Source organism: Cryptomeria japonica, chromosome 1 (genome assembly GCF_030272615.1).
Source record: "Cryptomeria japonica chromosome 1, Sugi_1.0, whole genome shotgun sequence".
Taxonomy (NCBI): domain Eukaryota; kingdom Viridiplantae; phylum Streptophyta; class Pinopsida; order Cupressales; family Cupressaceae; genus Cryptomeria; species Cryptomeria japonica.
In genome coordinates, this window is record NC_081405.1 from 231966928 (window position 1) to 232111106 (window position 144179).

General features: G+C 35.1%; 3 protein-coding genes and 1 pseudogene across 3 annotated transcripts; all 4 read left to right on the forward strand.

The window, feature by feature from the left end:
- The first annotated feature begins 30247 nt into the window (after nucleotides 1-30247).
- LOC131857162 (exocyst complex component EXO70A1-like) lies at nucleotides 30248-31873 on the forward strand. Its single transcript, XM_059209329.1, has 2 exons — nucleotides 30248-30459; nucleotides 30535-31873. The coding sequence occupies exons 1-2, from the start codon at nucleotides 30248-30250 to the stop codon at nucleotides 31871-31873; spliced, it is 1551 nt and encodes a 516-aa protein (XP_059065312.1).
- A 16585-nt stretch (nucleotides 31874-48458) lies between these two features.
- On the forward strand, nucleotides 48459-75758 carry LOC131035359 (exocyst complex component EXO70H1-like). Its single transcript, XM_057967033.2, has 5 exons — nucleotides 48459-48539; nucleotides 49102-49164; nucleotides 49279-49466; nucleotides 49608-49665; nucleotides 73980-75758. Exons 1-5 carry the CDS (start codon nucleotides 48459-48461, stop codon nucleotides 75756-75758), a joined length of 2169 nt encoding a protein of 722 aa, XP_057823016.2.
- A 7066-nt stretch (nucleotides 75759-82824) lies between these two features.
- LOC131035367 (exocyst complex component EXO70A1) lies at nucleotides 82825-84681 on the forward strand. The gene has a single exon (XM_057967041.2). It carries the CDS (start codon nucleotides 82990-82992, stop codon nucleotides 84511-84513), a length of 1524 nt encoding a protein of 507 aa, XP_057823024.1. The 5' UTR covers nucleotides 82825-82989; the 3' UTR covers nucleotides 84514-84681.
- Nucleotides 84682-93085: 8404 nt separating this feature from the next.
- LOC131035360 (uncharacterized) lies at nucleotides 93086-107690 on the forward strand (annotated as a pseudogene).
- Nucleotides 107691-144179: the final 36489 nt, after the last annotated feature.

The window sequence follows — 144179 nt, forward strand, 5'->3', positions numbered from 1 at the left end:
ACAACAAAGGTCTTAATAGAGAAGTGATAGCTTAAAATCCAAGATACACAATTGAAATACAAATTTTGAATTAGGAAGATAATTAAGCACCATTACCAATAGGCTCATTTTACTCGTGCAATAGGGGGAGGAGAGATGGGGATGGAAAGGGGAGAGATAAAGCGAGAAAGGCCGCAAAGAGATAAAGCAAGGGAGGGAGAGATAAAGCCAAGGGGAGGGGGGCTTAGAGAGAGAAGGTATGGAGAGGAGAGATATGGAGAGGAGAGGGAGAGATGAATTGAGAGAGGAGTGAAAGATAGATAGAGATGGAAGAGATAAATATATAAAGGAGACAATGAGAGTGGGACTGGGTGGGAGATTGAGAGATGGAAAGATAAAGATAGAGATAAGAAGTTTTATATAGAGAGCTAGAGAGGGATATATATAAGGTAATGAGAGATGAAGGGATAAAAAATAGAGATAAAGGGGGAGATGAAGAAATAGAGAGGCAAAAAGATAGATATATAGGACTAGGAAGAGGGTGAGGGAGAGAGAGGGAGACATATATAGAGGTAGAGGGGGAGAGAACAAGTTAGATGTAGAAATAAAGATAGAGAAAGAGAAGAAGATGGAGAGAAATAGATAGAGACATAGAGTAAGTAGAGGGAGAGACAAAGATAGAGAGATAGTGAGATAGAGAAGGAGTGGAAGATAGAGATATGTAGAGGAAGAAGGAGAGGGAGAGATATAGAGATATACATCATGAGAGATTGTGAGATGGAGTGATATAGATATATGATATGTAGAGAGAACAAGAGGGAGAGATAGGGAGATAGAGAGACAAACAAACAAAGAGAAGTGGAGACATAAGAATAGAGATGGAGAGAGGGATAGAAAAATAGAGGGAGACGGAGAGAGGGAGAGAGAAAAAGGGAGATATAGAGATATACAATAAGAGAAATGGAGATATAGAGATACATGGGAAGAGAAAAGGAGAGAGGAGTAGAGATATAGATGGGGGAGAGATAGAGAGATGGAGAGGTATGTAGAGAGTGAGGGAGAGGGGGAGAAGAAGAGGTTGGAGAGAGTAATATAGCTCAATAAATCCCTCTATATCTCTATCTCCTTCTATATCTCTTTATTTCTCTTTCTCCATTCCTATATTAATTTATCTCTCTCCCTTATCTCTTTTTTCTATCCTTCATTTCTTTTGGCTCTTTGTATCTTATCTCTATCTCCCTCTCCATTCTATCTTCCTATCTCTTTTCTTCTATTTCTCTCTATCTCTCTATGTATTAGAAACAATATTAACATTAATTAAAAGATAAAATAAATATTAATAAATGAAAAACTATTATAAAATAAAAAAATAAATATAGTTAAATTCTTCAATAATTTAAATTTTGAAAATTAACATTGCACTTCAAAGAAAATGTTAAAAATAAAATAAACGGTATTTAAATTGTTAAAGCTAAAAATATTATTGAAGTTGTTTAAAAAAATAAAAAATCAATATTTTAAATGTAAAATACTGTTAAAGTTGTTTTAAAAATATAATCAATATTTTAAAGAATTTTTAAAAATTTAATGAAAAAATAATAAAATTCAAAGCTACTCAAATTAATATAAATTTTATATATTATTTAGAAATTAACCAGATTTAGGCTGGGGGCCTTGCTTGATTGGCGAGAGCTTCTAGTCGTGAAGGATGAAGTCACAAGCTCTAGTCTCCCCCCAACGCACATGGCACCGAAGGACGTGTTGCACCAGCGTCACTAGTCACGTTAAAATTTTATCCTATAGTCTAAAAAAAATAATAAGTAGATTTAAATTTTAAAATCATTCATTTAAACAAACAAACAAAAAAAAAATTAAAGTAATATTATAATAATAATATAATATCAAATGTCAAATAAAAAATTGTTTATAGTTATCTAAATTATTTGATATAAATAAAATATCAAATAAAAGAAGTTATACAATATTATTTCTTTCAAATAACTAAATTAATTAATATAAATTAAAAAGGTTGTCTTTGAATTCGATTTTAATATATTATTATATGAATTTTTTTTTATAAGAAATGAATATAAATTAATAAATAAAATAAAAGTAAAACATAAATATATTTAATTATTTTTAATTAAATCTCAAATTTTAAAATCAATTATAAATCAAAATCAAAATTTAAAATAAGTTAATAATAAAAATCAGAAGAAAATTAAACAAACAAAAGAAAAAAAAAATTAAAGTGTGTTTAAAAAAAAAAACCAAAAAAAATTAGTATTATTTTTTAATAATTTTAATTATTTTGATTATTTTACATGTTAAAGATTTATCTTTAAAATCAATTTTAAAATATTATTATATATAAAAAAATCACTTAATAACAAAAAATAATTATAAAAAATAGCAAACAAAATATAAAAAAAAATAATTAAAATTGATTTGAATGTATCACATCTTGCAAGCAGATACAAACAGTTTAATAATTATAAAAAGGGAAATATCATCATCACCATACTATGAGCAGCGACAACAGATCACATTGTCTTTTATCTTTCCCTCACTCAGCTGCCGAGTACAAACAATGGGAATTATTATAGTTAGTTTCCTCAATGCAAAGTGGAAAGACTATGAGGAAAAAGCAAACATAAAATGTGATGGTTGAAACTATTTCGATCGTCTTGCATCTTTTTCTGTCATTATCGGTTGTTGATTTTCACAAACAAATCATCCATTTCATATAAGAACACCTTCGGTGTAATTAGTATTGGTATCTAAAGAAAATGTAAGGTTTATACATATATAAAATTATATCTAAGCTAATATGCTAGAGAATATAATTTTGTTTAAATGTAAAATAATATTTAAAATATTTATATATAATTAAATTTTACTTTATATATAAAATCTTATATTTGTAACTTTATTTATTAGAGAATAATAATATTATTGACGTAAGCACATCTTATAGATAGAGATATAACTAGAAAAATTCAATGTTTTTTCACTTAAAAGTAAAAATCAATTGACTTTCATAGAAAACATAAACTCAAAAATTAAAGTTTATAAATCAAATTAATAAATCTAATTGAAAGAGTAAGAATAAATTTGATTACTTACAACACAATACTTAAATACTTATAGTTTTAAAAGGGCTTGATAATTGTAGGAAGAAAAAAGAGTTATCACTATGTATAGTTAAGTTTCCTTTATGATAGTCACCTCAAATAATTAACAAATTCTTGATTAGAGTTAAAGTAAACAATACGCAAAGAATCATAATAATTGGATTTATAACACCAGTATTGCACCACTAGTATCCTAAATTAAAAATACAAGAAAACTAAGCCCTTCAAGTGAGTCAATATAGCCACACACTTAATCCTAAGAGTGGATTTTACAAGAAAAACAAGCATTGCTTTAAAAAAATTCTAGGAGAATAAGAAAACTAAAATAGAAAGCACACTTAATCCTAATAGTAGATTTTACAAGAAAAACAAGCAATGCTTTAAAAAAATTCTAAGAGAATAAGAAAAACAAAAATAGAAAGAATATTAAATATTTTGTTATATTTTTAGAGTGTTCCAAGCCTTGTGTACACTCTTGTAAACATCAAGACAAATATCCAATGATGGAAGGATTTATTGAAGTCCTAACTTCTTATACTTTCATACTTTTCTTTTCTTAACAATTATCGTTCAAAGGTTGGTTGTCTTCATCACATATATTACAAAAATATTCTTAAATATTGTAAAAGTTTCACCACAATTGTCACAAAAAATTGTATATTAAACAGTGAATATAATACAACTTTTATTATATAAGTTCATTTCTCTAATTTTTGTTGAAAAAATAAGTGACATTTTTAATATTCAATATTTATAATAAAAAAACATTCTTCAAATTCTTGTGACATTAGAGGTGAATTTAAAAATTGGACATCTAATAGAAAACATGAGCAATTAGACAAATATATAAGAAAATGTTCACTTCATTTGAAGTAATAAACTAATGACAATGTCAAATTGATAACATTTTATTTTAGTTTATATATTCCCATGCATTTCATTCATCTATGTTAAGTTTTACTTATGTTTATGAATTTCGTCATATTAGCCTAGATTAATTTTAGGTAAAGGTTAATTTCTAAGTTGCAATAATAAATAATAATATTTAATTTTTAAAAAGTTATTAAGATGGAGGAGAGGAATCAATAATTATACCCATATGTTTTCTAAATGGTAAGTCATTTCTAATGAAAAATTGAACACACTTTTATTAGTGAATTAAGAGTCTAAAGCCTTTTATCTATTTGTTTTAAGAATCAATGATATAAATGCATTGTCTTTGTATTTACTTAGTCATTTAAAAGAATAAAAAACATATTAAGCTGGAACATGTGTATCAAGGAATGTGTTAGCAATCACCTTATCCATAAGAACATAATTTTTTGTTTCTTTAATATGACTTGTGAAAATGGATATTTTGATCCATTTTTTAGCTATAAACATAATAGCTATTAATTTTTATTCTATTTTTTAGCTATAAACATAATAGCTATTAACTTTTACTTTATAAATAAAATATTTTTTTAATGAATATTATTGTCCAACATCATAATAGTTATTAAAACATTCTCTATCTAGTAAATCTTCTCCTATAATCTATCCTACTAAACTTTGAAAAGTGGTACTGATATATAACAAGAGGAAATGAAGAAGAATTTTCTTAGACATTTAAAATCATTTTTCATTGAGCTTAATAATCTCATTAATTTGAATAATATTTTAAAAAAAATAAAAAATTTATGATCATATTTTAAAATCCTATAGTATAAAATACTTCATATAACTATTTGCAAGTGCTATATAATGGCTAGTAGCTAGCTTTAGAATATTGTAACAATAAAATTTATTTTATTTTGTTTATCATAAAATGTTTTTATTTAAAGAGTTTTTCTAATGTGTTTGTGTTTACATCATATCCATTCATTAGTATCGAAGTTAGAAAAAGTTAGTATGTCATCATTCAAATGTGACACTTGATTGAAATGATCATTATTATTTATAATTATAGAGATTTCTAAGTAGATTCAATTTAAAAATTGATTATATAGTATTGTAACTAGATATTATAATATCTTAAAGGATTCTATTTGCATCACAATTAGCAATTTCAATCATGCAAATGCCTCCATAAATTAAAGTCTGTAAAAGTGAATAATAATCAAATTTAGGTCTCAAATTTTAGAGAATAAGAATAAATGCATTTTATAGTAATAGAAAATTTGGAATGACCCATGTTCATATATATATATATATATATATATATATATATATATATATATATATATATATATATATATATATATATATATATATATATATATATATATATCTTATTATAATTAATATTATTAAATATTTACAAATATACTATATAATATAATATTATTGAAAATACAATAATTTGTAATATTTAAAATTAATTATTTATAGTTAAAAAATATATATAAATATTTAAAATTAAATTAAATTTATTTTATTTTTTTTATTTTATTTTGATAGATAAGTGCTACCAAAATGGGGGCAGATCACTTTCATTAAAGTAATAGAAACATAATAAATAAGTTGTATTGGTACAAGAAAAAATAAATTCCAACATCATAGTTGAAAATTCTCATTTTCTATTCCTCAGAAAAAAAATTAGGATTTGCAGCAAAGAAATAGCTCATTGGTGAAAAATCATCATTTTTTTTGCATGATCTAAATTTGTTCCATGCAATCTTCATTTTACCTTTTTTCCCTTTCTCCTCCATGTTGAAAATTATAGCCAAAAGGCCTAATACAATGCCAATATCAACTTCATTTAATGCTCTAGAGACAGTTGACCAATTATAATTAACTACTAGCTTGCTACCAACATCACAAACCTTGTCTTTAGATCCAATAGTCTAAATGAACACATAAAAGAAATTACTATACCACATACTGTCATAGATATGTCCACCTCCACCAAAGCATCTATTCAACACCAAGAGGATAGACTTCCTAACCTCCTCATTATCACATTGAAAACATCTTCTCCACTAGTCCTCATAAGATTCTTCCTTACAATTACAATTAGCACGAAAGATGAAGCCAATGCATACAATAAATGTAAACCAAATGCTAATCCATAGTGTGTGAAGCCAATGCATACAATAAATGTAAACCAAATGCTAATCCATAGTGTGTAAATGAGGTGTATTGAGGCCTATTTATCTTAATTTATGGAGATGTCATGAGTCTTCAATCTATTGATCATATCCTATTGTAGATAACGTGTTCAACCCAAATCTTACACATTGGATTATGTTAGTTATGGTAGCTTGGAAAACTGCTCATCCATTGTGGAAGAATTAGTAAATAATTGTTTTTCTGGAGACTTTGGTTAGAGTGAAGACAATTATTTAATTAATTTAGTGATTCCTTTAGGGATATCTAGCAACCAATTTGTTATGGGTTGTTAAGGTCTAATTTATCTTAGTCGTTGATTGAGATTAAATCTCAACCATTGGTTTTCCAATGAGAGTAGTACAAAAGGAGGGCACTGGGTATTTGGAGAACACACACTTGTGAAGCATTTACAGCGATAGTAAATGAATTTGCAGTAATAGCAAGGGAGCAGTGATAGCATTGGAGACGACAAGAGTGGAATTTCAGCAAGAGAAATTGGGAGAAGAATTTCTAGAGGAGAACAGTGCTGGAGCTCTGCCAGTAAGAGGCAAGAAATTTATGTATCTCTTGATTTGATGAAGTTTAATAAAATTCCAAATCTACAGTACTAGTTTTCCCTTCAGGGTTTTCCTAGAGACATTTTGTCCAAAAGTGTCGTGTTCATTGTGTTGCATATTTTCTTTCTATGATTTTATTTGTGAAGTTGGAGTTGTGTTATTTTTCAATATTTGTTGTGAATTAATTTTTGGCAGTCAAATAATCTGTGTAAGATAGGGGATTCATAATTAGTAGTTGAAATAGAATTTTCACATGGTATCTGGTGTAGGAGCACCTAGTCATGCTTTACTCTCCATTTTTAGTATTTTCATGCTTAAGTGTTTGTAAGTCTTGTAATAGGTTTTGAATTTTGTCAGAGGTTGTGTTTAGTCATTTCATGAGTGTTTTATCTCATTTTGTGCTTGAGAGATCAATTTTTCTTTCTTAGGGCTTGAATTGTCAATTTTGTGCTTCTAAGCCTAAAAGGGCTAAAAAGTGGAAAATTGCCTTATAGGCTTAGGCATGCTTTGGAAAGCATTGAAACATGTTTAGAAAGTTTTTTTAATCATTTCTAGGTGATTTTTGAAGGTTGTTTGTGTTAGGTTGCTCAAATTTCCATTTGGAGCAACAAAAGTTGTCATTTTAGACACTTTATTGTAAAAAGAAGACAAAAATTCCTTATCTTCATACAACACTTGATAACTACCTCCAGATACTATATATATGCCTCTCTCTTCTTTGTATAGGGTTGGCTTTTGTACTTTCTATCATAATAAAAAAAAAAGCATAACCTTGGGTCCATTTGACAATTAGACCAATTTAGGCTCATTGAGTAACTTCTCACTCAATCTCCCTATCATAGTACCACTATGATAGGGAGATTGAGTGAGAAGTTACTCAATGAGCCTAAATTGGTCTAATTGTCAAATGGACCCAAGGTTATGCTTTTTTTTTATTTTATTCAATTTGTATTGGCAACATCCAACTAAACTCTAACACCCACACTTCTCCTCAAAAAACCTCACTATTGCGTGTTATGCAACATTGTTCTTGTTTGGTTTCTCAAGTTGCAAAGGAAGTTACTCTTTCATGACACACCAAGCTTCCAAACTCTTTTATAATCTCTTCCCCATCACTTTGAACTACTTTGTAACTCTACCCTGCACTGTCATTACACCAAACACTTGCCACTAAACATTAAAATGATTTAAAAAAGCACTGTCACTGTCAAACCATTGTTTTTCTTGCACTTTGCAAGGTTAGATCACCATAGAAAACTTCATCAATGAATATATCAACCTATAATCATCTTTGTTCGCCCTCTTACAAGATGTCAAAGTATGAATGTGTTCATAAAGCAAACTTGGATTCAAAAAGGCATTAATTTCCCAAAACTGGGCACTTGCTATCAGCCACTACTTCAACACACTCAGACATTAATAACTTCCAAACTAGAAAATAATAGTCCAATCTCTTCAGTGGAGTTTTAGACAACTAGATTAAGAGAAACATATCAAAAATTCATAAATATCAAATGGTGAAATAAAAATTTATCATCTCTGCACCGAGACCAATTTTGACTATCATAAATCTGGAAAATGTATGCTTGCTGCCAACTAAAGTTAACACAGACTTTCAAGATGAAAAGCACACTGTTTGGAGCTCCAAATGCATCCAGAACTCCTTGAATGATAGTGCATACCTCTTCCTCAATTTTTTTCACTCAATTGACCTCTGAGCATAAACTTATTTGAGTCTTTCTCAAATTTGCTAGCCAAGTTCATCTCCAACTTGCCTAACATGGACTCAAAAACACTTCCTTTGCACAACCCTAACAAAAAGATGAATTATATACACTATACATGAGAAATAAAACTTGTCTAAGTCCATCCATGGGAGCCCAAACCTGGAATTAGACAAGTTGATGCATTTTGGAGGCCAAAACCCTTGACAGGGCAACAAAAGAGCCAAAAATGAAACTTTTTGTACAACCCACTTCCAAACACAAAACCTGAAATCTAATTACATGAATAGCATTGAATATACATTAAAATCACTACCCAAAAGGTACAGCACAAAAATTAGAATTCCCAGTATGTGCTGCTATACAAATGGAGTGCAAAACATGAGAAAAAACATGAAAATTGCTGCTCTTTTGATTGATTATGATAAAAAGTACAAAATCCAACCCTATAGAAAGAAGAGGGAAGCATATATATAGTATCTATAGGTAGTTATCAATTATTTTATGGAAATAAGGCATTTTTGTCTTCTTTTTACAAGAAAGTGTCTAAAATGACAACTTTTACAAGCAAAATGACAACTTTTGTTGCTCCAAATGGCAATTTGAGAAACCTAACACAACCAACCTTCAAAAATAACCTAGAAATTATTAAAAACACTTTCTAAAAATGTTTCAATTCTTTCCAAAGCATGCCTATCCTATAAGGTAATTTTCCACTTTTTAGCCCTTTTAGGCCTAGAAGCACAAAATTGACAATTCAAGCCCTAAGAAAGAAAAATTGATCTCTCAAGAAAAAAATGAGATAAAAAACTCATGAAATGACTAAAAAAAACCTATGATAAAATTAAAAACCTATTACAAGACTTACAAACACTTAAGCATGAAAATACTAAAAATGGAGAGTAAAGCATGACTAGGTGCTCCTGCACCATACTTCCCCAAAGACAAAGAAGTCATGTGACTCCTTGAGGTAGAAAAGAAGAAGGAATTACAAACTTAGAGAAATTAGATTCATGTATCCAAGTGGCTTCTAAAAGTGGTTTATCTTTCCACTTGATAAGATGCTCCATGTACACTTGATGGTGAGTCTTCTTGTACACTCTTGAGTCCAACACCTTTTCAGCTTGAGGAATGGATGGAGGAGGCAAAGGCAAGTCTGAAAGTGACTTGTGAACATATGAAAATCTATCATCCTCCTTAGGAAGATGACCTTTGAATGCCACCAAATCTGAAATATTGAAAATAGGAGACAAAGAAAGATCAGTAGGAAAATCAATTTTATATGCATTAGAACCATACTTAGCCAATATCTTGCAAGGACCTATCCACCTCATTTGGATCTTTTTGGGAACTCCCTTTTTCAATCTAGACTTATTCAAATGAACCATCACAAATTCCCCAACTGAAAATTGAATATCCCTCTTTGATGCATCTACTCTAGCTTTCACTTTTTGTGACGTATCTTGAAGAGTCTTTCTCATTTGCTCATGAACTTAATTTATTGATTGAGCCATGTCATCTATTGTACCACTCTTTTTCTGCATGTTACCAAGATCCCTTAACTCCATGACACCCCTTGGGTGCATCCCATAAACAATCTCAAAGGGACTCTTACTAGTTGACCTGTTAACACTATCATTGTATGCAAATTCTCCCTGATGGGTGAGCTGATCCCAACTTTGGCCATATTCCTTTGTCAAACACCTTAAGAAGTTGCCAAGAGTCCTATTGACCACCTTAGTTTGGCCATTAGTTTGTGGGTGATAAGTTGAACCAAAAGAAAGATTAGTACCCAATCTTTTCCACAATGTCTTCCAAAAATGACCAAGAAACTTAACATATCTATCAGAAAGAATGCTAGAAGGTAAACCATGGATTCTAATCACTTACTTGAAAAAAAAATAGGCTATATGACTAGCATCATGTGTAGTCTTGCAAGGAATAAAGTGTTCCATTTTACTAAATCTATCCACAATCACAAAGATGCTATCAAAACCAACTTGAGTCTTAGGCAAGCCTACTACAAAATCCATGGTAACACATTCCCAAGGCTTTGTAGGAATTGGAAGAGGCTGATAAAGACCAGCATTAGAAGTATTACCTTTTGCTTTCTGACAAACCATACATTGCTCCACATACCTTCTAACATCTCGCTACATTGTACCAACTCCAATGTTTTGTTGAGACCAAAATGTCCACTCAAACACCCATTGTGATTTTCTTGGATCAGATTCTCCCTCATTGAACTTTTAGGAACACATAGCTGTCCACCTTTAAATAGAAAAACATTTTGCAAAGTATAATCAACATATTCACTATGAAAAGAATTATCAAATGCTTGGCAAACCTTATAGTTATCAAGTATTTGTTGCACTTCTTATGGTATCTCAACCTTCTTCTCCTTCTTTTCTTCCTTGGGTGTCACTATGAGTGCAAATCCCACTCCTTTACCCTCTTCAAGTGTGTTAATAAACTCTTTCTCATTCACTATTAAAATATTCTGATTCTTTGAACTGTCATCCTCTTTCTCTTCATTTATAGACTTAATTTTGTATGTGACACCATCTTTCTGAAATGAGTAGGAGTTATTTTCACCATTGTGTATGGCTTTCCTATCAAATTGCCAAGGTCTACCAAGAAGTAGATGGCAAGCATCCATTGGAATAATATCACATAAGACCTTATCTTGATACCCTCCTATGGTTAATTCTACCCATCTTTGTTCATTGACAAGAACATGTTGCTCCCTATTCAACCATGTGACTCTATAGGGATGTGTGTGAGGGATTCTTTCTAGTTTGAGTTTCCTCACTACTTCTTCTGAAACTATGTTATCTGTAGATCCTGAATCAATGACCACTTTGCATACCTTTCTCATAATCTTGCACTTAATTCTGAATAATGACCTTCTTTGAATAGGTTCCTCCTTGATTGGCTCCTTTATCAAGACTTTTCTCATCATCAAACTCTCGCTCTTTGTTGCACTTTCTTGCACATAATGCACTTTTCTTTCACCTCCTTGTGATGAGGTGGGTTTCTCTGGACATCTGTAGGTAGGGTGTCCCAACTTCTGACAGTTGTAGCATTTCATGGTGGAGAAGTAGGACCCTCTACCTTGGTTGATAGATCCCCTTTCTCTATAGTTTCTCTTGCTATATGAATCCCCACTTTGCTCAATAAGTTTGGATTCTCCTTGGGACCTTTGATCTCCTCTTCCACCAAAACTTCCTCTATGGCCTCTATCATCTCTACGCCTACCTCTACCTTTGTTTCTTTGCTCTTGCTTTCTTTTAATCTTCTCTTCCACTTTGAGTGCTAGTTGATAACACTTGTGAACTGTTTGTGGACACAACAAACTCATCTCTTCTTGTATGTTCCATCTCAGTCCATTCAAATACCTTGCTACTTTTATACTCTCATCCTCTACTACCTTGGATCTCATGCATAGTTTTTGAAACTCCTCAGTGTAGCTACTAATATCTAAGTCTTTTTGTCTCAAAGTTTGTCTTTTCCTATGTAATTGGATTTTATAGTCTTTAGGAAGATAGGTTTCTCTAATTTTGGCTACCATTGCTTTCCAGGTGGCTATTGGTTGCTTACCTTCTTTCACCCTTTCCTCTTGGATGAACTTCCACCAAGTTAAGGCTACCCCTCTCAACCTTGAGTTTGCTACTTTAACCTTTTGTGCTTCAGTTATTCCATCACATTCAAAATGGTTTTCTAGGCCTTCAATCCACTCTATAAGAGCATCTGGATCCATCATTCCACTGAAAAGAGCCACTCCCTCTAAGGTTTTACCACTCATAGCTCTCAAAGCCTTCAAGAATGGTTCTTGCTCAATAACAAGGCCAGCTATGGGAACCTCATCTTCTATTGCCACCATTTTGCCCTGATCGCCAACCTTATCATGGACTTCTTCAGTTTTGACTTCTACTTCAGCTAGTTTCACTGATAGCTGCTCCAACCTCTCTCTGAGTACTCTATTTTATTCTTCTTGGTCTTCAACCTTCTTGGCTAACACAACATTAGTCACCATGTTTTCTTCTAAGGATTCTACTAATCATAAGTCAATTTGTTTTCTCTTTTCACCTGAATCTTACTGCACTCTGATACCACTATGATAGGGAGATTGAGTGAGAAGTTACTTAATGAGCCTAAATTGGTCTAATTTTCAAATGGACCCAAGGTTATGCTTTTTTTTAAATTGTATTCAATTTGTGTTGGCAACATCCAACTAAACTCTAACACCCACACTTCTCCTCAAACAACCTCACTATTGCGTGTTATGCAACATTGTTCTTGTTTGCTTTCTCAAGTTAAAAAGGAAGTTACTCTTGCACCACACACCAAGATTCCAAACTCTTTTATAATCTCTTCCCCATCACTTTGAACTACTTTCTAACTCTTCCCTGCACTATCATTACACCAAACACTTGGCATACAACATTAAAATGATTAAAAAAAGCACTGTCACTGTCAAACCATTATTTTTCCTACACTTTGCAAGGTTAGATCACCATAGAAAACTTCATCAATGCATATATCAACCTATAATCATCTTTTTTCACCCTGTTACAAGATGCCAAAGTATGAATGTGTTCATAAAGCAAACTTGGATTCACAAAGGCATTAATTTCCCAAAACTGGGCACTTGCTGTCAACCACTACTTCAACACACTCAGACATTAATAACTTCCAAACCAAAAAATAATAGTCCAATCTCTTTGGTGGAGTTTTATTAAACTGGACTAAGAGAAACATATCAAAAATTCATAAAGATCCAATTGTAAAATAAAAATTTATCATCTCTGCACCGAGACCAATTTTGACTGTCATAAATCTGGAAAATGTATGCTTGCTGCCAACTAAAGTTAACACACACTTGCAAGATAAAAAGAACACTGTTTGGAGCTCCAAATACATCCAAAACCCCTTTAATGATAGTTCATACCTCTTCCTCAATTTTTTTCACTCAATTGACCTCTGAGCACAAACTTATTTGAGTCTTTCTCAAATTTGCTAGCCAAGTTCATCTCCAACTTGCCTAGCATGGACTCAAAAACACTTCCTTTGCACAACCCTAACCAAAAGATAAATTATATACACTATAAATGAGAAATAAAATTTTTCTAAGTCCATCCATGGGAGCCCAAAGCTAGAATTAGACAAGTTGATGCATTTTGGAGGCCAAAACCCTTGACAGAGCAACAAAAGAGCCAAAAATGAAACTATTTGTACAACCCACTTCCAAACACAAAACCTGCAATCCAATTACATGAATAGAATTGAATATACATTAAAATAACTTCCCAAAAGGTACATCATGGAATTGAGAAGTCCCAATACGGGCTGCTATACAAATGGAGTGCAGAACATGAGAAAAAACACGAAAATTGTTGCTCTTTTGATTGATTATGATAGAAAGTACAAAATCCAACCCTATACAAAGAAGAGGGAGGCATATATATAGTATCTGGAGGTATTTATCAAGTCTTGTAGGGACATAAGGCATTTTTGTCTTCTTTTTACAAGAAAGTGTCTAAAATGACAACTTTTACAAGCAAAATGATAACTTTTGTTGCTCCAAATGGAAATTTGAGCAACCTAACACAACCAACCTTCAAAAATCACCTAGAAATGATTAAAAACACTTTATAAGCATGTTTCAATTCTTTCCAAAGCATGCCTAAGCTGATAAGGTAATTTTCCACTTTTTAGCCCCTTTAGGCCTAAAAGCACAAAATTGGTAATTCAAGCCCTAAGAAAGAAAAATTGATCTCTCAAGCACAAAATGAGATAAAAGACTCATGAAATGACTAAACACAACCTATGACAAAATTAAAAACCTATTACAAGACTTACAAACACTTAAGCATGAAAATACTAAAAATGGAGAGTAAAGGATGACTAGGTGCTCCTGCACTAGTATCAGACCTAATCTAAGGGTAGAAAAGGCTTAGCATAGGCATAAGAAGAAAAATTGAGGGTTTATAAAAGCTAGTTCAACCTCTTCAGAATTATTATTATTATTTTATTTTTGAGATGGGCTCAGTAGGTTGAAGAGATCAGGACAAATTGGATGGAGCCTCAAATTTTGGTGTCTGGAAAGCTAGAATTTCTTTATTGTTGGAAGAGAATGGTATCAAGTAATATGTGACCAATGTTATAGTTGTACCTTCAGATCCAATAAAACTCTTAGGATATAAGAGGGAATATGAAAAGATGAGGAGGGTGATTCTTGATGATGTTAAGGATTATATTGTTCTGCATATTGCAGAGTTAGATATGGCAAAGAAAATGTGGGACACCATTCTAAATCTGTACCAGAATGCTACCACTAAATGGAAGTTGATTCTCAGTGAAAAGTTAAGGAGTGCCTAGATGAACAAGGGAGAAGACGTTACAAGTTACCTCACCATGCTTAGACTTTTCAAGGATGAGTTGGCAACTGTTGGAGATAAACTTAATGATGATGAGCTAGTATGAATAGTCCTAAATGGATTTACTAAGCAGTGGGATGTCTTCATTCAAGTTATTAATGGATGAGATACCTTACTGAGTTGGGATCAACTACGGAGCGACTTCACTCAGGAGGAGCTTAGACTATATCTTGTCAATGGGACCATCAAGAAAAGTCAAAAAAGTGAGGTTGAACAAGAAAACATTTTTCTAGCAGGAAAAGGGAAATCGAAGAAAGGGTCTAGAAAAGGATCAAATCCACAAAGTGAGAAGAAGAAGAAGGACCTGTCTAAGATCAAGTGTTATGGTTGTCACAAGTTTGGCCACTATGTTAGTGATTTCTTGCAAAGGAAGAAAAATGAAAAAAGCCAAGAAGCAGGTGGTAGCTCTAGCAAGTGAAAAAGAGATTTCCATTAGAATGGAGGATGAGTTTGCACTCATAGCTTGTATGGTTAGCTCAACCTCACAAACTGTTTCGTATATAGATAGTGAGGTATCATTTAATATGACAGGAGTTAGAGAGTACTTCTCCAATTATAAGGAGGAGGACATCAGAATCTAGATTTCTATTGGGAGCATGTCCAAACTCAATCTAGTTGGGAAAGGGACTGTTCAATTTCAGAGGGAGAATGGTAAGTTGATTCCCCTTCATGATGTGTTGCATGTGCCAGGCTTGGGTATGAATATGATTTCCGTATCTATCCTTTAGGCTAAAGGCTACAATGTACTCTTTAGAGGGATGCATATGTTGATCAAGCATAAGGATTGGAAGTCACCAATAGCTATTGGAGTTAGGAGTTGTCAGCTTTATAGGTTGCAGTTTGATACTACCAAGGCACTCATGAGAAGAATTAATCCTAGAGATCAAGGAGAGTTATGGCATTGAAGGATGGGCCATATACATCATGGAGCACTTAAATTGCTTCATGAGACAATGACAGGTGTTCCAAAGGTGAGCACAGAGCATGATGATGTATGTAAGGGATGTGTGTTGGGGAAGTTTGTGAGAGAAAATTTTCCAAGGAGTGACACTAGATCCAAGGGTGTTCTTGATCTAGTATAGGGTGCCTGCAAGAAGTTGTGTCCACTTTTTGGCCAAAAGGTGCAAGTTTTTTCCCTTTTTCCGATTTTGTCCAGTTTGACCTAAATATTTGAGGATCTTAAAAGAATGAATCTTGAAAAAATTCAGCAATAGAAAATGTAGTGCTCGAAGTCTACTTTCCAAATATGTAACTTATTTTAATACCGAGATCTTAAAAATGAAGTTTGAATAGACATTACTAAAACCTATAGTTTAAAAGTCACTTTTTGGGACCATACCATGCCCATGTACGTCAAGTATAATTTGACCTAAATGAAAGTATTTTTATTTATCCTTTTGGGAAAAGATCTGTAACTCACTCACCTTTGATGAGGATATTTTTTTGTAATTTTTTTCCATATATATTTTTTTGTTATTTTTTAATTGGGCATAATCACTATTTTGAAAAATCCACATGTACAACAAGCATAATTTGACCTAAACTTAACTTTTAAAAAAAAAAAAAAAACTATATAGATTTGTCTCTATTTTGATGCCATATAATTCTTTTTTCCAAAAACTTAAAGACAAAAAAGTTATTAAAATTTTAAAAAACCCTGTTATTTCAAGTTTATGGACCTCTTTCATTAGAAATTATTTTAAAATTAAAAATATTGATCCATTCTTTTAAAATATATATATATATATATGGAATCTATACAGTGTGTACTATAATGGGCTTTTTTTTGTTTAAAAAAAATCCAAAAATTAGGTGTTCAAATATATTTTTAGCCATTTTTTGTATGAAGCTTGATTTGGCCTTCAAGTTGCAGGTCAAACCAGGTCCAAGCCTCAGGTCCGACTCTCCAAACCATTTTCCAAGACAAATTATGAACCTACAAGTGGGCCCCAAAAACATTTTTTTTCAAATGGGATCCCGTATCTAAAACCGGATTCCGTATTCAAAACGGGATCTTGTTCTATTTTTCCAATTAATTAAAAATGCAAAAAAAAAACGGGATCTTGTTTTGAATTAAAATGAGATCCGGTGTTGAAAACGTGATCTTGTTTTGTTTTGCATTAATTTTTTTTTTCGAATTTGTATAAATAAGAGTTATTAAAAATAATAAAACATGTCTTCTTATGTGCGAGTTTTTACATAATATTTTACGATTTAGTTGTTCTTTGGATTCTCTTTTGTTGCAATCTTAGATCCATTTTTTGAAGATGGCATTTATTGCATAATTTTTTAGTCATGGGGTCTAAACAATGTCAGAAGAAGAAACAAAGGAGGGAATTGACTATCGAGGAAATTCAAGAAGAAAGAGAGAAGGAGGCCAAACATCAAAGAGATAGAAGAATGAGGATTAGACATTTGAATAATATTGATGCTTCTAGATCCACAACAATGGAAGAGACAAACATTCAAGATGATGCCTTGGGGGATCAGATGGGCGTAGATGGTGCAATTATGGATGATGTTTATGTGAATGAAATAATTATGAAGAATATTCCAAGTACTACATCCTCAAATCCAGGTACATCTTCAAATTATCCTAGTACATCTTCAAATCCTTCTCTGGAAGATTATAGGTGATATTCATATTGATGATTTAGTAGAAGCTGGATATACCAATGTTGGGATTGATAGAATTGTCCATGAAAATGAAAACCTTCATGTTGGTAAAGATGAAATTCCTTTCAATGTTGAAAGTGAAAATCCTTTTGAACATGGTGAAAATGAAAATCCTCCAATTGTTGAAGATTGGGGAAACTTTTTTATAAGAATTGAAAAAAAATGTTTTGGATAATCTTCCTGATAAGATTTCTTGGAGACAGATAATAAAATATGCCAATAGAATATACAAAGAATTTTTTTATCAAAAAATACTTGCAATTCAATGTCAACTTATGATGCAATTGATGAGAATGTGGAAAATAAGAAAAGTGATTAAAAAAATAGGCATCTATGTGAAACCATCAAAAAAAGATGAATCCATTAAGCATACTATGTCTATTGTTGCAAGTGCCATTGAATCTATTGGTACAACGAGTTGATTTAAAGATAAGAATGCGGCACGATGAGCTATAACAATTGTCATAGTGAATAAAGCAACCTTGAATAAAAGGATGGTAAGCAACATTAGTGGAATTTTAAAGATGCATCCTAAAACATTGGTTAGAGCAGCTAAAAGAAGAGAAAGTATTGAAAATTATCCAATCAACCAAAGTTGGAGTTTTAGTGGTAGACTTTGAAGGCCAGATATGAAATTGAATATTGAAGTGAAATATTTGGTTGAAAAGTTTTGGCATGATAATAAAAGGGTATCATCTAATGCTAGAGATGTTCTAAAGTTGAGTGTGGGGTCGAAAATTCATGGCATTCATCCAAAACACCTATTAGACATAACTCAAACTGAATTTAATAAAAAAAAATTGGATGAAGTTGTGTTACCTGGAAATATTACTATAAGTCAAATATCATTTTGAAAATTGCAATCCCTAGTATGTGAAAATTAATAAGCAAAGAATCTCTTGTTGTTGTAAAACGCACATGCAATTTCATTACTACTATGATGTTTTTCGACACATACGTTGTGCTTTGCATAGTAACATCCTTATCCAGGAATGTGCTATTGATATGCCACCTAAATCAATCAAGGAATTTGTAGCAAGTTTATTTTGTGAAAGAACTGATTGGCAATTATTTTATTTACGTTCATGTATCTTTGGACAATGTTCTAGTTGTGGCAATTTTTTATCAATGGTAGAATGTATGCATAAGAGTAGTGAAACTGATTTTGGAAAACAACTAGTGGACGTTAGAGGATTTAAGAATGTTGAGTATCCCTTAAAGGATGGGAAAATAGGAAAGCGTGTCCATTTGATCATAGAGAAGGTTAGTGTGCATGTATTCATGTCAGAATTTAAAGTTAAGATTATACCAAAATATGTGACACACTCTCAACATGCTAGATGGCTTGATTCTCAATTTTGCACATGTAGAAATACATTTCCAGTTGGAAGTATACTATCAGTGGTGGACTTTGCAGAAAACTATACTCTTAAGCCACGAGAGGAAATTCAATCTCAATATTACAATTCCACTCAAGTTGCTATTTTTGTTCATATTGTTTATAGACATGCAAATGATAGCACAAAGGATGATAGAAAAATCTTGAGGGAGTATCATTTCTATGTGAGTGATACTAGGATGCACTCATCAGAGTTTGTTCAATATTGTTTCAGCATATTTTACAGAAATCTAAGAGAAAGAGGAATCTAGATGACACAACATAGATTATATGGTCAGATAATTGTACAGGACAATTCAAGAATACTCAAATGTTTTATTGGTTAAGCAAGGCTCACAAGGAATACAATATCCAATAGATATGGAGTGTTTTTGAAGCTGGACATGGTAAAGGAGAACATGATGGAGCTGGTGCATGTGTTAAAAGAATTATTTCTAAAGACCAATTAAAATTTGAAGATAATGTAAAATTTAAAGATGCACGTGCAATTGTAGATTGGTGCAATACAACCTTATCTACTCAATTAGGTGTGAACTCTACCATTGCACAATTCTTTTGGTTAGTTGAAGAGGAAAACATTGTGCCAAAATTTGATTGTGAGACAATTAGCGGATTGGCAAAATGGCATTCATTTAAGAGTTCAAATGCAAGCACATGGACTATATGGATAAGGGAACTTGCATGTTTTTGTCAGTTTTGTATTTCAAGTGATTTTGATGTATGTGAGAATACTGAATGGGTTGAAGATTGGAATCAAATATCATTGACTCCTGCTCAAGAACAAGATCAAATTAACACAATTGAAGATAATGATCAACTATTTGCATCAGATGATTATGATCGTGTTTCAGACCTTGTACAAAAAGGTAATCATTTAATTATTTTGTTGACCATTTAATAAAATTAGTTACAAACTTTTTTATATTTAATGTAAATTAAAAATGGTAATGTTTTTATTCTCAATTTTGATAATTTATTAATATATTTTTTGTAGGACATGTGTATGTTGTTGTTGCGCCTGGGGACAATGAAGAGGAAACTAAATATTGGTTGGCTTGATGTGTTGAGACTAAGCACAAATTAGTTAATCCTCGAGAAGATGATGATGGTTTTCATTATCCGATTGGTTCAGTGGATGTTGTTGGAACTTGGCTAAGGAAATATTTGACAAGGAAGAATGGCTTGCCTAGTTTTGAAGATTATGAAACACATGAGAAGATAATACACTACTCACATTTTGTTGTTGCAATAAATATACAACTAGTGAGATATCGCGGCAGACCTAGTAATAAAAAGTTGTGGACAATTTCTATGGAAGATCATGAGACAATTATAGATTCTTTGGAAAAAAGAGAGGATGCAGATGGTACAATGGAATAAGTATTTAAATAAAGACGTATGTATGTATGTACACATGTATATAATATATATATAATTTATTTTTATTGTACCATTTGATCTATGGTTTAAATATTATTGTTTGATATATAGGTCCATCCCCTTATTGAGAGCTCTTACACAATTATGGTACATGTAATGGAATAAGTATTTAATAAATAGAGGTACGTATACTTTTTTTTAAAAGTACATGTCTTTCAATTTGATAAATTGATAAGTTTCTTGTAAAATATAGGTTTTCATAATTATTTTAAAATGTGAACAACTATTTTGCACTTCCATCTAGATTCTAATTTTTTTTGTCCCCTTAAGCCATGTCCTTATTATTTTGATCCCCTTAAGCCACATGTCCCAATTGTACACCCATCCCCTTAAGTCTCATGTCCTAATCAGTTAATTTCCCCTTAAGCCATGTCCTATTTACTTCAAAAAATCCTCTTTTAAGCCACATGTCCTATTTCTAGTTTGATCCCCTTAAGCCACATGTCCCAATTATGCCCATCACCTTCAGCTTGCCTCATGTGTCCTAATCAGTTAATTCCCCTTAAGCCATGTCCTAGTTAACTTAAATTCACCCCCTATAAATCATATATATAATATATATCTAACTATTTTTTTGTTGTTGTAGGTTTATCTTTAGTAGTTTTTTGTTGTTGGTGGTATGTGAAACGATTTCATGAATCTTTAGAATTAAATGAAGATTTCCAATGAATTGGTAACCATCATTTTTTTGGTTAAATGTTTAGTTTTAATTTCTATATTTGATATTTTTCAATGATAAATTGTTAAATTGCTTTTCATAAATTTTGAAACCATTTTGTAAGTTTTCATCTAGATTCTAATGTTATGTCCCCTTAAGCCATGTCTAGTATTTAGTTACATCCCTTTCCTTGCCAAATGTCCCAATTATGTAGATAGATTCCCTTATAGTTTGTCTTGTCCTAATTAGTTCAAATGATCCCCTTTTAAAAGATCCACATGTCCTATTTAGTTCGATCCCCTTCCTTGCCACATGTGCCCTTAATCCATGTCCCATTTTCAAATTCATTCTCCTTGTAAAGCCACATGTCATATTTACTTTCATCACCTTTCTTGCCACATGTCCCAATAAGACTTGCAACCCCTTAATCCATGTCCTAATTGGTACATGCGTCATATTTTTTGTTAAATTTGACTTAGTTATTTTTTGTATTTTTAATTTCTATATCTAACTATTTTTAATTGTTGTTCTAGGTTTATATCTTAGGTAACTAAATGTCAAGTTGGTCAAGCATCTAATTATATCAAGATTTTTAATGAATTGGTAGGAATCATTTATTTGTTAAATTTAACTTGACCTCAAGAAATTGAATTACTTTTAAAATACATACATTTAATAGTTTAATTCTAATTAAGTTTTGATTAATTTTTTTGTGTGCGTGTAGGTACATCTTGTAACTACTTTTAACTATGGAGATCTAATTTATCTAGATCATTTTTGAAACTGCAGAGATCTAATTTATCTAGATCACTTTTGAAACTACTTTTAATATATTAGATTGGATCAAACTTATATAATACTTTAGATTTCAGAATATTGAGTTCTTTAATATATAGATTTAAGACATGTGTGGATCTTGAAACTTTTAAATTTGAGATGTGGATCAAACTTTTATTATATTCAAGAGATGCACAGATTAAGCTTTTTTATATAAGCTTTTAGTACATATGTGTCCATGTGTTATTTTAAAAAATATCAATTACTTCATTTATTTTTAATGTATACAATATGTGTACATGTGTTACTTTAAAAAATATCAAAATTGCTTTATTTATTTTTAATGTATACATGTGTACAAGTGTACTATTTTCTATAAATATCAATTTCTCATGTGTATATGTGTACGTTCTCTAGTTAAACAATTGCAAGCTTCAATTATTTTTAATGTATTTTTTTTTTTTTAGCACACACACACACACACACACACACACACACACACACACATATGAAATTGTGTATAAATTTAATATACATATGTATGTCAATCGATTTTAACATTGCACACGTATGCCATGAAATACATAGCTCCACATGATTATAAATAAATAAATATACATAAATATAATATCCATGAAACATGTATGTATGTGTACTAGAACTTTGAGTGTAAAACATATATATATCACATGTACACATATGTATATCAAGTCTATGTGTGTTGAAACAAGTCCACATGTGGTCAACATGAAATATAATCAAAGTACGTGCAAAATAAACAAGTCCATGTGTGATGAAACAAGTCCATGCTCAAAATGAAATATATAATCAAAGTGTGCAAAATAAACAAGTCTGATGGGATGGAATGATCAAATGTCAGTAAACTGCATGAAAGATATGTACATGTAACAAAGAACTATATATATATATATATATATATATAGCCCCTAAAATGAAGACAACAAGCCCTAAATCATTCTAGATTCCTCTTCAAGCCACATGGACAAGAACGAGGAGAAGATCCACTCTGCAAGACAAAAATGAAAGTTTGTGAGAACCACGTAGTTCATGTGTAATTATATATATTTAAAAATAATTTAAAAATTTCAATTATAAGTTCAGTAGCACATGCATGTACATGAGTAGGCTCATCTCCTCTAGACTCCACTGAGGGCTCTGCATCTCTAGGTGCTATAGGGGCAGTCAATGCCACTGCTATCTCATGCTATATAGTACATACACACATATATATAGATTTATCAATTATTTAAAATAAAAATTTAATTTATATTTATATTTAAAATGTTCAATTTGAACTAGAGATAAAATGTTCATACACATACCTGACTCAGATCATCTCCTCAACACAATGTATCCTGGGCGACATCAACAAAAGCTCCACTATCAACAAGATCCTACAAGGTATTTAAAAAAGAGATATGTGTCAATTATATGCACACACGTACATATATATTTAATATATGTACAAATTAATTTATTTTTAAAATAAAAAATCAACTTGTATTAATTTTTTATAAATTTAAATCAACATTAAATACCTTAAATGCAGAAAACTAACAAGCGGGTCAGGATGATCATATGGCCCATCTGAATGTAAACTCATTCCGATGGTCATGTCCACCTATACAACAAAATTAATTACATGTTTAAATTTATTTAAAATAACATGTAAGTTTCATGAACAAAACTAATTAAATCTCTAGATCTATATAAATTAAGATAGAGTGTCAACGTACAAAATCTCTCTGCTCATCCGCAACAACCGATGCTGGACGAGATGCACTCACCATAGTGGTAGGTGGATAATCTAACATGGAAGTCGGTGTTGTAGTTGCCCCAAACATGGGCTGGAGACATACATGCGTAAATAGTGAAGACATATAGAAAGAGAGATCTATATAAATATAAATTTAAATATATATATATCAAATTATATGTATGTACAAGACCCCATACCTGTCTACCACATGAATCATGATGCATGGGATGATCATCGATACAAAGAAAATTGACATATGAACCAATATTATCATGATCTGTGGATGCTCACTGTCCAGTAGAAGAGGATGAACCATGATGTGAACTCGAAGCAAGGTTTGGACCATCACAAGTCACATAGAATAGTCGATGGCAAATTGTACAAAAATGAGGTGTTGATGTACGTATAATGGTTGTACTCATGTCAAAATCATCCTCACCTCCTAGTAGATCTCCACCAGTGTCAATATGGTGACGGTCCATCAAATTAGATGTCTTCTCACTAAGGCTACCAATGAGTGTGGTCAATAAGTCCAATGTGGAGATAACAAAATATTGATGAACAGTCATAGATATAACAAGCATAGGAGCCACAATGGCCTGGCGATGGGCTGGTCTGCTAGGGTCAATATGTGCCCCCAACCTATCTTGTGGCATGCCACCACCAACACCCTGGAATGCTCTAATATCAAAATAATTGGGCTTTAAACCCAACACAAACTCTGCATATAATTTTCTCAAGAAGTATAAAGGGCACTCTAAGTTGGCATGTGGTGGGGAGTCAAATACCATCTGCCACCGATCCCAAAAATTATCTGTCATACCTCGATGTGTACACCACCCCATGGATATGCGGGATTTGTTTGGTGGAATGGGCTCACCTGTGATGGGGTTTGAAAAATATGGAATAGACTGATATTTGTGTATTCTTAAGTCCAAAATATCCCTATAGGATAGGCCATCAGAATAAAAAATGGCGTCTCTCCTCCCTCCATGCTTGATGTGAATTGAGCTCTGCATCTGTGGGGACATATGTGGTGCTCTAAGGATCTCATTAACTTTCCCCTTTATGAAAACAACATTTTCATCAATAATGGCTCAAAATCGAACCTCAGTAGAACTAGGAGGTGGAGGTTGATGCTCGGGTGGAGGTGGAGGAGGGGTTGGGGGTGGAGATGGGGATGGAGGTGGTGCACCATGGACGGGGTCATCTGGGGGGGTTGAGCCCTTGCTACATTAATCAAATCTTCTATATCAAACTCATCCATGTGATGATGTGTATGCAATCCAAGCTGTGCACACACACACACACTTGCACACACACACACACACACACACACACACACACACACACACACACATATATATATATATATATGTACATACATTTAATTACAAATCAAATAAAAATTTAAAAACTAACTTTTGAAACTAAAACATTAATAAATTATAAATAATTTTAAAACATGTCCAATATACATATACATTACATATGTATACAAGCTCTACAAACAGATAAATGATCAAGAATTTACATATATACATACATGTGTATATGAAATCAAGAACATGTTTTTACATATGATCACATAAGAATTTAAAATTTAACATCTATAAATTTTTTTGTAATTAATCATTGTAACACGTGTGACTTAAGGGGATTGGCCTAACTCAAACATGTGGCTTAAGGAGATCAAACTAGAAATAGGACAATTTTGGCTTAAGGGGATAGGCCTAAATAGGTCATAATTAAATTTAGCATCTACAAATTTTGTAATTAATCATTTAAGACACACGACTTAAAGGGATTAGCCTAACTAGGACACGTGGCTTAAGGGGATAGGCTTAATTAGGATGTATGTGGCTTAAGGAGATAAGCCTAATCAAGATGTGTGTGGCTTAAGGGGAAGAAAGATTAAATAGGAGACACATGTGTCTTAAGGGGTATGGTTATAATAATACATTTTAAAAGGGGTATGGTCATAATTAGTTAATTTCATACTTAGAATAGGAATCTTAAATTTAGCATCTACAAATTTTGTAATTAATCATTTAAGACACACGACTTAAAGGGATTGGCCTAACAAGGACATGTAGCTTAAGAGGATAGGCCTAATTAGGATGTATGTGGCTTATGGGGATAGGTCTAATTAGGATGTTTGTGGCTTAAAAGAGGAAGAAACTTTAAATAGGAGACACATGTGGCTTAAGGGGTATGGACGTAATTTAATACATGTTAAAAGGGGTATGGTCGTAATTAGTTAATTTCATACTTAGAATAGGAATTTCAAATTTAGCATCTACAAATTTTGTAATTAATCATTTAAGATGCATGACTTAAAGGGATTGGCCTAACTAGGACACATGGCTTAAGGGGGTAGGCGTAATTAGAATGTATGTGGCTTAAGGGGATAGGCCTAATTAGGATGTATGTGGCTTAAAAGTGAAAGAAACTTTAAATAGGAGACACATGTGGCTTAAGGGGTATGGTCATAATTTAATACATATTAAAAGGGGTATGGTTGTAATTAATTAATTTCATACTTAGAATATGAATTTCATATTTAGCATCTACAAATTTTGCAATTAATCTTTTAAGACACATGACTTAAAGGGATTGTCCTAACTAGGACACGTGGCTTAAGGGGATAGGCCTAATTAGGATGTATGCACAACTTAAGGGGATAGGCCTAAATTATAGGATGTATGTGGTTTAAGGGGAAGAAGTTACTTTAAATAGGACACACATGTGGCTTAAGGGGATCATTTTAAATAAATAATTATGACCATCCCCTTAAGACACGTGCATGTCCTAATTACATGTGTCTTAAGGGGACATGGTCGTAATTAAATTAAATTTGATCGTATTTACTTCATTTAATATATAGCTATTAGGACCTATTATGCTATTTAATATACGATATTTAATATATATATAGTTAATAGGCCCTAGTATGTTAAAAGGGGTATGGTCGTAATAGTATGTTAAGAGGGTATAGTCATAATTAGTTAATTTCATGTACTTAGAATATAAATTTCAAATTTAACATCTACAAGTTTTGTAATTAATCATTTAAGACACATGACTTAAGGGGTGATTGTACAAAATTAGGACACAATATGAGATCTTATGTGGTCAAGCTGGGTCATAAGGGGTATGTTGTATACACTAATGTTAAAAAGGTCGCATTGTATCCTAAGGGACCATCATATGTGTGTGTGTGTGTGTGTGTGTGTGTGTGTGTGGTCCTAAGGGGCTGGACACATGTGTTTTAACTAGATATACATGAATACAATCGATCAACACCATATTCGATAAACAAAGATATCTGAATCACCATTAACTTAATCAATCCATGTTGAATATCAACTGAGATACAACATTCGGAGCACCAAGCATTCCAAGAACACATCTTTTGGATCACCAACACTGAAACCATGTACTGACATTAATGACAACCATTATGTTAACATCAATGAAACCATTCATACTCATCAACAACATCACATTTGCAACAATGTGAGAGGGAAGGGTCAACCTAAAAGATTCCCGCTATCCTATAGGGGAGCTTAGGACAAGGAAAAAAACATGCATGTGACAAGAAGGACTTTTATTAACCATCTTTTAAAATAAAATTTCAATTAGTCCCAACCTTGCTTTAGGTTTGCTTTCAATTTTTCCTTGTTCACATCATAATACTTAAGGCATTTCAACCAGTCTTGATTGTTTTCTTTGGGGTAAGTGTTGATTATTATCTATTGATGTCCAAAATTAATTAAATTAATATTTAATTAATTTATTGCCTTTGGCATAATTAATTGCATTAATTAAGTTAGCCTTTATTCTTCTCAAAACTAATTAAATTATATTTAATTAATTCTATCCCTCATCCATATAATTAATTTATCAATTGATTATATAAATCCCCACTCTTCTTAAATCAGTTTAATTCCCAACCTTAGCCAATATCTTCAATATTCTTCTCTAATCATAATTAATTAATTAATGCAATGATTCCTACAAATCACCCTCTTAATCCTTATCACTTATCATAATTAATTCTAGCCTAATCATGATGAATATTTTCTTCATTTTTTTTATTCCTCCACTCATTCTCTCTCCTCATGTCCCATCCTCCTAACTTGCCCACTTACACTCTAATCCCTCATTAACCCACCTAATCACTCCTAATAATTTTCCCATCCTTAATCGCCTTGATTAGGGATGGGTCAACTCTTTGCCATAAATGGCTTTCCCATCTCATCCTCTAACCTTACATGCTATCCACTTTTGGTCCATTCAAGCAATGTCAAATCCCTTCAATCTCTTGATGCCCCCTCTTCCCTAGGAATTTTTATTTCCTTCATCCTTTATTCTCCCCATACTCCCTCTTTCTTCAGAATTTTTAATTCCTCTTGTCCTCTCCCAAGGAATTTTAAATTTCTTTCCTCTCTTCCCAAGGTACTTGGGGAACTCTTCCCCATGTATGTGAGAAGTGTGGAGACAAGAAATGCCTTTTTGGAAAATCTCTTAGATCTCCCACTTGTCCTCTAAAATCCTCTCCCACGCACTTTCAATCATAGCCCTCCATTTCTTCAATCTTCGCCATCCATTTTAGGCCCCTCCAATCTATAAATTGGAGTCCCCTCCATTCACAATCATATCCATCTCATTCATATTGTCATGTTATTCTTTTGAATCCAAGAATCATCCATAGCATCCATACCATGCCCAAATATTGACACCCATAGTCCCTCATCTATCACATTATCTGAATCTCATCACTTGTTGTGTAGTGGAGAGCAATCCACATCCCTCATCCTAAGGAGGAAATCAAGTGGAGAATCTAGGGTGCATTTCCACTTCCCGCTCAATTGGAGGAGGTGAGGACAAGGTATAATAGATTCATTGTTTTTTTTTTTAATTCTTTTGTTGTATTTTATTTATTAATATATGCAATTAATCCTTTCCCCCTTTTTCTCTCTTCATTGTCAATTTTGGAGGCCCCTTGTAAAACAATCATATATGCCACTTATTTATTCCAACATAGACTATACTTGGCTAGAAATTCCAATTGTCAAGGTTGCATGAAGAATGGGAAGAACATTTGGAACTATCATTTTTTTGTAAACTATGATAGAAGATTAAAGTAAACTCATAATATTTAATATTTTTATATCAAGCACTAACGAAACGCTCAATCTTCAATGCATTAAAGGCATATGTATTACATTTCTATATGAAAAGAGGACAAGTAAGAAAAGAAAGGGTTTGTTATGCATGTTTTATTATGCTAATAAAAGTGTGTAGACATTTGGGATTGATATTCTTTATTCTAACTATGTACTTGTTTGATGTATTTTTCCCTTTCAGAATATGGTGATTTTATTTTCTTATCATTACATTTGTGCATTCAAGAAATACTATGTATTCCACATTATTCTTAAGAATAAAAAATATATGTCAAGAGATTATTGGTATTAATGATGTTAGCATTGGTTGGTTATGAAAATAATATAAATATTTTCCTCTATAGATTATTATTGATAGATTGAGAGCATGAAATATAGTGTGAAGTGAAAAAATAAAATAACTATATGCATATTAATTTTCAATACATTAAGAAGGTTCATATCTTATTCTATCTTAATATAATTGACCAAGTCCTTATATAATAGACAAAAACTAGAATTTCAATTACATGAAAACAATCAAGTATGAAATATTCTTATGTCAACCAAAACAAAATAGAAATCACAAATCATTTTTTTCCTTTAAACTTCTAAGAAATTGAACAATTACAATACTTCTAGAATGTTGTTTCAATACTTCTTAGGCACCATATATTACACATATATATATCTTTAATCGAGAAGTAAGGAAATAGGATAATTAAAAGAATCTTTTCTATTTTTAATTATTGTTTGTGTGCGGGCTCGGGGAAAGAAATACCTCAATTATTTTAGTCTAAGTCGTCCACACATTTGCAAGTCAAATTAAACAATATTAACATACACGTGGCTTAGCGTAGTAGGTGCTTCTTTATAATGTTAACAGAATGTATTTTATATGTGAATGGGATCTCTTAAGGGTTGATTTGGTGATCGCAGCTTCGAGAATGGTTACGAGACAATGACCTCCAAAGTCTACTCTACATCAAATTTGGAATAAACGGTCAAAAAGAACCCGGCGGCGAAGTCATACAATTGTATTATATTCGATATTCTACGCGTTAAACTTGGCCTAAATTCCATGGGATCTCTTCGCTTTTGAGTAAGAAGATTTCCTACCGTTTCATCACCGCTACCAAATTGCTTAACTACTGTCACTGTATTTGTGTTAATTTAGTTTAAATATCGAATACAATCAAGATTGACGGAATTGTAGGCAGAATTGTGATCAGTGCATAGCATATTGTAGAATATCTAAGTGCCTCCGACAACATGACCAGAGGCGCTCTTAGAATGCACCCGACTTTTAGAAACCCTGTTATTACAAACACATTAGAGAGCAATAATTTAGAAGATATGGAAGAAATGTTAGCCGCAGCAGAGATATTGATTTCCAAATAGGACACAAATAAAAGCAGCAAAATGCTCTTTCAGAGCAACGCAGAAGAAGTCCGTATGTACATGGACTCTGTCCAAAATCTTCAACGGCTCATGGAACATTTGTCCGCCGGCGGAACCAACGCTGCCCAACTCGTCCGTGCGCAGCGGCTGATGAAAATGTCGATGGCCCGTCTGCAGAACGAGTTTCACAAAATTCTGTTATCTAACAGCGAACCCATCGATCCAGATCGGGAGTCATCGGCCCGACCGTCCTCCTGTTCGAGCACAGAGGACAGCATCACATGCTCTGACGGTGACGACGACGGCAGCAGCCAATTCAGCTCCATCTGTTCGTCATCAGACAGAACATACGAATTCGACACGGTTCCGTTGGACGCCATGGCGGATCTACGGAATATAGCGCAGCGCATGGCGAAGAGTGGATACACGAGGGAATGCGTTCGAGTCTTCACTCTCACGAGAAAGTCCGTGGTGGAAGAGAGTTTATACAATCTGGGCGTGGAGAAGGTGAGGTTGAACGATGTTCGAAAAATGGAGTGGACAGTCCTGGATGACAAGATCAAGAAATGGATATACGCTGCCAAAATCAGTATCCGAATTCTGTTTGCCCGAGAGAAACGGCTGTGCGTCGATGTGTTTGGGGGACTTGACAAGATGAGAGATTCTTGTTTTGTTGAAATCAGCAAGGAGCCCGCAGAGAGGCTTCTTGCCTTTGCAGAGGCCGTGGCCGTTACCAGCCGGGCGCCCGAAAGAATGTTTAGGGTGCTCGACCTCTACGAAGCGCTCACCGATCTTAGGCCTCACATAGAACACACATTTTCTCAAGAAGCTTGCTTTAGCGTGCACGAGCAGGCTAAAAGGAACTTGGTGCAACTCAGCGAGGCGGCCCGGGGAATTTTGATGGAATTTGAGAAGGCAGTTCAGAAGGAGAAATCTAAGGTTCCCATTGCGGGCGGCAGTATTCATCCTCTCACCAGATACGTTATGAATTATCTCTCTTTTCTCTCCGATTACAGGGAAACTTTGGTAAGCATAATCACACATGCACCAGGGGAGCTACCGAAAGTCCTCCCCGACAATGAGATTACTGATTCCCCTGCCCCGCTGTCTGTCCACCTCGGATGGACCGTCTTCACCCTGCTGTGCAAGATCGACAAAAAATCTGATCTGTACAAAGACGTGGCCCTGTCGTATCTCTTTCTCATGAACAACGTTCACTACATAGTACAAAAAGTGAATGGATCTGAGCTTAAATACATTCTGGGAGATGGATGGGTGAGAAAACAGTGGAATAAAGTCAGGGAGTGCGCGGTTAAATATGAGAGAGCTGCGTGGATGAAAGTGTTGTCTTGTGTAACAGACGAGGAAGTTCCTCCGAATGGCGGATTTTTGAAAGAGAAATTAAAGGAGTTCAATTCAGCAATGGAAGAGATGAAGAGAAGGCATGGTGAATGGGTAATTCCTGACGTCAGCCTGCGAGAGAAATTAAGAGTTTCAATTACTGAGAAATTGATACCGTCATACGGTTCCTTTCTTAGCAGAATCAGAAGCCGGTTTGAAAGCGATATGTACATCAAATACACGCCTGAGGATGTGCAAGATTTTGTGTTGGATGTGTTTAAGGGCAGGCCCTTATCAGTTGACTGATTTATTTATTCCCTTTCGCTTCCGTTTTTTGTAATATTATGTTAAAATAAATTTGACAAGGAACTGTGACTTCTCACGTGAACGGGTAGCTTACATTTAAATAATTGAATTTCAAATCAAAACAAAGTGGAGGTTACGTAAGATTGATCACCTTTGAATTCTACGCCACCGATCCCCCCTTCCCCGAGCCGGCAAGCAATAATAATAATAAACAAATAGAGAAAGATGGTTTCTAATAGTCACACTTAATTATTTGTGGATTAAAATAACATTTTATAAGAAAAAGTATTTATAATATAGATTGATTTTAGTATTTAATAAATTTTGTTTTAGCTTATATATTATTAAAATTATCAATTGTTCAATCTAGTGTAAGATTAAGTTTATTAAATTTTAAAAGGTTAAATTGAAAGGACATTATAAAAGTTAAATAATATATGATTCTTAAATGTATATCTATATTTCACAACAAAACATATTCTATACTTTTACCTTATTCATAATCATTTATGAAGAAAAATGTTTAAATATTTTTTATAATCAATAAATAGTAAAAGCATTAATATCTCCAATCTATTGAATAAAGGGGTAAAAACTTTATTGAAAATCAAACACAAGAATTACAAAGAGAACCAGAGCCCCGAGGCCCTAGAAAAGAACCACCAAACTAGCCCCAGATCATCCAGCTTCATAACCATCCATGTCCTCAGTAAAAATCTTCTACAAGTCCTGACAGTAATCCGCAGAGAGATGCTCCCAACCTTCAACTTTCTAATCACTACCATGTTCTGAGGCCTACTTGGCCAAACAATCAACTGATCTATTCCATTCACGAGGGATGTGGATGAAAGACACCTGCTCCATTACAAAACTAATTTGGAGAATCTGCTGAACAATCCCTGCCAACTGCCACTGAATCCCACTCACCTTCTGCTCAGTCAACAAGTTAACAACAATTTGTGAATCCGATTCACAAATTACCTTCCTTCGTCACAAATCCCAAGCACACTCTAGGGCATAGAGAATCGCAAATCCCTCCATAAAATTATTAGACTGCCACCCTTTATGCAACGAAAAGAGGGAAACTACCTCCCCCATGCTATTCCTGCCAACTCCAGCAGGGCCTGGGTTACCCCTAGATGAGCCATCAGTGTTAATCTTGATAAACTCATCCTGAGGGGGTATCCACCTTCCCACCCTTTGCACCTTCTTCATAGCCCGTCTACCTCTCCTAACACAAGCTGAGGCAGGAGACAACTCTTGCAGACCAAACCTACTCACAATATCTGCCTCATTTCTACCCAGAGGAAAATTCACCTCACATTAGGCTTCTACTATCTCTCGGATCATAGCAATGACCCTATTCCAAACTTGTTGAACAAACAATCTGACCTCACGAAAGATCCTCTTGTTCCTCTTGAGCTAGATCTGCCACAGAATGAAGATGGGCCCAATATACTAGATAGTCTGGAGGAAGGAGGACAAGACAAGAGGTCTGCCCAAACTGCTCCAGAACTCCACCAGAGAATCCGTGTGAACACAAGGATGCTTGCACACCCCCCACCAATAATGCCAAATAAGCATAGAGAAGGGGCATCTGAAGAACAGGTGTGAGGAATCTTCCTCCCCATTACCACACAAAACACAGATAGAAGGCCCCAAGAAACCCCGCTTGCGGATATTGTCCCAAGTTAGGCATCTATTCAAAGCCAAAGTCCAAGCAAAGCAGTTACACTTCGGCCAAGAAACATTATTCCATACCTGTTTCCACGAGTTCACCTCTCTTCCGTCAATTCTTTAGTTCAATAGTTCCCAGTATCCACTAGCCATAGTAAAAACACCCTTAGGATTTGGAGACCAAGCAAGCCCATCCCTACCCTTGAGGGAGCTATAGTGTCTACTCGCCAAAATGCCATGCAACTCAGCACACTCTTCCTCCATCCCAGCAACCGACCACTCATTAGGAGCCTTCCATTGCTCCAAATCTAGCCGCCCACACCTATAAGTAACCTTTAATTCACTCACCCTTGACCATCCTGCCTCCAAAAACCTTTGGCACAAATTCCCAAGGTTAGGAAACTGATCAAGGATGGGAGGATATCCATCCCAAGAGTCGTTCCAGAAAAGGACCTCTTCCCCCCTCCTACAAATCCAAAAGAGTCCTGCCTTAATGAGAGAAGCCCCCTCTTGAGAGTATACCAGATCGTTGAGCTCTTTCCCTCAAGTGGATATCTAGGGATTTCCTCCATCGGGATCCTCTGCATATATTTGTTGGCCAAAATCCTAGCCCAGCCTCGATCCTTCTCAACACACCACCTCTAGTACAATTTAGCTGCCAAAACTTCCCCAAATAGAATAGATTGCCTTAAACCAAGCCCTCTTGATTGCTTCGGGCTACACACCAAGTCCCAATTGACAAGACTCCATTTGGAAGAGGAAAGATTGCCTGCCCATAAGAATTGCCTAGCCAGATAATCCAAACCCTTCAAGAACCACTTAGGAGCCACATGAAGCATACATCGATAGATCAGAAGAGTCTAAACCACCGACTGAATCAGTTGAACCCTCGCAACAAAGGATAGCCATCTATGAGTCCAGTGTTCAACCTTCGGGTGAAATTTATCCAAGATACCCTGCCATGACTCCCTAGGAGGGTTACTAGGAGAAATAGGAATACCCAAATAATTCAAGGGCTGGGAACCAACTTGGAATCTCAAGATAAGAGAAATCCTCCTTTGAATATTTTCAGGAGTGTTGAAAAAGAGGATAGAAGATTTATCCTCATTGATCAACTAGCCCGAGGCCACAAGATAAACATCCAAAACCTTACGTAGATTAGTATCTTCTCTGATCTGAGCAAGTCCCATAAAGGTCATGTCATCCACAAACTGCAAATGAGACTGCTGTTGTAAGTCATTACCCCATCTCCAATCTTGAATAATACCCAGACCCACATTATGCTTAATCAGCCTCTCCAGACCCTCAGCCAGAAGAATGAATAAATAAGGGGAGAGGGGGTCCCCCCGGCGGAGACCCCTAGAAGCACCAAATAGCTCAGTATGGTCTCCATTGATAAGCATAGAGAAAGAAGTAGACGTAACACAACTCATAACCCACTGGATCCACTCATCAGCAAAACCAAAAGCCCTGAGGATCTTCTGAAGGAAGGACCACCAAACTCCATCATAACCCTTAGCCATATCTAGCTTGATAAACATAGATTTTTCCTTAGAGGTTGCCATAGAATGAATGGTCTCCATAGCAATGACCACACCATCCAAAATTTGGTGCCCTTCCACAAATCCACTCTGCTCTTCAGAGATAACACTCCCCAGGCACTTCTTCAACCTATCCGCTATTAGCTTAGAGATGATCTTATAAATCACATTGTAGAGAGAGATAGGGCGTAACTGGCCTAACCGGTCGGCCCCATCACACTTGAGGATTAGAGCAATGAAAGTCGCATTCAAAGCCCAAAGCATCTGCTTATTCCTCTGGGGCTCCTGGACTACTTCCAATAAATCTAGTTTGATTATATCCCAGAACCTGGTCCAGGAGCTTTTCCTTTCCTCATGTGAAAAACAATCCTCTCAAGTTCTTCCAACAAAAGATGACCCAAAAGCTGCTCATTCATCTACCCCGTGACAAGAGAAGGAATGCAAGAAAGAACCTGATTCTCCTCCGCCGTTTCCCCCTGAGAGTCCTCCCTGAAGAGGGATCGGAAAAACTGTAACGACTCCCTAGATATCTCCTGCAAGGATAAACACTGCTCACCTCTATCATTAACTAGAATAGGGATGGAATTTCCATGTCTTCTTGCTTTCAGTGAGTTGAAGAAGGAAGCAGCGTTCTTGTGCCTCGCCTGCAACCAATCAATATGAGCTCTCTGCTTCTAGTATATTTCTTCCCTAAGCTCCCATTCCTCTACCACCTTGACAGCCCTGTCTTCCTCCCTAAGAAAGGCCTCAGACAACCCATGCTCTATGATTTCACTAGTGATCCCATTCAACACAATTTGAGCAGCTTTCTTAGCATGAAAAATGTTCCTGAACCCCTGGCGGTTCCGCTGTTTAAGCTAAAACTTAACAAATTGTAGCTGCTTGGCAAAAGTGTAAAGTAGGATCCTGAAGCCACATAAGTTGTAATTTCAATGAAGGAGAGCGAGCTACCCTAGCCGAAGAAGAAACCAACTTGATGGGCCAGTGATCTAACCCTCTCTAGTCAAGAACCTCAGAACTTGTGGACCACCCCCCACCAATCAAAAAACTCGAAACCAGAAAATGATCCAACCTCTCTGCAATCCAATACTCTCCCACGCTCCTACTGTTCCAAGTGAACAAACCATTACCAGGCTTAATGTCAACAAGCTGCAGTAAAGATATACTATCCTGAAAAAGGAAAGAAGAAGGTTCCAACTGCATAACACCCCCCTTCTTTTCACTCAACTCAAGGATGGCATTGAAGTCTCCTGCAATAATCCAAGGATGAAAAGGGGTCATCCTTCACATACAAGAAATATGAGACCATAAGGTTTTCTTACCCTGAAGAGCAGTAGGGGCATAGATGTTAGAAAACAAGATGAATTCCCAAGTCTCAAGACTAGAGACAATCTCAAATAACGAAGATCTGGAGGCAACCCACCCAACATGGTGAAACCTTAAAGGGTCCCAAAGATAGGCCACCCCTCCAGATGAACCAGCTGCCCCAATACACTGACACTCGCCTCACCCCCACGGCTTCAGCACTAGACCCATCATACTCTCCATAAAAATTTTAGTTTCTTGCAAGAATAGGACATCAGGTTAATGATTCCTAATCAAATTTGGAACAACTTTTTGTCTAAGGCCACTGTTCAAGCCCCTCACATTCCATGAAATCACAATCATTTTGGAGGATTGGAAAAGTGAGAATCCAAATTCTTTACTGACCCTGACTCAACCGAATTCTCCCCCATTAATTTGATCTTATCCAAATCCTTCTTTCTACCAACCTTTGAGCTCTTGTTTGAAGCACTTTTCTTAGTATCTTTCTGATGCAGACCCAGGTGACTGGAGAACTTATTACTTTTAACCCCAACTGGTTCCAATTTTAGAGCTATCGGAGAACCCTCCCCCTCAACCAAATTCACCTCCAAACCAGGAGTGAGTCCCAACTGGACCCCTACTGGTTGCTCCATCTCCATCTGGTGGCTTCCAACCATTTGCGGGGCCTGGGTAGAGTCTTCAATTACTCTTTCTAGAGCCCCCCCTGATGCACCTTGATCCAAAGGGGTTAACCCCAGATTTACTTCCTGATGGCTAAGGTCATCCAAGGCCTCAATTCTATTAAAGGTATCCTCCTCAAGTCTCTCCTATAAGGGCCTCTTTTGTCCTCGGTTCCTATTCTTTGTCTTAACTGAGATAAAACCATCAACACCCTCAACCTCAACTGACATAGCAGCTTTTCCTTTATCAGCCCTATCTAGGCTCGGGTCTGACTACTGAGGTTGGCACACCATTGGTTTATATCTAGGGCACTTATGCTGTAAATGACCATACTCATGACATAGACAACAGCAAAATGGTAAAGTCTCATAATCTAACCGTTGAACCCAAGAATAAGAGCTTGTGCACATATCTATAGCATTTGGCAAAGGTTTACTATGATCAATTTCAACACAGATACATGCAAAGGTCATTACCTTTCTCCCCAGGGTTTGCGTTGAAGATCCCACTAGCTTCCCAAGAAGAGCGGCAAGCATCCATAGTACAACTTCCCGACAACATTCCATTGGAAAATGTGGTAAACGAACCCACACTGGAACCCTATTCGGGAGCTCCTCCGAAGGGTTAAACCCCGCATGCCAAGGTTTGATAAACAATCCTACCTATTTGTAAAAACATGGGCCTCCTTCAAAGACCCTATTGTGATCCTCCATGTAGTTGAAAGTAACCATGAAGTAGTTGTTTGCCAGCAGCATAATCTCCATTTCCCCTTCCGGAGCCCAAGTCCTCTGCGCCCAGGTTTCCAAAAACTGCAAAGAAACCCTCATTCCCAAAAACTTGTAATATAGCGAGTGTTTTGAAAAGTATTCAACGTCTTCATCTATCATCTCAAGAGGAATAACCAGCTTTGACCTCTCACTGCATCTCTCCAAACAACCATTAATCTTCATAATGCGAGAGCTACCAGCACTCCCAGACCCCGATTCAAAAGAGAAAAGACTATTGTTAAAAGTCTTCATACTAAGGGATGGTGACTTTGAGCCCACCGCTGCACGGAAATCCATGGCGAGAGGTGCCTTCAAGGTCTCACCACCATTATGCGACATTGGATCTAAAAAAAATAAAAATATATATATATATATATATATAAGGAGCCCACACCCCAAAGGGGCACACGAGAAGGTATGACACCCAAGACCCCACCCCTCCCAAACACCACTAAGAGAAAGAACCAACTGAAGCCCCCCACCCCACTAGAAGCCCTCGGCCTGCAGCAAAACTGGACCCCCCCCCATGCACAACAAACTCCCAACCCGCTGATGACCGCTTCACCCCCCACCCCCTCGACCGCTCCCTGCCCTACACCATCTTCTACTTCCCTCCCCCGACGCAGCAGCACATGCATCCAGCCATGGGCTAGGGCATCAATGCCCTATCTTGGCAGCCCGCAAACCCTCGCACGCACGACGCCATCTCCATCTCCAATCTATTGACATAGAGAAAACAAATTTAAATTTTTTTCTTAATAGAAAATATGAAATATAAAATTATATTTTAATGTAGAAATATAATAGTCATATAACACAACCACTTTTTCATGAGAAGGAAAAATAAATATATTAAATGCTTACTAAATAACTAAAAGACAAATTCATCCTAAATGTCTACAAAATTATTGACATAGATTGAAAATATTTTTCCTTTTTCTCTCATATATTTTCATTTTATATATAAATATAATGCATACGCCTTTAATAACCCTTTTTCTTTACTCTTATATAATCATGTAGAAAAACTATAATTCAAAAGGTACATAGACAGTTCTTATATCAACATTGAAAAGTGTTGGATACATGACAAACAAAAATACTATTCTAAGAATGACAATCACATGGATGTCTCATGTTTTGTTCCATTATATTAATTCTATGCATGTATATATTTGTAGAAACATTATCACATGCATGTAGATTCACTTTTGTTTGGTTTCACAATCATATGCATCTCCATTCGAGCTTGTTTGGATATTTCATTTTCTTTTAAAATTTTGAGTGTTATCAATGGCCACGTACTTTAACAATGGTTTCTTGTTGAAGCCATGCATATTATAGAATATTCTATATTTCTATTATTTATTTTAACATTGTTATGAAATATTATTGAAATAGACCAAGATTGTTAGGTTCAATGAAAAACCTTATAAAATTTTATTCTATATTTTTATTGTTTATTTTAACATTGTTATGAAATATTATTGAAATGGACCAAGATTGTTGGGTTCAATGAAAAATCTTATAAAATTTAATATTTTATTTTTTATTTTTATCATTTATTCTTGTTGTTAGGTTTTTGGAGAAAATTTTAAATTTTTTGAGGTGAATGATTATTTTTTAAGTTCTACAATCTTGTCTCCACACATAGAAATATGACGATTCTCCAATGGTTGAGGGTCCTCATTTTAAAAGTTGCTAGTTTCTTCTTTGCCTCTTCATATCTTGTGAATCTAGTGGATGTTTTCATTAATGTATATTTCTTAACCATTACTAGTTTGTCCTCCCTTCATCTCTAGAGTTGTGATACTTTGTCACTACATAATATAGGATTTTGAAAATAAGAAAAAAAGAAATAAATATTGTACTTAAATCAAAAGTGTTTCATATAGGAGAGTAGAGAAATAAAGGTGTAATGGTCACCTCTTAGTCAAAGGAGATGAATAGAACAGGAAGAGGGAATCCATCTTTGTTAGTAGAGGGAAGCAAGAGCCATAATAAGGAAATACTAGAACATATTGACATGAATGGAAAGGACATATTTTGCCATATAGATTTTAACAAGGAAGGGAATGCTAAAGGAGAAAATAATGCACTAGAAGAAGAAAAGAATAAGGAACTAATTGAAACATAATGAAGCAATGATAGCATTGAGGATTGCCAACATATGTTTATGATCTTGGTTTTTCTAAAATAGGAATACCTTATTAAATAGAACTATAAAAATGGGATAAAATAAATTAGGAAAACAAGTGTTGGGAAATTGAAACTTCTAGCAGAGAAGACAATGTTATAGCACCAAAGACTTGTACATATTGGTGAGAAGGGTCTCTAAAACTTAAAATCTAAGAGTCTTTTAGAAGGCCTTGAAGATTGCAATCTCAAGTTAGACTTCTATGAACATTGTATCTTTGGTAAACAAAACCGTGTGTAATTTTATAAAAGTTCTCATAAGTCTTCTAGGCACCTGTTGGACTATATTCATGCAGATTTGTTTGGTCCTACAAATTTTCCTTGGTTATCAAGATCTATATACTTTGTATCTTTTATAGATGATTACAGTACAAGGATATTTGTTTATTCCTTCAGGATTGAGGTTGAAGTCTTTAGTCATTTTGAGGAGTTTAAATCTTTGGTTGAAAATTAGACTTATAGGAAGATTAAATGTCTGAGAACTAAAAACAATGGTGAGTTTTGTTCTCCAGAGTTTGATAAGTTTTGTAAAGAGTATGGGATTGAAAGATATAAGACAACTCCATAGACCCCTCAGCAGAATGGATTTGTAGAGAGAATGAATAGGATGTTGATGGAGAGGGCTAGAAGTATGCTGAGTGGTGATGGCCTTCGATAAAAATTTTGGCTTGAAGTTGTAGCCACATCATTTTATTTGATCAATAGATCTCCTACATCAGCTCTTATTGATAAGATACCCATGGAGGTGTGGTCTAGTAAAATCCTTCATTAAGGCATCTCAGAGTATTCAATTAGGAGGCATATGCACATGTGCCAAGTGAGAAGAGGTCTAAGTTGGAAAGCAAAGTAGTTAAATGTATCTTCATTTGCTATGGTGTTGCTATGAAAGGGTACAAGCTTTGGGATCCAGTGACCCAGAAGGTTCTCTATAGCATAAGTGTAATTTTCAAAGAGATGAAACCTTACACTGTATTATTACAACTAGAGAAAAAGGAGGAAAAGAAGGAGGTAGTTCAAGTTCCACTTACTCCGGGAAGAAATGAACTACACACTCCTAGTGGACCTAATGATAAGGAGAGCTCTAGAAGTTCTGAGCATTTTGAAGATGATGAAGAACCTCAACCTCAACTATTGAGGAGGTCTACGTGTGATAGGAGATGACTGGATAGATTTGGTTGTTCACCATAAAGGTTTAGTTATTCATTTTTGGATTCACATTGTGTTTTTTCCTTGATTGCTAACACTGATAAGCCTAGGACTATTAAATAGGCTATGGGTATGGATGATGTATATTCCTAGAAGAAAGTCATGGATGAAGAGATGGCTTCTTTGAATAAAAATGATACTTGGGATCTGGTACCTTTTCCTGATAGAAGTAAACCTGTTGGTTGTAAATGGGTATTCAAGAAGAAGTTGTTTCTTGATGGCAGTGTTGAAAAGCATAAGGCATGGTTATTTGTGAAGGGGTATTCAAATAAGGATGGAATTGACTTTGGTCAAATTTTCCCTCCTGTAGCGAAGCTGGCATCCACTCATTTTTAGTTATCACTTGTAGCAACGTATGGTTTGGAAATTCAGCAAATGGATACAAAGACAACATTCCTTCATGGTGAATTGGAGGAACAAATTTATATGTCATAGCCTAAGCATTTTGTGGTTGAAGGTAAAAAACATCTAGTATGAAAGCTAAAGAAATCTCTATATGGTTTGAAACAATCTCCTAGGATGTGGTACCAAAAGTTTGACACGTATGTGTTGAGTTTGGGATTTCAGAGATCTAAATATGACCATTGTGTGTATTTCAATACCAGTTGAAAATGGTTGCATTCTCATTATTGCATTGTATGCAGATGATATGTTGTTTTTTGGGAATAGTAATATGATTTCAGATTTGAAGTTTCACTTGTCAACATAGTTTTATATAAAAGATTTAGTTGCAGCAAGGTATATCATGTGGATAGAGACCAAAAGAGATAGGGCTAGTAGAAATATTTGGTTAAGCTAGAGAAAGTATGTGAACTTGGTGTTGGAGAGATTCAACATGTCAACTAGAAAATCCTTAGTAGTTCCTATTTTTCAAGGAATGAAGTTATCAGTTGAGGATTGTCCAAAATCTCCTGATGAGATAAAGGACATGACCAGAGTATCATACGCAAGTGTTGTAGGAAATTTAATGTATGCCATGGTTTGTACTATTCCATACATTGCCCAAGTAGTGGGAGTCTTGAGTCAGTTTATGGATAATCCTGGACGAGTACATTGGAATGCAATGAAGAGAGTGTTCAGATATTTTCAGGATACTTCTGAGTATTCCCTATTTTTTCATGGTTATCCTAGTGGACCTTAACATTTAGTTTATATTCATGGATTTGTGGAATCAAATAGGGCACGTGAAATTGACAGCACGAGATCCACCTATGGATATGTTTCCATGATGTTTGGTGGTGCTATCAATTGGATGAGTAAGTGGCAAGTTGTAGTCAGTTTATCCACAACAGAAGCAGAGTACATGGCAGCTACTCACACTTGTAAGGACTCAATTTGGCTTAAAAGGTTGTGTTTTGATATTGGTTTTGATGTAGAACAAATTACACTTAGTTGTGATAGTCAAAGTGCCATTAGCTTAGCTAATAATCCCACTTTCCATGCCTGAACAAAGCATATTGATGTACAATCTCATTTTGTTTGTGATATGGTAGAAGATAGAAAGGTGAAGTTGGAGAAGGATGATACTTCGGTGAATGTTGTAGATACATTGACAAAGCCACTGAAAACTAAGATGTTCAAATGGTGTGCCAGTTCGATGGGCCTTGGGACATAAACAGTTGATGTTGTAGACTCTTAACAGATCTTTGACAAGTGGGAGAATGTTGGGATAAGGTGTCTCAACCTTCGATTCCTAACATTGGTTATTTAATAATTGATTTATTCTAATATGTTAATTTCCTAAGTTGCTATTCACTTTGTGGGTCCTATTTGTGAGGTGGCATCCTACATGGCAATGATGAGATGGCATAATCCTTTTTAGGAAATTGGTGTCCACTTGGAAGATTCTACATTTTTGGAAGGTTTTGTCATATATTTATAGTTTGAAGTAGAAATTGATTTGGAAATTTCTTATGTTGACTAAAGAGTCTTGGCTTGTGTTTTCTATTATGGATTGGAGTTGTTATTGAGCAGCTAATATTTATGGTGGAGTTCACTTTTGACAAGTGGTGTGAGGTAAGTAAAGTACCTATTATTGGTTATGGGAGTTGTTATGTTGAACGTGCATTTCATTGGGCAAGATAGCCATTTTGGATGAGATAGGTGTTAGTGCTCTGGAAGGTTTCTATGTGCAACATGTTATGATAATGGTAATTATATTATTTATGACACAACTTACCTCTTAGGCTTTGAAGTTGGTTTTGGAAACCATGGAAGCCTACTACTTTGTGTTGAACTCTATAAATATGTGATACCTTGACTTATTTTGTATGAGAGGTTGAATATTTTGAGATACATCGTTATGTTGTTGGAATTACTCATGAATCCTGTAATAGCGCGACGACTCCTGAAGAGCATTGGCTCTATGCATTGTATTGTAACAATCATTGTTGTTGATAATACAATTGAGTTTGGCATTTGGAGTGTGGGTTTTTTTTTCCCAAAGGGTTTTCTTGTGTACATGATGTGTTATGTGTTTATTCTATTTTGAATATTTGTTAATCTTTAATTAGATATGCATCTGAATCTATGATTGTTAAAGGGTTTATAAATTTTTTGCATTCACTCTCCTAATAGTTCAGTGTAGGAAGTTGTATTTCACTACCTAGTTTCCTTTCAGAATTGATAGTACCTCGTCTAGAAAAATCAAGCCAAAATTTTGAGAACAGATTCTAGATATCTTATTTTACCTAGATCTAGGTTAGTGGCTCCATGGGACATTTGTAGCTTACTATTTCTGGTAAATCATTTCAATAATTTGTTATTTTACTTTAATCATTAACAATATAATCAATTCAACTCAGAAAGAGAAAACCCTTCTCCCAAAGAGGTTGAACCTTATCAAAATCTTAGTCCTTTCCTCAAAGAGGATTTAGGCTACAAATATCACTTAAAAGTTGTTGTTCCTCTTTCCTTGATTTGATGTATTTATTCACATTTGTTTGTGGGTTCTAAATAGAGAGTTGGTGTCTAAAATGGTTGTTGGGAGTTTAAGTAGTTCTTAGAATCATGTCGAGACCCAACATGGTTCTAAGAACCACTTCAAAACCAAAAACTTATAAAAAGTTCTAAATCCTTTTCAACAAATCCATTTGGTGCATTTACTGTTACAATGGTAGAGGTATTGTCAGGCTTGTACATAGACTCACATGCACCATAAGGTGTCTCTCTTTTCATAAAGAAATAGAGAAACAAGATTTGCAAAAAAAATTGATTGCTTATTCCTCTCCTCTTGAAGCTAATAAAAGATTGTGTTAGAAAGAAAGTCTCTTAGTACAATGTCTGAGCATTTGTGACCAATCCAGAGAGACCAACATAGAATGTATCATAAATATTTGAAAATACATTAAAAATCAATCATTATTGTTTGTAATTGGACACTGATACAATGATCACTATCAATGGAAAAATAATCTTTCTCAACCATAGAGACTAGAGCACTTTCATTATTTTCAAATATCGACAATTTGGTAAAATGCAAAGTGTCTCTTGTTTATCTTAACCTACAAGTTCATCCCTCAAGTGATGGTGAACTTTCATTCTTCCTTTTTTTGTTCATGACACTTATGCTAGTCTTTTTTACCTCACTATCATCATAGTATTTCATACTCTCTTGAAAAATACATCATACTACTCACCAATGACATGTTGTGTTTTCATGGCTTTCTTATTCACTATCAATATTTATTCATTACATCAATTAGAATTTCTCAGTTCTCTCCATTAAAGACAATTAGGTCTACTACCTTTTCTCTATGTGGAGTATATCAAGTGCTCATAAACATGTCACTTGGTGTGTCAATAATATCTACCAACACTGTAACAGGGTTGTCTTTCTTTCTTTTCATTTGGCCCTATTACATTCTCTTTTCTACGACCTTCTTTCAATGCTTTAAGACAGTGTATAAGCCACTTCAAGCTTTATGATCGTGATAACATTTTTCATTAGTGAGGATTATGTTTTGAATGGCTTAATAACTGTTATTAGTGTTCTTCATGTATATAGTTGTCATTCACTAACTCATTTAGATGCATTTTCTAACGAACTATGGGATTTCTTTTGCTTTGTCGGATTTTACAGTGCAATTTGTGTCAAATTTCCAGTTTTTTTGAAACCTTGCCTGTGTTCGTCGGATGTCCTCATCGAACACTAGTACATTTGGAGTAGTTTTCTGATGAGCTATGGGATTTCTTTTGCTTTGTTGGATTAATTTTTTTTTCAAAAATTACCCTGTGTTCGTCGGAATTCTGACGTGTTAAAATTTCACAGATTTTACTTGTTGATTGGCATATGTTGGTTCGATGATTTTCACAACCTCTTGATTTATTCTTACTCATAAAGATAACATAATCCAATGACCTCTCTTCCTACTGATCAGTGCGAGTTATCCCACTAGTCTCATCGGGCACTAGGATAGCAAAAAATGTGTTTAGGCGATGGGCATAATTTCCCCGATGTCTTTTCCCTCGGCATATCTCCTCTTGATATGTAATGTCTCCTTAGCATAAGATTTGACCATTTATCACCGTAACCTTGTCCAATGTGTTTTACTTTTTCCAATGTCCATCAAGATAAGTCTTACTGATAGCATCATTGACTATTGTCAATACAAGATTTCTCCATTCCCGCTAGTTTGCGTTCTACCGATAGACTTCATCAGTGTATTCTATACCGATCACATTCTTCTACTTGTGTGTTACTATTAGGTTGACTTTTGCTGATAGTGTAGATTTTGAATTTTACGTCAGAATTCCAACGAACACGTGGTATTTTAAAAAAAAAAGTAAGTACGTGCTATCATTATACGTGGGCTCACGGTGCAAAAATTGGGAGGAAGTAGGCACAATTTCTGCAGATAGATGCTCGGCAACAACTGTACAAGAGGTTTGTCCTTTCATTCTTGTCATCAAGATTGTTTTGCAAGTTCCTTTGCTTTCCTTGCATTCTCTTGTTCACTTTGTTTAATGGTATCCACTTTGGCAAAATATGGATCCTCAACCTCCTTAACCTCTCCATTCTGCGATTGCCAGTTATAAAGGCAAGTTTCTTCATAGCTTCTAGAGGGGTCAACAATTCTCTATGATTGTAAACTCTTCCAGCCCTCAAAATAGCCCTTTGTATGGAAGAAACTTTCTAAGTCCAAGGCCAGCTACAAATTGCAGAGGTGAAAACATCCATTCATGTTATGCTGCTAGGTTTATGTCAACATCAACTTGGTTGGTTAGTATAACCATTACCTGTTCAACAAATTCATACTTTTCATTTGGACTAAGGAAATGTTCCAGTGAATGAAGCTTCAATGATAATATCTCTTTTCTAGGACCACATAATGTTGCAACCATGGCCAATGGATTCATAAGATACCAACCAAGAACCACAAAACACCTCACAATCCCTGTTGTAGATGTTCTTCTCCTAGAAGGATTGATTGATCTATTTTTTATACTTAAAAATTATCATCTATGAATCAAGAGATCCTTACCAAAGTGTTAAAAGATGCCCATGTGCTTACTAACATTCATCCTACCCAATTCCAAGCACCTATTCGATAGGTTCATACTTGGGAGGAAGCGAGCACAATTGTTGCAGATAGATGCTTGGCAACAATTGTACAAGAGGTTGGTCCTTTCATTCTTGTCATCAAGATTTTTTTGTAAGTTCCTTTGCTTTCCTTGCATTTTCTTGTTCACTTTATTTAATGGTATCCGCTTTACATTTGGATTTTCTGTTCTATACTGCTAATCTGATTGCTATAACTAACATGGTATTAGAGCAGGTTCCTTCTATAAATCTTAACAACTTGAAGGTAGATCTCATATTCCTTTTTTTTGCAGACCAGGGCTAAATAAATTTAGCGTGAATGATTGGGAATAAATTGTATCAGATAGTTCTACAACAACATAACAGCTTGAAGATTGAGGGCATCGATGGGGTCGTAACAAGATTATGAAGGCTTCAAATAAAATCTTAGAATATAGGTGTACTTATTCCTCTACTCTCTCTTGTTTACTTATTTTAAGAAGGGTTCGCTTAGTTTAAGGATTTGTATATGTTGTTATTGGTATTAGTTCTTTTAGTTGTAACTCTAGTTTGGGGTCTTAACTAGAACACGGGGTTTTGTTGTTTGTTAACTATCTCATCAAAGATATGTTGGTTTTGTGCATTTTCTAATTGTCATCCTAGGGTTTGTGACTGTCACCCTAGTTTGAGATTTGTCTTTGTGTCAAGTGTTTGTTCCAACCCTAGTTCAAGTTTTGGAAGTTGGTATTCGGTTATTCTCTATTATGCATACCTCAACATTATTCTTAACCTAGATTCATGATTTTATATGAGAAATATGCAATGATCCAAATATCAATAATGTTATTGATCTGAATATTGATGACACTTTGATGTGATGATATGAATATATCATAAAATATAGTGGTCCATTCTTCTTCATTCATTGTGGCACATATGCTTGGTATTTAGTTTGTATGGGGAACACTTCCTATTTCATTTTGAAGTAAACATTTATTAAATCATAATGCTTGATTGGTTTCTGATTTCTTTTCATTGAAGCTGAATATACTTGAGACTTTGTTCAATTTATTGATGATGAAACCTAAGAACAATGCAGAATAGAAGTATCTAATCCATTGAATAGACATCATTCAGTTAGAATGATGTGGGCACTCCCACCATGGATATTTTGTGGCCTTAGTTCCTTTTTGGTATTTATCAATCATATGTTTGTGCTCAACTATACAATGTGTTTCTTCAATTGAGTGGTTGTGCTTACATAATTATCCTGTATTCCTTTTGATTATTTTTACGCATTGTCTGGAAAGACAACTTGGCTTATGTACACTGTTTTTCTGAAGACATAAACTTGTTTTAGTTCTTCTGATCAGTAATTATTTTTGCATGCAAAAAAAAAGATCAGATGTGATCAACATATGACCTTTTTTTCAGTTCTTTGCACAGGCACGATTATCTTATTGTTATTTGTTGAATAATTTACAAAATGTTGTGTAGTTTTATAATATGCTTGAAGGTATTCGAATTGATCATATTATCTCATAGAGACCTCATTTAGGAACAACAATTGATGACTAGAGATCCACCAAATTTGAATTAAGGCAATTCACAGGATTGAAGGGTGAAAATCCAAGCAACCCTTGCATGTAACTCCAATATGTTGTCGCTGAGATGAAGGTAGATGATATGTGATGGCAAGGGCCAAAGGCCGTGCAGCCATTGGAGATCCCTGGGCTTTAAAATGGAACAACTTAAGAATGTTGGTGGATTGTGTGGGAGTCTAGCCAATAAAGAGATATGTTCTCTTATATTTAAATCATGGTCATGAATTTTCATGTTATGATTAATTCATTCTATTGGGATGTTGAATCATGTTTGACTGATGTTTCTCCTCAAGATAGTCTTGAACTATTATTCTTCAAGCTTTAGAGGGAGCTTGGGAATAGACATGAGAGACTATACAAGCTTTCAGCTCATTCCTTCACTTGAGAAGATGGTTGAAAGTATGCCATGTTCATAATGATTGTGCTATGGGTCCTTTTAGTAGAAAGTGAAAGTAAGATTTTTCATTCTAACTTATGAAAACTTATGATGGTTGCTTCCTTAGTGGACTCTTGTATTATGTAATCTTCATAAGATCTAGTTGTCACAACTTTATATTAAAGATAAATATCACTAGAGATGAAAAACACTTGATCTTTGTATTGAAATAAACATAAGATAATCAACCTTCAATTAATGACTCCAATATACCATTTATTATTAAGTTTATTTGCTAAGTCTATTGGTTTCATTTTGCTACTATTTTTTTTTTATATTTAATCTTTGTCATAGAGTGACATTCATCAGACACATAGCATAGACAAGGATGTAGCTCCTAGCCCTTCTACCCAGCAGGTAAACCTCATTGTAATTGTACAAATTAGATAGAAGAAAAATGTTATATTATTATGTTTTTTTCTTTAGGGTTTTTGAATAATTTTGATAATGTTACTAATATTCTTGTCATAGACAGATGTTCAGAGAAAGGCACCTGCATTACCTGATGAAAATACAATGATGGACTCACTATTATGCGATGACGGTATCACATATTCTACAAACCTTGTCGCAATGATGAGAAAGATCCAAAAAAAAGTTAATAGAGAAATTATTGCTCTAGAATACCAAGCCCCTCGAACTGATGCAATAAAAGAAAGGTTGCAATAATTGATGCAGAGAGAACAAAACTTGCAAGTAATCAGTAATGAAATATTTATTTATAATATAAGTTCAAAAATGGTTTATATTTTATACTCTTTTATGTCAGGAACTAAAATATGTAAGTGTTATTTTCGCAGGAAATATTACGTCCTCATAAAGCTGGTGGCCATAATCAGGGTACTCCAGGTTGTTCACGTGATGACCATGTTCATACATTAAAAATACTTTGATGCTTTGATATATCCTTTATGTGTTCAAAGGCTCCTTGTTGTTATCAAACATGTGACTTCCTTGCACATTTTATAATTTTTGCAAAGCATCCAGACTATAACTCATCAACTAGGGGAAACCTTCCACTCAAGGTAATAAAACTCACACACCATTTGACTCCATTTTTTATTCCTCCATGCATGGCACAATACATTCATAAATCCTTCAAGGTTTCACAACACCCGGGTTGCCAAGTCACAATTCATTGACTCAAGCATACCAATTAGGACAATCATTATCTAAGACTACATACCCTCACTTTGGAACTCTCAATCACTCCCAATGGAATTCAAAATTACTCCTAGGGTTTACTCAGACCCCCACATACCAACACATTACTTGGTTTGCACATTAGAGACAATATTATCACTATTTTCATAAGTTGAGAGTCTATGTAAAGTTTAGGACAATCACAAAGGAATTAGGCAATTACTTGTCATAAACACCCAATCTTGAATCAAGACACTCAACCCTCCTTCCAAACATACACCACACATTGAGCTTTCCATCCACACTATCTTCCAAGACTATTTTTCATCAACCCTCACATGTCAAAATCTTTTTATCACTATTTTCAAGTTTGCTCTCATTAGGTAATACAAGAGGGCAATCATGTCACATCTTTGGTTCAAGGTATTTTAAGGCTTCAAAACTCCTTTGAAATCTCTGAGATGACTCCTCAAACACCTTTTTCAACCCCCAACAATATACCAACACTCATTCATATGTACTTTTGCACCAAACCCTCACAAATCTGTCTTTTCACCGTCCTTGGACCGAGACACCCAAAACAGTCCCAAAAGTCTTCAAATCACATGCCAAACTTTGAGTGAAAACTGTGCACACTTGATGAAATGAAAGTACACAATATAATACAGATTTATGCCCATTTGTGGGCCTATTTTGCAAATAAAATAAAAGATATTACATTTTGAGTGCTTGCTACTAGCCCTAGGTAGGGTTTGGACAATTTTCACCAAAATGGTTATAACTTTTCAAATACAGATCCAAAATTAATGAAACCAAAAGGAAATGAAAGTATATTCATTCCACTTCAATATATAACTAGTTTCCAAACCCATTCAATGCATTTGATGGTGGAAAACATGTGGATAACAGACTGCAATATTCAGAAAAACTGAGAAAGAGTGTTGGGAATTCAAAAGTTTTTATTATTCAAAGGCTCTAAAATTGACTGTTCCGCTTTAAAAAATTGGTCCTAGTTCCTCATTGTTCTCTTGGTGCTCCTGCACCACTGTGTAATTTCTCATATATTTAATGTATTATTCTTCAAGTGATGTCCATGTTCCTGTGCAAACGTCGCCTCATCAAAGGCCATCATCCCCACCTATATTGCCAACTGCAATACCGGCAACATGCATCATGCAGACATCCACTAGTGCACATCATACTGACCCCAGAGTTGGTAGATCCCTCTCTCTCTCTCTCTCTCTCTCTCTCTCTCTCTCTCTCTCTCTCTCTCTCTCTCTCTCTCTCTCTATTTCCCTTGAAGTGTTCTTTCTTGGGGGCATTTCATAGTGGATTCATTTTTTGCAGCAAGACATGTACATGAGGAGGTAGAGGCCACTAGTGGTTATACCATAGTAGAATTTCCTGGATCTTCTTTTATTGCTAGTATGGGAGCATTGTCAGTCACATTTGTGGTGGCTGAAGATTTTCTTCCCATAAAGATAGAGAAGGTTCTATGTACTTTGAAATTATTATGCTATATAGAGTAATTGTAATTTACTTATTGATCACTTGTTTTGGACTAATCATCCCATGATTTGTTTGTAGGAAATGATATTTTTTATTAAAATCTTAAAGAAATTACATTAGAGATCTTTAGGCCCACCAAAAGTAAATGGTGGAATGAGCAAGAAATAAATGGTTTTTTATTTTAGAGCATGTAGACCATGGTGAGCAAGTTGAGCATGATCCATGTAGACAACATCAGGAACGTGATGGGGCCCCACTAGGCAAAGAGGACCATTGTTATTCCTTTAAACGAATTTAATTGCAATTGGTGTATTGATTAATATAACCTTTCATGTTTCAACTCTAGAGGATTTAGAGGGTGTTTAGGATGTTGAGGATGAGGCTAGACAAAATGATCAGGAAGACTTGTAACAATAATAATAAAACTCATGAATTTAACCCATTTCTTTGTTATTGCAGCAGACCCCCCTTTGCATATGCATCCTCATCGTGAGTACAGGACTAGGCATACATTAACTAGATCATGAGAAAAGAGACAAAGAACTAAATAGGGGACAAATGATGAGGACAACAATGGTCCACTTATTCTTTACGTCCAAGCTTCAAAAAGAAAGAAAGAAAAAAATGATTGTAATCTTATTATATGTTAACAACTGGATTTTATGAGTTAATTAATCTAATTATATGTTAATGAATGTTAATGAATGATATGTGTTAATGAATGTTACATGTTAATGAATGTTATGTGATAATGAATGAATGTTATGTTTCATTAATGGATGAAAGAATGTTAGATGTTAACGTAGAATTTAGAGTGATATTAGGGGGGAAGAGGGGCCAAATGAGCTTCCACTTTTGCGTGGTTGGCCCTGTTAAGTAGAGAATATTAAACTATTATTGAAACAAAGTGAGGCTCAATAAGGTAACACACTTTTCAATATTTCATTGTGCTCCATTGTTAATCTTATTGATGCTAAGCATCTTGTTTGTAGGTTACATATTCAGTGTTGTAGGTTGTGAACATGCTTCTATGAGACAGTTCCCCATTACAAGTGAATGCATGCCTCATTGGTTTTGTGAGTTTATTTTGTTCTAGAATAGACATACTTTATCTGTTCATTCCTTAACATTTATTTGTTTTGTTTTAGAATAGACACACTGCCTCATATGGTTCATTCATTGTTCATTTTGAGTTTATTTTGGGTCTAATTTGAAGAAAGAGCATGCATAAAAGGAGGTGGAACTGCTAGAAACTTATTGTTAAACTAAGTTAATGATTCTTCACTAAAACCCCTGGATCTTGATTCTAATTCTGCCTGGGTCCTAGTCCGAGCCTGATTCCCCTTGGATTCCTCCAAGGTCCTTTTTAGGTGGTTGGGTCCTCAATGATTATTCATCATCTGATGTACCTAATTTTGGAGCAAATTAATAAAGTAGTGTTGGTTGTAAAGTGTACAATTTAAATTGCTATCCCATATATGATGCAACCTTTTGTAAGGGGTTTGATCTGACCCAAACTACTATTCAAATTGCAATTGTCATAAATACACAACCTGTCATCATTGGTACAATCTGATCTTTATTTCTATTTTTGTTGATTTCTTCATACTGTCATAAGGATGTGAAACTACTATTAGTGATTTCTTATTGGTCAACTAGTTATCATATTGATTAGTAATCAGCTCTGAGATCTTCCAATATTTATAGTGGCATTATTTATCACTAGATTTTGTTGTCCTACTATCTTGATTACTAGATCTGGTATTGTCAATATTTTTCTGAGGGTTTCAAGACCTAATTGAGCATCATTAATCAAATCAATTTTTGCATCTATGCAATTCACTATATGAGTGTTTACTTTGATTTCATTCAAGTCTATCATAAACTAAATAAATTAAATATTACATTTTATCTTAGGTGATTTTATATCATTGGAGTATATTTTATGTCATATATATGTGTGTGTGTGTACGGACGTACCCATACCCATACCCAAGGATTTGTTTTTTCTGATTCTATGAATCCATACTCGATTTTGTATCTATATGCGTACCTGAATCTATAACTTAGCTATTAAATTATCTAAAAGTCATCTTGTCTCATGTATGACCTATGAGAGGCTTATAATTGATGTAGAACTAATGAAATTATCCTCAAAACTCAATGTTTTCAAGCCTCAAAGTGATGATGAACTTAGAAATCCATATTTTCTCTAAAAACTAATGCTTGAACAAATGAATGATACTAAGAACTTTCATTCTAACTTGAAGTTCACTTAACTGAAACTCCCACCCTTTAGTCATTTCCATGTGCATGTTTATGGTAGTCTAATCTACTATAAAATACTATCATGACTGCACTTTCATTTCTCATAGAAGGTGATCATATCTCCATGTTGTATTGTCTAATCTCAAACTTATTGTCATGTGCCTCTATATTTAGAACCTGATTTCTATCACAATCCTTATTCTTCACTCCTCATTGCTGGTCTGCAACACTGTATCACCATTGTACTGAGCCTCTGTACATGTCTTATGACTACTACATTTTTTAATGCCTTTGAGTTCTTTTTTTTCTTGGATAGACTTCATCTTCTTATCTCTCTATGACTATACTTTGTCTTTCATTTTCTTTACGACAAGGCTTTTATGGACTACAATTGGCATTGATGGAATCTCCTTGTATTGCCTTTAATTTTGGAGCCTTGAAATGGAGTGTATGCCTGATGATGGCACTGTCTACTTTGTGTTCTACAATATTCTCATGTCTCCAACTCAGATGATTATGTTTTATGACTAGATATATCTCTGTAAGTGCTTTCTTTGTTAATCATTATCTCCTTGAGGTGTATGCCTAAGACTAAAATATTGTTCTTGATAGTATTTCTGCTCACTATTTGGTAGAGTTTTCCTTAGGCACATGCACTATCACATGTTTCCCTTTAAACAAGGTCTAGGACTATACCTAACCCTACACTATTATCCATGACTACATACTGAGTTCTAGGTCTCTATCTTTATAATATCCTCCTTTGATAGTATTTTTAAACAACAATATGATTGTCTGTATGACTATTTATGAATGCTTAATGTACTAGCTGCAAGACATTTTTGGAATTTACTATTATGATTCCTTATGATAAGTCTTCTCATGCATTCTTGTAGCTATTTCAAATTTATCTTCCTGATAATGAAGCACCTACTGCGTTTAATCCTTTGTAAGCTCACTGATATTAATCCTTTGTAATCGACAAAAGTCAACCCAATGGTAACATTGACAAGTAGAAGCATGTGATCGAGATAGCATACACCGTTTAAGTCCATCGACAGAACACACACCAGCGGCAATGGAGAAATCATGTCCTACCGATAGCTGATGAGGCTATCAGTAAGACTTATCCTAATGGACACCGGAAAAAAGTAAAATGCATCGGCAAAGGTTATAGCGATAAAGGGTCATTGGTGTAGACAAAAGCAATCAGGATTTTTTTATAAAAAAAAATGTTGAGGAAGGTTAGAATTCCAACGAACACCACAAGACAACCGATGATGTTGTCATACCTATGATGACAAAAACATCAAAGGATGCAGCCTCGTTCATCATCGTAATCATTTAAATTCCACCATCTCCTTGAAGATGGTCCATCGACAAAACACAAACTAGAGGCAATGGAGAAATCATGTCTTGCCGATAGCCGATGAGGCTATCAGTAAGACATCCTGATGGACATTGGCAAAAGTAAAATGCATCGACAAAGGTTATCGAGATAAAGGGTCATCGACAAAGGTTACGACGATAAAGGATGCAACGAGGTCAGAATTTCGACATCTCCTCGTCAAAAAAACATGCCGCGGGTATATAGAAATTTTCGATGTGGTGTCGTCGGAATGTTGTTGTGAATCTCATCGTTGGATTCAATGATGAAAAACTAGCGATGAGGATTTTCTCTCTGAGTATGTCTGAATTCTGATGTTTAGTTGTTTGAGTTCTGATGAATGGTCATCGGAAAACCGCTCCAAAGGTACTACTGATTGCAACTATTAGATGACTCATTTTTCTTACAAATCATGCATTTCTAGAACTGTCTTAATGCTTCTTTTTAGCAATCATAAAAATATTATTTTCTTTAGCTTTTGGACTAATGATAACCACCTTTGACTATCACACACTTTCTTATTACCATGCTTGTTGTCCTCGGAAACATTGTCATTGTCATATTCATGTACCTTGGATCCATATCAATGTAAGCTTTATATAAACTCTTATTATGTAATTTGGAGGTTCAAACTTATCAATATGTGTTTGCGAAGAAAGCTAAAATATTTAAAATTCGAACGCACTAGAAGTAGACAAATATTACTTATTAACCCAGTTAAGAATATTTGGTCAAATGGATTCTAGACAAAGAGTTATGTTTTCAAATTTTTATATTTGTATTTACATTATTAAGAAGTCTTAAATATATTTCACATTAATTAAGGGTGGTAACCCAGAACCTATTTTGTAGTATCAAGGAGGGTGTGTAATTTAGTTAAGCACTTAAACTCTATGAATAGTTTGAGACAATTTGTGATTTGACTAGAGAGTTGAAACTTTCTAAACCCTGGGATGAGAGTAGTCTCCAAGTTAAGTAAGAGGTGAGTGAACTTATGACTATTTTAAAATAAAACTTTGGTCAAAGAGTCATATTTGTCGCTACATGCAAGTACTCAATTCACAAGTATTGCTAGAACATAGATCTTCTAGATTGGTCATACTTAGTTAGAAGAAAGTCTAAAGTAGTATGGTCAGAATGAGATATGTGGCACACAAAATTAGTAGTTAAAAGGCTCAACATAGGTAGCCTTATGTATACCTTGTTGGATATTAGAGTTCTTGGGATATGTTGTTGTCATTGATATCAATATATTCCTATGTTGCAGAGAATTGGTTTGTCGCAGAGAGTTGTTTTGGTGATCTGTTGTAGATGTACCGATGCAACTTATTAGGTTCTGATATAATAATCTCTAGTTAATTCAATATGAGTTTCATGATGCTATGTGGTTATTTGATCAATTTGTGTGGCCTGGCATATGGACTGGTTTTTCAATGATCACTACTACAGAAATACCACAACTTTGACTGGTATTTGATCCATATTGCTCTGGAATGATGATATCTTGAGTTGTGAAATTTGTAGAGTGTTTGAGACATTCATTTGTGTCCTCTAATTAGATGGTTCATGATTTGGAACTTCGCAAGCATATCTTTCAGTTTGTCAGTTAGTGTTTTTGAGCTCCAGTGATGGTGTTAATGATGAATCTTGTTATCTAAGGTATTGCGGTCATTGTGATGGAATTGACATTTCTTTTTGATGTTCTCTAATCATGTATTATGCATTTTGGTGGTATGCATTGATCATGGTACACGTTATTGAATATCTTATTGGTTCGGTGTTATTTTTCATGTTATGCGACATATTCGGTAGTGTAGCGTGTTGCGGATGATCTTGGTGAATTATTTTGCAATGTTACCTATTCAAGGATTTGATTTGGGTCCATGCTATGTCCTTACTGACATTGTACTAGTCTGGTTATGGATTTATGTATCATGTGATGTAATTTTGTGTTAAGATGACCTTAAGGTTAAGGTTGATGAATTGTATAAATAGGTGATGTAATCATGCTAATTGTGTGTATGTGGTTTTGTTTATGATATGAGAGTATATTGTATGTGCGTGAAAGAAAATTTATCATTCAGAAGTGTGGAAGAGCAGAGAAGTGTTCTTGTGCAGACAATGTGCTTAACCAGAACCGTAATCAAGCATTTGGAGATGCTATTCTTTTAGTTCATATAATCTGGATTGTCATCTAATCTTTGTAAGGCAGTGAGCCTTCCTCAAGTTTGTAGCCCTTCTTATTTTTGAGTAGTGAGCTCTAGGCAATGTGCCTGAATGCATGTGCATTCCCCATATTTCCACATACTACTATAAAGTATCATCTTATTGTGGGTAGGTTTCCACCATGGTTTTTCCCTTAACCGGATTTTCCATATCAAAAATCTTTGTGTTATGTGTGTTGTTGATATGGTGTTTATCTTTTCTATTACTATTCTTAATCAGATCTGAAGTTGTGGTTATTTTGGTTGAGTTTGGTGAAAACAAATTCACCCCCCCCTCTCAGTTGTTTTGTTGCATTGCTTCTAATAATTGGTATCAGAGCTAGATCCTCTAGAAGGATCTTGACCACTTGAGGAGATCTAGGTGGCACCTGTTGTTTTCAAGAAGGAGAGCCTGAGGTTTGATGGAACTAAATACTCTATATGGAAGCACCAGATGGAAGTTCACTTGAATTTCCTTGGAGAAGATTATTGGAAGATCACAAAGAATGCATACATTGTTGTTGCAAATGGTCCTATTACTGCAGCTAAGATCAAGGATGTTGAAAGAAATATAAGAGTTAAAGAAGCATTGTTGAGTGCCTTGACTAATGTAGAGATGACTAATGTGATGGGTTTGTAGACTACACATGAGATTTGGGTGAAGATTGAAAGCCTGTATAAAGGAGATAAACATGTGAAAGTTGCTAAATTGCAGAGTCTAAAAGGAAAGTATGAGTTGTCAAAGATGGGAGAAGATGATAATATTATATCTTTTATGGCTAAAGTGAATGATCTTGTGATGAGCATCAGATATACCAGAGGAGTCCTTGAAGAAGATGAGATTGTGGCTAAAGTGTTGAGATCTTGGCCTCCTTCTAATAAGCACAAAGTTGTTGTTATTGATGAGATCTGGACTGTGACAACTGTGACAAGAGATATGCTAGTTTGTAAGCTTGCTACTTTTGAATTGAGGGAACTTGGAAATCATTGCTATCCAAGAAGATGATCTGGTATCTGCTGATTCTACAAGCTGTAGTGTTGAAGACAAAGCTTTGGCTAGTAATATTGATGAGAAATATGAATGGGTGATCAATAGCGGTTGTTCACATCATATGACAGGTGATAAAGGTATTGTGAATATGGAGAAGTATGATGGCGGTTTGGTGAGATTTGGAGATAACAAAGCTTGTGTAATCTGTGGTAGAGGTTTTATTTCTCTTGATGGTAAGCATAATATTGATGATGTTTTATATGTTGAAGGTTTGAAGCATAATATTTTGAGTGTTGGACAGAGGGTTGATAAGGGATATGATTTGAAATTTAAGAATGAGAAACATAAGATCTTGAATAGCTCTGGTATAGAGATTGCATCAAGTAGAAAAACTAAAGGTAATATCTTTTATTATAATGCTGGTGAGAAAATTGTTTGTTTTCTCAAATTGATGAGAGTTGGTTGTGGAATAGGAGAATGTGTCATGTTAACTTTGATTGCATGATTAAGATTAGTTCTACTCAAGCTGTTAGAGATCTGCCTAAGATAGTGAATCCTACTAATCCAATAAGTAAAGGATGTATATTGGGAAAGAAAACAAAAATTCCATTCAAGAGAAAACTATATACATCTAATGGATTATTAGATCTTGTGCATACTAATTTATGTGGACCTTCTATAGTGAGAAGCTTCAAGGGAGATAGATACTTTATGTTGCTGATTGATGACTATTCTAGGATGATGTGGGTCACTTTTCTAAGGGAGAAATCTGAAACACTGGAGAAATTTAAAATATTCAAAGCTAAAGTGGAGATAGATACTGGACTAAAGTTGAAGTGTATGAGGTATGATAGAGGAGGATAATTTACCTTCGGTGAGTTTAATTATTTTTGTGAAGAGCATGGAATCAAAAGACAGTTGGGAAAAAGCATGGAGTTCTGTCACACTTTGGGCCAACTGAGGGTTGTTTGGCCAGACTACCCCTAGGCCACGCAACGCCTGTGTGGCACCAAAATGGCATCGAAAGTCCGACCAGACTGGGTCCGACCAGACTAGCCTATGTGTCATGTGACGACACAAAAAAGGTAAAAAAAACTCTGTATTTCTGAAACTTTTCACTTCTCAATTTTTCTTCAAGCAAAATACTTTTTTACAAAAATCAAAAAAATATCTTTTTGTAGAGCTCAAAGTCATGAATCTAGACATATAATTTTTTTAGTATTTTGATTCATTTTAATATTTTTTATTAATTAAACATTGTGAGTGGCTTTTTAAAGTTAAAAAAGAGGCTGATTATAAATTAGGTAAAATATTAAATGATATTAGAAAAGAAAAAAAAAAAAATTCACTAGATGAGAGAATCTTCTCAAAAAGGGAATTTTTTTTTGTTAATGATAAATTTAGTAGTCAAAAGGCGACACTGAATAAAAACTGTCAAATTTAGGTATGTTGGAATTCAAAATATTATAACGAGATAAATATACATCAATTTTTTTTATTTTTTTAAACACTGTATATATAAGCTCTCTATTTGGAAAAAAAACTCACAAAAAATAAAGTTCGTTTTCATTTTTTGGTGACACCGACTATAACCCTTGATTTTCAGCATATTTCAGCAATGAAAAATCTGTCTTTGAATTTATTAAAAAAAAATCATTTTAACCTAAATTTAATTAATATTTATAGATTTGATTAGTTTACATCATTTCAAAATTCAATTTAGAAATGTCACTTTTATGCAGTCGAAGTTAAATAGTTTTAGTTGTGTTGGTTGGTTCCTTTATAAAAGTGTGACACAGGTTTGTGCTTTTACCTAGTTATCTTCTCTAAGAATCCTACAACGGAATGGAGTTGTTGAAAGGAATAACATAACAGTTTTGAATGTTGCTAGAACTATGTGTAGCATCAAATTGCACCCTTTGCAATTTTCACCACATTCATGGCCCTTGCCTTAGTGTGGTCATCCCCATGCTTGATCGGGACTTGTTTATGCCTCCCCCATGTAACCAAGCTTTATTTTTCCATCTTGCACCTTGCATAGGCCCTTAACCCTAGCCCAATTTGGGGTAGGACCAGGGCGCCACACCTTGGTCCTCATCAAGACCAGGGCACTATGCCCTGGTCCTCCCTAATTGGGATCCATTTTTTGCCCTTAGCCCCATCCAAAATTTGAGTGGGAGTAACTCCTTCGTGTCGGCCTATGTCAGAAAGTTAACATTGATGGCAGGCAAGGATGTAACGAGGTCTTCCCCCCGCTCATTTGGACATAAGAGGCATAAGTGGGAGCACTATTTTAAATTCCCTTCAAGCATTTAATTAATCTAAAGCCTTCTCTTTCGACACATCATAAAATTGGGCCCTTTACCCTAAGTGTGCCCCTTTTTATTCTTCCAATTAATTGATTCATCAAAAGCCCTAATTATGTCCTATTTTTATGTTGAAGTTCTGATACTCCTAGAATTTGCTTTAAAATCACAATATCTTGCTTCCCCAAAAATTTGGTGAAAAGTTGGTCGAACTGTGTGTTCGGACAATGTGGGTACCAAGATTGTCCCTACTCTTTTTCCTTGAATTTTGGGAGAGTTCTTTTGTGGTATTTTAATATTCAAGAAAAATATCCAAATCATTGGTGGTATTTTAATAGTCAAGAAAGTGTAAGTTGAATGAGATACCTGAACCAAATCAGCTCCAAGTAGGTGGGCACCTCCCATCTCTCCGCCTCTATAGGAGAAAAGGGTCAAAATCACAAAAACAATGGAGAGAGCTTCAAACAACCAACCAACTCCCAGCAAGTTCCATCTAACAACAACCAGCCAATAACTCTTCCTCTCTATAGAAGAATGACCCACCTCAATAGGGTAGGTTGAGAGGAACTGAGAGATGCAACCCGAACAGAAAGTAATCCTCTTGAGAAGAATAAGAACAAACCAACACCTCCACCCTTCAAGAGGACCATCAGAATATCTTGAAACTATGAACAAGAAAACCCCCTTAACAGAGAGTTTCCCCAGAAACAGAACAAACATCTTGAACTAAAGATAGACAAATAAGGCATAGCCAAATAGGAAATAGCCTCCACCATAGATCCATGGAGAAGGGGGAGAAGGACTGGGGCTAGAAGGAAGAGCCCTAAAAAAGAACGATGTTGCTGAAGCTTGTAAAGATGATAATTGGGTAAAAGTTGTGGAAGAAGAGTTAGATCAGATTGAAAAGAACAAAACATGAGAACTTGTTTTGAGACCTCAGAACAAGAATGTAATAAGTAGTAAATTGGTGCTTGGAAATAAGATGAATGAAGATGGAAAAGTTGTTAGAAACAAAGCAAGACTAGTATGTAAGGGATATTCACAAATGGAAGGTATTAATTTTGAGGAGACTTTTGCTCCTGTAGCTAGAATTGAAGCTGTTAGACTATTTATTGCATATGGTGCTCATAAGAAATTCAAGGTATGTCAGATGGATGTGAAGTCAACCTTTTTGAATGGTGAATTGGAAGAGGAAGTGTACATTGAGCAACCGGATGGATTTTCATTGACAGATGAATGAGACATGGTATGTAGATTGAAGAAAACATTGTATGGACTCAAACAAGCCCCTAGAGCCTGGTGTGCTAGATTGGATAGGTATTTGATGAATTTGGGATTTTGTAAAGGTACTGTTGATAGAAATTTGTACTTCAAGATTGATAATGAAAATATTTTGATTGTTGAAGTCTTTGTTGATGATATTATTTTTGGAGGAAATGATGATTTGAGTAAGAAGTTTGCTTATGATATGCAAAAATAATTTGAGATGTCTATGATAGGTGAGATGAAATTCTTTTTGGGATTGCAAATTGCATAGATTGATAAAGGTATTTTCATATATCAATCTAAGTATGTGAAAGAATTCTTGAAGAAGTTTGGGTTAGATGATTCCAAACCTGTTGGAACTCCTATGGTGACTGGATGTAAGATGTAAGAAGATGATGAATCTCTAAAGGTTAACCAAACATTGTATATTTCTATGAATGGTGGACTGATATATTTGACTTGGACTAGACCTAACATTATGAATGCTATATGTTTTGTTGCAAGATTTTAAGTTGATTCAAAGGATTGTGAAGAGAATATTCAGATCCTTGAAGGGAACAATTGATTATTGTATGTGGTATCCAAAGGATTGTGATTTCACTCTAAATGCTTTTACCGATGCTGATTGGGCAAGTGATGTTGATGACCGGAAGAGAACTACCAGTGGAGCATTATTTTTGGGAAAGAATTTGGTTCCTTGGACAAGTAAAAAGAAAGATGCTATTTCTTTATCTACTGCAGAAGCTTAATACATTGTTGCTACTAGGAATTGTACTTAGGTAGTTTGGATGAAGCAAATGTTGAAGGATATTAGAGTTGTTTATCATGAGAATATTGCTATATATTGTGACAATTCTAGTCCTATAATTATTTCTAAGAATCCAGTGTTGCATTCTAAGGCAAAGCATATATCAATAAAGTTTCATTTTTTGAGAGAGAAATTCAGTGATAAGGAAGTTAGATTAGAGTATGTACCCACTAAGGAACAAATTGAAAATATATTTACTAAGCCTTTATGTAAAAATACATTTGTATATTTGAGAGAGAAGTTAGGGGTGATTGCCCCTCCTGATGTTAACTAAATGGATTGAATTGCATTGATTTTGTGGAATACGTTGTCTTATCTTGATATCTGGATTGATGAGTTGGTGTTTCTACTCTGAGGGAGTAGTCAGTGAGTGGTTTAGTTGTTTAGATTTGTGAGTTTATGCTAAGAGGGCAATATTGTCCTTCTTAGGGGGAGAGATGCATGAGAAAATAATGATTTATATATGTCTTTGGAATTGTTGTCAAAGGGGGAGAAGAGCATGTGGAAAACCCTGAAGTATTTTGAGTTGTTTGTCTCATGGGGAGCTAATCCTTGTGATTTTGTGGGAGATTGTTGGTTGTTGATTTCTTTCTTTGCCTTGATTGTTTTTCACATTCATATGTTTCCATCAAATCTAAGGGGGGAGATTGTTGGATATTGGAGTTGTTGGGATATGTTGTTGTCATTCATGTCAACATATTTATGTGTTGCAGAGAATTGGTTTATTGTAGAGAGTTGTTTTGGTGATCCATTGCAGATGTGCTAATGCGATTTTTTCATTTTTGAGATAATTATCTCTAGTTGATTTAGTATGAGTTTCATGATGCAATGTGGTGATTTGGTTGATTTGTATGGTCTGGTATGTGGACTGGTTTTTCAATGATCAGTACTACAGAAATACCACAACTCTGACTAGTATTTGATCCATATTGCTTTGGAATGATGATATCTTGAGTTGCAGATTTTGGAGAGTGTGTGGGATGTTCATGTGTGCCCTTTGATCAGATGGTTCATGATTTGGAACTTCACAAGCATATATTTCATTTTTTCAGTTGGTGTTCTCGAGCTCCGGTGATGGTGTTAATGATGAATCTTGTTATTCAAGTTGTTGCGGTGATTGCGGTGGAATTAATGTTGCTTGTTGATTTTGTCTGATCATGTGCTATGTGTTTTGGTGGTTTGTGTTGATTGGTGCGCATTATTGAAGATCTTATTTGTTTGGTGTTATTATTTGTGTTATGCGACATATTTGGTGGTGTAGCATGTTGCAGATGACCTTGGAGAATTATTTGGTGGTGTTGTGTGTTCGAGGATTTGATTTGGGTCCATGCTATGTCCTTGCCGACATTGTATTGGTCTAGTTATGGATTTATGTATTGTGTGATGTAATTTTGTGTTGAGTTGACCTTAAGGTTAAGGTTGATGAATTGTATAAATAGGTGATGTAATCATGCTAGTTGTGTGTTTGTGGTTGTGTTATATTGTATGTGCGTGCAAGTGAATTTATCATTCAAAAGTGTGGAAGAGCAAAGAAGTGTTGTTGTGCAAACAGTGTGCTTCTAACATACCCCTCATGAAGGGTAGGGCCACTTCCAATAGGAAGGTGTGTGTGAAACCGTTGGTGTGTGGTTGGAGTACTTCCCAAATGATGATCTGCCTCTTGTAGTTGACTAGCTAAGACTTGTATGATAGATATAGGATTCCTAAGTGGGTAACTTAAATTGTAATCTTTATTTATTCTATGTAATGTTTTAAATTTTAACAAAATGAAAAAAATGATTACCATTCTTTTGTGTATATTTATGCATTAAATTAAATGATTACTTAATATAAGAGCACAGAAAAATTCATGGTTTACTACACTTTGGTTTTTAATTTGTGAAGAGTACATTGTTTTTACTTCTTTAGTGTTTAGATCAATGTTCATCACACAATAACATAGTGCCCTTTGGTGGTAGTAATTTTATGCAATTTATTATATTGAATCCCTAATTTCTATCTCTTTGTATCTCAACTATAAGTTGCAAGGGTAGTGATGTCAAATACATAATATGTCCATAAGATTTTCATTATTAATCTTATTAGATTACTTTTAATTTGACATGTATCTAATATTTAACAAGGTTGTATGAAAATGTGAAGAACATTTGGATTTTTTTTTTTTTTTGTACACTATGATAGAAGATTAAAATAAACTCATAATAATTAATATTGTTACCTTAAATACTAACCAAAAGCTCAACCTTGAATTTATTAAAGGCATATGTATTACATTTATATATGAAAAGAGGATATGTGAGAAAAGAAATGGTTTCTTATTAATGTTTTATTATGTTTAAATCATGTACAGACATTTGGGATTGATATTCATTATTCTAACCATGCACTTGCTTAATTGAGATTGTATTTTCTTATCATTATATTGGTGCATTCAAGATATACTATGTATTCCACATTATTGTTAAGAACAAAAATATATGTCAAGAGATTATTAGTATTAAATGTGTTAGAATTGGTTGGTTATGAAAATAATATAAATGTTTTCCTTCTTAGATGATTATGGATAAGTTGAAAGCATGAAATATAGTGTATAGTAAAATATTCAAATAACTACATACATATTAATTTTCAATACATTAAGAAAGTTTATATCTTATTCCATTTTAATATAATCAATCAAGTTCTTATATAATGGATAAAAGATAGAATTTCAATTATATTAAACCAATCATGTAAACTATATAATATTCTTATGCAACCAAAAACAATAAAAATTACAAATCATATTATTCCTTTAAACTTCTAAGAATTTGAACAATAACTTTCAATCCTACCTTTAAAAAATCATTAAATTTCGTTATTACACTTAATAACTAAACAATTAGTAATTTTGATGAGATATAACAAAATTTTATTGATTCTCAACCCACCATATATATATATATATATTTAAAATAATCGAGAAGTAATGAAATAGGATAATTAAAAGAATCTTTTCTATTTTTTATTATTGTTTGTTTGCGGGCTGGGGGAAGGCAATACCTCAATTATTTTAGTCCAAGTCGCCCATACATTCGCAAGTCAAATTAAACAATATTAACTTACAAGTAGCTGCTACTCTATGATTTAGCTTACATTTACAAGTGATTTGAAATTATATTGTATATGCTCGGCATACCTACTGACTAAGTTTCCAACTATAGAAAACGCTGAGGGGAATAAACGGTCAAAAAGAACCCGGCGACAAAGTCATACAACTATATTGTACGAGTTAAATTAGGTTGAATCATTCCATGGGATTTCTTCGCTTTTGCTCAAGAAGATTATCTGGGAGAAAGCGGGCGCCCAAAGCAAACACGAGCTCTCGTATAAAATAATTTAGTTTTCTTATCATTTCTTGCTTGGCTTGCAAGATTTCCTTCCGCTTCGTCACTATTCTGTTTTTTTTTTTTGAAATTTTCTGGATTCGATTGTGTGTATCTTTTTCCCATCAATTTTTCGACACTCCATGACTCGAATGGGGATGAAAGAATTTCCGTACTGTCACTTTATTTGTGTTAATTTAGTTTTAATTTCTACGGTTTTTGGTTGAATGGGGAGGTTAACCTCTAACTTACTTGATTGTTTTCACACTGAATTTCTATCCTTTGTATATGTATATTTAGTTATTCATTTAATTTCAACATTTACAATTTTTTTCAAATTTTAAAATATAGATAACTTCATAATTTTATGTTTAAAAAAAATCATCTAATAAAAATATAGTCAAAACTGCATTAAAATTAAATAAGATATGATCATTGAATGTATATCTATATTTCACAACAAAACATATTTTATGCTTTCACCCTATTCATAATTATTTACAAAGAAAAATCTTTATATATCTTTTATAATCAATAAATAGTAAAAGAATTAATGTGTATAATCTCTTGAAATAGAGAAAACAAATTAAATTTACTTTTCCTAAAACAAAATATGAAATACAAAATTATATTTGAATGCAAGAATATAACAATTTAATAACATGACCACTATCTCATGAGAAGGAAAAATAAATATATTAAATGCATAGTGAAAACTGAAAGACAAATCCATCCTAAATGTCTACACAATTACCTACATAGATTTAAAATATTGTCTCCTTTTTATCTCACATATCCTCATTTTATATATAGATATAATACATACACCTTGAATTACCCATTTGTTTTCCTATTATATCATCGTGTAGAAAAACTATAATTCAAAAGGCTTGTAGATAGTTCTCATATCAACATTAAAAAAGTGTTAGATACACGATATGGATGTCTCATGTTTTGTTCCATTACATTAATTCCATGCATGTATATATTTGTAGAAACATTATCACATGTGTGTAGATTTTCTTTTGTTGGGTTTTGGAATTGTACATATCTCCATTCAAGCTTGTTTGGATATTTGATTTGCTTTTAAAATTTTGAGTGTATTAGCAGTCATATACTTTAACAAGGATTTCTTGGTCAAGCCATGCATATTATTGAATATTGTATACTGTCATTGAATATTTCAACTTTATTGTGAAATATTATTAAAATGGACCAAGATTGTTGGGTTCTTACAAATTTTAATATTTTTTATTTTTATTTCTATCATTTATTCTTGTTATTAGGTTTTTGGAGAATATTTTTTAGGCATTTAAGGTGAATGATTTTTTTTAGTTCTATAATGTTGTCTCCACATATAGAAGTATGTTGAAGCAAGTTAGGGAATGATTGTTGGATGGTTGAGGGTCCTCATTTTAAGAGTTTCTAGTTTCTTCTTTTTCTATTTATGTCTTGGAAATCTAGTGGATGTTTTCATTAATGTATATTGCTTAACCACTACTATTTTTTGCATTTCTATAGTTCTAGAGTTGTGATAGTTTGTTAATGCATAAGATAGGAATTGGAGAATTAAAAAAAAGCTAATGCTTATTTTTTGGTAGACAAGAAGGTCACTTGATAAGAGATTGTCCTATTAGGACGAATATGTTTGTTTAATATTAGGCCCAACTAGTTAACACTATTAAACAAACCTCCTCAATCTTTTAATTTTCCTAAGGTTTATACTCCACAAAAATAGGTTATCTCTTTTCCAAATGTCTAGAATAATAGTATTAAACCACCTATGATTTCTAGCCCATCGTACAAAATGTAATAATGTCAGATGGATAGAGATTGATAAGTAAGAGGAAAGAACATGTTGGGTACTGTAGTATTCAAGGTGGTTATTGTTGGAGAATTCCAATATTTGAAAGAACAAATGAACCTTGCACAAGGGAACAAAAATGAGTACAATAGGATATATATCATATAATATGAAGAGTGTGTAAATATAGAATGAGATACTTCCATATATAGCCAAGGTACTAGAGGTAGGAATAAATGACTAACTAACCCTCCAAAGGTACAACACATCTAAGAGCAAGTGACAAGTGTTTGATCATATATCAAGTGTACATGAAATAGGTGTCTCAAAAGGTGAACACATTTGTCACAACTAGATGACGTGAGAAAAAAGATAAAATCCCCTAAGTGAAGAAGTAACTAGTGTAAATAGCTGAATCTAAGAAGTTTGATTAGCTAACTAGTTTGATAATAATCTTATTTTAAGTAACACCACCTCTAAGAGTAACTGAGGGAGTAATGTATTTAAATATGATGATAAGTTCCAACTACTAGGCCATGTTAGGTACCTATATACAAATTTCTCATACATGAAGTAAAGAAGAAATTTTTTTTGGATAAAAGTCACTCTCTAATAGAGAAATGATATATTGAAAATGTAAAAAATGATAGAAGGACTCCTCATGACGGCCTAAGAACTAGTATAAATAGGTGAGTATAAGAAGTTTTATTAGCTAACTAGTTTGATAATAATCCTATTTACACCAGCACCCCCCTTCAGTGTAACTTAGGGAGTAATGTATTCAAAGATGATGATAAGTTCCTGCAACTAGGCCATGCTAGGTACCCATATAAAAAATTGTCATACATGAATTAAAGAAGAAAAATTAATAAGATAAAAGGAACTCTTCAATAGAGAAATGATATAATATAAATGCACAAATGAGATACAAGGGCTCCTCATGATGGCCTAAGCACTAGTTCTAGCACTATAAATGATATATATGAAAGTATTTACACTAATAATGAATGAATCAACATAAAAATATGGTAGGTATAGGTTGCATTATATCTACCTTACAATATGGTGTAGCACATGATTTGGAGGGAAAAATCATCCCACAAACATGGAAGGTAGAGCTTGACATACACAATTTGAAGTCTATTAACTATTTTATTCTCCTTTTGTAATCTCTCCAGTTCCTCGTCATTGTTCCTATTCTTAAAAAATATCCCTCCATTAGATAAGCTAGTGATTATGGTGTTAAGGTAGGTGGAACAAACTGGGTCCACAAAAAGTCCAAAAAGTGGAAGTTTTTTTTTTCCCGATTTTCAAACTATATCTTAAACATATAATGTTTAAAAATTATAGTACTCTAATTCTAGCTTTCAAATATGTAATTTATTCCAATACCCAGATGATACGAATTTTAATACTCACATAGTAGTCCAAGTCTAGCTTTCAAATATGTAATTTATTCTTATATCCAGATGATAGAAATTAATTTGTAATATTCATATAGTACTCTAAGTCTATCTTTTAAGTATGTAATTTATTCTTATACCCAAATGATACAAATTAATTTTTGAATATTTATATAGTACTCATTGTCTAGCTTTCAAAATTTAATTTATACTTGTACCCCGATCGTACAAATTGAATTTTAATAGTCATGTATAAAAATCACTTTCTAAAAGTCATTTTTTATGATCATACCATGAACATGCATGACCACCATAATTTGACCTAAATAAAAGTATCTTTATAATACCTTTTGGGAAAAGATGTGTATTATACTCAAGATTGATGAGGATATTTTTTTTTAAAGTATTCAAGATATTTTTATTATTTATTACTGGACCTAATTGTTTTTTTTTTAATCTCTTATGTACAACCACCATAATTTGAGATAAATTAATATTTAAAATAAAAAATTATTGTGTAAATATTTGTGTATAGATTGATGCCATATAATTTTTTACAAGAAAATTAAAAAATTAAGAGTTATTAAAAAATACAAACTCCTAACACTTAAATTTTATGGAATAGTTTAATTCAAAATCAATTAGGAAATAGAAAATAAAATTCAATTATAAAAAAATTAAATATTTAAAAGTTAGACGTCATCATCTATAATGGATTTTAATTTCATAAAATTTTAAAAATACTTGCTGGTCACATTGCCAAAGTCAAAATTATCTCTTGTTATTTTGTGGCATTGTACTTTGTAGGTCCAAGGCTAAGGGTTGGGTTCCAAATCCTTAAAACAAGGCAATGGTATGGGTTTTGAATAGCAAGTTTTATGAAACATGTACTTGCTCCAAAATGCATACCTATTCTAAAAGGAAGTGGAAATATAATATAATTAGAAATGTGTACCCTTTCTAAAACATGATATAATTAGACATGGGTAACCATTTTGAAACAAAGAAATAGCTACCCATTTTAAAATGTAAAAATAATATCCATTTTGTACGGGTTTAAATTTCAGCTCAAAATCTTGAGCCTAAATGGGTACCCATTTTTGCTAGTACTTTTTCTAAGATTGAATCTTTCACTTGATGTGGACTCAGCATCTTCCAATTACCCTTTATGATCCTTAGAGTTTAGTCCACATCATCTTCCAATTACCCTTTAAGATCCTTAGAATTGTGAAACTAAACACCCCACAAGTTTGCAATCTTAGATTTCTAGATTTTAAATATTATATTAATAAATGAATTAAAAGTATGATTCAAATTTATTTGTACATGTGTGCATATCTAGTTTCCATATGCCTATTAAAATAAAGGTTAAATTTTCCTCTTCTTGTTTCAAACTTTTATTCTATTTTATAATCAATAGGCCTAAATGCTTATTAGCTGGAGAATACATATTTAATTTACATTTTATTCCTCTTTATAGTAAAATACTAAATTAGATCCTATCCATTCTTCTGAATTATTTCAATAACGTTTGTCAAATTAATTGGGAGAATAATATAATAATCATTTAGAGAACTAGATTTATCTAAGTTTACAATTGGACATGTGGACATATTGTTTAGGGGTATTCACATTAAGGAATACAAATGTGATTTTTATCATTAGTTGTATGTGGATTTTTTTTCTCATCTACTTAATAGATTTCTTGTAGGTTTATTTTACACCTAGTAGTATACTATGGGTGTAATGAAAAAATATGTTTACTTATATATAAGGTATGATGGCCTAATGTGTTTTATTAATTTTCTTTCTAATTGATTAAAAACCTTTATGTACATCTTCCTAGGTTTATTAGACCAAAAAAAGGCAATGAAAATTCTCTCTTAGGAATGAGTCCAAAATTTCTTGCATTATAAGAATGACTATTCCATTATCCTACAATTCCTTATCTTTAGGTTTAAGTCTTGAGGTCCACCCTTTAGGTTTGTTAATATATAGCTTTCAGAACAAGCATTGTGAAAATTTTTACCTCATAGATGAGAATATGTCTTTATGCAATAAGTGAAGAGTGTTTTATGTGCATCGCTTATGTATTTTAAAATATTCAACATCTTTTAAATGGAATTTTCTCATGTTATCATCAATATTTACAATAAAATTATATTTACTTATTTTAATCTAAAGCATAATTCTATATATTTACCTCTTTAATGATTATTTTTCTAATTTACACACATAAATGTTTTACTATTATTTTACATATACACATTCCCTTTTTTTATGTAATAGAAATACAAATGAAATAACCATGTCCATATGTTAAATAATTATATATAAAAACAAAAGCAAAAGAACATTTTTAATATATCAAATTTTTAAATTCTTAAAACGTATGTTTCAAGTAAATTAACAAACATATAGATAATAAATAAGAGGAAAGACATTTAATTTTTAAAATTTAAATATGAACTTGTATGTTGAGTTATTTGCCCAAAATATTGTGCATGTAGAAATCTAGCTAAAACTCCAGCCTTTTATATAATTAGCTCAAAATAAATATTTGTTTAAAAAAAAAGCCAAATCAAACTTCAAGTTTGTTTTTTCTTATGTACTTATGGGTAGAACACTTAAAAGTAGAATTATTCTACAAGCGACTCACTACATCATGTTGGTCTTGCCAACCAGAAATATTTCAACAAAAAGTTAGCTTTATTTTAACTTTAATTCTCAATGTGGGTACAATTTAAATTTTCACTTTCTAATATTAGAAGATGAGGGAAAATTACTTTTCAAAATGTAAATCTACATTAATTGAATAAATGCAAATGAAAAAATCATGTAATTAATCTAGACATAATTAATGTCTTTTAAGAAAAGATAAATCTTAATAAATAAAATTCTCAAAATTTAATTAGGGGGAATGGAACCTATCGCTTTGAAATATGATGAAGAGTAATATCGATGTCACATAGATATTTGTTATTTGTTATTTATTAAGTTAGCAGGGAGAAGGCCCTTAACCTACAAAACAACAAAAATAGAGTACAACTTCAAAAGGACTAGCATCAAGCAACTAGCTAAGAAAACCCAAATAGTTGTTCCTCAAAAGTGGTCAAAAAATAGCATGTCTCTATAACTAAACATACTAGTAACGACTAACCACCATCTTCTAAGCATAATATAAGTATGTTGAGTATCAATAGAACTAAGTAACTTAACTATATCGACAATCATAATAAAAGTCTGGCTCATATGGTATGCAAACCTCTTTGTAACAAAGAAACTAACTATATCTATTGCTTTCATTAGCAGAGTATTAAGAGAAAATAAACTAAGCCTAACAACTTAATCATTTTAATCAAATTCCAATTTTGCTAAAGCTTGTAAACTTGGTTGGCCCAGGTGTCCTCCTGACTATCCTCCTTGTCTTTGATATTTGTTATTTGTTGAAACACAAAGAATAGTGAAATTGAAAATACCAAAGGGAAGTTGTTAGATTGTGACGGTCATATTCTTCATAGTGAACATTGTTTACCATCTTTAAAGATTTTGAGAAGTGATGAAAGATAACAAACTCAAGCATGTAATTCTCTAGATGAGTCCTGTGTAAATGTTTGTTTCTTCTAATGCCTAAAATTGAAATGATCCTACGAATGAATTCTTCTAATAGTTTGGAGGATTGAGGATTTCTTACTAAGAACTTGAATACTCAAAGGAACATCTTTAATATGAGGAGACAATGAATAGTTACATAAATAAGTACCAAATTGACTTCCAATAACTACTAAGAAAGGCTTAGAGTTAGTAAAATAATTTTTTTAAATTTTGAATGGGTCAGTAAATGAGAATAAATGAATACAATTAAAGATTCAATGAATGAAGCAAAGTAAATACAAATATATACCATTTGTCACTATATAATCACATTAAATCATTGTGTCAAACAAACTTAAATGTAAATAAAAATTGACATAGATTTACTATTTTTACTATTGTAAATAGAATAGAAATAATATTTTTAAATAAAATTATCTTTTAATGATATCAAAATGAATGTTATCAATCTATTAGATTACCACCTATATTCAATTTAATTTTGTATCCTATAATTAATAAATTCAATTACATTAGATTACTATAAAAAATATCTGTCAAGAAAAATATCCATCAAATAATTTTTTTTCTAACTATAAATGGAAAATTGAAATAAAAAACCACTTAAATTAAAAGATAAAATTTGAAAGGAATATAATCTATGCATTAATAAAAGGCTGGTTATTTTCAGTACTTAATAGTAATGTGAGATCCTCGAATTTCTTGTTTCCAGAATGTTGAGTTGGTCCACTCCAATTTATTCATATCTGTTTAGTGGTTGTATTTTATTCATGTCCATTTCAAATATTAAAACAATGTATTCAGTTCTGTATACGCGTATTTTATTAAAAAAATCAGGTGGCCCATCATTGTAATATTTTTTTCTCTTTGCTTCAATATTAAAAAAAATTAGGTACACTAACAACATTCCTGGAATCCTGGATACTTAGCCGCTCATCTACTCTATAAGCTCATACCACCGTGAGTCGGTCAAGCGAAAATTTCGTTGGGACAAAGTCATACAATTGTATTATATCAAATATTTGTACGCGTTAAACTGACTTTAAATTGCAAGGAATTTCTTAGGTTTTGAGTATGAAGGCTCTTGCTAAGCATTCGAACAGGAGCGGCCATACAGAGCAAACGAAAGCTCGTACGCATTGGAAAGGATGGAAGCAAGTTTGGCCGCAGCAGAGATACTGATTACCAGATGGGACACAAACATAACAATAAAAATGCTCTTTCAGAGCACCGCTCAAGAAGTCCGTATGTACATGGAAACCGTTGACAATCTCCAACGGCTTATGGAGCATTTGTCTGCCGTTGGCACCGATGCTGCGGGACTCATCCGTGCACAGCGGCTGATGAAACTGGCCATGATCCGTCTGGAGAAAGAGTTTCACAAACTTCTGTTATCTCACAGCGAACCCATCGATCCGGGTCGGGAGTCATCGGGTCGGCCGTCCTGCTATTCGCCCACAGAGGGTAGCCTCACTCGGTCCATTTGCTCTGACGGCGACGACGATCTCAGCAGCTTCTCGAGCTCCAATTGTCTGTCAGTAGACAGACTCCGTGAATTCGACATGGTTCCGTTGGACGCCTTGGTGGATCTGCGGAAAATAGCGCAGCGCATGGCGAAGAGTGGGTATGCGAGTGAATGCGTCCGAGTCTTCGTTCTTAGCAGAAAGTCCGTGGTCGAAGAAAGTTTATACAATCTAGGCGTGGAGAAGGTGACGGTAAAGGATGTTCGGAAGATGGAATGGGAAGTTCTTGATGAAAAGATTAAGAAATGGATTTACGGTGCCAAAATCAGCATCCGAATTCTGTTTGCCCGAGAAAAACGGCTGTGTGCCGATGTGTTTGAGGGGCTTGATAAGATGAGAGATGCTTCTTTTGCCGAAATCGCCAAGGAGAGCACAAGTGAGCTTTTCACCTTGGCAGAAGGAGTGGCAGCCACAAGCCGGGAGCCAGAAAGGATATTCAGGGTGCTCGACCTATTCGAAGCCGTCACTGATCTCATGCCGGACATCGAGGCCACATATTGTCAAAACTCTTGCCCAACCGTCTATGAACAGGCCCACAAGATCCTGGCCAGGCTGGGTGAGGCGGTGCGGGGAATGTTGATAGAATTTGACAAGGCCATTCAGAAGGAGAATTCTAAGGCTCCCATTGCAGGCGGCACTGTACATCCTATCACCAGATACGTTATGAATTATCTCACATTCCTCTCTGATTACAACGGAAGTTTGGTAAGCATAACTGCAAATGCTCCTGAGGAGCCACCTAAGACGCTACCGGACGATTATGCCGTTCAGAATCCCTGTGACCCGTTGTCCGCCCACCTCGGATGGGACATCTTCCTTCTCCTGTGTAAGCTCGACAAGAAATCTGATCGGTACAAAGATGTGGGTCTGTCGTACCTCTTTCTCATGAATAACCTTCACTACATGGTCCAGAAAGTGAACGGCTCCAATCTCAAATATATACTGGGGGAGGATTGGGTAAGAAAACAGTGGAATAAGGTAAGGCATTACGCTCTCAATTATGAGAGGAGCGCGTGGATGAAAGTGCTGTCGAGTTTAACAGACGAGGAAGTTCCAGCGAGAGGTGGAATTTTGTCCGAGCAAGCTCTGAAGGAGAAATTAAAGGGATTCAATTCAGCGATGGAAAAGGTGAAGAGAAAGCATAGTGAATGGGTGGTGCCTGACATCGGGCTTCGAGAGAAGCTAGGTATATCAATTACTGAGAAGTTGATACCAGCCTATAGTTCCTTTCTTAACAGATTCAGGAGCCGGTTTGAAAGCGATACGTTGGTCAAATACACACCTGAGGAGGTGCAAGATTTTGTGTTAGACATATTTAAAGGCAGGCCCTTGTCCGTGAGCTCCACGAGATCCCGATGACTGACTGATTCAGTTTTATATATTGGAATCTCTTTAATTTCTTTGTATGTGTGTATATTCAATATAACAAAATTGTTCTCTTCCAGAATCCATATTGTATTCGGAGAATCACAGCGAGCTGAATTTGGGAATTTAGAATTCTATATACTTTAGTTTCTTGTAAAATTTAGAAGCTTTGTTAATGGGAGAGCAATAAAAACTGGTTGATTACCTGTTAGTGGAAGAAAATAACGTGCTTACGTTTTCGTTTTTTTTCAATAGTTGAATCACACAATAGAGACGCGATTCCCCAGGTTACGCACTAAGAATAATATTACGTTATTAGTGCCTTTTGGTAGTCGGATACTAATGGAATGAGAATTTTTTTTTTTTACTTTTTTATCTATATATATATATATATTTAATGAAAAATATTTAAAAAATATTTAAAATGATAAATGATAATATATTAGGTTGTTATTCTGAGTTTCATATAATAAATAAAATTGTATTAATTAAATATTCAATTTAATAAATATGATATTAATGTGTCAAAAAGTCTAATAGTAAAAACAAAAATTTGGCTGCTAAATTCATAATAGCAAATACAACATCAAAACATCATACTACATGACTTATAGCCTCTCTGAAAAGCATAAAACAGAGAACAAAAAAAGTTATAAAATTGTCATCCTTTGTTAGCTTATATAGAAAAACCAAGCACTAAAACTAGCAATATCACTTGAAACAAGTAACATCACTCGAAACTAGCAATATCACTTGAAATTGGCAACATCACTTGTAATTGGCAACATCACTTGGAATTCGCAACAACACCCATTAAAACAAGGAAGAAAAGACTAAAAAAGGAAACTTACACTAACACCCTCCCTTAAGTCTAACTAAGGAGACAAAAGCCTAAGGAAAGGAAAGAGGTAACAAAGAAAACCGAGTGGGAAAAAACTCCCCCTCAAAATTTATACTAACTGTGACTAGCAATTACTATGTTGCAGTGTCCTTCTCCCCAAGAAGGTCTCATAGAAAGTGAAAATAAAAAGATAGGTGGCATGGAAGAACCAAGTATCCTCCCATAATATGTAGTCAATGGTAGATGCTTGAAACTAGATGCAGAAGATGGTCCACAATTGTTAAACAACATTCCTAGCCCCCTAGGAAGAAACAAAACTAAAGATGTATGAATGAAGTCTCTTGAATCTTGAAAGAAATATGCTGGAAGAAATCTCAAGATGTATGATGTCTCTGAAAACCAATGTAGATCATAGTCTAAAGACAACGATGATCCCTCCAAATGCTACTCAAATGTCTCTAAGCCAAAGCTAAAGTGTGGCAAATGTTGATAGGATAAATCAAGTACCATAGAAGACTCAAATATAGTGACCATGGACATATGGTGATAATTGGACCAATGAGAATCTAGTATTGCCAGAATAGGAGCAAATATAGGCAATGAGAGAACAAAAGGGTTTGAAGATGTACCCATAACATCAATAGAAGATGAATCAACTCCATAAGAGTTTCCTGAATAGAGGATATGAAAATCCTCAATGATGTCCTCTAGATTGGCAATGTGGGATTCTACAAACAAGAAAGCAATATCTAGTAGAATTATATCCTGCTCATCAAGAGGACAAGAATGAACCTGCTGAAGAGAATCTAAGGTAACATTTAGAGAAGCCAAGATCTCTATCAAACTAGTAGGTGAAGGTGACTGGATAGCGGCCAATACTGAAGGTGTAGAAAGAGGAGAAGCAGGAGGATATGTCTCTATGTAATCAGGACAATCAAGACTCTTCCAATAAGAAATTTCCTCTTCAATGTCATCGCCATACATAGGATCATCATTATTATCAAGGGAGATAAGTAAAACTATAGTTGGATCATCTAGGAATGGAGGTTCAATGGGATCTCCATATATTTTCCATTTAATGGCCCAAAGAGTGCAAGGGCACTCAATGTGTGATAGAGCCCATGATGTGTGGTCCCCAACACTTAAACCAATTAATCCTAAGACATGATCATTTCTACTTTCCCATGCAGATTTCTACCAACACGCACTTGGTTCGAGAAAAAGCCCATACAAATGTGGCAATAGATGAATCCATCGACAGTGCTTTAGGATTCCATCACACCAAGACTTGTAGTTTCCTTCTTCTAAAGTGATGACAGATGAATGATATTTTATTCCCATTTTAACCTTAGATTACCCCCATTTGGAACTTTATATAAGTTCATTTTATATAAAATAAATTAAGAGACAACCCCCAAGACAATGAAAAATTTCATTCTAAAATAGCTCTAATCTTCAATTCCTACAAAAGATTCTTAATGCTTCTTCTTTCCATCTCCTAGGCTCTAATACCTTTTAAAATTTTATCTAATCCTGTAGACCACAGTATGATCTAGCTAGAAAATAAGAAGAAAACTTACAGAACAAAATAAAAGAATTTGAGAGCGAGTTAAAAATGAAATTATATCATTAACTATTTTTCAATTAATTGCAATAAAATTACATGTCTTATAGCCTCTCTAAAATGCATAGATCAAAGAACAAAAAATCATTATAAAATTGTTATCCTTTGTTAGCTTGTATAGAAAAACCAAGCAATAGTAGTTTCCAATTTATGAGAGATCAAAATTGGCAATAGCACTAGAAAATGGCAATATCACTCGAAACTAGCAATATCACTTGAAACTAGCAACATCACCTATAATTGGTAACATCACTTAGAACTAGCAACCACACCCATAAAACACAAGGAAGAAAAGACTATAAAGGAAACTAGCGACGAAAAGGAAACTTGCGCTAATACCTCTGTGATGTAATACATGTGACACTAATGTTTTGATTTCATATGGTAATAGTTAGTTAGGATTCATAAACTCTTAAAGTAAGAACATGAGATAGTTCACCATTCTAAGGCGATAAGGCTTTTACTCTAGATGTGTGAAAACCTTATGCTTTGACAACCTCAATAATTATGCTAAAAACTAGTTCTTGAAAAAGATCCCTTACTATACAATCAATTTTCTGTCATATAAAAGAAAAGAAAAATTTAAGTAGTTAAATTCAATAAAAAAAAAATATATTCACAATTAAAAATAGGCTATTTACAACCTACAAAGAACTTTACAAATTTCCCACCTAAAGTAACTATATTAGACTAAATAAAAATAAGGGCTCAATAGTCATAATTGACATTATGTCTACCACTAAACTATATCATGTTTTTAAACAATTGGATAGACAAAACTAAAAAAATTATTTCTATTTTTAAAATAGTAGAGAATTAATTTATATTTAGAAAAATCTTATTTGATTTTCAACAATTAGCAACATTATGTCTGCATTATACATTTTTTCATCTATAAACCTCATTTTCAATCCCTTACAAGAACCATGGTGAAACTTAAATGAACGTACTCATACATCTTACATCCCAAATTAGGGTATACATAATCTTCTAAATTTTAATGGGCTTGTTGATCAATGTTAATCATTTTTTTCTAGAACATTCAAGGCTGAATGACCACTGGAATTCAGTTTAACGAGAAGATTTAAATACGAAATTTATTGACCAAACTAAACATAATCAAACACAAACATCCTCTCAACCCCTCATAAACATAGTCAAAGAACCAACATACAATAGATCCATTAGGATAAACTATCTTTATTAGGTTTAGATTCCTCAAAGATTAGAAATTTTAATATTTTAATACCTCCAATTAATCTAATAATAAATGCTTTTTGACATAGATTTTTTAAGACCACATATAGGATATTTCGACGCATATAGGTAGAACAATGCCACATTTATGCTTTAAAATGTGTCTATGTCAAGTGTATTCATGTCTAGGTTGGATTGTTGCATATGCATAAAACAACATCATGTATATGTGCAAAGGCATGTGTGTGCTAGATAAAATTATGTTTATGTAGTTAAAGTACATATAGGTATATTCCTAATGCATATGTGTCCACGTAGGCTCAAATCAATAATTCCGTGATAAATATATGATGTCAACTGGATAAACTATCAAGAGGATACACTCAAATAGGTACCTCAACTAGGATAGAATAAAATTAGGCCTAGAATTAGCCACCATGTGATAAACATGTATAGATAATTAGACAAACTGTTGAGAGGATACACTCAGACAGGTGCCTTTAGGAAAATAAGATGCTTAAGAAAATCTAGGATAAGTTATCTCACCCGATGCACCTAGCTTGCGGACAACTTGGTACATCCTCGGTTGACTAGTCTCACCTCAACTCGCCCCTTCCTGAACCCCAACTTAGCAATATGTAAGTCCAAGGTAAGGTGGGTTGAGCGCTAGGCTGGGTTGCAAGGATACCACTGGTGCAACAAAAAAACAAATCTAGGATAAGTCATCAAATTGATAAAATCTGGTGAACACTCTAGCATGATAGGATAAAGACTAAGTGTAATGCGATAAAATTATACACTAATAGGATGAGTGCCATGTGATAGAAATAAGCACGAAGATAAAGTCTGATGAGTATTACCATGTGATCAACATAAGCGCCATTAGGCTAGGATAAGATAAGATAAGAAGCACTAGGTCATAGACATGAGTACTTACACGTGAGTTGGGAGGTCATGTACACCAGCGGGCATACATTAGTTGCAATGTGGGAGGGGTTATCAATGGGTTCCTATGTATAGATAGGGTGACTCATGGGTTGGCTATTGGGTGGGGGAGATAAATGGAGATGCTCCTAACTTAGAGGACTAGGTATGCATCGGGACCATGTGTACTGACACATTTGTATCATGAGATGCATCAGATTGTGTACCTCGGTGGCTACGAACTTGGTTGTGGGGTGAATCTCTTACAAGTTTGGGCCTATGAGCATATAATTGTGATGAGACTAGTGCACTTCTGATTCAAAGGTCATGGGTAGGCTTATGTACATATATATGGTATGATCACATCTTAGCCCTAGCTAGGGAAGTTAGAGTATTGGCACAAGATTATTGATGAAATTGGTATTTTTATATGGCAACCATACTTTGGACTGTGAACTGTGGCCAAAGGACGACATTGAGTTAACATTTTGCTTCTATACTAGATATCTAATTGGACGGACACCATACATTTTTGACAGATAGCTTGTGGATAGGGTGTCTCGATAGTTTGGTAGGATACAATAGATGTCACAGGGATCTAGAGAGTTTCACACATAGTTACATAGCAAGTACATTGGGGCCCGATTTTGTCATATAATGCTGCAATCTTTGAGTTTTAGGGACTTGTACCTATGCCATGGAATATCATGAGAGATGTGGCTTCATCCCCATCGTGGTTTTTCCCTTAACCGGGTTTCCACGTACAAAATCTTTGTGTTATGGTGTTGTGGTTGTTTGTTTTATGTTTTTGCATCTTTCTTTTGATTAAAAGTATTAAATGGTTGAAAGAACAAATTAATGTTAAAGTTTGTAGAATAGTGATTCACCCCACGTCCCTCCCCCTTGCCCCCCCCCATTCCCCTCCCCCTCCTCATGTTCCTTAATTCCAATAGAGAGGTGCATTTCAAGCGAGGTGGAGTTCTACTTTTTGGAGGTTTTTGCAGCTTGGTGAATTTTGTTTGTGAGCTTCATGGTTAAACCCTTTGTGAAATGGTTTTGTGTGTCTTGTCAAAACCCATGTTTTGAGCATTGCAAAACCCTTATCCCTTTAGGTTATGGGAGCCTTGTAAAACCCATAGTACAGGTTTTGGGAGCCTCGAAAAACCCTCTGTCGATGTGTTTTTGAGGCCTCTGTTTTGATGACTCTGGCCTCATTGATGTTTCAACCAGATCTTGGATGACATTTCTCTTGTGATTGGTTGTTGTTTGGTTGTTGTTTATATGTGTCTTATCTAGTCATAACAATGTTCTTTTAATGGGTTTTGGATCCCTGTAAAATCCTCCTGTAAGAAGTTATAGGTCCCTTCAAAACCTATTTTACCTCGTGAAAAACTATTTAAGTTAATTGTGTTAAGAAGTATTCTATAAAGATTAGAAAGTAAGATAAATCATTTATGTATGTGTGTGTTAAAATACTATATAGATATATTTAGAAAACAAACTAAAATTATAAAATATTCATTTAATAAATAAAATGATAAAAATAATTATAAACTAATTCTTAAATAAATAAATAAAATAAAATAATTATTAATACTTAAAACAACTCTTTAAATAAATAAGACTTGTTTCTTCTAAAATGTTTAGATAGACATGCTTAACCTACGTGTACTTCATATTGTATAGCCATTGAAAAAATTATTAAGAAGAAAACTCAAAAGTCATGAAGTATTTATTATTTTGTTAATTAAAAATAAAAAAACATTTGGTTCAGTCCATGGGGCTTTGGTCTATGAATGAAGTTGAATGGTTCCAAATGAACCCACCAAATATCAAGTATTGTTGAGTGCAAAACTTCAAAAAGAAAACTTAAAAAATATATATTGCTCCAATTTCAAAGGAGAATGAGAAACCAAACTTGCTAAAACTTTGGTTGGTTTCAATAGTTATGCTTAAGTGAGACTCTCGAATTTCTTAGAACAGAGAGTTGACCTAGTCCACTCCAACTATTCAGAACGAACTAGTAAAAGTAAAAGTAAAGTGTCTTTTATAGTCCACGATGCCAGCCATCTATGTATAGGTCTACAGATGGGTTAGAACCCTATGGGACTACCTCGTACTCCTTGCGGGAGGTACCTAACTACACTACAAACGAAGCGTACATACCTTACCCTTGTGAAATTATTCAGATCTGCGTACTAATTCTATTTTATTAAAATAAAACTAGAAGCTTCCAGAATAGTTATATAAGTCAAAGCTTCGTTATTAGTTCACAGGACAACGCTTACCGTGTACCGCTGTCAGGTAGTGTTTACACTCTTTCGGGTCATAACTGGGTCAAGCGAAAATGTCATAGTCAAAAAGTGATATAAATATAATATATTAAATATTTATACGCATTAAACTTACTATAAATTCGTAAACGATTCATTATGTTTCGAGTAAGAAGCTTATTACCAAGGATTTGAGCCAAAGCGGCCACACAGAGCAAACTCAACCTCTGGTCCAACATATTTATATTGCATAGAGTTGAAAGTTTTCCTTGCATTTCTTCACTCCTGAATTGCTGAGCTACCGTCCTCAAACTATCTGTAGTCACTGCATAGCATACTGTAGACTCTCTGAGTACCTCCGACAACATGACTAGAAATATGCTTACAATCCACCCGTCGTTTGGCAACCTTGTATGTCCTGTTACTACAAACACATTAGATGAAGAAAATTTAGCCGCCGCAGAGATGTTGATTTCCAGATGGGACACAAAAACAACAAGCAAAATGCTGTTTCAGAGCACCGCAGAAGAAGTCCGTATGTACATGGAAAATGTAGAAAATCTCCAACGACTCATGGAAAATTTGTCCGCCGCCGGCACCAACGGTCCGGATCTCTCCCGCGCACAAGGGCTGATGAAAATGTCGATGGCCCGTCTGCAGAATGAGTTTCACAAAATTCTGTTATCTAACAGCGAAGCCATCGAGCCGGACAGGAAGTCATCGGCGCTGCCGTCATCTCGTTCCCGCACAGAGAACATTATCACGACTTCCACATGCTCTGACGACGACGGCGACGAAGATGGAGGCGGCAGCGCCGACTGTCTGTCAGTAGACAGACTCTGCCAATTCCACATGGTTCCGTTGGAAGGCGTAGTGGATCTGCAGAATATAGCACAACGCATGGCGAAGAGTGGGTATGCGAGTGAATGCATCCGAGTCTTCATTCTCGCCAGAAAGTCCGTGGTGGAAGAGAGTTTATACAATCTAGGCGTGGAGAAGGTGACGTTAAAGGATGTTCGAAAAATGGAATGGAAATTTCTTGATGAAAAGATCAAGAAATGGATTTACGCTGCGAAAACCAGCATCCGGCTTCTGTTTGCCCAAGAAAAAAGGCTTTGCGACGATGTGTTTCAGGGGCTTGACAAGATGAGAGATTCTTGTTTTGCCGAAATCGCCATGAATCAGACAAGCAAGCTTTTCTCCTTGGCAGAAGCAGTGGCAGCTACAAGCCAGACGCCGGAAAGAGTATTCCGGGTGCTCGACCTCTACGAAACCCTCACCGATCTTATGCCCGACATAAAAGACACATTTTCTCAAAACCTTTGCCGAAGCGTGCACGAGCAGGCTGAGAAGATTCTGGCTCTGCTTGACGAGGTGGCCCAGCGGCTTTTCACAGAATTTGACAAGGCCATTGAGAAGGAGAATTCTAAGGCTCCCGTTGCGGGCGGCACTGTACATCCTCTCACCAGATACGTTATGAATTATCTCACTTTTCTCTCCGATTATAAGAAAACTTTAGAAAACATAACCGCAGATGCCCGTGGAGAACTGCCCAAGGAGCTACCAGACGATTTCGCCGTGGACAATCCCTCTGCCCCGTTGTCTGTCCAGCTCGGATGGACTATCTTCCTTCTGCTGTGCAAGCTCGGAAAGAAATCTGATTTGTATAAAGACGTGGCTTTGTCTTATCTCTTTCTCATGAACAACCTTCACTACATAGTACAGAAAGTGAATGGCTCTGAGCTCAAATTTATAGTTGGGGAGGGGTGGGTGAGGAAACAGTGCAATAAGGCAACACAGTATTCGGTGAAATATGAGAAGGCCGCGTGGATGAAAGTGTATTCAGGTCTGACAGAACAGGAAGCTCCAGAGAGATTTAAAGGGTTTTAATTCAGCGATGGAAGAGTTGAATGCTGATGGCTAGATAGTCTTTCAATCTACCCCGGCCCCCGCCTATCCATCAATCCCTGGGCGCGCAAAACGACACCAATAAAAAATAGAAGAGTTTTTCAATTCTAAAAATAGAAAAAGATTATTTCAAATCTATCAAATCTATTAAAGCGGGATTACATGCGATGGGATTTTGTCTTACTTGGGTTAACATTTATCTTATTTAGTGGAAATTTTTAATAGAATTAAAAAATAAATACTAATATTTCATAAATGAATGTATTTCAAATAAAAGTTAGATTGTAATATCATTGATTTTCTTTTATCTCAATTTATTAAATAATTAATTATTTATTATAGTAAATAAAAATTTAAAATATGTATGTATTTATATATGTATGTAAAGGTCAATATAAAGAAAAGGATAAGAAGACTTTGAGGACAACCAAGTCTTTGTAAGGGATTTGGCATTATCAAGAAAAAATACATCAACTATTAATATTTCTATAGAAGTCAAATTTGTTAGGTGGTGATTTTTTCTAATATGACATTATTGGAAATGTCATAATTTTCAAACATATATTATGATAGTAATGAATTCATCTAATAAGTGAAGTAATGAACTCACTCATCTAAAACATGAAATCCATATAGCATTCAACCTTCCCAACAACTACTTGGTGATAATGTGTTTTGAGACTTTTTGTATATTTCTACTACTCTCCAACAACAAAATTATGTAAACTAAGCTATATAATAAAACCCATGATAAAGATATTTAGAAATGCTCAAGCATAGTTATGTCTAAGTGTGAAGCTCGTAGACAAACACAAATAATTGTTACTACTTATATCCTTAGCTATATATATGACGATTTGTTATCATGACTCAACAAATAATGACTTTATTTGTAAGTACTTCATAGCTCTCTTTATGACCCAAGTTCAAAAATCATTTCACTAATAATTTTCCCAACATTTATCACAATTTAAGAAAATGACTTTGTGACCTAAGCGACTACCATAGTAAGAATAATCAAAAGACTTATCTATGCATCTTTTCTTTATGCTACTTCACCCATAGATTTCACTTTATCAACAATTTGATTTTTTCATGTTTATTTTTTTCTTGTATAATGAAATTTATTTTAGTAAGTATATACAATCTTATCAACCAATAACTTTGAAGTTTCAATTCTCACTCTATTAGAGTTTTCCTCATCCTATTTCTTGTAATAATTTGGATAACATTATTACATATGTTAAATTTATGAACATCTTAACCTTGTTCCTCATGTTAATCTTGAAAACTAAGATTTTCCTTGGTATTAATTTATATAGATAATCACTTACACATTATAGCTAAAAAGTAGGCAAATGACTTTCTTATTAAGATCATATTGTCTTCATGGCTAAGTTAATTTTGAATGTGACCTTTGAAGACATATATTATTTATTCTTTTATAATATTTGTACAGCTTTTTGAAAAAAGTGAATCAAGGTCAATCAAGCTTGTTTGACTACTCGTGAAATGACAAATAGAAATTCCACTACAAATTATAAGATAGGTTTTGATGTAACAAAAGGCTAGAAAATACAATTTTTTTTAAAGTTGCCCTTCCTAATAAGCCAATATTAGATCAAATTTAATTACTAGCCACTTTTTTCATTTTTTTACCACATAAGGTGAATCATTTAGGAACATTTTAAAATTTTCAAAGATAATTTTATGGAAGGTACTCTTTTTTATGAAATTGTAGTAGTGAAAATTACATACCCATTCCCATTACTCTTATGTATCAGATCTAACAATAAATTATAAGTGGCACATTCTTGCATGAATTCATGTCATTACATCAATATATCATGATCCTATTATCACTCCTCTCTAGACAAAGACCTATTGATCCCTAGATCCACATAATCCTTCATAGATCCATGAGTGCAGACTTGAGTGAGGTAAATTATGTAATTATAAATTAAAAACCTAAAACGTTAATTTCAAATTATAAGTAAACACAACTAAATCCGTGTGTCTAGTTATTTTGATATGGCATATTAACATTGCGAGTTAATCTATGGCTCTAACAATGAATGATTTTATCACATATAAACACTATAATGTCTTTGAGGTATGAAGAAAGAAAATTATCATAGTTAATTTCAAAAAGTTGCACCAAATATTTTAAGAGTTTGATGACTTATTCAGATAAAAATTATTGATTAATCTTAGAAATGTTGTCTGGGGCCTGGATATTTTTTGATTCCTTTCCCACCTCACTTAACATATCAAAATATTATTAACAAAAAATGACAACTCTTTATAATAGTTTGGAATTATTAGCATAAGTTTCTAACATATACATCTATTAGTAGTAAAAAAAATACTACAAAAATTTCTTTAAATCTCACTTAAATCATCACCTTTTTTAATCACCAAGATCCTATAAAGGTGAGGTGAATGATAGGTACTTGTAGTAATTCATTGAACAATTATTTCTTTTTTGAAAATGATTCTAAAAAATTATCTAATACCACTTGGTAGAAACGTTTACCTTGAAAATCAGAGCTTAGAGGACTTTGATATGGAAGGAGGGAAGCCTTTCATTACAGTGGAAAAGAAAAAAGGTTCAAGAAATCAAATACGTCTTTTGGAGTTTCCACCACGAATAGAGCAAAGGCAAATGGTGGAGCCAGTAAGAGTGCAGTAGGAAGGAAAATGACTAAATGGTATAGGGATCAAATATGCCTACAAAATATTGCTGATGGGACCCAGAGAACCATCACAAAAATATGCTCCCCTGGTAAGAAATGAAGATCATGTCATGGAATTTGAGAGCGCTAAATACCTCTCATAAACAAGATATTTTACATAATTTTGTTAGGGACCATAAACCAAATATTATGATAGTTCACGAAACTAAAATGCCTAAGGAAAGAGTGGAAAAAATTAAACCTTTTAAGCATTGTGGTGTTTTTGGTGTTAGCTCGGTAGGAGCTTTGGGTGGTATTGTTACTTTTTGGAATTGTAACTACATCCAAGGTAACTTGTTTTGGGAATACTCTAATCATGTGGCCTCTAAATTCACTCACATTAGAGATGATTTCTCATGAATTTTTTCTAACATTTACGCTCCCAACAATAAAAACACTAGGAAATGTTTTTGGAACAAGCTTGCAACTTTAAAAAAACTCTTCCTGGAAGAGATCTGGATCATTATGGGGGATTTCAATTGTCCTCTTTATGAAGCAAAGAAGTTTGGTGGATATCAGATTCACCTGGATAGTAAGATGGATTTGATGAAATTCATCAACAACCAAGGTATGCATGATGTTGATTTAAGGGGAGCCTCTTTCACGTGGACTAATTGGAGGGCTAGAAATGAATTGATTCAGGTTTGTCTGGATCATTCCCTCATATCTAATGAATGGTTAGTTAAATATTTCTACTCCTTGAATGTCCTTTCCAAGGTTGGTTTTGATCACTACCGTATTAGTTTTGTAGTAGATTCTAGAAATGGAAAAATAAATTTTCCTTTTAGATTTGAAAAGATGTGGCTCTCCCACCCGCTTTTGAAGGATGCTATCAAAGAATGGTGGAACATAAAGGTTACAGGATCAAAAATGTTTATGGTGGCCAAAAAGTTAAGGGAAGTCAAATACAAAGTTAGGAAATGGAACGGGGAAGTTTTTGGGGATATTTTTTCCATGAAAGGGGCTACTCAATTAGATTTAAAAGAAATTTGGGACAAAATCCAAAAAGAGGGATATATTGATGACTACTTGGCAAGAGAGAATGAGATTCTCATCAAATATCATGATATAATATCAAAAGAGGAAGAATTCTGGAAACAAAGATCTAGATCATTGTGGCATTCCTCAGGAGATGAGCACACCTATTTTTTCCATATGACGGTGTTAAAACACAAGACAACTAATAGGTTCTCGCATCTTTTTAAATATGGTGCAAAGATTGATAAAGATGAAGATATCAGAAGAGATTTTGTCCATTACTTCAGCAATCTTCTTTCTTTTGAAGGACTTGATGAGAATGCACAACAAAAATTCATTGGTCATTCCCAAAATTTTGAATTTAGATCAAAACAAATTCTTATCGACTATTCCCTCCTCAAATGAAGTCAAGAAAGTGGTGTTATCCTTCGAAGGTAATAAAGCCCTTGGCCTAGATGGTTTTCCAATCTTCTTCTTTGAAGGTTCTGGGACATTGTTGTTGAGGATGTTGTCAATGGGGTTAAGGAATTCTTTGGGTCAAGGAACATTCTTAAGGAAATCAATTCTTCTTTTATTGTTCTCATTCCTAAAGTCTCTGGAGAAGATGTCTTGGATGCCTTCAATCCCATCAGCCTTTGTAAATCTTTCTATAAGATCAGCTTTAAAGTTTTGAATTCCAGATTGTTGGTTTTTCTCCCTCTTTTAATCTCCCCCCAATAGAGTGTTTTTATTCCTGGAAGGAAAATCCTTGATTCCATTATCACTGTGCATGAGAATATCTATTCTCTGGAGGTTTCCAAAAAGCAAGGCTTTTTGCTTAAGCTTGATCTATCCAAAGCCTATGATAGAGTGGAATGGTCTTTTCTACTTAATATTTTTAGGGCTTTTGGATTTTTAGAGAGAGTTCTTCAGCTTATCTGGTAACTCATTTCATCATCTTCTTTGGCTGTTATTGTTAATGGTTCCACCTCACATTTCTTTAAGGCTTCTAGGGGAATTATATAGGGAGATCCAATTTCTCCAATTCTCTTTATTTTGATGTTGGATTGTCTAGGAAGGTATTTGTAAAAGCTGGGAAGCAAGAGCCTTTAAGCAGACTTTAGATTTGTATGAGAAGGCGTCAAGCCAAAAAGTGAATTTGAGGAAGAGTTCCCTATTTTTTTTAACACACGTGATGATAGGCAGTTGAGGATTGCTTCCATCCTTGGTTTCCCTATTGGTGTTCTTCCCTCTTCCTATCTTGGTCTCCCATTGTGTTCTAAGCATACTAATGCCTTTTGGTGTTCTCTTGTTGACAGGTTTAATATGAAACTTGCCAGATGGAAGGGAGCTCTTCTTAGTCAAGCGGGAAAAATTCAGCTCCTAAAATCATCCCTCTAGAATTTACTAGTTTATACCCTCAGTCTATTTAAAATTCCTTCTAAGTTTGTTGAAATCATAAAGAATATTCAGAAATGCTTCTTATAGTCTGTTGTTGAGGAAAGAAAAAGAACTCCATTTATAGCTTGGGAGACCATTTGTAGACTGAAAATATTGGGGGGCCTTGGTCTGAGAAATATCAAAACTTTCAACTTGGCTCTCCTTGCAAAATAGATTTGGAGATATTTTTCTCACTTAAAGGAGTGGAATTCAATTTGGCATAGTAAATATTTGCACAGTGTGGGCTCTCTAAAAGATTTTCTCCAATCTCACAATCTCTCGTTGGGATCTTCTTTATGAAATGATGTCATTAAAGCTAGGGAGGTTGCTGTGAGGGGTGCAAGTTGGAAGATTGGGGATGAAAGAAAAGCCTTATTTGGGGAAGATACCTGGTTTTTTCAAGAACCTCTTTGTAGTTTTTCTTCTTTTCTCCCTTTTATGGAGGAATGTAAGGCTAAATTTGGTCATTTTGTTGGTGATTACTAGGAGGGATAGTGGGTTAATCTTGGTCTTGTGAATGATTCTCTTCGGCCCATTCTTAAAGCCCTCAATTCTATTGCCTTGGTTCCTTCTAGTGTGGAGAATTGCCTAGTCTGAAGATTGACTCCCTCTAGGGTTTTTTTTTGTCTCCTTTGCTATCTCTTTTTTTGTCGCAATCATCTTCTCCTCCCCCTCTATGGGCTAAGGCATGGGTGAAAAATCTTATTCCTAAAATTAACATCTTCTTTTGGATTTTTCTCTAGAATAAGCTGCTAACTTTGGACAATTTATGTAAAAGAGGTTTTTCAATGCCAAGCAGATGCTACCTTTGTATGGCTAAGGTTGAATCCTCCCCTCACATTTTTCTTCATTGCTCATATGCTAGGGATATTTGGGATCAGGTTCTTAAGTGGCGGAATCTCTCTTTGGTCTTCCCTAAGTCTATTCTTGACTTTTATTGTGAGTGGATAGCACCCTCGGCTAATCAAATTATTAATTTATTATGGTCTTTTGTGTTCCCTCATGTAGCGTGGGGTATATGGAAAGAGAGAAATAATAGGATTTTCTGGGATGTTTCTCTCCCACCGAATATTGTTTTCAAAAAAATCCTAAGGGAAATTGGAGAGAATGTGAATATATTAGATATTAAGTTTAAGAGGGAGGAGAAACAAATTTTTCAAGCCTATGACTATAAGGTTTCTGAAGGTTAGAAATTAAAAATAGATATCTCTAAAGCTTCGATGTCTGCTAAAAAATCTAGAGAGGGTGTGTTATGGAGCTTTCCCCTTGAGGGATAGATTAAAATTGATTTTGATAGGGTAGCTAAAGGAAATCCTAGGTTGGCTAGGTGCTGGGAAGTGATTAAAGATGAGAATGGCAGGTTCATTTATGCGGTGGCATTCCCATTGGGTAACCAGACCAGCCACCTTGTTGAAGCCATTGGGGCCTATCAGATTTTACTATTGGTCTGTCAAATTAATTATAAAAAAGTTTGGATTCAAGGAGATTCGAATAATATCATCCAATATCTAAGGGAAGCAATAAGGCCTCGTGGACTATTCAAAGTTGGATTAATTTATAAGAAGAAATAATCCATTCTTTTGATGAATGTTATATCTCCCATGCTTTTAGGGAATACAACATGGTGGCGGACTTCTTTGCCAACAAGGGGTTAAAAGTTAAGGGAAGGATGACATGGACTTCATAACACAGCTTGAAGAATGATGGCAGAGTCCTTCTTGGATACGACAGATCGCATGGGATATGTGGAGGTATCTCGTCACATTTCTAATTCCAAAAATGGGAAGCACCATTATTACTATTCATGGTAGCTTTTGTCAGTAGCTTAGAGGTGCATTCATTCATTATTGCTCACAGGCTTTCTGAGTCATTTGTGAGCTTGTTTGGTTATTAACAAGCCAGTTTATTATGCAAAACCACTCTCTTCTTGAGGACTTTGTTTGGATTTTATTTATGCTATTACACTCTATTCTTGAGGTATCAACTTATGTAAAGATCAGAGGAGAGAGGCATCACGTTGAGCTCGTGGACTATGAAGGGGTAAGGGCTAACCAAACTATATGGAGAATATTGGAGAAGGGGGATTTTACACCCTACATTGAGAAGCTGCATGAATGGGACCCAAAAGTTACAAAAATTTTTGCCAGAGGATGGAATGACGATAAAATTAACCTATTTGGGAGGATAGTGGTGGTGGATGAGAACTTAATTGTGGATATCACTGGTCTCCCTCCTCAAGGTCTCAAGTTTTATAGAGAGAAAATATTCTGACCCTGTGGAGAAGAAATTCCTTAAAACTTATAAAGAGAGGAAGTTGCTGGTGAAGAAAAACAAAAGTTGTTATGATGTGGATACAATCAAGCCGACTTGGAGGGAGGTGCTAAAGGTGATGACGGAATACGTTACCATGGATGGACTATATTCGATAGTTTTTGGGCATCATTTTGTCCTACTAAATCATTTCAGACACCAGGTTAGGGTTTCTTTTCCCTTCTATCTCCTGTCTTCCCTTAATGCAAGTATTTTTAAACATAAAGCTAACCCTAGTTTAAATCCTATTCATCATGAGGGTCTTCTAGTTTTGATTTATAAGCATTTTAAATCCAATTCTACTAGGCCCAATTCCCCCTACATTTCCATTTCGAAGGATGAGGAGTCGAAAACCCATATTTCCAATGATTTTGATTGGAACACAACATGGAAGATGAATGTTTCATCCCTTCAGAGAAAAGGAAAACGAAAACTAAACCTGTCAATCCCTCACATGCTGGGAAGGGGAAGGTTAAAAACTCAGCGATTGTCCTCTCTTCTAGCCCTAGTACTAAAGATGTCAAAAATAAATCTAAAGGCCACCCTTTGTCAAAGGGTAAATCTATTGACTCTAAGACCCCTCACTAGATAATACTAACCAATTTTCCTAGTCTCCCTTGCACTCATTCAATTCTTTCTCTTCCATGGGTAGGGAGAATAGACCTCGCTTTCCTCTCCATCTGAACCCAGATTCTCCCCTTTTGAATCTGGACTAGGAGTTCCCCAATGATATTTTGGCCATTGCAAGAAATGGGGCGGTGGACTCTTTCTAAATTATGAAGTGGGCTTTCTATGAGATAAAGAACCTCAACAAAAAATATAGGGCTATCAGCACAAAATAGATATGTTGGATACTGGCGATGAGAGATCCCATGGCAGATAGGGTACTAAAGGCAGTGAGCTATTGATTGAGGAAGAAAAACTTTCAGTTATTGATTTCCTCACTAAAACTATTGAAGCTCTAGATAATCTGAAAAAAAAGACTATGAGAACAAGATCATTGCCTTTGAGAAGAAATTTAAAGGCATTAAATATTAACTCCATTCGATCATTTTCATAGCCATAGTGTTATCAAGACCACAAGTGAGAGCATGAATACCATGGTTACGAATATGGAAAAAGGTTACCAAGGCAACCTGGCGGTGGAGTTGGATCTGGAGAAGGAAAAAAAGGTAATGAAGAGTCGTTGGCTCCTAGCAAGAGGACTCAGGCTAATCTGAAGAAGAAGAAGGTGGAAAGACCCCTATAGGATATCCAAGACTTAAAACAAGTTGCTTAGAATATGAATCAGCTTGAGGCAAAGGTCGCTGAGACTTTAAAGGCTTTGGCTTAACTTTTTCCAGTCCCTGTCTGGCTTTTTGCAGGTTTTTTGTTGGTGCTAGGCTTCTTTGTTCTTTTTTTATCTCTTCTGGTAGCATTTTGTCTTTGTTGTAATGGTTTTCATGTCTCATCTTGGTTTTGACCATTTGTAAAGGGTTTTGGGTCCCTTCAAAACTTGCTTTTACCGTAATAAAAAACATTTACCTTGAAAACAATATTATAAAGTGAAAACATGTGAAAATAATACAATACTTAGAAAAGAGTTATAGTATTTTAATGTTCATTAATTTAGAACTCAATATCGTAGGCCTTGTCAAAGGCTAGCCTCCTTAAAAGTATATCTTTGATGTAAAATATTGATCATTGATAATAGTTCCTTCATTATAACACTGAAATGTAGATATCACAAAGATGAGATTAAATATTTTAAGGATAAGTGCAAATAAAAAAAAGAACAAAATGAGAATAAATGAAGATAAATATGGCTTGCAAAAGAGGACCAAACTAGCACAAATATACACCACATGTCACTATATAATCATATCAAATGATTATATAGTGTTATTAAAATAGACTTAAAACTAAATAAGAGCTAGCATAGATATACTAATTTCAACATTACAAATATATTAGATATATTAAAAACAAACAACATTTTAAAATGTCATTAATTAAAACTAGTTTTATATGCATTCTTTTGATGGTGAGAAAGAAGAAAGTTATCAATATATTAAATCACCACATTTATCAAATTTTAAAAGTTTCTTATCCTAATACGTTATATTTGCATATAAATAAATTAAGTCTAATTATGTTTCAAAGGTTTCTATAATGAAAACAAAATAAGAAACATCATGTAATGATTATATACATAAAAATTAGAAAACAACATATATCTAAAATTGATTAAAACTATAAACTAACATCTAAATAATTAAAATAAAATAATTCTTTAATAAATAGAATAACTAACTTCCATTATGACATGCTCTTCCAGTAACTATATACTCTGCTTAATAAAGTGCTCACAGTTTTCTGTTTTGAAAAGTTAGAAACATGTGCAAACTGAGCCAAATCTTAGTGTTACGACTGGGCATTGTAAGCACAACTAATAATAATAATATTTATTTTATTTTATTTTAAATTTGATCAGCAGGTTACGCATGTCCCTCCTTCCCCAAGCCCCAGCAAAACAACAATAAAAAATTGAAAATATTAATCAGTTCTATTGAAGTGGAAACAGTTGTAATACGATTTTGTCATAAAGTGTAAATTAAATATACATTTTTGTTGTTGTTGTTTACTTAGTTGTGGGTAAAAATACATATCCTATAGACAATATTGAAAATATATAGATTTTTTAAAGAACCTTTATAATGAAAGTAAGATTATAATATTATATAACTTTCCTTATAATTTATATAAACTATTAATTTTTAATATGTTTGATTAAGAGTTTGAAATTAATTTTTATTTATTCTTGAAAAAAATGCGATTATATATAAAAATATGTAGAGGTTAATATAAAAGACAAGAATTGGAAAGACTTTGAGGCAATCCAAGTCTTTATAAGAGATTGGTGATGTCAATAGAAAATATATCTTCTCACATCTTTACATAAGTCAAATTTGTTAGGTGGTGAATTTGTCTAATATTCTTTGATGAAAATATCACAATTCATCATACATATACCATAACAGTGAATTCATCTAAATTTAAAACTACAAAATTCATATAATAATACAAAATGAGAACACACTCATTTAAAACATAGAATTTACATTTCATTCTACTTTCCTTGAACTATTACTTGATAATATGTTGTTTCTAGTCTTTTGGAATTTTAAGCTACTCTAAATTATCTAAGAATGAAGTTTGTACTATCTAGATAAATTTTTAACACATCAATAAGTGTTACTAATTATATTTATATCTTTAATAAGATGCATCTCATAAAATGAAATGTTTAAATAAAATTACTAAAATTAAAAAACTAATTGAATTAATTTATTCTATATTAAGGCATGATTAGCTATGATAATGCACTTCACTAAACCAATCAAATAATTAAAAAAAAGTTTACTTATATTAAGTTAATCTATGTTAGTGCTACTATACATTGAATGTCAACATAGTCAGTCATAAAATTAAAATTCACCTTCATTCAAGGTTGTACCCTTAGATGAAAATGGATTAAAAAGTAGAAGCTTCCAAAGTACCAAGTTGAAAGGAATTTGTCATGGGAAAGATTCACCAGTCAATGAGATTCTTTCTCCTAAACAAATAAATCGCCACTTAGAAATGAAAGTTGAAAATGAAATTTCTACATATGAATGCAAATTTCTCACTTAAGCAGACATGTTTTCCACATAGGGAATAAATAGAATCATGAACATTTATCTTTCCCACAAAACTAAAGGTTACATAATCAGAACTTGTCATTCCATTGATGTCTCATGAATTTTTTTACTATTAGAAATTATATTATTAGCAAAGGATTCAACAGTGATTAATCTTTCCCCTTTCACCCAATCAACATGCCAGAAAACTTTGCATAGTTTTATATTCCGTTATGTGCTATCAAGAAGTTGCTCATTTTTTAGTGGGAATTTTTGTGCAATGTATTTTGGAAATCTCTGATTCGTATTGCACATGGTTGGCAGAGGCATTCAGAGTTTTTCACAGGATCCCATAAGAGGGAATGCACAATTAACGAAGACAGCCAGACCTTGGAGTTTTCATTTATGAAAATTTTTAGGGCAAATTGTCAGGAGGAAGATGTGTGGCCTGTATATAAAATAGAACACATGCCTTGTCTATGTTTCAAAATTTTCCATTATAGTTATTACATCCCTCAAAATTCCTTTGAGACACACCATTTTTAGTGGGGCGGCGGCACCTCTAAGACAGAGTAATAAACTAAGAACATGGTTTGTGTCATTTGCAGTAAACAAAGTGTTTGCTGGAATAAAATTATCAATGTGATTAATTGTTTCAGTGTCAACATCCGATTTTTATGGTGGAGAAGAAGACGGATGGAAGGAAGCCTCTGAAAATTTGTACAGAGAATCTGATGCCCTCGACACCATGGGTAATAACCATGAACACCTTTTTTTTGTATTTTGTGCATTGTTTGTCTGGTTTGTGCATTTAGGGTTTAACTCGTGCCATATTAAGGGTTTGTCTGGTTTTTGGGATGTTCGAGTTTCAGTAGCCCTGCTTAGCTTTCTTGTTTCATTTTTTCTTTTAGAAGCTTTATGCGGATGGGAGGATTCCATGTCTTCACTAGTTTGAATTATTCTTTTAGACATTTTGTGTTCATGGTAGGGTTCCATGTCTTTGTTATTAAATAACATGTGTTAATGAGGACTTTTGTTTCTATGCCAAATGGTTTTCGACAAATGTTTTTTGCATTATGAGAATCACACTTTCTTTGAGTAGGTTGTGGATTCTGGTAACTCCCATTTGTGCATCTCTTACTCTTCCTCTCGTCCTAAACTTTTTAATCAAACTGTGTAGAATTTGCTAGTGGACATCTAATCCAAGACAATCAAAATTGGTTTTTTTTTGCTAGTGATGAAATTAACTATATTTGTAAGTTTTATGTGATTTTTTAGAAAAATGTTTGAAAGTTTAACTATTAGAAGATCAGTTATTACTTTTTCAGAGTGATTTGCAGTCCACACACTTTACTTAATTCAAGAGTTAATAGCTCATCAATCTTCAAAGTAGTTCACAGTTCACATTCTACCCTACAACTGCAACTCACATTTAAGCTAGGCTATTGAAATTTGGGGCAAATTAAATAAGCTACAATATCATTAACATACAAACCTTGTCTGTGATAGGGCAATATGCCACAACATGATTGTGGTCTTTCACAAGGAATGATATAGTCAATCATGCTTGAATAACACAGACAATTATAGTCCAAATTTAAGAGATTAATTAGATTAAATACATATCGAAGTGTTATTCTTTGTATCTGCAGGGGTCATGAGAGGGAATGCATTACATATTGCATAACTTACATTTTAAGTTGTTTTGCAAAGTATTTTCCTGAGTACGAAGTCTTGATGCTTGGTCACATTCTATGAGGAATTGCTACATCTCTTCTATTTTCAGCTTTTGAGTCATGGCTTGTTGCTGAACATTTCAAGGTAATATCTAGTTGTATTTGATTATAAATTCAGAACAATCTAGCTCTTTTCTAACAATGCATAACAAAGCAAGGTTAGTTAGGTGATTTCATAACTACTAGATGTGCAAGAATTAGCTAGGGTTTTGTTATTATTTTCTTATTACTAAAGATTTCTACTTTTTTGCAGAGGGGGTTTGATCCACAATGGTTGTTGTTGAGACTCTCAAAGGCCATATTCTTGGACAATGGTCTAGTAGCCATTATGTCTAGGCTCTTTGCTAACACCCTTGCAGAAACTCTAGGCTTTGGTCCAATTTCTCCATTTGATGTTGTTGCATGCTTCCTAGCTATAGGTATGGCTATTATATTTTCTACCCAATCATAAAAAAATGGAGATCCCTTAGAAAGAAACGATTTACTCACACAGTTTAAGGGTGTTGCTTTGGCCATTGCTTCAGGTAAGTTGTTAGGCATATGTTAATATGTAAATATCATACTTTTATGAAATCTCTGTAAAATAAAATTAAACATGTAAACCTTTTTCTCTAACAAGTTTTAATGGTTTGTTGGATTAGATGACACAAGATTGCACTTCTAGGAGCTATACAATCGTTATTTGAAGGTTCAATGTACACATTTGTGTTTCTTTAGAAACCTTCTTTGAGCCCAAATGAATGGGATATTCCTCATGGGTTGATATTTGCATCTTTTATGTTGGCTTCAATGATGGGAAGTTCCCTGGCCTCTAGAATTTTGGCTAACCCAACACTCAAGGTGGAAAGCTACATGTACATTGTATTTGTTGTCTCTGCTACAACATTAAGTCCTTCCTGTTATGACAAGTGTATGTCATTTTTGAATTGCCTCATGTGTCTTCTTGGTTTTTGATTATACGTGAGCATTTTGAATATCCAAGCTTTTTTTATTGCTTATTTTTAGCATTTTTTCTTGGAGGCTAGCACAGAAAATGGTGGAAGTATTACAACAATAGGATGTCCAACTTCTTGGATTTTGTGTATTTGATGCTTGTTTGGGGATATTGTGGCCCTCAATAATGAAAATGCAATCACAATATATTCCTAAAGAGGCTCGTAGCACAATTATGAACTTTTTCTGCTAGTACTGACTTAGGATTAATATGTTTTTGCAATTTAAATCTTGGTCATGGCATGAGTCATTTTTTTCACTTAGATGTGAGTTGCTTGTAGTCATTTCTACTTTTTTGTAAGGTTAATGTCTTGCCAATCACAATCATGTTTGGAATGTGTTCAATTTTCCTCTTCATTTCCACAATTCTTTTTCTTAGGAAATGTGAAAATGGGTTTGCAAAATTTGTGGGTGTAGACTTTGCAAGATTCTAGCCAAGGTAGAATAGGGACTCTTTGTGACTTGGCCAAGGATTAAAATGGATTATTTGAGAAAATGACCATCAAAGGTATTTATGATGGCAGCTTATTCAAATTCTAGAAATTAGAGCTAGACAATTATAATGGTTTTGAAGGTTTCTAGACTGTTTAATATGTATATGTCAGGCATGCAGTCATCTACTATATGCTCTACTTTGACAAAACCGTAAGAGACAATTGCAGGCATGGCTTCACTCATTTGCTTGCCAATTCCCTATCATTCTCATTATATTGTTCAACACTTTATGCCTTTTAAGTTGTTCTATAACTTTTCTGTGAAATATTAATTCAACTACGATACCAGTGTTAGCTCATTTGTTTTCCAATTCCCTATCATTCTCATTACATTGTTCAACACTTTATGCCTCTTAAGTTGTTCTATAAATTTTCTGTGAAATATTAATTCAGCTACGATACCAGTGTTAACAAGTGCCATGGTTGTAGATAGTGTATTATACCCTTCCTTTTTACTAATATATCTCAAATTGAAATGAAATTTAATTTTCCAAGGCTTTTTTTTCTAATTAATATGGAAACTATTAGATTAAACTTCTTTTTTTTGCATGTGCAACACCTACAGGTAAAGTTTTGATCGAGATGTTGACATCAAGGTCTAGTATTTCAGCCACAAACACTTGAAGGAGTACTTTGTACTTCATATAGTAGGTCATAGTTATGCTTTTTATTTGAAATTTATTCTTTCTTTGTTTTCTATGCTATGTTCCAACATGTTTATTTCTTAAAAACTATAATTAAATTTGAAGTTATTAATGAATTCTTTTCACGTAAATTTTACAGATGCCTTGATTCCTTGAATTTTTTTCATCGTGCTTATTCTTCAAAAGAACTAGTGGGAGAAGATTCTTTATTTTGGACACATCTGTAGTTGATTGCATCTCATGAACCTTTTTAAGGTACTGGATATGGCCAGCAAATAGTTGTTTTCAATTGTATATGTGAGATTTTGCCAAGATCAAGGGCACAATGAAAAGTATAAAAATAGAGACAAAAGAATGACAAGAACAAATTGTATTCTCATCAATATGAAAATGATCAACTGGATTCACCAATACAATGAATATAGGCCTTCTGATATAGGCAAGGCCATATGGATGTACGAGCACACAATCATGACATGTGGCTCAATGAGAAACAAGGGTAGGTAAGAAATACTAGGGGTAGGTAGGAGAAATAATATAATATTCCACAAGAGGTGGATGACCCACTGAATGTGGAGTGTAACAACAAAACAAGACCACAAAAGGTGGAATTTCTCCTACAAGCTCTATCCCTATGTGCACACTTCCCTAAGTGTCTCAAATCCAAACTACGAAGAAATGCATTATCGTAAGTTAACTTAAGTAAAGTGTAATAATATCCATAATGAATATTTATTTACACCAACACCCCCCCTTAAGTGCAACTTAGGGGAATGAAGACTCGAGTCAACAATGCAAGATGGGTCCCGACTACTAGGCCATGATAGGTACCCATGTACAATATGAGAATGCAAGCAAAACCATCCAATGCAATCTCTCACAAACGGAGAAAAGTAGAAAACCCAGTGGGAAAAAACTCCCCCCCAAAAGAGAGATGAAAGCACAAAAGACTCTCAAAGAAGAAGGACAAAACCTCAAAGAGGAAAAAGTCTCCCCCATAAGAGAGGAAGGAGAAGTTAGCTGACCCCCCCTAATGACACATCCCGCACCCCCAAGAGAGCTCACAACTGCTGGAACTTACTCTTGGTGAAAGGTTTGGTGAATATGTCTGCAACATGCTCTGTTGTAGGACAATACTGCAAATCAATGACCTACTCCTGAATGAGCTCTCGGATATAGTGCATATGGATCTCGATGTGTTTGGTCCGCTAATGCTAGACTGGGTTCTTCGAGATAGCAATAGCACTTTGATTGTCACAATGTAGAACTGTCAGTCGCGAAGTGGTGAACCTAAACTCTGTGAGTATCTGCTGAAGCCAAATGGTCGCAGTCGCTACATTAATAGCACCTCGATACTCAGCCTCAGTCGAAGAAAGAGCAATAGCATGTTGCTTCTTGCTCTGCCAACAAATGGGGCCTGAACCAAGGTAAAAACTGTAACTAGAAGTAGACTTACGATCATCAAGATTGCTAGCCCAATCAGAGTCTATGTAACCAACCAAGTCTTATGCCTGCTGCATAGTGAATCCCATAGTGATGTGTACCCTAGATGTAATGAAGAATGAATTTGGCGGCTTTCCAATGAAGCTCATGTGGTTCCTGCATGAAGCAGGAAACCATACCAACTATAAATGAAATATCAGGGCGTGTATGGGTCAAGTAGATGAGACTACCCACAAGCTGACGATACAAAGTGGCATCAACTAGTGGAGAAGAACACTGAGCCTCAAGCTTGACTCCAGAAAGAAAGGGAGTCAGTGCACACTTACAATCAGCCATATGAAAGCGTGCAAGTAGATCAAGAGCATACTTGGGTTGTGATAGTGTAATCCCGAAAGGTGACAATGAAATCTCTATCCTGAGAAAGTAGCACAAAAGACCCAAGTCAGTCATAGAAAATCTATCATGCAAAGCAGATTGGACCCTGCTAATGATGGATGCGGTACTCCCTGTAATGATCAAATCATCAGCATAGAGCACAAGTATCAAGTGAGAGTCATCCTGTCACAAAATATAGACATTCGGATCAGAATGACACCTGGTGAACCCTACTGAGAGAAGAAAGGAATCCATCTTGGCATACCAAGCCCTGGGGGTTTGCTTAAGGCCATAGAGAGATTTCCTTAGTATGCAAACCAAGGAAGTATCCTGGATGAAACCCTGCAGCTGCTCCATATAAATCTCCTCATCAAGGTCACCATGAAGAAAAGCACTCTTCACATCCATCTGATGTACATCCCAACCATGAGCTACAGCAATAGCAAGTGTCAAGCGAATGGAGTTCATCTTGGCTACGGGCGTAAAAGTCTTAGTATAGTCAGCACCTGCAACCTGAGAGAAACCTTTCGCAACAAGTCAAGCCTTATACTTATCCACACTACCATCTGCAACATACTTGGTCCGATAGATCCACTTACATCGAACCATCTTTCTCCCCTTAGGGAGATGGACTAAATCCCATGTGGTGTTCCTCATCAAGGAACTATACTCTTCCTCCATAGCTTCGTCCCACTCAGGAACCCCTGATGCTTCCCGAAATGTTTGTGGATCGGAAGCAGTAGCAATGAATGCATATGGAAGATCCTGATGTTGTGATAGAGCTCTCTGTGTATCTGAAGGATCCCCAACAAGAGAACCCACAGAATCAAGTGTCTATCAAGCCCAACGAGGTCTAGGTGGAGGTGGAGAACGAGGCTCCTCAACTACAAGTGGACCCTGTAGAGGTGTAACCCTGCGAGTCAAAGTTGAAGAAGTCTCATCATCTGAATCATTAGCATCACTATCCACAATGGAGGAAGGTGGAGAAGGTAGAGAGGCTAAGCTAGGAGAGCTTTCCTCAAAGTGAACACTCCTCTCAATGAACACCTCATGTGTCTCAGGATTCATCAATCTATATGCATTAACACCCTCAGGATATCCAACAAATATGTAAGGCCGACTCTGAGGTTCCAATGCCTTGCGTTTCTGCTGAGGTATGCAAGCCCATGCTAGACACCCAAAGACTTTGAAATGTCTCACAATCAGTTTCCTACCAGCCCAAGCCTCAAAAGGAGTAATACCTTGCAAAGCTTTGTGAGGAACCCGATTCTGGATGTGTGTGGCACAACTGATAGCCTCGGCCCAAAAGGCGGGATCAAGAGAAAGTGTATGTATCATACAGCTAGCCATTTCTTTGAGAGTTCTATTCTTGCATTCTACAACTCTGTTCTACTGTGGAGTTTATGCGATAGAATGCTGAAGATCAATCCCCTCAAATGTACAAAAATCCTCAAGTCGATTGTTCACATATTCCCTTCCATTATTTGTGCGAAGAATCTTCACCACTTTCCTGGATTGCTTCTCCACACGAGTCTTGAAGTCTTGAAATCTGTCAAATACTTCACTCTTATGAATAAGAAAGTAGACCCAAGTGAAGCGAGAGTAGTCATCAATGAAGGTGAGGACATAGCGGGCCTTACTAAATGAAGGTGCTGGAAATGGACATGCTACATCATTGTGAACAAGTTGAAGAACTTCCAAAGCTCTCCAAGCTTTCCCTTTATCAAACTTTTCCTTGGGATGCTTGCCCATGGAACAACTTGAACATACACCCTCTGAAAAACAGATTCAAGGTAGACCTGTGACCATGTCTTTAGTGCCGAGCTACTGAAGATAGCAGTAATTGAGGTGACCAAACTGCTCATGCCATAGCTTACTTTCTGAATTTGAATGAGTAAGCAAGGCCCTAGATGATGAACTTGGCACAAAGTGGGAGAATGAATAAAGCCTTGAATTGTCATTGACTTGTCCCACTACTACCAAGGCATCATCATCAAGTTCCTTTACCACAACTAAATCTAGTGTAAACTCAACCTTTTTCCCATTCCCATAGTGAGTGATTTGGTAGATAGAGAGAAGGTTGGTAGACAAGTTAGGAACATAGAGAACATTATCAAATGTTCCATCATCCATGTCAACTGAATGTTTGCCTTCAACCTCTACTTGTGTATCATCACCTATGTAAATGTGAGGTACCTTAGATGGCTCCAATGAAGAAAATTGCTCCTTTGTAGAACCCATGTGATATGAGGCACCTGAGTTAAGTATCCACTGTCATGAAGAACTTGTTGTAGCCACAAATGCTTGCCCTTTTCCCTTAGACTATGAGGAAGAGGAAGGAGATGAATCCTTCTTTGTGTAGGCAGATGGCAAGTTGATGTTGTTTTTCTTAAGAAGATTAGTTAACTCATCAACTTGCTTTGTGTGGCATCGATGCTCATCATGACCATACTTCTTGCAATATGCACAAGTTGGCTTATCCTTCTTAGGTGGTGTCCCCTTCTTGGAAGAGGATGAAAAATCACCTTGTGATGGAGAGGATGATTGTCCTTTTTCTTATTGTGGTTGTGACTTAGATTGCTTCTTCTTCTTGTTGTAATCTTTGCCTTGACTTCCTTGATTCCCTTGATTAGCCACCAAAGCCTTGGACTTTGAAGACTTGAGAAACCCCATGTTCAACAACTTAGATTGTTCCAATATCAACATTTTTGTGAAAGCATCAAATGAAGGCATAACATAGGAACTCCCCACTGTCAAATGATGAGTTTGGAAGCTAGACACAAATGCTGCATATTTTGGTGCAAGCTTGTCCAACAAGTTGAATATCAATTGAGCATCCTTTTTGTCAATTCCACAATCCTTAAGCTTTGCTCTTAGCTCATTTGCTTTGGTGACATAATCTTGGATTGTATCAAAACTCTTGGGATCCAAGTTGGTGAGCTCATTCTCAATCTTATAAGCTCTGATTTCATCAACTTGACCATACAATTTCTAAAACATATCCCAAGCATCTTTGATTGTAGTACACTTTTCAATATGAAAGATGAGGTCATCTAATACATACTTGCGCAAAGTTCCAAGAGCCATGAAATTCTTAGTGAGCCATTCTAATTGAGCATTAGGATCAGCCTTAAGATCAGGTGGTGCTGCTATTGTTCCATCTATGTAATGCATGAGACTTTTTTCCATTAATTTGCTCCATACTTTAATTTTCCATGATGCATAATTATGTGGAGTTAAAGGTGGATATTTATGAGGACTCATTACAACAAAAATGAAAGAGCACAAGGAAAGAGAGACACAATCACACAAGACACCCCCCCAAATTCGCTCAATCAAAGAAACCCCAAAAGTGATGATTTGGCGCTTTATACTTAGTGCATGTACAATGGGCCACTTGCAAAAAAAGGCAAAGTGGACTTCTGATTTCAATTTTACAACTACCTCAATAAGGCCAAAAGAGACTCAAACTAATAATGCAAGAGATCTAAACTAAGATCTAATCAATTTACAAGTACCAAATAGGCCAAATAAGATCAATATCTGAAAGTATAATTTCTACTTAAAATCTCTGAAATCCGATCATAGATTATGAAATTAGATGAAAAAACATACACTTTAAAAAAAAATGGCACCTGAAAAGGAGGTCGTATGAGCTCAAATGAGGCCTTTGAAGTTGCAGAATTGAGGATTGGATAGGTACAACTGAGAGAATCTGAAAATTCCAAAAACCCTATGCACCAAAACCATAAAATAACCACACCACTGCGAAGAGCACAAGAAATTAGCCCAAATAAAAAAAAATTGCACCCAAAAAGGAGCAAAATTGAGCAAGTTATGGGCCTCCAAAGTAGACCCAAAAATCTAAACTACTCAATGGAGAGGGGTCTAAAAATTTCCAAAGAAAATGCTGACTAGGCACTGACTGGGTGCTGCTAACTGGGCGCTAACTATGCACTGCTGACTAGGTAGAAGGTACGGATCCCAAAAATAATTTTCAATTTTTTATTTATTTTTTTTTCAAAAAAAAATTTCAAACTGGAAAATAATTTTCAGAAAAAAATTATTATTTTTTTTTTTGAAAAAAATCTGAAAATTCCATACCGTATCACCCGAATTGGGCAAAAAATTTCCTCCACACCCAAAAATCGATTTTCGCCAAAATAGGTCGAATTTATACTCGATTTTTATGGAAACGGCCTCCCAGATGCAATGGTGAGGTCGAAAACGCTCCAAGATGCCTCTAAAAAAAGTAGTTTCTTAGATCCAAAAATTGAAGACTTCCATGATGTCTCCAAAACTAGTCAATGAAGCCCCAATGGCTCTTATACCATGTGAGATTTTGTCAAGATCAAGGGCACAATGAAAAGTATAAAAATAGAGACAAAAGAATGACAAGAACAAACTGTATTCTCATCAATATGAAAATGATCAACTAGATTCACCAATACAATGAATATATGCCTTCTTATATAGGCAAGGCCATATGGATGTATGAGCACACAATCATGACATGTGGCTCAATGAGAAACAAGGGTAGGTAAGAAATACTAGGGGTAGGTAGGAGAGAAGAGATGGATGACCCACCGAGTGTGGAGTGTAACAACAAAACAAGACCACAAAAGGTGGAATTTCTCTTTCAAGCTCTATCTCTATGTGCACACTTCCCTAAGTGTCTCAAATCCAAACTATGAAGAAATGCTTATCCTAAGTTAACTTAAGTAAAGCTTAATAATATCCATAATGAATATTTATTTACACCAACAATATATACTAGAATAAGGATATTATTTAAAACAAAGGATATTGTATATACATTTAGGATTATTCAATATACAATGAACTTTTATAAATTGGTCCTATTTCAAGGAGTCATTTTTGTACACCTTCCAAAAGGAATGCATTAATTTGAATCAAATATTATATTTGCATTATAATTTGTTTATGTACTATAACCCTGCATCTTTACAATTTAGTCTTGTGTGGTCTATGTTTTGTATACATGTCTACCAAGCCACTGGAAACTATAACATCTGACAAAAACCTAAATCAAACAAAAACAAAATTATTCTGCCACTCTTTTGGCAGGAACTTCGCTGCTCTGCAACTCTTGTTAAACATGGAATTGGATGTCAAAAAGGGTAAGTAGAAATTTTTAATTAGTTTAAAATAGACAAATAATTTTAAATGAGAAGTCTTAAAAGAAAGTGAGTAGTTTAAAATGTAGAAAAATAATTTTCTAACTATTTAAATGTATCTTGAATATAGTGATAAATATGAGGGGAAGGATTTACAAATTTTTATTCATATTTCCTATAGATGGGTTATATATATGTGCAATGTTGCTTGTTTGCATTGTGTTATTAGGTGAAGGAAGGAAAGGTACAATAATTAGTAAGACATGTATCATTGTTACTATCTCAAACTTTAGTACCTAGAATTTATAGATAATTGTAATCTATTGCATGACAAGAGGGTGCAAGAGATGCCTATGATAATTAAAAAGATAGATTGGAATGAATTTTGGTTCATCTAGGTCCCAAGGTGGTTGCACATACTCTTTAAGTTTGACACCAAATAGAGTTAAATATTGGGTAGGTTTCCCTCACATTTATACATATTAGCATTTCAACTTACTCAATGCATCACATTGACAAGCTTATTTTGCCCCATAAATTAAATGCAATCACAATGTAATGGTAAATACACAAGAGTTCCTTGGTATATCATTTTTTGCCCTAAAATTTTTACTATCAAAAAACCCTTATTTCCTTCACATTATATTATGCAATAGCCTTCCCTTGTGCAACCCATCTCCACCCCCAATCAATGTAGCATGTTTATCCTATAGTCCATCTCTTTTATTATAAAAGATGTTTGGAGTGAAAAAAAATTATTACACATTGATAATCAAATAATTATAATGATATTAGGAATTCCTAGTTTGAATCATTTGGTTAAGTTACATTCTTGGTATTGATAAAATGACTACAAATAGAAAGTTCAGATAGCTTATCACCATGTTGATGGACTAAAGCAACTCATAATGAAAAAGTAAATGCTGAAAGGCATATGTTTACTATAGTGTCCCTCCTTGATTTACCTTTTTGATCATTGAAATGGAGGGAATTTGTCACCTCAAGGATGATGAATCCTCAAGGACAAATTGTTTCACTGATTACCTCTTCGAATAGGCACAACGCTGAGCCAGGGGATAGAAAAATCACGCAAGGAGTGTCGGACACCCGAGAGACATCTCTGGATGGCTCTGCAAAGCCTATGTTTGCAGGATGAGCGCACGGAGCAGGGACGCCAGCGCGGTGCATTATCGTCCTATATAGATGGAATGTGGAGTCTGAGAAGAAATCTCTAGACGCGTTGACAAAATTTACAAAGTAGCTAAACAGTATTGAAATACACAAAAATTACATATTACAAAGGAAAACAAAGAAATTATACTAAAAGGTGAGGAGAATCTCACAACTGGTCCATGCAATGAAGCCTTTCACAAGACAATCTTCTCTTCACAAAGTTGTTCCTACACACATGCAACATAGAAAATGTTGGGGGTTTTGTTTTGGAGTCTCCCTAAGTCACACCCTCATTTTGGTGTTTCCACCTTCACGGACAACCCAAAAAAGCCATGGGAAAGGAAGATGATAAAGAAGAATGTAAAATTAATTACAAAGATAACACCATGCTATTTGGTAGTTGGAAAATAAGCAAGATATTGGAAATATGAGATAGAGTTAGATTACTCCCCTAGTGCTTGGCAAGTGTTGGCATTCTTGGCAAACTTGGTAGCTTGATGGCACTGCAGCAATGGTGGTAGTGTCTCCAAGAGCTTCAATCTCCAAGAGTACATCTTCAATCTACCAAAAGATCCTTTGGAAGTGTCCCAAAACCAAGGGTATAGGTAGAGGGACGAACCTAGATTTTGGTGGCCGCATAGGGAGGCATTATGATTCCTTCCTAGCATGGGTTGTAACATCCCAACAACCACCTATTGGTTGGAAGGTTGGTGAGTTCGTAGTGCGCCGCACAGACATCTTTGTGCTGCGTCTACATCTATGAACCTGTCAGATTGGCAGGATTGGTAATGCCCCTAGAGAAGTTGACATGGACTTCTTCAGTGGACAAAAGGACAAGTTGGTGGACCTGTCCTCTAAGCAGCGTGGGGGATGCACCACATGTCACAATTGCCACTAAAGGTGATGAGAGTGATATTTTTGACTCTATGTTTTGCCCCCACTTTAGCAAACATGTCTCTATTACAAGATACAAAGCTAAAGTAAGAAAGATAGAAAAGGTGAAGAGGATAAAATATCATGATAGGGAAGTAGATGCTCATTGATCAGATGAAGTTTCCCTCGGTAATATGATGCTAGAATTTTGGAATGGAAATTGGTACTTGGAACATCAACAACACACTAGCTGCAACCTAGCATGATGGATGATTATGATAAAGAAGTTGGAACTCAACAAGAACAAGCCTCGCCATGGAGGAAAGTCCACAATGAAAAAGATGCAAGATAGGGCAGCCGCCATTGGTACAACATACGTTGATATGGTTAGCATGATGTGCCATTCCGAGAGCCATATGATAGGGTGTGATATGCCAGTATTGATGACCATACGATAGGGCAAATTGGAATATCGATATGGATAACCATATGATAGGGTGAATTGGAACATCAATATGGATAACCATATGATAGGGCAGAATGATGTGCCGACATGGGTAGCAAGGTGCTGAATCACCATACGATAGGGCCAATAAGTTAGCCAACATGGGTAGCAACATGCTAGATTGCCATGCGATAGAGCGATTGGAATTGGAACATAGTAGATTGGCCTCTACCAAGGCAAGAAAGATGTTGTAGATTGGAAAGATGGTTTATCCCTCATGTAGGAAATCTTTAGAACAGATCAAGATCAAGTGGTTTGGCCCCCACCTAGGTGCACATGATGAAGAAAATGCATGAAAAAGCATAAAAAATAAAGACACAAATGCAGAAATGATGATATGATGCCCCCCCCTTAGAATGATATGCATGGAAGGCATGTCATTCTAAGGAGAAGAAAAGTTGTGGCACGCCAACATAACAAGATATTTTCGTGGAATGCCACCAAGAGATAGTGACACATAAATGTCCACAACATCAAAAGATGCAATGCAAGAGGATTGGGGGATCTGATAGTTTGGTATTAGAACCCATAGCAATGTCAAAAAGACATGGAGTATCACTGCAAGATGGGTATATCGTCATAGTGCCAATTTTCTTAGATCTGAAGAAGAGCATGTGAAGAAAAAGAGAAAAATAAAATTACAGGTCAACATAGAGGAAGGCAAAGAAGGCCTCCAACGCTTTGCATTATCCCCGAATGTAGAAAAGCAAGATACGACAAATAGAAGAAGGAGGTAAACAAATAGAGCAATGTGTATGACAAAAATGTCTTGTATCTGAGCACCTACAGAGTAACTCGGGTCCTTTAGGAAAGCACAACTGATGAAAACAGTCAACTTCTCATATCCAAGTACCTATGGAGAGACTTGGGTCCTCCCTGAGGGAACAAACAGATAAAGAAAGGATGGGGAAACACAACCACACACACATGCAAGAACATGGAGATAAAAAATAAAAGTCCTGCAAGTTAGCCCTTAGGAGGCGATCGTACTGCAGGAGATCATCATCCTCAAGAAGAGCCTCATCCTCTTAATCTAGGTCCTAGAGAGAGGGGGGGCGAGCTTAGAGAGGGACTATTGCAAGGGCCTCATTAGGTGCCTCACCAGCAATGAGAGCGAGAGATGAAGTGGTAGCAATGCCTTCATCTTCAAGCTCAGAGGAGGCGAGGGTCAATGATCGTGTGAAGATCGTAGACAAGGCCAAAATGTCCTCCAAGGAGCCGAACTATTAGGATTCCCATAGATACTGAGAGGGGGGGTGAATTAGTATCTAACTAGTTAATGGATTTTTTGAACTTATTAAATGAATTGCATTCCAAACTAGTGTACCGGTAAACTAGAATTAATGCAGTAAATAAGAACAATAAACAAAACATAGAAAGCACACCATAAAAAAATAATTTTTAATGAGGAAACCCAGTGTGGGAAAAACCTCAGTGGGATTTGTGACCCACAATATTCACTTAGTGGCCAATAAGTGAATATTACTGATACAATAGGGGCTTGCACATGCAAGAAGGTCAACTGCCTAAAGCTCACTACTTAGATACAAAAGGAAGTCTCACTGACTTACAAAAGTGGATTATGTAAATCCAATATCATGTACTTCTTCGGTTCAGCATCTGCTATGCCAGGCTTAGTACCAGTTTAAGCTCTTGCAATAATCATAAACCTTATTCCACAATCTACTTTCAATATTCACACATAATATCCATATATGCATATTCCCTATTACAAAGGTTCTACAAGATCTCATACTTATATATGAGCCTTATTATAATATTCCATGTCGGCTTACAAAAGGATATTACAATAAAATGCATTATGTAATAAACAAAATCCTGTCGACCAGGGTGCCAGTAATCATCTTTTCATTATCGGTGAACTGTATGCCAATGTAGAGTCTGTCGGTGCTGGTGCCATAGGATTGTAAGGTTGCCATCAATGACAATACCTTCAATCACCTACAATTCCTCATTGGAGTGTGCATTTGCCAACAATCTCCCCCTTTGGCATTGATGGCAACACTCATGAGAAAAAGCCAAAAAGTATATCCAAGAGTGTTGTCCAAAACTGTCTTACCAAAATTGTCAAAATTGTGTTACCAAAATTGTCTGCTCCAAAAATGTGTGCTCCCCCTGAGCAGATGATCTCTTCTATCATACATTTTTCTCATCCTCTACTACTCCCCCTTTGGCATCAATGACAAATGCTATCATTCAATGTCAATTGAGTGTAGTTCCTATTATGATCCCTATAACCGGTGGGTTACAAAAGCAACATTCAGACTGTTGTAGAATCTTTCACTATCCTTTAGTGCTTCTTTAGTCCTCTGGATTGTACCAGTGAGTAAGTGCATTTCTCTTCCGGTGTCTTAAGTCCTAGAACAAGAGCCTTAGAAATCTCTTTTCTCAAAGAGATGAGGATATCTAGTTTAGGACCTAGTCTGCACTTCAGTTCCTTTGCCTTAAATTTTAACCTTTCCTTATATTTTTCAAGTTTTTCTATTTTCTCTTCAAATCCTACAATTTCTTGTTCTACTACCAATATTGAATCTGATGAACCTATTAAATCGTCAGCAATATTGTTGATTTCCTTTTGAGCTTTGTTGATCTCTTTATCTATATCCTCTGTCAAAATGTTTGTTTTGCATGTATCTTTGTATAATTTCTTGAAGTCAAAAAATGTTTTGCCTAATACTAGTAATAATGTATCCATATGTTCCTTATTCTTCTTGACTGTCTCCTCAAATAATTTTTCCTTCTCTTTATTCATTTTCTCTCTGAAAATCTCCTCATTGATTTGATCAATTGTTAGAAGATTGCCAGTTATGTACTTAGACAATGTGTCTAATTGGCCTAAGGAATATTTATTCTCTATTTTACACTTGGGTGCTATCAATTTCAAAATTGGTAAGGTATCATCAATAACCTTATATGCTAGTGCATTACAATCTGTTATTTTCTTGATTGAATTTAATAATACCTTTGTCACATTAGTTGGTCTAAATTCAGTCATGGATGTTCTGGATGACTGTCCAACTACCTCGACAATTTGTAATCCGTCGGTGGTAGTAATAGCTTTGCTTTCCTCTATCTCTGGAGTGTCAGTTTGTGTTTTCATTTCAACTACCAAAGGTTTAGGTTTTTTAGTTGTAGCCGGTGGTACTGTCTCTGTATGTACCTATGAATAAACCTGTTGCTCTACCTGTTTCTTTGGTGGTGTCTCTGATGATTTTACAATGGTATCCACTGCTGGTTTTTTTGTTTACACCTCAGTATTGTCCACTGCTGGTGACTTAGTAGGCTTTTCTGTAGCCAGTATCCCATCTATTGGTTTTTCAATGTTATCAATCACCATTCCAGTAACCAAGGGATCAACTAATTTTTCAGTTTGTTGCTCAGTCCCAATTTCAACGTTTCCAACTGTATCCTCAATGTTTGTCTCAACTGTAGTGTTTTCTACCGATGGCTTAGTTGCAACATCTCTCTTCTCACTTGTCTCCTTATCAACCACAATGTTGACTTCCTATGCGTCGATATTCATTGTGTACAACACCTCTAAGTTAAGATACCAATTATTAGGATTTGTGTCCTCATGTGGTGTTTCCATACTCTTTGTTGTCGGTTGTGTGTTAATAGTTTGTGCCTGTGGAGTATCAGAAGGAGGTGGGGGCAAGTTATCTGTTATCTTTATGCTAGGAGGACCACCTACTTTTCCTTTCCCCTTATCCTTATCCTTTTGATAGACTCTGAGAGTCTTTGGTCGTTTGAGCTCTTCTTGTTTTTCCTTTTCAATAAAGAATATATCCCACTTGTCTGTAGTTTCTTCTGATATCTCATTAACTATGCCTGCCATTAGTGCTACATGTCGGTGATCGGTTGAAAATACTGTCTGGTTAGCCTCACTTATTAATTCATCTATCTCTTGCCTTGAGTTCACTGGGTGAACTGCAAGTAGTTTTTCTATCTTGATCATTTTATCCAATTCAACAATTGCTACCCTTCGAGCTTCTAACCTTCTATACAAGTCATTGGGTATATCATCTACAACTTCCATCAAGAATTTCTTATAGATATCAAGGTGTAAGATAACACCATTTTCTATACTTTCATTTTCATCATTTGAAAGTGTGTTATACAACTTGCTGATATTTGATAATTTGCCATCCTCAGTTATCTCATTCAAAAAAATTTCCAAAGGAGGGACAACTTGTTTTACTTTCCTTTTCTTTGGTGTCAACTTCTTTGCTTGAGGCCTAGCTGCCTGTTGTTTTTGTCTTGTTCTCTTTGGTGCAGGAGAGGGTATCAGTGAAGGTTTCATTTTCCTTACTACCCCTTGAATTTTGTTGGTATTTCACTATCAAAGGAGGTAGCAACCGGTGAAAGATGTGCTTCCGGTTGTAGTCCTTCCAAGTCACTCTCCTTAATACCAGTTTTATTCAATACATCTTCCTTGATTTTTTTAGCCTACCTTGTTCCTTTTCTAACTATCTGTTCAGTTTTCTTTATTCTTTTCTGAGATTGAATACTACTTTTAATTGTTTCCACATTTCCAAATACTTTTTCTGTTGGTTCTTTAGGAGCTTCTAGGAGGACTTTTGCATAAGTTTTAATTATGTTCTCATCTGCCTCATATCCCATTTTCGTAACCCAAATAGTCCTTGGGACAACTGCCTCCATCCAAATCTCATCCTTCTTTATTACAAAGCATATCTCCTTTTGATATTTGTCAACAATAGCTTGAGATAGCCTTATCCTTGTTTTCATTCTATCCTTTAATGCCTAAAAATGTTCAATTATGTTCTTTTCCCTGTCATCTCCCATGTTGTTTAGAATGTCTAGAAGTTGTTTTCCTACTGGGATGTCAAAACCAAAATCCTTTCTACCAATACTGAGTACTTCCTTGATAATATACAATATTAAACACACAAGTAAGCTGCCAAATCTGAAAGTCCCTTTCTTGTCCCCTTTGATTTTCTTTAGATTGTCTATCAGTTCATCCTTCAGCCATTCACATATGTCAATCTTTGCATTGTTGTTTACCAAGTCATAAGCACTTTTGATACATAAGCTAGAAACAGAGTTTAGTCTGTTGGCATGAGTAGCCTTGTATCCAAGAATCATGCTAATGAACCTTACATTGATGCCCTTTACATCATTTACTCTCAAGGATTTTTGTCAAAGGTTGCACCGGTAAGGGTCATTACAATGTCATTTGGAACCTTTTTAGTCTTGTCAGGCCTACTATCGATGGAAGGTAAGCCTGTCACTCTCCTAACTACCTCTTTGGTTATCTTATGAATTGAATCCAACCAAAAGAACTCCCCATGAACTCTTCTTAACACAATCCTTATAATATCCTTGGGAAAATCAGGAATACTAAGAATTTCCACAAAACCTAGGGTTTCAACTATCTTATGTTCTGGTTTAACATTTCCATTTACATCACATATAACAGTCCTGTACATATTCTTAATTTCATCATCTCCTAGTTCTTCTATATGACAATGTATGTAGATTCTAGGATCCTTAGCATATACAACTCCTTTAGGTATTTTTGAGAATGCTCCTAGGGTATCATCTTTCTTCACAATTTTAGGAATATTCTTAAATATGGGTCTAGGGCGCTTAACAACTTCAATTACATTAGGGTTTCCAATGAATTCAGGTGCAAAGGAGGAATCCATTTTTATAAATACCTTAATTTGCCTTTAGGTAAGAGTGCTTGAATGATTTTCTTCACTTCTCGTTATGGATGCCTTCGCTCGATATTTTCACGCTATCAAGAAATTTGAATGATCGGTGAATGCAAAAGAGCCAAAAATACTTGTTTTATAATGTCATTTCCTTCAACTACCATATTTAATGCCTGTCAGTTAAGTGAAACTTAACACATCTGCCGGTAAAGAAGTATTTCAACTTCTTACCATCGACTGAGGGTAAATTAGCATGTTTTTCAATTTGTTGCCATACCCCCAAAGGATTTCTCTTTAGTTAGATGAAGAACCTCTTGCCAGTGGACTAATACTCTATTCTACCGGTGAAGGAATAGCTTCACTAACACTCTGATCTGACTTTCTAATCCATTGTTTTGAGAATTCTTGTTTTACCTCTTCAACCTTTTCTTTACCTTTCAAGTTGGGTCCTTTGTTATTTGCTGGTGATGCCTTACTTCTATAAAATTTTGCAATATGTCCAATTTTGTTACAAGCATAACAAGTCACATTGTTTTTTCTGAATAGCTTTTCTAGATCCTATGCCAGTATGTGTTCTGCATTGATTAGATAGGTGTCCAAATCTTCCACAAACATAACATCTTACATTCATTCTGCAATTTTATGAGTTATGACCAATTTTATTACATTCAGAACATTGACAGGTGGATGCATTGGTGTTCTGATAATTTCTAGATCTACACTACTTTTCTTTATGACCATATTTGTTACAATTAAAGCATTTCCCATTGAATTTATAAGCATTAGGTTGTCTTACCAGTTTACTATGATCATGATTGTTTGCAGTACCGAAGCTTTCACCAAATTCAAAGCCAAGGCCATTTGTATCTCCATTAGGTTTCTAATTTTTCAACATGTCATCAAGTTCTTCTGAACTTTTCTTGAATTTCTCCTTGTGTTGATTTGTAGTAGCCAACTCATTTCCTACGAAATCTTTTTGTCTCATGAGTTTAGTTTTATCATGCTCCAAGTGAATTATATCTATCTTCAACATATCATTTTCATGACTGAGTCTTGTGTTTTCATTTCCAGCATCATTTAGTCTTCTAACCAAGTCATCTTCATTTTTCTTTCTATCTTCAATGTCTTTACAAAACCTCATAGTCATATCTTGCATCTCATTCTTCATTGTACTATTTTCTTGTCCCAGTTTGTTTACAAGGTCATTAAGAGTTTCTTTTTCATCATCATCACTCTGCATCTTCTCAGAAAGTTTTCTTCTTTTGTTCCTTGCAATAGTGAGATTTCCTTGAAGTCCCTAAATGATTTCCCATGCTACCAGTGTTAGAATCTTCCTCAAGTTGTTTGGCTTTTGAAAATAGAGGGCCAGGCTCTAATACCAATTGTTAGGATTCCCAAAGATATTGAGAGGGGGGGGGGGTGAATCAGTATCTAACTGGTTAATGGATTTTCTGAACTTATTAAATGAATTGTGTTCCAATACAGTGTACTGGTAAACCAGAATTAATGCAGTAAATAAGAACAATAAACAAAACATAGAAAGCACATCATAACACAATAATTTTTAATGAGGAAACCCGGTGTGGGAAAAACCCTGGTGGGATTTGTGACCCACAATATTTGCTTACTGGCAGATAAGTGAATATTACTGATACAATAGGGGCCTGCACATGTAGGAAGGCCAACTGGCTAAAGCTCACTGCTTAGATACAAAAGGAAGTCTCACTGACTTACAAAAGTGGATTATGTAAATCCAATATCATGTGTTGCTTCGGTTTAGCATCTGTTATGCCAGGTTCAGTACCGGTTTAAGCTCTTGCAATAGTCATAAACCTTATTCCACAATCTGCTTTCAATATTCATACATAATATCCATCTATGCATATTCCCTATTACAATGTTCTACAAGTTCTCATACTTATATATGAGCCTTATTACAATATGCCATGTCAGATTACAAAAGGATATTATAGTAAAATCCATTATGTAATAAACAAAATCCTGTCAGCCAGGGTGCCGATAATCATCTTTTCGTTGTCAATGAACTGTATGCTGGTGTAGAGTCTGCCATTGCCGGTGCCTGATGGTGCCGTAGGATTGTAAGGTTGCCATCAATGACAATACCTTCAATCACCTACAATTTCTCATTGGAGTATGCATTTTCCAACACGAACATGTAGGCCTTTAGGGGGGAAGCAGGTGACTCACTTGGAGAGGATGGAATGAGAACAAGAATGTCAGCCTCTGAAAGAGGGGCAATGACAAACTCAGGAGAAGGCAGGGCCTTCTCAATCATTTAAACAGAAACAAGCAAATCAATAGGCATAGAGGCAGGCAAAGGAAGGGATGAAGAACAAACCTATGCTGACCGGTGACATCAGAACTCTAGGATAGGGCCCTACTCGAACTTGCATTTACACGGGATAGCAATGAAAAGCCTCCTATCAACTATGGAAGGTTGAAGGACCCCAGGAAATTTGCGATGCTAAAGGGGCAGTAAATCAGGTGGAGCAACGAAAGCTTCATTGGAGACCACCTACGTGTGCGACATATCCAAAGGTATGGACAAGGGCGGAGTATCCGACAAAGAAGTGCTAGGCGAAGGCTCCAAGGAAGGAGTGATGAAGACCTGCACCTGCTTAGGGGGAGGGTCATCAAAGGTCCCTAGAGCAACGAGAAGCAAAACCGAAATGGATACAAAAGAAGGAGCCACCGAGGGAACAAGCTCCAAAATAACAATGCTAGAGGATGCAACAGTGAACTGTAAGGCTACATCACATGCTCGAGCCTGGGACTGTCGGAAGTGCTTACGCTAGTTTTGACAGAGGTGGGGACCACCAACCGTAGGCTAAGATGATTCAAGAGAATCATGATCCATAGGATAGGCCTCCCAGATTGGCTCAAGGACAAAAGGATGCCTAACCAATGAAGCAGGAGGGACATCCTGAATGGGCACCATTTTCATAGCAATGGGCACCCGACCTTGCTTCGCTCAAGGAGTAGGTGGAGGGATAGGAGGTGGCAACATGGTCTATGATGTAGATGCAAGCGGAGAAGAAGGAAACCAAGACAAGTGCTTCCCCTTGGCATAGTGAGATGGCCTAGGGATATTGGCCATGATGGGAAGCTCAAAGGGTGGGCGGGCCATGGACTTTGGCAGTGAAGGTGCCTTTCCATTTGCTGCACTAAGTGTAGTCACAGGAATAGAGAACATCACTGGGGGGAAGACGAGGAGATCTTGGTATGGAAGCGGGTTTAGCCCCAACCCCTACAATGGGGGGACATGTGGCACAACCCATTCCAAGACCAGGATCTTGAGTGTAGAAGTTGATGCAGGAGTCAACAAAGGTAAAACAAGATGCACCGACATAGAAGACTACTCCCCAATCTTGTATTTATAATACACACGGTATAGAAGGTCACCTAGGAGAAGCATGGGCCCAATCGGGCATGACAGAGTGATCCAAAGAGAAGTCCCCATGGGTGATCAATGGTCAATAGCCAGTGTCCTAGATGACGTGCACTGCGCCCTCATGAGGAAACATTAAGCACTTGTGAACCATGAAAGGAACCGCCTCCATGGTGATCAACCATGGGATCCTGAGTTTGACTTAAAAGAGATCAGACTTAGGGATGATAGTAAAAACTGAGGACACCACCTTGGGAGCTACCATGACCATCAGGGTGATGCTGCCCAATAGGCTGATAGAGAATCCATGGTGGGTTTGCAAGGTAGTGCGACACTCATCATTCACCGGCCTATGCCATCCATTCATGAAGAGTGTCTCCTTTGTGATGACATCGACTCTGTTGGAGGGGTCAACCATCACACCTATGATAGTTTGACCATTCAATCGAGCAGGGATATAGAGAGGATTAGACTCTCCACAATATGGGGTATTGAGTACTGTGAATGAGATAAGAACACCAAACTCCTTCCCTTTCTGGGTAGGGGGGCGAACGATAGGGGTGATGGTTACCATGTTGACATATGGACCACCCTCCAAGACCAGATCAGCTCTAGAAATTACATTGTTGAGTTTGAAGGAAATGGGTTGGTATAGATCTACAAGTCACTATTTTTTTCATCCATGGACTTGTTTGACTTGCGTTTCCTTGCATCAACTTTGATATCCCCACTATCAATGTGGTCTGGGATAATGTGTCTAAGATGATAACATCTCTCAGTTTCATGACCAGGCACATGATGGTAATGACAATACTTCGACCCATCAAACTAGCGGGGGTAGGGTCAACTATCTAACAGAGGTTTAGGCTCAGGTATGGTGATCAGGATGTCTTGCAACAATCGTTGCATGATACTCAAATAAGAGTCATTCAACTTTGTGAAGACTCATTTTTGTGAGGATTGAGAGGTAGCTATCGAAGGAGTAGACACTACATTAGCCATGAATTTATTCCACCAAGAGTGATTTGAGGATGTGCCAGGAAAGGTCCCACCATGAGGGTTTGAAGAAGAGTCTCCGAACTATGTCACAGTGTGCTGATAATCGGTCAAGGTAGAGCACATGCTGGCAAAATTATGATAATGATTCAGGGATAACTTCTCCCTCAATGCCAGTTGTAGGTTGCCTATGAACATACATTGTAAGTCATTATCCAGTAGGGAAAAGGGGATCTTAGTTGAGATCGCCTAATACCGTGAGATAAAATATGTCACCTTCTGCTTACAATGAAAAAGATCAGATATGGTGACCTTCCTACCTATGTTAGCCTAAAACCTCTTGAGAAAGAGATCCATTAGCTGGTCAAAGGTGCGGATGGAGTGGTTAGGAAAAGAATTGTACCATTCCAATGCAGTCCCTTTGAGAGAACGAGCAAACAGCTTAAGGAGAACAAAGTCCAGATTGTGATAGTCACTACACATGGTCATAAATGAATCGATGTGTGTTTGGGTCACCATCGCCACTGAACCTATCAAACTTCAATGACTCGATGGTTGTTGGAAGAATAGTATTTAGGATAGTGATGTCTAAAGGGCTCTTCCTATAGTATGTGGGTACATATGGTTGGCCAGAAGTAGGAAGCCAGAGAAGTGAGTTGCAACTAAAGATGGCCCATGTTTTGTAGTATACTATTCAAAACCGGGTTCATAGGTGAAGGAGGAGGTGGTGGAGTTGCACCACCTCCCCCACCAGATGACATGTCGGCTGACGTGGAACTAGTAGAGACAACCATGATATGGGCAACATCAATTGAGTCACTAGCCATACCTATGTAACCTAAAGGAACAAAGGAGGCACTAATACTTGGGATGGTGGAGTACACCATGCGGGCTCCCAACCCTGGGATACTAACACCGACCTGGGACCCAAATGGATCAAACTGAGTGTCCATAGGGGGTACCCTGGCTAGGGGTACATGGTTCCTAACAATCATGGATAGGGCCCTCAACATATCTAGGCCTCTCCTATTGGATGTCAACATGTCTCTCAATGTAATGATGACATTCCCGGCCTGGGGGAGGACGTTCTCTCGGTTCAAGAATCCTGCAAAATCTATCAAATTCTTCTCTAAAGATTTGATCTGCTCAAAATTGATAGAGACAACATAATCGTGATCAATAGTAGAAGGGGAAGATGGGGTAGAACTCCTAGGAGAATTGGGTTGCGAATTAGAAGGAGAAGGCCCCCCAGTCGGAATAGATTTCTGACTATGAGAGGTCAAGAACTCATTGGGATTGGATGACTTCTCTCCCTGCATGGTGTTGGGTAGAAGAGGACTATAGCGGTCAGGAGGGAAACTCCTCCTAGATGACCTTCTGACTATGGCTCCTGTCATAGTCTGGGTCATAAAGCTCATAAGTTGATTGATAAATAGATCATGGAATAGGGACACCTATGCTAGTTCTTGGAAAAATAAGCATGACTATTTTTTTTTATGTGTTTAAGATAGAAATGTGAAAGGGAGAAAGGTGTTTGTTGTTTGTAGTCTTTTTTTTCTTCTTTTAATTTTTTTTTAATTTTTAAGTTTTTAAATGAATGAGATGAAAAGTAAAATAACTATACTAAACTGGAAAAGGAAATGAAATAAAGAAACTAATCTATACTAGAAATAGAAAACACACATGAACCCCCCTTCACGTCGGGTTCACCGAAATGTAATGGAGGGAATTTATCGCCTCAAGGATGATGAATCATCAAGGACAAATCGTCCCACTAATTACCTCTTTGAATAGGTGCAATGTTGAGCCAAGGGATAGCAGAATCATGCAAGGAGTGTCGAATGCCCAAGAGATGTCTCTGGACGATTCTACAAAGCCTCTATCTGTAGGATGAGCATGTGGAGCAGGGACACCAGCGCGGCATGCTGTCATCCTATACAGACAAAATGTAGAGTCCGAGCAGAAAGCTCTGGACGTGTTGACATAATTTAAAAAGTAGCTAAACAATATTATTGTAAAGCGGAAAATCGTGATCGAACCCCAGTTGCTCTCCCCTCTTCCAACTCCGAGGAGAGAGAAGGGAGGTTCGCTAGGATTCGATGGTTTTCACTTAGGGGAGAGACTTTACATTCAAAAGAGGGGTTGAAACCCACAAGATCCAATCCCACGCAATGCAAGATTGGATGCTAAATGTGTTTCAAGGGTTAAGAAAGCAAGGCTACCCTCTTTTGTAAAGAATGTTGATAGAAGAATTGAGCTAGGAATGCATAGAAAGTGAGAAAGATTCACTTATAAACTGAGATAGGGATACAGTATGAAGCCGCGGACTTGGAATTAGCAGTAAAATGTCGATACGGCGCTGTCCTGCAAATTTGAGCAAAAGTTGTCAGGACGATGGCGCTCGGCGCCACGGTCCTCCGAAAAATCCGCGAAACGAAGGGGGATCTGTTCGTCTCTGCACAAGGATTCCAGATCTTCAATTTCAGCCGCGTACTTGCAACCTACACACAGAAAAACGAAGACGATTGGGGGGTTAGGGATTAGGGGTTTGCCTTTAGGTCAAACCCCAGTTTTGGAATTAACCAAGAAATGAGCAAGAGCTGTAAATGTAAATGACTGTAAAACAAGTACTAATACCTTGTTCTAAGGATGTTTGTATCCTTATGTGCGAAGGTTTAGATGTTGTATGTTGTATGTTGTAGTAGTATGTTGTATGTAGCATGTAGTATGTGATCTCCTCTTCAATGGTTGAATCCTTGTCTTGAATGCAACACTTAGCCTTGAATGGAGACTTGAAATGATCAATTGCTTGAAGGAATGCTTGAATGCTTGAATGCTTGAGTATAGTTTCCACACCTTTTCCATCATATCGAATGAAAGAGGAAAATGTCATTTATAGACTTGTCAATTAGGGCTGATAGACTGATTTTCCCGACCTTAGGCCGACCAGGAAATGTAATTTCCAAATTGCAAACAAAAAGACCCGCAATCTCCTTAGGAGACCGGGCCCAAAATAGGACCCAGGGACCAGGGCACTGGGCGCCATGGTCCTGGGGCCCAGGGCGCCCTGGGCGCTCTGGTCCCACCTCCCGGGATAGCAGGGTGCAAGGAGGTTCAGGCCAGGGTGCTTGAAAAATGCAGTTTTCAGTGTCGTAATCAGGTTTCGGGGTCTCCATTCAGGTTGCGTGTTGCGTCGCCATCGTGAAGACCGAAATGCAGTTGAAATTGCAAGTGTCACAATTTTAGGACGCTACATTTAGCCCCCACTTTAGCGGGAGTATGTATGCTCATACTTCCGGTAAAGTACAAGGAAACAACATTGAAAGACTTTCACCACGTCAAGGAGGCAAGATACACCAAGCCCCCAGTGGACTAAGGATCTTACGACTTCGATTGACAAAGTAAAAGGGAAGATCACGAGGGAGAACCATGACTGTTAGTAGTAAGGTTCCCTCACTATGAGTCATGCAAGAAAGATATCAAAAATTTTCAAGGCAAGGTTAAATTTGTCAAGAAATTTTCAAGTATCTTGAAAAGATATGGACGGGATGTATGCCCCCCTACGTTAAAGCGATCGCACACGCCTCACCGGGGGTGATTGTTTTAACATAGTGATACATATAAGAATGAGAAAGGAAAGGAGCACGTTATCGCAAGGATTTAGCCCCCAAGTGTGAGATAAACCCAAGGATAATAGACACAAAACACAAAGCACGAGGTGACTTCGCTTTCCTTGGGGTCAGTATGCTGTATGATAATTCATGTATATATATCATATGTATGTATGCATAATTGTTCATCATTCCCCAATCAAGGAAGGTCACCTAGAAGAAGGGAACACATGTGTCTTTTGAGTCAACATGAGAGAGATCGAGAGATCTCAATGCTTTGCATCGTCCTCAAGTAGACAACACTAAGGACAACAAATAGAAGAATGAGAATAACATATAGAAGAAGTAACACAAGAGAGGAGGAGAGAATCTGCTATGCTAATGTAACTAGTCTAGCACGTCATCTACCCCCCGATCTTGCTGATCAATGTTTCGGGAAGGCAGGGAACATGCTAGAGGAAGAACATCCAACACAGTAGATGGAGCTATCACTAGATCCAAACAAGGGCTATGTTCATATCCCAAGCCGTGGTGTTCTTGTCTAGGAGCTAGGATAAGTGCTTTAGAAAATTCATTAGATAAATGGTTATCAATATCAACAAGGTCATATTCACTATCAGAAGCAAGAGGAATAACATTTTCATCATGAATAACATTTTCATCTATATCATCATCAAGATTTATAAAAATAGGGTCTTTAATTCGCACAGGATCAAGACCATCATGCATCTTATGTTTTGGAGATTTTGGAGAAAATGGAATAATGCTTGTTGAAGGTGTTTTTGGAGATTGCAAAGTTTGAGAAGCAGCTGCCTGAGCTCTAAGACGACGCTGTCGTCGGCATTCACGTGCAGAACGATTTCGTCTAGTCTTAGTAGGAAGATTAGGAGATTGAGGAGGAGGGATGTTCTCATCCTTATCACTTGGGTGTTTAGGTTGTGGTCTCTTAGGCTAGATAATAGGAGAAGAAGAAGATCTCTTCTCTCTATAAAAAGAAGGAGGAGGGACTGCTCCATACAAAGGAGGAATATTTGGTTTAGGAAGAAGACCAAGTCCATCATGACGAGGAGGTATAGGTCTACTCTTAGAAGGTTTATTAGGCATAGACATAGTCACATCCATGGGAACGGGTTGGGAATCTTCTTGAGGAAAGACATTAGTTTTATCTTTCAAAGGAAGAACTTCCTTCTCAAGAATGATAGGAATATCAAGTTTAGGTGTTCTAGGTTCACTTAGAGATAGGATCATATCTGTTTTCTACTTTTGATAAGATTTGAAAAGATGATCACTGTGCGGAGGAAGAGGTTGGAATTGTTTAGGCCAAAAATAATCAATAGGAACGCTAGAGGTTCTTTCAGCTGGTTTAAAGAGACTATGATTGACAGTAACAACTTCGCCATTATGGGGAAATTTTAAACACTTATGAATAGGAGAAGCAATAGCTTTCATGGAAGATAGCCAAGGATAGCCAAGCTTCACACGAAATTGTTCGGACGATGGAATAATAGCAAAGTTCACATCAAGGGATTTGTTATGGACCTCAATAGGCAATGTAATAGAACCAATTGCAGGAGAAGAAAATGCATCAAATAGTTTCACAATCACATCTATTTTGTCATATATCACTTGATTCAATTGCAAAGTAAAAAGAAATTCTTCAGTAATAACATTAATCATGCACGAAGGATCAATAAGCACTCCACGACAAGGTGTATTCTTGACTTTTGCAACTATATATAAAGGACCATCAGGTGCCCTAATGGTTTCACTAGAATCAAATGTGATGGAAGGTTCTTTAGGGATTTCTTGCTGCTCTACAAAGTTAATCACATTCAGAGCCATAGACACAAGACCATCAGATGAAAAAGAGGAATCATTAGTCTCAATCGCATTAGAGGTATGAGAAGGTAATGGATCAGTGAAAATCTGAAGATTTTGGTTAGGAGGAGCTACAGATGTGTTGCCTTTATCATTCACTCCAGAAACAGAGATAGTATTGCTATCAATCAAATCTTGAATTTTACCCTTTAAAGAAAAACATTTTTCAGTATCATGCCCAGGCTGACGATGAAATTGACAAAAGGCTTTGTTATCAAAATAAGGTGAAGTAATCTTTGTAGGATCAATTTTCCTTATAGGAGGAAGAGTAAGCACATTTTGTTCCAATAATTTATTCATAATACTACGCAATGATTCATTCAAAGGAGTATACTTTCTTTCTTTCTTGAAAAATTTAGAAATAGGAGGCACACCTGATGCTGCATTCACATTGTTGTTGATGATGTTTTCATTGAATTTAATGGAATCTCTGTTCAGTTTAAACTTCCCAAATGGTTGTTGACTTCTATCACCCTTATCACTCGGAGCCATAGGATGTGATTGTTCCATTTGACTCACAGTCAGTTGATAATTGTGAAGAGTTGCACACAACTGTTGGAAAGAAGTAAACTCAGAAAACAGAATTTTGTCTCGAATATCTTTTTGTAAATTAGAAATAAAGATTCTTTGAATATCATTGTCAGGCACTGGAAAGGAAATTTGAGCATACAAATGCTTATATCTACCAATGAAATCAGTCACTTTTTCTTTAACACCTTGTTTACAATGCATTAAATCAATCAAAGTAACTTTAGGACTTATATTGTTTTGAAATTGTTGAATGAAAGCATTTGCAAGTTGTTCGAAAGAAGTAATAGAATAGGAAGGCAACGAGCAATACCATTGTAGGGCTTTGTCTCTTAATGTTCTAGTGAACAGTTTTGCAAGCAACCTTTGGTCATAAGCAAAATCAGTACATATTGTTTGAAAAGTCTTAACATGTGTTAGAGGATCACCTTTACCATTATAAAGCTCCAAATGCGGGATTTCAACATGTTTAGGAGGGATAGCTCGAACAATGTCAAGAGAAAGTGGGCTCGCAACATCAAATGTGGGCACACTAAACTTAGATTGATTCATAGAGGCAATTTGTTGCTGTAAAGAGGAGACAGTTTGTGCAAGATTGTTAATGGTCGCTTCAGTCGAAGAATTCATATTAGACGTGTTAGATTGAGATGGAGGTGTTATGTTATTGAAAGAAGGTAGAGAGTAAGGTGGTGGGACTCTATGATAGTCAATCATAGGGGATGATTGGACAGGAGGAACACTACAAGGAGGAATAGAATGGTTAAATGAATTGCCCCCTTGCATCATGTTCATTTGTGAAGATGTAATAGGAACACTCATTGAAGGAATGAATGAAGAAGTCGGATTAAATGAAGGAAGAGGATTAATTGAAGAAGGAGGATTGCCCCCATGACTGGTGATCACAGGAGGAATGTCTTGTGTAGAAGTAGCCATTATGTTTGATGTAAAAGTAGGTATGCTAGCAATAGAAGTCATCAAAGGAATAGAATGATTGACTTGAGTAGGAGGTTGTGTATAACCTAATGTTTCGGCACAACTTTTCATAGGCATCACATTCGAATCCACAATGTGTGCAATACCACGCAAAATATCAATTTCATTCTTATCACTTTGAAGCATACGTTTTAGACCCTCAATTAAAGGAAGAGCTTGACTATCAGGGTATTCTCGAGACATCCATTGTCGAAAATCGTCAAATTGGTTATCCAATTTCGAAAGTTGTTCTACAGAAACCTCATGGAGAGCTTCTTCATCATTAGGAGGATTAGAGGAATTACCCATGTCCTCGTTAAAAAGGCTATTCAAATTAGGTTCCATCTCCTCAGTAGTTAAACCTTGGAAAGACTTAATTCTACGGCTTCGTCTAACGGGAATAGTGTAGGTAGGGCTTATTGTTGTAAAACTCATGCACTAGAAAGAGAGAGAAGATTTTGAATTTAGAGGTAGCAATTTTCAGTAAAATCAGCCAATCTTCTAGATTTAAGTTGTTAAATGCAATCACGACAGTCTCCCGAAATTTTGGAAAAAATGTCCGGGACCGTGGCGCTCGGAGTGCAACACGGTCCTTGCAACTTTTTTCGAAATTTGCAGGGATGAAAGGTATGATGATTTTAGAGCTAATCTGAAAAAATTGAGTGATTTTACGATCTGTAGATAGGCCAAATTAAAGTTGCAATCTCGAAATTGAACCCTACCAAGATTGTCGAAAAATGCAAAAATTTGAATTTTGAAAAAGAGAGGGAAACTGAAATTTTGAATTTTATGATTTTAGAGGGAATGTCAAGAGCAATGCAAATTTTGAAATTCAAAAGTTGACTCAATTTCACGCAAAATTCAATTTTGAAAGCGGAAATTAAAGTTGTTGTAATTAAGCACTTAATTTCAAAAGTCACAAATTGTAAGAATTTGAATAAAGCACTGAAATTTCGAATGAATGCAAACACACTTTTCAGATTTAGGACAGTAAGAACACAATTTTGACACAAAATTTCAATTTCAATGATTTTTGAATGTTTAAAAGCCTTAATCGAAGCAATCACAAGACCAACTTTGACTGTAATTTTGAAGGTGTTAAAATTGATAAAATCAGCCAAAATTCTGGATTTTAGCAGGAAAATACAGTAAGATCTCGCTCCCGAAATTTCGGAAAAAATGTCGGGGACGATGGCGCTCGGCGCCACGGTCCTCGCAACTTTTTTCCAAATTTTCAGGGATGAAAGATATTGTGATTTTATTGCGGAATCCAAAGTTACAGCTGATTTGGAGATGTTTTGATCAGTGAAATTGTCGGACAAAGGTTGAATCAAGAGGGTTTCAAAAATTAGGGTTTTGACTTTTAACCACTTAATTTTCAAAATTAAAGCACAGATATGAATTGATAATTTGTAATAGAAGGGCAGATCTGAAACAAGCATTAACAATTAAATATTTCACAAGTTCAATTACTAAAAAGAAATTTTAGGGTTTTAATGCAATCACCTCTAAAATTTTGCAAAAGATCAAACATGGAAATGTAATCAAGGAATCAATTTTCAGATCTAATCATGAATAATTAGAAAGGATGTTCACGTCGGGTTCACCAAAATGTAAAGCGGAAAATCGCGATCGAACCCCAGTTGCTCTCCCCTCTTCCAACTCCGAGGAGAGAGAAGGGAGGTTCGCTAGGATTCGATGGTTTTCACTTAGGGGAGAGACTTTACATTCAAAAGAGGGGTTGAAACCCACAAGATCCAATCCCATGCAATGCAAGATTGGATGCTAAATGTGTTTCAAGGGTTAAGAAAGCAAGGCTACCCTCTTTTGTAAAGAATGTTGATAGAAGAATTGAGCTAGGAATGCATAGAAAGTGAGAAAGATTCGCTTATAAACTAAGATAGGGATATAGTATGAAGCTGCGGACCTGGAATTAGCAGTAAAATGTCGATACAACACTGTCCTGCAAATTTGAGCAAAAGTTGTCGGGACGATGGCGCCCGGTGCCACGGTCCTCCGAAAAATCCGCGAAATGAAGGGGGATCTGTTCGTCTCTGCACAAGGATTCCAGATCTTCAATTTCAGCCGCGTACTTGCAACCTACACACAGAAAAGCGAAGACGATTGGGGGGTTAGGGATTAGGGGTTTGCCTTTAGGTCAAACCCCGGTTTTGGAATTAACCAAGAAATGAGCAAGAGCTGTAAATGTAAATGACTGTAAAACAAGTACTAATACCTTGTTCTAAGGATGTTTGTATTCTTATGTGCGAAGGTTTAGATGTTGTATGTTGTATGTTGTAGTAGTATGTTGTATGTAGCATGTAGTATGTGATCTCCTCTTCAATGGTTGAATCCTTGTCTTGAATGCAACACTTAGCCTTGAATGGAGACTTGAAATGATCAATTGCTTGAAGGAATGCTTGAATGCTTGAATGCTTGAGTATAGTTTCCACGCCTTTTCCATCATATCGAATGAAAGAGGAAAATGTCATTTATATACTTGTCAATTAGGGCTGATAGACTGATTTTCCCGACCTTAGGCCGACCAGGAAATGTAATTTCCAAATTGCAAACAAAAAGACCTGCAATCTCCTTAGGAGATCGGGCCCAAAATAGGACCCAGGGACCAGGGCGCTGGGCGCTCTGGTCCCACCTCCCGAGACAGCAGGGTGCAAGGAGGTTCAGGCCAGGGTGCTTGAAAAATGCAGTTTTCAGTGTCGTAATCAGGTTTCGGGGTCTCCATTCAGGTTGCGTGTTGCGTCGCCATCGTGAAGACCGAAATGCAATCGAAATTGCAAGTGTCACAATTTTAGGACGCTACAATTATAATACAAAAAAATCATAGATTACGAAGCAAAACAAAGAAAGTATACTAAAAGGTGGGGAGAATCTTACAACCGGTCCATGCTATGAAGCCTCCTGCAAGATAGTCTTCTCTTCACAAAGTTGTGCCTACACACATGCAAGAGAGAAAATGTTGGGGTTGTTTTTTGGAGTCTGCCTAAGTCAGACCCCCATTTTGGTGTTTCCACCTCCACGGACAACCCAAAAAAGCCACAGGAAAGGAAGATGATATAGAAGAATGTAAAAGCAATTACAAAGATAATGCCATGCTATTTGGTAGTTGGAAAATAAGAAAGATATTGGAAATATGAGATAGAGTTAGATTACTCCCCTACTGCTTGGCAAGTGTTGGCATGCTTGGAAAACTTGGTAGCTCGATGGCACTGCAACAATGGTGGTAGTGTCTCCAAGAGCTTCAATCTCCAAGAATAAGTCTTGAATCTGCAAAAAGATCCTTTGGAAGTGTCCCAAAACCAAGGATATAGGCTAAGGGACAAACCTAGATGTCGGTGGCCATGTAGGGAGGCGTTATGATTCTTTCCTGGCACTAGTCATAATGTCGCAATGACCACCTACTAGCTAGAAAGTTGGCGGGATGGTAGCACGCCGCGCGGACATCTCTGCACCGCGCCTGCATCCGTGAACCTATTAGATTGGCAGGATTGGTAACGCCTCTAGAGAAGCTGACATAGACTTGTTCGATGGACAAAAGGACAAGTTGGTGGACCTATCCTCCAAGTAGCATGGGGGAGGCACCATATGTCGCAATTGCCACTAAAGGTGATGAGAGTGATATTTTTTACTCTACAATCATGCATCGATAGACTTTATCAAACTCTCATATGATGTTTTAATTCATGTTTATGACTCTATCTATATCTTAGATTCTTATTGATGATGGTAGACATTTATGAGGGCATATGCTATATGATGACCCTATGGATGATGAGTTGTCTTGGATTATCATGATGATTGATTTACATTGGGTGACTTATATGCACCTACTATTCTTAGATGTATCATATTACTTATTAGATTATGATGGTATATTGGTTATGTTAACCTCACTTTGTGATTATGTTCAATGAGATGATGCTATGATGTGAGTGACTGTCTTACCACTGTATTTGTGATAGGGATGATATCATATCACTCATTGCAAGCATGATATGACGTTGTGATTCAATATCACTTGTCTGATGATTTATGATGTATATATGCTATTATATATGTTGTCTCGTGGTTATTGGTGGTTGCAGGAATTGCAAGTACTAGACATCCACTCCATCCGGTCTTACAGGTCTAAGTGTGTCTTTATCCCAATGGCAAGTTGATTGGAGATGGCATGATTTCCCTCTACACACTCTAGGCTTAAGTTGTAATCCTTATTAGTTGAGTACCTTAGTGTGAGTCATCGTGTTAGTATCTTGAGTTGTGGTCATCTTATGGCATTGTGAGTATTTTATTATTAATAATTGTTTCATATAGCTCAAATAAAAGTAAATTAATGTTTAGATTTGATATTTGATTAGGTAATTTATTAATGTTATTTGATTAATGTTTTATTGATCTATTGGGTTATATTTAATTGGTGCTTTTATATTTATTTCAATGATTTAATGATCTAGTGTTTAATTGATTATTTATTTATTTATTGTTTGAATATCAATTCTAAAGTTGTTATGGTAATTATTTATATAGCCCCTTTGTAATAACCCACCTTGTTTAACCCAACAAAATTTGACCACTTTTTTTCAGTTTAATTTAATCATTTGTATTTGATTCAATCGCATACTCTAAGCATCCATCCATTAGGATTAGGCATTCATCCATCCGGGATGAGCATATAACCATACGGGTTAGGCATCTATCCATACAAGGCTAGAGGTTTCATCTATCCAATATGGGATAGGCATCTACCCATATGGGGTAGGCATCTATCCAATTAGGATAGGAGGTGCTCTGGCCAGAGACTTAGACTCATCGAGACCATTCGGGTCCTAAGTCACTCACTAGGTACTACACTCCTCTAATAGGAGTGCACCGAGGTCATCATCCTTAGGAGTAATCAAAATAACATAATACAAGCTTGAATTTTGCCTCGAAATTTGGCTTAAAGCCTCGAGAAATCAAGCAAATCGATACGAGATTCCTTTCGAGTATGCATTGAATTACTTTTTCCTTTTTATTATACTTCTCTTTCAAATTAGGATTCTACTCAATCCTTCTTCTTACCAAGCCTAGACCCCACCCATGAACGCCTGAGTACTAGGGACAACTCCGTCCCAAGACTGCCTACATACCCATTTCGGCACGGGATCAAGGCGTAAAGTATGTAGTTCTATTTTCTAATCTATGGTTTGATATAAACTGATTAGTGGGTACACAACCCTTTCTAGGGTCAATGTCCCAAACAATTTCTCTGCGGTTGCTACCCACGATGGTAGCACTTAAGCAAAGGCTCAAGATGGCCTATTGCTTGTGGCCTAAAACAACTAGATCTTAATACCTATCATAAGCATTACCCTTGACCAAATTGTCAATCATCAACAACTCTTCAAGATTAAATCAATTTCATAAAAGCATTTCACTCAATCAACCTTAAGGGGGTTTACTATGGTTTAAATCAGCAGACGTAAAAATCATTTATGGATTATCTTATTAGATTATCGATCCAAGGGGGATTACTCGCCCCTTGGATTTTAACTTCCAAGTGTCCCTTATTACTCCCTGTCAATTTATAGGGATGATTCCATAGACATCGTTGATGCAGCTTTATTAGGCATTAAGTGTAGTAGTTCAACACGACGACATTACCCATAAGCGTGACCCAGAGGCATTGTATATACCGAACGCTGCTAGGTTTTGGTTTTCCAACTTCCTTTATTTAGTTTTCTTAACTAAAAAAATTATGAAAACATCATGCTTGAAAACAATTATGACTTGAACATGCATAATTAGACATTGCAAAGCACAATTAATTGAAACAACTACTTGATGAACTACGTGGAATAAAAACATAACTAAAATTATTTAATATTCAAAACTTGGAATATAACTTACATAATAATGATAATTATGAAACTCGCATATTTAATAATTAAACGTGTAACTTACATGGAGATGATGAAGATGTCAATAAATGCAATTAATGTATAAGTACTTTGCATGATGCAAAAATAGTGTAACTTACATGCGAGATTAAGGAATGATTTATTCCGACCACAAGAATAATTAATTATAGAGTCACCGGTTCCAAAATAGCAATTAGTTTAGACATAGACAAATTTTGGGTCAAATCATAATAATATGACTTAATTGTTTTAAAAGAAACTAAAATTGCCGACCAAGTAACCCAATAAATTTCAAATGGATTGAGAGATTCTAGTTATATACCTTAATTTAAAATTACAAATTTATTACACAATAATCCTAATTATTTATGAATTTTTCGTAAGTTTAATTTACTTAAAATGTAAGGTAAGGCAATTATTAATCCCTAAGTTTAATTTACAAATTATTAATCCCTAATTTTAATTTACTATCTTAAATTTATAACAAATAAACTTAAAATTTAACTAAGCAATTATTAATAATTCTTAAATTGCAATTTAATAAAAAAAACTAAATAACTAAAAGAAATAAGGGTATGAGGCTTGTTTGAATGTAATGGGGAGTGGAGGGGGGGCCATGAGTCCCATCATCACTACGGACCTATGGGTGCAGGCCCGCAGTGATGAGGGGACCGTCATAGTCCCCTCCACTACCCTGTGGCCACTGTCGTAGCAGTCACCATAGGGTAGTGGGGTGTACCACTCCCGACAGTTACCGCCTTCCCTGCATGCTTTCTCATTCAAAATAAGTTTGAAGACCTCCCCATTTTGAAATAACACTGCGCGATATTCATTTTTATTTTGGTATAAGTTTAGTAAATGTATATATTTATTTCGGTATAGTTTAATAATATATATATATGTATACATATATATATATATATACATACATATATGTACACATATAAATATATATACATATATATGTATACATATATATATATATATGTATACATATATATATATATATATATGTATACATATATATATATATATATATATGTATACATATATATATATATATATATATATATATATATATATATATATATATATATGTATACATATATATATATATATATATGTATGTATGTACACACACACACACACACACACACACACACACACACACACACACACACACACACACACACACACACATATGTGGGTTTTTTTTTTTTTTTTCTTATTTCCAGTTTTTTATTAAAACATAAAGAGATATAAATATAAATAAAAGATATATGTACAAAAGGAATATTATTATGAGGATATGAATTTAATCACAGAGATAAAATAACACAGAGAGATTAATACTTTTCAGTAATGTAGAGATAACTGAAAAATAGATGATTATGCTGAGATAACAAAGCTTTCAAGAAGATTTCCAGGAGCTAATATTCACAGAGGGATTTATATTTTATTTCCACAGAGAATAATGGATACAATGAAGTTTATTTCCAGACGTTTTCTTGTTCACAGAGAAGTAAGACTGCTCTTAAGGAATTAAGATTTATGATCAAATCTTCATTCAGAGAGAGAAATGGATTTTTTTTACTCATAGGAAAAAGAAAAAAAATATTTAAATAAATTTATATGTAGAAGATATAACTTGTATTTGTACAAAGGTAAGATTATTCACAGGGAAGTAAGATTTAATTAACGAAAATGTGATTTACATTTAGATTTCCAATCCAGTAATGAATTTAAGAGAAGAATAATAAGGATAAGATTCATACACAAATGGTTATCATTTAATCACAGAGGGAAGATTTTTAATCTCAGAAAAAGAATTTTAAATATGGGAAATATGGTTTTGGCACAGATCTGAAATCTTTGGAAAAGCAAAAGCAAGATCATATGTATATTTTTCGAAAGAAAATAAAATAAATAATAAAGCTATCTTTTACATGCATTATGTGAAAGTATTTTATCAATATTTATTCCTAAATAAGAAGAAAAGATTTACAATCTAATTTTTTTTTTATAGAAGAAGATCGAGAAGCTTTTTTTTTTTTTGATAATATAATTTTCTCATATGTAAATGAGAGATGACAAAGAAGAGAACCTGGCTTATTGAAGCTTGATGGTGAATCCTCTAGCTATCTTTTTTGTTCCTTCCTTGCAACTTGAGAGAAATCTTCAAGAACAACTTAGCAATCCTACAATGAAAATGAGACTACCAAAGAAGATCCTACTACTAAGAACAAGGAAACTTGGAAAATTTTCTTCAACACATAATCAACACTCCCTTATGAAAACTTGCATATAATATATAAGAAAAATCCCTTAATTCCACTATCTAGAGAAATTAATTAAGAGTGGGATTCTTTTCCAATATTGGACTCATGCAAATTGATTAAAACTTAGTGGGGGAGTTACAAACAAGGCATTGAAGATTCCTCTAGAAGCTTCTGATTCCTCCTACAACATGTGCCATAATTGAGTGGGAAAAAGAAAAAGAAAAAGAATTATATTCTCCAAGTGTGTGTGTGTGTCCAATTGTATTCTTTTATATTATTTATTCAATCATTTTCAATAGCTCAACCAAAAATATAATGGAATTGTATCAAATCAAAAACTGATAAAGGAGGTTTGTGACATCCTCCCCCCCTTAATTTCTAAGAGAGTCTAAAGTTTATGATTAGTTTAAAACAAAAAAGGAAACAACTGTTGCATTTCCCTAGTATCTTCCCACGTGGCATTCTTTTCATCATACTGGTTCCATTGTACTTTGCATTGATCAACCTCTCTATTGCCCAATTGGCATTGGCGCCTCTCCAAGATTTTGAATGGCTCTATCATTATTCCTCCCATTTCCTAGACCTGTAAAGCATCCCAATTCAGAATATGTTTCTCATCAGATACGTACTTTTTAAGAAGAGATACATGGAAGACATCATGGATTCGACTCAACTGGGGAGGTAAGGCCAACTGGTATGCAACTGGATTAATCCTTTCCAATATTTCAAAAGGCCCAACATAATGAGGTGCAAGCTTAGTCTTTTTCCCAAACCTTATGGAACTCTTGTGTGGCCTAACCCTTAGGAAGACTTTCTCTCCCACCTCAAACTCCCTTTGTGTCCTGTTCTTGTCTGCATAGCTTTTCTACCTATCTGAGGCTTCCTTCAATCTTTGCCTAATTTTCTTAGTTTTTCTTTCCATCTCCTTCAACATACCTAGTCCAACAATTACTCTATCTTCAAGACTATCCCAACTCAAAGGTGTCTGACATGGTCTACCATACAATGCTTTGAAAGGTGCCATTACTAAAGATGTTTGATATGTATTATTGTAAGCAAATTCTACCAGAGACAGGTACTCTTCCCATTTCTTCTATTGGTCCATGCAGTACATGCGAAGTAGGTCTTCCAAAATCTGATTTTTCCTTTCTGTTTGACCATCGGTTTCGGGATGATATGCAATGCTAAAATTTAGTTGAGTTCCCAGAGTCGTTTGAAGAGTTGTCCAAAACCTTGAAGTGAACCTAGCATCTCTATTTGATATGATTTTCTCTGGCATTCCATGCAACCTAAATATTTCCTTAACAAAGCGCCTAGCCAAGGTAGGTGCATCATCCATCAGATTTCCTAGTATAAAGTGTGCCACCTTAGTGAGTTTGTCAATTACCACCATTATTGTATCATGCCTAGAAGGTGACATGGGTAACCCTTGCACAAAATCCATGCTAATAACTTGCCACTTGTGTTGAGGTACATTGTGTAACTATAATAATCCAGCTGGATGTCTATGTTCTGCCTTTACTCTTTGACACTCCAAACATTTAGCCACATATTTGACTATGTCATTCTTCATCCCTTGCCAAAAGTATAACTTCTTTAGGTCTTCATAAAGTTTGTTAACTCCCGGGTGCCTTGAATAAGGGGCATTATGAGCCTCTGACAAGACTACTTCCCTTAAGTCTCCTAAATTAGGAATATAGATTCTATTATTGTATCTAAGCAACCCATCTTCATCTAATGTATACCCTTGAATCTTAGGATTGGTTGGATTGTACTCTAAAGTCAATTTGACTTGTTCATACCATGGGTCATGTTCCTCCTTGTCCCTTACTTGTCTTTTGAAAGAAGTTTTCAATGTTGCTATAGTCATCAAGTGTCTCATCCTACTTAAAGCATCTGCCACCCTATTTTCTTTCCCCTTAATATATTCAATTTCAAAATCATATTCACTTAGAAACTCTAACCACCTTCTTTGTCTAGCATTTAAGTGGGGTTGGGTAAAGATGTACTTTAGTCCTTGGTTATCTGACTTTAACTCAAAGGGCTTCCCTAGTAAGAAGTGTCTCCATTTCTATAGGGCATGCACAATCACTGCTAACTCTAAGTCATGGGGTGCATAGTTAACTTCATGAGTCTTTAGATTCTTGGATTCGTAAGCTACTACCCCTTCATCTTGGACAAGTACTCCTCCTAAACCTTCGATAGAAGTGCCAGTTATGACTGTGAAGTGTCCATTCAGATCTGGTACTTTTAGAATGGGTGCTGAAGTTAGTTTCCCCTTCAAAATTTGGAATGCCTTATCACTTTGTTCTGTCTGCACAAACCTTTTACCCTTCCTCTGTAATGAGGTGATGGGGTTCACTATCTTAGAGAATCCTTCCACGAACCTCCTATAGTACCCTACTATCCCCATAAATCTTCTTACCTCTGAAATGTTTTTAGGGATCGACCAGTCTACTATTGCCTTTATCTTATCTGGATCAACTGTTATTCCTTCCTTTGATATTATATGCCCAAGGTAGTGAATCTTTTCCTCGAAGAAGGCACATTTTGATAGTTTCCCATATAACTTATGTTCCCTCAACCTTTTCAAAATAATTTGTAGGTGTACTAAATGTTCCTCCTCATTCCTAGAGTAAATCAATATATCATCCAGAAATACCAAAACAAATTTGTCCAAGTAGTCATGGAGTACACTATTCATTAGGTTCATAAATGCAACTGGGGCATTGGTTACACCAAAAGGAACTACTGTGAATTCATAGTGCCCATATCTTGTCCTGAAAGGTGTCTTTGGAATGTCCTCCTCCTTAATTCTGAGTTGATGATATCCTGATTGGAGGTCTATCTTTGAGAAAACTATTGCTCCTTTCATTTGGTCAAAAATATCCTTTATTCAAGGTAAGGGATACCTATTCTTTATTGTGACCTTGTTCAACATCCTATAGTTGATGCATAGTCTTAAGGTTCCATCCTTCTTAACGAATAAGACTGGCGCTCCCCATGGTGATACACTTGGCCTTATTAATCCCTTAGCTAAGAGTTCCTCTAATTGCATCTTGAGCTCTTGTAATTTAGTTGTGTTCATTCGGTAAGGTGCCCTTGACACTGGTTCAGCTCCCAGTAGTACGTCGATAGAAAAGTCAAACTTCCTTTTAGGAGGCAAGTTGGGTAATTCTTCTGGAATACATCCTTGAATTCTTGTAAGAAATGGGTATTTTCAAGGGTTGGGGTATTTTCCTCTTTTCCTTCATCAATTTCAACCATATAGATTAGGCCTCCTCTTCTTATTTCCTTCTTTAATTGAATAGCTGATATGGTTTCTATACTAATGGGGTTAAACTTTCCTTGGATTTTGACCCTTTTCCCCCCATCATCCGAGCATTCAACAACTTTGTTATAGCAATCTACATTAGCTTAATGGTCTGTTAACCAACTCATTCCAATAATTACATCATATAATCCTAGGGGTGCCACATAGAGGTCTACCCTTGTTTCAAACTCAGGAAATTGTACCCTTGCCCTCGGCAAACACTTAGTTACTTCCCTAGTTGCCTTATCCCCATATTGAACCATCCATGATGACTCCATTTGATTAACTTTTAATGCATATTTACTTACTAATTCAGGTGAGATGAAACATTTAGATGACCCAGTGTCAATTAGAATTGAAATTGGCTGTTCAAATAGTGTACCTGTAGTTTCCATGGGAACATTCTGGAATCTTACTCTTCGGTTCCTAACTACTGCATGAATCCTTTGTTGGGGCCCTTGTCGGGGTTGATTGGCCCTAATCTGACCTTGCATCCTCAGACACTCTCTAGCAAAATGGTTTTCCCCACACATAAAGTATCCACCTGGAGGACCCCTCCCGCCTTGATTCCTAGGGGGATCATTCCTTGTTTCATTGGCCTTGGGTGGATAAGTTATCCTGGTCTGCTAGTCATTCCTATTATAGTTACTTTTGTTATTATTGCCCCTATTATTATTATTATTTCCATTCCTTTGATATTGATTAGTGGGTGGCCTTCTTTCGGAAGAATTATTCCTTTGACTTTTGTTGAAGTTAGTGTTCCCCTTGAATTCCTGCTTCCTTTTAAAAGAGTGGTTCCCATTATAGTTTTGCCTTGGTAGTGTTTGAATCTTCCTCTCTTGCTTTAGGGACTTTTCAAGCACTTCGCTCATGTATTTGGGTCCATGCATGTCAACCTCTGCCCCTATGTTGGTATTTAGTCCCAAAATGAACTTCCTCGCTTGGCCTTCTTCATCTTTCTGGTACATAGGTACATACTTAAGCAATTTGGTGAACTTATCCCAATATTGTTGGACTGATAGGGGCCCTTGACGTAGATTATGGAATTCTCTCACCTTCTCATCAAAGAACAATTGAAGGAGCCACCTTTTTCAGAAGTGGTGAACAAATTGATCCCATGTGATCGATCCCTACTATACCCATTTTGCTCCTTGGTGTTGGTCTACCAACTAGCTGCCTCCCCTATGAGTTGATAGGAACCCCATAAGGCCTTGGTTGTTTTGCTAAAATCTCTTAGTTCAAAATACTTTTGCATTTCATTTAACCAATTCTTAGCTCCTTCACCAATTTGCCTCCCATCAAACTTAGGAGGGGTGATTTTCTTTAAGTCCTTAGAGAGTTCCAATATGTTATTTTCTTTTCTATTGCCCATCATATTCCCTTGATTACTACCAGGGTTTCCATTTTCAGTTCCACTTTGATTTTCAATGTCATTATGTCTTGCCCTAAGGTCCTGCATTGATTGCTCTAGGAAGTTGATTTTATCCCTTTGTTCAGTTAGAAGGTTGATTATAGCCTCAACCCCATCTTCGTTATTCCCTTGGTTATGTTGATTTCCTTCATGGTCTTTCTCATGGTTGTCTTCATGGTTTTCTTCATGATTTTCCTCATGGTTAGCTTCCCTTTGTCTCCTAGTGGTAGTACGCCTTCCATTACCCCTTCCTCTTCCTCTTCCTCTTCCTCTTCCTCTTCCTCTTCCTCTTCCTCTAGCCATTCTAGGGTTTTACCTGAAAGTTAAATTATGTAGTTAGTTCTTGATTTAAGATTTTAAAATTTAATTTCTATCACTGCAAAACATTCCCTTAGTTGTGTAAATTGAAATGAGCACAAGGTCTAGATTTGAACCTTTGCTCTGATACCACATGTAATAACCCACCTTGTTTAACCCAACACAATTTGACCATTTTTTTTTTGTTTAATTTAATCATTTGTGTTTGATTCAATCGCATACTCTGAGCATCCATCCATTAGGATTAGGCATTCATCCATCCGAGATGAGAATCTAACCACACGGGTTAGGCATCTATCCATACGGGGTAGGAGGTTTCATCTATCCAATACAGGATAGGCATCTACCCATATGAGGTAGGCATCTATCCAATTAGGATAGGAGGTGCTCTGGCCAGAGACTTAGACTCATCAGGACCATTCAGGTCCCAACTCACTCACTAAGTACTACACTTCTCTAATAGGAGTGCACCGATGTCACCGTCCTTACGAGTAATCAAAATAACATAATACAAGCTTGAATTCCACCTCAGAATTTGGCTTAAAGCCTTGGGAAATCAAGCGAATCCATACGGGATTCCTTCCGAGTGTGCATTGAATTACTTTTTCCTTTTTATTATACTTATCTTTCAAATTAGGATTCTACTCAATCCTTCTTCTTACCAAGCCTAGACCCCACCCACGAACACCTAAGTACTAGGGACAACTCTATCCCAAGACTGCCTACATACCCATTTCGGCACGGGATCAAGGCGTAAAGTATGTAGTTCTATTTTTTACTCTATGGTTTGATGTAAATTGATTAGTGGGTACGCAACCCTTTCTAGGGTCAATGTCCCAGACAGTTTCTCTGCATTTGCTACCCACGGTGGTAGCACTTAAGCAAAGGCTCAAGATGGCTATTGCTTGTGGCCTAAAACAACTAGATCTTAATACCCATCATAAGCATCACCCTTGACCAAATTGTCAATCGTCGACAACTCTTCAAGATTAAATCAATTTCATAAAAGCATTTCACTCAATCAACCTTAAGGGGGTTTACTATGGTTTAACTCAGCGGATGTAAAAATCATTTAAGGATTATCTTATTAGATTATGGATCCAAGGGGGATTACCTGCCCCTTGGATTTTAACTTCCAAGTGTCCCTTATTTCTCCTCGACGATTTATTGGGACGATGCCACAGACGTCATTGATGTAGCTTTATTAGGCGTTAAGTGCAGTAGTTCAACACGATAGCATTACCCATAAGTGTGACCTAGAAGCACTGTATATACCAAACACTACTAGGTTTTGGTTTTCCAACTTCCTTTATTTAGTTTTCTTAACTAAGAAACTTATGAAAATATCATGCTTGAAAACAATTATGACTTGAACATGCATAATTAGACATTGCAAAGCTCAATTAATTGAAACAACTACTTGATGAACTACGTGGAATAAAAACATAACTAAAATTATTTAATATTCAAAACTTGAAATATAACTTACATAATAATGATAATTATGAAACTCGCATATTTAATAATTAAACACGTAACTTACATGGAGATGATGAAGACGTCAATAAATGCAATTAATGTATAATTACTTTGCATGATGCAAAAATAGTGTAACTTACATGCGAGATTAAGCAATGATTTATTCCTACCATGGGAATAATTAATTATAGAGTCACCGGTTCCAAAATAGCAATTAGTTTAGACATAGACAAATTTTGGGTCAAATCATAATAATATGACTTAATTGTTTTAAAAGAAACTAAAATTACCAACCAAGTAACCCAATAAATTTCAAATGGATTGAGAGATTCTAGTTATATACCTTAATTTAAAATTACAAATTTATTACACAATAATCCTAATTATTTATGAATTTTTCGTAAGTTTAATTTACTTAAAATTTAATATAAGGCAATTATTAATCCCTAAGTTTAATTTACTAATTATTAATCCCTAAGTTTAATTTACTAACTTAAATTTATAACAAATAAACTTAAAATTTAACTAAGCAATTATTAATAATTCTTAAATTGCAATTTAATAAAGAAAACTAAATAACTAAAAGAAATAAGGGTACGATGCTTGTTTGAATTTAATGGGGAGTGGAGGGGGGCCCATGGGTCCCATCATCACTGTGGACCTGCGGGTGCAGGCCCGCAGTGATGAGGGGACCGTCGTGGTCCCCTCCACTACCCTGTGGCCACTGTCGTAGTAGTGATTGTAGGGAAGTGGGGGGTACCATTCCCGGCGGTTAGCGCCTCCCCTGCACACTTTCTCATTCGAAATAAGTTCGAAGGCCTCCCCTTTTTGAAATAACACTACATGAAATTCATTTTTATTTTGGTATAAGTTTAGTAAAATGTATATATTTATTTCAGTATAGTTTAATAATATATATATATATATATATATATATATATATATATATATATATATATATATATATATATATATATATGTGGGTTTTTTTTTTTCTTATTTCCAATTTATTTAAAAACATAAAGAGATGTAAATATAAATAAAAGATGAATTTAATCACACAGATGAAATAACACAGAGAGATTAATACTTTTCAGCAATGTACAGATAACTGAAAAATAGATGATTATGCTGAGATAACAAAGCTTTCAAGAAGATTTCCAGGAGCTAATATTCACAGAGGGATTTATAATTTATTTCCATAGAGAATAATGGATATAGTGAAGTTTATTTCTAGACGTTTTCCTGTTCACAGAGAAGTAAGACTGCTCTTAAGGAATTAAGATTTATGATCAAATCTTCCTTCAGAGAGAGAAATGGATTTTTTTTACTCATAGGAAAAAGAAAAAAAATATTTAAATAACTTTATATGTAGAAGGTCAAACTTGTATTTGGACAAAGGTAAGATTATTCACAGGGAAGTAAGATTTAATTAAAGAAAATGAGATTTACATTCAGATTTCTAATCCAGTAATGAATTTAAGAGAAAAATAACAAGGATAAGATTCATACACAAATGGTTATCATTTAATCACACAGGGAAGATTTTTAATCTCAGAAAAAGAATTTAAATAAGGGAAATATGATTTTTGCATAGATCTGAAATCTTTGGAAAAGCAAAAGCAAGATCATATGTATATTTTTCTAAAGAAAATAAAATAAATAATAAAGCTATCTTTTACATGCATTATGTGAAAGTATTTTATCAATATTTATTCCTAAATAAGAAGAAAATATTTACAATCTAATTTTATTTTATTTATAAAAGAAGATCTAGAAGCTATTTTTTTATTTTTTTTTGATAATATAAATTTCTCATATGTAAATGAGAGATGACAAAGAAGAGAACTTGGCTTATTGAAGCTTGATGTTGAATCCTCTAGCTATCTTTTTTGTTCCTTCCTTGCAACTTGATAGAAATCTTCAAGAATAAATTAGCAATCCTACAACGAAAATGAGACTACCAAAGAAGATCCTAGTACTAACAACAAGGAAACTTGGAAAATTTTCTTCAACACATAATCAACACTCCCTTATGAAAACTTGCATACAATATATATGAAAAATCCCTTAATTCCACTATCTAGAGAAATTAATTAAGAGTGACATTATTTTCCAATATTGGACTCATGCAAATTGATTAAAAATCTAGTGGGGGAGTTACATGCAAGGCATTGAAGATTCCTCTAGAAGCTTCTAATTCCTCCTACAACATGTGCCAATTGAGTGGGAAAAATAAAAATAAAAATAATTATATTCTCCAAGTGTGTGTGTGTGTCCATTTTTATTCTTTTATATTATTTATTCAATCATTTTCAATAGCTCAACCAAAAATATAATAGAATTGTATCAAATCAAAAAGTGATAAAGGAGGGTTGTGACACCCTTGATTTAATTATTATTGGGTTTTGTGTTATTATTTTTTTATTTATTTTGTTAGGCCTTGATTTATCATTTATTTGTTTTTATTAAGATAAATAAGTTTTAGAGGGACTCAGAAACCAAATCCAAATAGAAAATTAAAAGGTTAAGGTAGTAATGAACTAGTCCAAAATGAATAGCTAAACAACAACAAAGATTGGGGAAAACCCCACATCACTACAACGAACAACGAAACCAAAACTAATCACTAGCAACACAAATAGGAAAAAAATAAACTAGAGAATGCATGAGCTTAGAGGTCTTTTGTATCATATTCTTGTTAATATCCTTGAGCCCCTCCATTATAAATCTCGATGTGCTCCTCTCCTAGTTTTTTCTCCTCATTTTGGTAGGGAGTCTTGTTGTAACCTGCAAATCTGCCCCTTGCGAACTTGAATCTAGTTTCTTCTCTTTCAGTTTAGCCACTGAAGGTGGGACACTGGTAATTGGTTGGGCTCTTTGGACAACCATCATCTTGTTAACCTTTCTCAGATCTTATGTGCTACTACTCATAGCTTCTTTTCTTATCTCAACTAGTTTCCTTACATTGCCCTTAATCTCCTCCATGTTGTTTTCTAGCTGAACAATCCTAGACTCGAGTTCTCTTTTCATAACTTTGACATCCTCCATGAGTTTTTGGGTCATTCTGCTCGAAGCTTATCAGTCTTATCTATTATGGGATTCTCAGTAAAAGTATTAATTATAACTTTAATGCCTTCCTTTGACAGATGAATTTCATGTTAACCCAATAAAAGCTTTTTTTTTGGATATTAGTGGAATTTTCAAGGAGAATCTCAAAGTCCCTATCAATTTTGTTCTCTCTCGGGTCCACTTAGTCCACATTGAAAGGGATGTCAATTTTAATTTCTTCTTCAACTTTACCCTTTGATTCCCCTATTTTCCCCAATTTCATCTTTCTCGAACACGGCGGACCCAAACCCTAA

Bases quoted from the DNA above. Each gene is read 5' to 3' on its own strand.
- LOC131035367 (XM_057967041.2), top strand. From the start codon at position 82,990: ATGACTAGAAATATGCTTACAATCCACCCGTCGTTTGGCAACCTTGTA.
- LOC131857162 (XM_059209329.1), top strand. From the start codon at position 30,248: ATGCTCTTTCAGAGCAACGCAGAAGAAGTCCGTATGTACATGGACTCT. The intron at 30,460-30,534 runs GTCATCGGCCCG...CGACGACGGCAG, and splicing joins CCCATCGATCCAGATCGGGA to CAGCCAATTCAGCTCCATCT.
- LOC131035359 (XM_057967033.2), top strand. From the start codon at position 48,459: ATGGCAAGGGCCAAAGGCCGTGCAGCCATTGGAGATCCCTGGGCTTTA. The intron at 48,540-49,101 runs GTGGGAGTCTAG...TCTTTGTCATAG, and splicing joins TAAGAATGTTGGTGGATTGT to AGTGACATTCATCAGACACA. The intron at 49,467-49,607 runs GTTGCAATAATT...TTATTTTCGCAG, and splicing joins ACTGATGCAATAAAAGAAAG to GAAATATTACGTCCTCATAA.